Raw genomic sequence first — 123,986 nt, 5'->3', positions numbered from 1 at the left:
TAAAATATTTCCATAACTCTTAAGAGTTATAATAATAAAATGATTAAGATTTAAGAAAAGGTATAAAACATTTTAAGCACAAGCCAACATTACATTCTTTACAAACTATATTTGATAGTTTTTGTTTCTGTGCAGTACTACAATAGCAGCATCGTCTTCTTGTACCTTCAGTAGGTAAATATTTGCCAACATTATTTAGCCTGGTAGTATTATAAACAGTACAGTACTTCTTCCATCAGGATGGTTCCTTTTTCTGCCATGTCCTAATCCAGCACTTGGTCCTGGTTTTATTCTTCCTGAATATGTTCCTATGGGCTCTGAAGCTAAAACTGATCTGAATTTCAGATGAATCATAGGTTTTTTGTTTTGAGAAATTTGTTGAATTGTTGTCTTGTGTAATATGTATCTATTCACGATGCAAGAATCTAAGTAGTAATAAAAAATTCTCAACCACCAACATCTAGAAAGAAATTGATCAAAGTGATTTACACCACCCATATATTTATTATATTCCGCAACAGTTTCTGGACTGCTAACAAGTTTTCGACTACCATCCTTTTGAGTTCTTAATACTTCTGTAGTTTTTTGTGGATCATGTATAGTGCTTATTACACAAACAGATTTTTTGCCTCTATCCTTCCATTTTGATATAGACATATTTTCATGAATAACTCCATCGTACTCTCCTATTTGCATGACTGGATCGCTCTTCAGTATATGGTTTGTTGAATAGTAGCGCAACAAAACAATTTCTTACCTAGTAATTTTTTTGCCAATGGTATAGTCGGAAAGAAATTATCAAAGAATAGACAGAAGCCCGAACCTTGAAATACACTTGATAAGGTGTTAACAACTTTCTCTCCAAGTGTTGTCGACTTATCTGAATGGATTACAGCACCTTCATAAAGAGACATGTCTAAACAATACCCAGCCACAGCACATGCGATAATCCAAACTTTAAAACCTCTCTTGATGAGTTTCATCGGCATATACTGCTTGATGGTACTGCGTCCTTTATATTTTATCATTGATTCATCAATTGACAAATAACGGGACGGATCGAACAGCATTCTAAACCTTTTAGAAACATAATCTAAGAAAGGGTGAATTTTATATAATTTATCGTATCCGTTTTCCCTTTTTTTTTGGCATAATACTATTATCGTTAAGATGCAAGAATCGGGCTATTTTTAAAAAACGTTTGACTGGTATAACATTTTGAATTCGTAAAATAGTAAAATCAATGTCAGCACTCCAGTAAAAACGCATACTAAGCAGTGAATGAAAGCCCTTTAGTATCAATATACCTATATAAGCTTTTAGTTCTGGCAGTGTTAGGTTTAAAATTTGACCACATTGAGTGGCATATACATTTGACTTATCCACAATATATTGAAGGAAGATAGTTGTTAGGACGTTTAAAAAAACTGATAATTTCGCAAAATATGAATTTTTGCGAATCTTGTTATTCCAAATCGCCGGTCAAAATTTGTTTCAGCAAATTGTTTAGGAACTGTGGATCTTCGATCTCATATTTCTTCACTGTCGCTGCTATTTTTTTCGGCGGAGCTATCTGATTCACCTTCATCAATATTGTCTATAGTGAGATTTTCAGAAACTTGTTCATTGAAATGATTCATAGCCTCAAAAACTTCTTCATTCACGATGTCGTCTGGTGTTTCGTGGCCCATTGAAGAATCGACTAAAAAATTATTACTTGACAATTTAGAGAGCCGATCATCGGCATCATCAGCGTCGTCATCTCCTTCAGCATCTGAGTTTACGGCCATGTTGTCAGTAATTGTGTTGAGTAGATATTCAATGTGTTTCTCATTATTCAAATCATACAGTGAAACCTTATCCATCTGAAATAGAAAATATTTTTATAACCCAATGAAGTCATATTATTATTGCTATAAAATGTATAATTTATACATTGTGAGAACTCAATTTGATAAGAATATCTAGTATAGTATATAAACGTCGGTATCTAACAATTATCTTCTCCATTTTTATGCAAAACACAACCTGATTGTCGATTGGATTAGGAAGTTAATCACCAGTTTTTGTCATGGTATAAATGGGAATATGATTTCCTATATTCTGCCAAAATTTAATTTTCTTATACATAGCCAACTGTTTGTTATATAAACAATCATGGGCACGTAACAATTCTATCAGAAAAAAATATCTAACTCTTGGACGTCAAAATACACAGCTCATACTAAACATGGAACATCGAACAACGTGAGTTAGTAGTAAAGTTAGATGTAAAAATAATGGTGAAGGGTAAAAGAGAGAAGGGAAAATTAAAATGCAATTGTTCCACAAAATGTGAAGTTTTCCAAAATATCCACAAAAATCCTTTTTGGAAGTTAACATTGAATTTAAATGTAGATATGTAAACGTACAAAAACGTATTGATTGTTGATCTTTTAAAATAAATAAATAAGTTCCGTAAGAGAGCTGATCCTTACTTCAAACACTTCAATGCTGCAGATGCATATACAGGGAAAACAACATTTGGAAACACTACTGGAAATTGCTAACATCCATGTTTCCAATTGATTACAAACTAGCACGGAAATATTTCTTTACTCTTTTGAATAATATTTAGTATTCCGCATTCCGTTTCTGTTATAATTTGTATCATTAGAAAATGTGTAATAAGAAAATTTATTTGTAAAAAAAATCATAAAAGCAAAATATTTGCTGTATAATCGTATAATATACTAAATTCTACATTTATATCATATTGGTTATCAAAACATTTATCATAGAGCCAGCTGTAAGAGCAGATGCTGAAACCAGTGGTACAAATATCATAGCTGCCTTTCTTTCATCACCTTCGAATAATCTGAAAAAACAAAATATCATCATTTCAATTTGTGATACATCAGTGTTTATAAACTCAACTAACAAATGTCATTTGGCGTGCTGAAACTATTATAGTTAAAATGTGCCCTATAAAATACTAGTACAATATAGCCCGTAATAAATAAGACTGACATCATATCAATGTGTCAAAATTCTCGTCATGTAATGGAATAACGGTTGTCACAGGTCCTTGAAGAAGGCTCTAGTGGTATTTTTTAATTCATCGATGGTTTGTAGTGCCCTTTTAAAAACGGCAGTTTTAGCCATTTCCAAATGTATGTGTCTGGAGAAGTGAGCTTCTGAAGAATATGAGGGATAAGAAAAATTAGTAAGTCGTGAAATGTTCTCGAAAAAATTTACGAACAGCAGCAGCAGTATGGTAATTTGCCCCTTTCTGCTGGAAAAATTGGTTTCGACATACCAAATTACGTGCACGACAGAATTGACGTAATAAGGGATAAAACGTGTTAAAATTTGAAATTAACTTTGTTGATTAAGTAACTAATTGCATACCAGACACTTACTTTTGAGATGTATGAACTTTTTGAACCTCATCTGGCAAAGCCCAGAAATCGATTTGTGCGACGATTTACATGGCCCCACAAATGAAAATATGCTTCGTCTAAATACCATACATTTTTCACGAATTAAGGACTTTCGTACAATAATTGCAAGAATTCTGGCGCAATATTTCACTTTGCTGCGATAATTTCGAAGATGTACGAAAATGCACACAGCTTCTTCAGGATTCTTCGCAAGGAAGTTCTTTTCAAGCCAAGATGCAATGCTGTCCTTGTCTGACTGGCTTTCGGATTTTCGCTCAAAAACACGTTCATGGGTATTATTTTTGTTAACTGTCCTGAGTCGCCACGAGTTTCCTTTTTGTTAACATAATACATTTCGTACTCGTATTTCTGAACTTTTCAATAACCTTCAAAATTACATTATTACTTAGAGAACATTTATTGAATCTTTGTGTGGATTGATAATGCACGTATCGCAGACTTGTACCATTACGTTGGCCTATTTCGTATGAGGGAAAATAATGCTCTACCAGTACCACTCTCTCCTCTGTACTTAACTCCATTTTTAACAATTAGACCCTACTTATTAATTGTTTAAGGTTAAGGTATGACACTGCGCACATAGAGACACCTATGTTTCAGTTACACTACTGCTTATCTCGGGCTATACTGTATTAGAGTCAATACAATGCAAATTGTGAGGGCCAGGCATACAAACTCATTAGTAATTAATAGCTATTACATATGTTGCTATATTTAACTTAGCACTATTCTTACCAGGACCGGTCAAATGGCCGTTTTTACATTTTCAATTGGAAAAAACGACGACATGGCACTTTTCTCAACAATTGTATGTTGATAGTTAGATAAAGCCAAATCAAAAAAGAAAGTTATAATTCTCAGTTCAATGCACTAATCCGTATAAGTCGAAGGAAATGCCACCCGAACACCGGAGTATATATAGCACCAAATTTGGCATAGATGTGACTGACGAAATGGCCAGAAATTATTCGATAAAATCTAAATCCCGGAGATGGCCTTTGCATGTATTCTTTAATATTTGAAAAATACATAGGACGACAAAATCTGTAAAATGTAAAAAGTACTTATGCGGAAAATTTACAATTGGGAAGCCGAACGAAAAAGAATAAAATGTTGACTATGTACTCTTGAATAAAAAAAAAATATTTTTATACGGCCATTTGGCCGACCGCGGTACGAATAGGTAAAAATTAAGTGTCGGTAGGAGTAGTGATAAAAATTGAGGATCGCGATGGTAATTACAGAAGTGTGCGACCAAACAAACAATATGATATCATTTCAGCCTTATACATTTTTAACAGAGATATTCAATTAGTTTTTTTCATGTAAGGATCTATATTGTTCTTATAAATATCTTTCAACTCCCGAAAACTAACTTCTACATGGTTGGAAAATGTTTGTCAAGTTAGGAAAACGAAAATAACCACACAAGTAGCTAAATCTGACAAAAGAGATGCATGAAATATCATTTGAAACTCTGTACGATTTACTCATTTATGAACAAAATCCAAAAATTGACATTTGTTTCTTGCCCGCTCCGCGTGGAAAACTCAATTCACATTAAAACCTAACATGAATGCAATGATCAATGCTGCAATTGAAATACAATTTCGCTATTATAATATAGATTGCGGAAAAGTGTGACAAACCAGAAATAGTGAAAAATATCATTCATTTCAGTGGCAGTGGAAATAACAAGAAGTAGCAGTAGCGTGGAAAAGGAATCACAAATCGAACGAGGTCTCAAAAAGCGAAAAATGGATTAAAAATATTTTCATCAAAGTCGTATCTGATGTAGATGAAATAAAATCGACAAAATACCAATAAGAGTAACATATTATCCTTGCTCTCTATAATAACATTCCAAAAAGTAGATTATATTTTAAAAAAAGCCAGTACAATGGGATAGCGTCTACAAATAGAATATCCAATAAATTTAAGATAAGTACAAGATCTTATAGTTTGAGGATACTTACGGTAACATGGCTAGTAATGACTTGATTACTAATATACCCTCCGTGATACCAAACACAGCCATGATTATAATATAGTCGTTGTCCTCGAAATAAACTGGAAGACCTTTTCTTGGACGAGCATTGCAAAATATAAACAGTGGAACGAAAATTATTCGTAGCACAGAAAATATAAAAAGTATTAACCCATTTTTTGGCTGAAACAACATTTTTTCTATATTAGTTGGTAGAAGCATTAAATCTTGTTGAACTGAAAATCACAAATAGCTTAAATCAGTGAGGCTACTTTTTAGAACAATTAAATGAAATTAATAGTTTATAATCGATTGTGGATATAACATTTAGCAATCTGAATAACCTGTAGAAAAGTATCTATAAGAATTTATTTTCAAGTGTTGTACTAGACATCGTGAACAAGTCACCCATCACCTAACAAACCAATAGAGACCAAGTAGTTATTTATCGGGGAAATTTGGAATACTCTCCTAAAATTTCCAGAATGTTTTGTACTACTGGTTTACACGAAGAAACATCACGTTTCCGACCTTATTCAGTAAATGTCTTCCGTCATTTTTTTTTAACATTGAGTCAGTTAAATTCGTTCTATTATTACTTTGAGAAGCAAGAAATTCGATTGAAGATAAAAATAACAAAGAAGGCCTTCTTCAGCTGCTTCCCATAGTTTAAATAACGTAATAATAGACAATAATTTATACCAGAGTAAATACATGTGTTTTGTCACCATTGGAAAAAATCTTGTTTTCATATTTTGAGAAACTAAAAAAATAGTGTATATTTCGTAGCACATTAAATTCAAATTCAAATTCAAATCAGTATATACAATATTGGTCAGAGGTAAACCATCATAAGTGCATTTTTTCACTTTTGAGATTTTTACCTTAAATCACTCATTTTTGATGGATCTTTGTTAAGGAGGAAAACTACATGCAAAATAATATACAACTATATTTCACCTACCATCTTATTTAGCATGTAAGATAATTTTCCCCGTTGAAAATCAATCAAAAATGATACACTTGAGATAAAAATCTCGAATGTGGAAATGTACTTATGATAGTTTACCTCTGACTTACAGACATGTTAGAGGAATGGTACCACATTTAATTCGATTGAAAGGCTACACTCAAGAGTTGTAAAGAGGGATTGTAAAGAGTTTTACATTAAGGCAGTAGCCCAAATCAAACAAAGGTTTCCTTTTGATGCTTAAGTGATACACTGAAATGTTTACAGATGTTGAACCCACAAGTAGAGAATTCGATTCCGGTCGATTTTTCTAGTCCCGGGATTTCGGGATTATCAACAGTTAATACCGGGATTCCGGGATAGTCCCGGGATTATATTGGTAATGGAAAGTGGTAGCAAAAAGAAAGTAAAACAATATCAAAATCAACCTTTTATTTTAAATATTTACTTAAATTTTCAAAAACAAAACAAAATTATAATTTCTTCTAATAAAATTAACAAACTAGGCCCTTATAAAATATTTTAATAAATTATTGCTTAGTTTGTTTATTTTATTTTACAATAAACTTAGAAAAATCAACTTCTTAAAATTTGTCAAAAGAGATCAATGTTAATAGGACTCATATTTTAAATCAAATAGACCAGAAACTATAATTTACTTATTTAAGCCACGAAAATAAAATCTAAGAAATAACAACGCACCCAACGTCTCATCCGAAAACATACCTCTTAATTTGTTACACAAATATGGAGCAGCGGAAAACGCGCGTTCAGGTGTGATGGAGGTTGGAGGAATCGTCAATAAATTTATATAAGCCTTCTCCAAATTATAACCTCGTATGGAACTATCCTCATAAACATTCATTTCTTGCTTAATGATCTTAGAAAGATCAGTTTCTTTATATGCTTCAGGATTTATAGTTTTCATACTGTTTTTTATTTGGTTCTGAAACTTTTATTTTAATGTTAAATCAGTTTTACTAGTTGTCTGCGTGGGTTCAATGTCCAGGTCATTTTTTTCATTATCACTATTTTCAATTTTCCCAGTTAACAAAATAAACTGTTTTTTATACTCATCTTGTTTGGACATGAAAATAACTCCTTTACATCATTATCAGTCTCCAACTAAGTCCTCTCAGTATGAGGATTTTGTAGATAGTTTAATACTCCACTTAACTCACTTCGTCGAGGATCTTTCAAGCGGTTCAATAAATGTGTCTTCAATTTAGAAGCCAAAATTGAGTTATTGTCACGCAATTCATGAAAAAGGAAGTTGCATCCGTCGTGCACAAATTGGCATCAGTGCTTCTACAGATAATTTAACTGGCGCCAATACCTTGATTATCTCACTAATGAGTTGAAAATCTGACTCTTCAAATGGTACAGGATTATTAAGATCAATAAGTATCTTTTTAACGCTAGTTTTTAAAAGATCAAATTGCTCCAGCATAGTAAAGAGACTGTTCCAACGCATTTTACAGTCGAGTAGTAAATTAAGCTCTCTTCCATGTTCTTTTTTAACATATTTTTGAAGTATTGTATCATTTTTCAAGGATGCTCTTTTGAAAATAAGAACCACTTTAAAAACTTCATTCACAAATTCATTAATATTTCGATCGTCATAAGTCAAATCCCGAACATTTCCAGTTTCAGTGACTAATCCTGAGTCTAGTCCTTCATTATCATCATCCGAGTCATCAATATCATCACTGGTAGTCTCATTTACAGGTGTCTTTTTACACAATAAATCACAAACAGCTAAATGAATACCATGTCCAAAACAAACTTGGTGTTCTGTATTAACAAGTTTTCCAAACCTTCCACATTACATTTGGACCATCAATCATTATTGCCACAATATCTGTATTTGATGAGATATGAAACTCCAAAAGCTGCTTTTTTAAAGTATGAACACAAGTTTCGGAGGTCGGCCATTTATCAATTCGAATAAGTCCCAAATTCCATTTTTTGTTTACTGAATGAATATTTAAATTCATATATCTCTTATTAGAGGTAGGAGTCGATTCGTCAAAATAGTTGTCCTTTTTTCAATGTAGATAGTTCAGCTGTTATTTATTTTTTTTTATCTTTACACTATAGTCTAGTACTCTGTTGCGGATTGTTGAAGCAGATTTAGGTAAGTCTGAATACCCTTTTGCTAACAGTAACGATCTTAAATCGTTTGATGTCACAAATACGGGCCAAAACATCGTCAAGAGTATCAGATTTCACAAAATAGTCGGCGACTGACATCATTTTTCTTTTCGAAGGCGGTCCTTCATAATTTTGGATCGTTGAGGAATGTTTTGAAAATAAATGAGTATGTACGTCTTTGGTTGATCCTCCTAAGGTTTTTAAAATAGCTAAATAACGCTTACATTGTACTGAACTACCCGTTTTGTCGACTAAAAAATGATTCCACACTGACGTAACGTCTTCATCTTTTTTATGTTTGACATAAAAATTTTCCTTGGAGAGTAACATTGTTTACTTCTTAAACCTAAACAAAAAAGAAAAGAACATTTAAATCTATGTACAACATAAACATAACCTCTTAGATCAACAGAAAAAACATTCGCTGTTTTTCATCTATATTTACTCATACTAATGCATTGTTGTTTTTTTAATAAATTAATTGTTTATCACCAATTAACAATATAAATATCGATACTTACACGATTTGAAGCGTAACTTTTACACTATTTTACACACATACTTAATCCGACACCGGTCGTTAGCAGAAACAAACGCAACCAGTTGTGTAACAAGATGGCCGGCAAATTTTGACGTTCAAAGTCAAATAAAAATAAGTGCGTTTCGTTTCACGCACATTTTATTGATTTATATAAAAAATATATTAGTCCTGAAAATTCCGGAATTCGGGATTCTTTGAATTTAATCCCGAAAATTTCGGGGCTAAAATATGATAGGGACCGAATCCTCTACCCACAAGCAATTTTAGGTCATGATTTGAGCAAAAAACTTATGAGTACAATTTCTGAGCCATTATATTATTTCCCAGGTATTTGTCCAGAAAATTTAACAGAATTAGATAGAGAATGGAGAAGTTTTCTTCGCAATACCAATTTCAATTTGGATGAGACTAATATACCAAGTGTCAAAGAATTTTGGTGGCACGTTTCCAAATTAAATTCAGACGGTGACGGCTCAGCAATGTTTCCACTATTATCGTCTTTAACCAAACAGCTTCTATATTTACCGCACAGTTTGAAAACGAAACTAAGAAATAAACTTTCTACGGCCACAATAAAAGGTATCTTGCACACCGAGTCAGTTATTAAAAATGACCATATTAAAAAATTCAATAAAAATATGTAGGATTTCAACAAAAGTAAAGATGAAACGGGAAATCAAGAAAACTCTACGGGTTTTTAAGCATATCTACAGTTCTCGATGCCACTTGCTCTTTTTGGGGTATTGTTCCCAATAAATTCGTCAATTTCAAATATGTTCATTAGCGAACATTAGTGATAGAATTTATTTCATAAGAAATGTTGATTCATTTCAATCCGATCCTGTCGTCATATTTTACGGAAATAGTATTAATCTAATCGATTTTTTATCACAAAAAGAATTTGTTTATACTGCATATACCTTCCAATTAACTTTTCAGTAACAAGTGACACCTACTACAATCGTTTATTAAATATATTATATCAATAAAGTGATATAGACATAATTATCAACAATAAATAAAATAAAATTCATTTGGTGCCTTATGTATTCGCTAGTTTTTCTCGTGATATGAACAGCTCGAAAAAGTTAATTAGTAAATATACATTGATAATATTTATTTGTACTCTATTGTTAACTATAGAGTATTCAATAATTTGGAATATAATGAATGATGAAGACTGCGTGAGAAGATCAGAGTTGGTTCACATTTCGAAAACAATTAAAACATCGAATTTGCCACATCTCTACATAATCACACCTACATATAAAAGACCAGAACAAATACCTGAGCTAGTAAGATTATCTCAAACATTACTGTTGGTACCAAAATTAACATGGCTTGTTATAGAAGATGGTTACGAGAAAAACGAAATAATTGAAAATATTCTCGAAAAGTTTGGTTTGAAACATGAATACCTATTAGCACCAATGCCTGAAAAATATAGAAGTGAACCTTCTAAACCTAAAGGAGTATCCAACAGAAACAAAGGATTGGAGTGGATAAGAAACAATACAAAATCTGGTGTAGTGTATTTTGCAGACGATGACAATACATACGACATTGAATTATTCATGGAAATCAGAAAAACCCAGACGGTATCCATGTTTCCTGTTGGTTTAGTCACTGAACTCGGCTTAAGTTCACCAATTGTAGAAAATTGTACTTTCAAAGGTTTTTATGATGGATGGATTGGCAATAGAAAGTTTCCAGTGGACATGGCTGGTTTTGCAGTTTCTGTAGAATTTCTTTTATCCCGTCCCAATGCTTCGATGCCTTACTTAGCAGGTTATGAAGAAGATGGTTTTTTGAAAAGTTTATCACCTTTCGAACCCAAAGACGCACAATTGTTAGCTTCGTGTTGTTCGAAAATATTGGTTTGGCATACTCGCACTCTCAAAAATGAGCCTGCAAAAACCACCCAGTTATTTAACAATACGAATATCGAGTTATTACTGAAGATAATTTTGTAATATTGTGCTTCTTAAAAGTGAGAAATTTTATATTTTATTGGATAATTTTGAAGAAGTAAACAGCAAATTATTTCATATATTTTTCCACAATAATTTTCATAGCAACTGGACTACAATAAAGTAAGTAATATGAACATAAACTTATTTGAAATGAGGAAACAATTATTACCCATATAAAAAATTTCATTAAGCAAACAGATGATCTCTGATAAAAGAACTATATAATTACAAGCAATTTTTTAAGTTGAAATATTCTAATAAAACAAATGTTTTTCTATTAAAGCTTGTTGAAACCACTCCCAACTAACCTCTGGTAGATATCATACTTGAATAACCATTTATTTCTACTAACACTCTTTTGATGCCATATGTTAACTCCCTGTTTCTACTCACTTTAAAAAATAAATTTGTGTCACATAATTCCATCTTATCTCATTATCTTGGTTGTCTATGACATTTTGGTGATCTCCTAAAAAAATATCTGGATTTTTTCAATGATGATCAACGTTCTAGATCCTATGGTAGGTCAGACTATCTTATGTACTCTCAACAACCCCCTTTAGGGTATCTGAATTATCTCTACATTACTTGAAAAATCTCATTCCCGTAAATTTATGACACACGTATTTAAATATTTGACAGTATGATAGTAGATGGCTTCGACCAGAGATTTTATTGTTAATAATAATATTATTTTATTTGTCTCATTTCCTAGAATACCGCTGCAGCTGTACCTGCCCTTACACGCCCTATAAACTCTTTGGTTCATCATAGCATTTCATTTGATTTAATTTTATTCCATTCTAAAACTCCTACATTTAATTCCTCCACTCTATAGTTGAAAGATACACACAAAATAACCGATGCTACCCCAAATAAAAACCAACATCAAAAAAAGCAGAAGAGAAGTTTTTCTATATCAGGGTAATTCTTAAAACAAAACATATCCCAATTAAGAATTCCCCTATCTCTCCGAAAAACCAAATCACAACAAACTTCTCGCTCTTTCATTTACTAGTTTAGTGTGGCTTTATGTTAAAGTTGTACGTTGTAGTTTAATGTGTCATAGGAGCCATTTTTGTGTATCATACAAGAACCAGATACTGCACAGCGAAAGATCTTATCTAATAGCCGATAAGGGTGTTATTATACCTATCTGTAATAATAATAATTTCCTTCAAATTTGGATCAATACCGTCAAGTCTCATCTCGGTAAAAGGATAAGCGGTGGTAGCTTCCCACCATCATCAGCAAAAAAATTTTTAATTTGTAATTAACCCAATATTTCGAAGAAAAAAACGAACCAGCTGATTATAACATAGTGACGTTAAGTGGCGCCTCGAACATGTAAAAATAATTTTTTTATACTCCCATAGATCTGCACTCAAAAAAAATTCATCAGTTGATAGCTTATATGCAACTGTAGATAAATATATAGGTCAACTGGCTGCATCTTGGTTTTCATCTTGGATTTTCAAATCTGATATTTTATCTTTGTGCTTACCCAACAATTGTTTTAATGTGTTGCTGGATTTATGAACTAATTTGAAATACACTATGTTAAAAATACCTTCCAATCCCTTTGTATAAACAGGATTGGGAAGTACCACAGAAAATTTTTCTTGTTTTCCATTTTGATATCAGAAAAAGTGATATATAGATTTCTGAAACTTATGATGATCTTAATCTATCTATAATCTTATTATGACCGTTAAGTACAGCCACTTCCTCAATAAAAATTCTATTATTGTATCTTTCGATTTTAAGTGGAAAATGAATCGAACGATGTACCATGAAATGGAGACTGGCCATCTTATGCTGTATGTTATGGAAAGAATCTTGCCGGGATGTACCTGCACGTAGCGGTGTTTTCCCTAAATACATCAATTTCTACCATATTACTATTCTTAATTAATGAAGTATCTGAAAATGGACAATTACCTCAGGAAGTAGTTCATTGGTAGAAAAATTTAGTATAAATAGGTATTTCAAGTTAATAGGTTTTAGTTTACCTTCAGTCTCTGAAGATGATAACTTGGTTATCGAAACGCGCGTTAGACAGAGTAGTTATGAGTGTTAGTGTAGTGGTAATGTGGACAGTGTATACAGTATGAATATCACTAACGTTTCCAGAAATTCCAACTATGTACGTAGGAGTTAGACGGAAGCTTCTATTGCCTATTTAAATGCATCTTCTGATCAGATTTCCCTCGACTTACTATTAACTGATTTTTTTATTATCTCAGCAGTATTTTAACAATCAGCTTACAAATGTTTATCAGTGAGAAAATCTCTTATCTTTAATTATTCTCTTTATTTTGAAAAATTCAAGCTAGCACAGCATTTAGATTAATAGCTAGTAATATGGTATACTTGGAGGAGGTAAACTGTATGCATAATCGGGATACTAAAGGGAATGAAGAGCGTCCAGAATAGACGGTGAAAACATAATGGCAGACAGCTCAGGCAGCGAAAACGAAAATGAATAATTTATTATTGTAATTGTATTACTTTCTTATAATAAATGTTATTTATTTAATAGTTATTTGAATATTTCTGAAATTATTTTATAAAATTATAAAGATATGAGGATGTATTGATATCTAGTTAGCCTAGACCAGTTTCATGCATAAACAAAATATTGCGTTACCATAACAACGAACAATTACTTATTACAAGTGTCATTGTAAAGTTTGACGTCAAAAAAGTAAACCAGAGCTACGCAATAAATTAAAAGAAAAAAGATGTCCACCGAAATTGTGAAAATCGAAAAATTGGAGTATCGAACCATCATCAAGTACCTGTATTTGGAAGCATTAAGAGGTAAGCAGATTTACGAAGATATGCTTATCATGATTGATTTTTTGGATAAGGGTAGAACAATAACTGGAGATTACTATTCGACATTACTGACCACTCTACGGGAAAAAATTAAAGAGAAAAGACGCGGAAAGCTATCCAAAGGTGTTTTGTTTTTGCAGAACAACGCCCCTGCACACAAATCTCATGTTGCCATGCAAAAAATTCGTGATTCGTTTGAATTACTAGAACACCCCCATTATTTACCAGATTTGGCTCCGTCCGACTATCATCTCTATCCTCAACTGAAGAAAAGTTTAGAAGATCGTGAATTTTCTTCCAACGAGGAGGTAATAAAAGCTGTGGAGGTCAGGTTTGCAGAGCAAGAAGAAACATTTTTTTTAAAGGTTTAGAGACGTTGCAGATTCGCTGTAATAAATGTATCCAATTAAGAGGAGAATATGTTGAGTAATAAAATATTTTGATATTGAAATTTTGTTTGGTTTTATAGTAGGCTAAGAATTTTTTAATATATCCTTGTACGTCAGAAACTTTTGAAATATCAGATGACAGTTTTTCCACCAAGATACAACCAGCTGACCTATATATTTATCCACAGTTGCGTATATAGTATCAACTTGACAGCGGATCTATGGGAGTATAAATTATTTTTTCATGCTGGTTCGTTTATATTTTTGCTCCTAAATAAATTTGTGTGTATGTGTGTATTTTTTTTCCACCTTTTTTTATAGAGGTGCGGAAAATACTTTTTACTATAATCAGGACAAGATGTTATGCGAAAATCCACATAAAATCCATGCTGAGGATCATTACACTAGCGCAAAATGGGCACTCGGAAGACGAGTCGTGCTTAAAACGATACAAGTATTCCCGGAAATTCTAAAATTCGGCAAAGGCACGGCAAGGTTGATATACGTTTGGTATACCCAGAATTCGTTTGATGTTTGTTTTTTCAATAAGTTTTTATCATAGCAGGCGAACTAATTTCTAGGAAACTATGATTATTTGTTTTGTTTTTTTATTTTCTAGAATTTCTTAGAACTTCAATTGGATATATAAACGAGTTAGCTTAGTGTAGTTTGTTAGTTTATATTTATTATAAACTAACAAACTAAGTCATAGTGAACAGAACGAAATAGAAAAGTAACAGAAGAATTTAAATGAATTATGTAAGTTAGTTGAGTGTTAGAGATAAGTTAATTATTATAAGTTAGTCAAGTGTAGTGTAAAGTATTTGAATAAATTAAGAACGTGAGAGTCAGTGTTTATAAATTCACCCCACGAATAGAAAGAGTGTAAATAAAGAAGCTTTTTTTGTAACGTAATTGTTCTCAAATTTGGTATTTTGAAGCTCATATACATTTTATGAAATTTTTTCTCTAACTAAAATGTCAAATTATAGCTTCACATAGGGTTTTGAAGAGTCCGTTTTACTTCCATTTCTTCTTTAGCTAATATAGTTATTAGATTTGCTGGTTGTATCAGTTATTTGAATAACTGGTTTTAAAAGAGCTTTGAGCTGCTTCATCAATTCATCCTAAGAGATAATGTTCCAGCGTTTCAATTTCTCCACATCTATAGGTTTCGTTTTTGTTAGTTTAAAAATATTTACACATGTGATTGAGACGATTTGAACTTTACTTAGAGTTAATACGTTCTGTTCATATATCACCGTTGCAAATAATGCTTGAAACGAATACTTTGGAACAAAATATTTTAATTATTTATTATTAAATAACTCTACCGTATAAGTATACGTCCAGTTTTGGACAAACTTACAGTTTTAATTAACCTAGATAATTCACGTCCCAGAAGAAGAAATCCATGAAAACCCAGTAATGTTATAACAGGAACGAAGTAAATTTCTGAAACAATATTTCTGAGTGAGTAGAATCCACAAAGGAAATGATAAGATATAAATAATAAAAACAAGTTCATTCGAAGCACAAATAATACCGTGTTTTCAATTAACAAACTAGTCAATTGATTTGGTCTAGTTGATATAGTTAGAACAAAAACCAATATATTGGAGTTTGTAGCAAATTTTTGAAATTGAGAACTCGTTATTATACTAAAGATCAAACCTTTCGAGAAGTGTTCTTCCCATCATCACGAAAACTACAATATAAATGGAGAAGTAAAAAACAATTCAAACCATGTATATAACATGTGTGTTAAATATATAATATTAAATTAAGGATGAATTCCTAGGTGTCTACTTAACGAAGTTAAGTCATAGCAAAAGATTAAGAAGTTGGGATTCACATTGACTATGCATGTTGTAATTAATATTAGGTTAAAAATGATTGAATACGTAAAAATATTCAAAATATGTGATTGAAATTGATTCAATCATCGAGTAATGCACATATTTTCACAAAATGTATTAGTTGACAATAGAACATCTATTGTGTGATTTATGATAACTAATTTGAGTCAAATTAGCTTGAATTTTTAGTTTAATAAACAGTTCTCAATTTCAAAAATTTGCTTCAAGCTCAAATATATTGGTTTTTATTATATATAAGCCTCACAGCTTTCCTAAGGACATCAAAGGGATCAAGCCAAAGCGCCTGATCGGCTTCTCTAAGTGGGTCACAACAGGCCTATCTAAAGGTTCATGTACACAACACCCCCTTTGCCGCCCACAATGCTACCTTAAACTATGAACTAAATAAAAATCTTAATGTAGTAGTATTATGTGAGCAGTGAAAAACAAATTTGATTTTCCCTTCCTACTTGTTAAGTCTCTACGAACGAAAGTTGGTTGATGTAGAACGCAAGCTTTGCTGTGAAACATTGTGGCAACGGTATTACTGAAAGCCTCTACGCCTTTCAATGATTCTAAATGAGAAAGAACGATGAAAGTCATGTTAACGAATCAGTAGTAAGAGGTGGTATACATATATTGCTTATAGATACGCTTATGGTACTTAGTATAATCTATTCCATTTCACTAAGTTTTCAGTGATTGAATCTTAGTATTTTTCTTCAAACTCGATAAAGTTTTAAAGTTCCAGTATTTGTATGAATTCTTATTCGCAGTGCTATATTTTCGGAAGGTTAGGGATAAAAATATCTCCTAAATCATTAATTTTGCTCTGTTTGACTACAACAGTTTGGTTGCCTCTATGTTGAATTACAATTATGGTATCAGTAATTCATAGAAAACTAAATGAGTTGATTAAACATCGAGTATATCTTACATTTCAGAGTGTTTGTAACATAGGATATTAAATCTTTTTGGTACCAGACAAAATTGTAAACTGCTGTCTTTATTGTAAAAAATGTTTCTATTTTAGTTCATTTGTTGTTAGACTATAACGACCATCACTGAAACTTCAGGACTTGGAATTATCACAATCCGATGCCATAGAGGAAAATTATTTCCATAGTTTTTAAGCATTTCAGCATGATCTGTTTAATTATCTTCGAACCTAATCGGTTTTTTCTAGGTAATTTTTATAGATAAAGGATAAACAACTTTAGGACCATAGGACTATGTAAGATTATCAAAGTTCACAGGTTCATCAAGAAACTCGGTACGGTACGTTAGATAATTGTATTAGATGTTCATTTGAAGCTTCATCATCAAACTATCTATAAATGACATGTAGATATTGAGACCTTGAACTTTTTAATCAATGTATGGTTCTACTACTGAAGTATCGAAGCCCGCGTCAGATAGTATGAGTGTAGAGTAGTGGTAATGTTCTTATTGATGATAACTTATAAAATGTTTGAGATTATTATTGATAAAAATTGTTAAATAACTCACTTTTCCAATAGCTATCTGCAATTGTCGGAAGAACTAGTATCAATAACCCTGGATTCACTGCGTGAGTAGTACCATATGCGAAGAATATTGCAGCATAAAACCATTTTCCCTTGTTTAATACTTTTTTTAATTTGACTCGTTTGAGTAGTCTCTCATCCTGTTGCTCACCCATTTGACTAATACTAGAAAAAACATGGATTAATGTCGTAAAAAATTAGGTTCGCGATCCTGAAAAGTAGGTATTTTCCATGTATTCAAATAAATAAATAACTTTCAAAGAAATTATTGTACCCTTGTTCCTATTTATCACTTTGAAATTCACGTTCCTCATACGCTAGTTACTCAACGTCAATTGTGACATTAACTCACTCACAATTAATGTCACTATTCTAAAAGCGTGAGGTGTACGATACTTTTCTAAATCAAATCTGATTAAAACTAGTAAGAGATTATAGATATGTTGCACCGCAATCTTTTGAGTGCAGTGAAATTAATTGCCTTGTCATTTTATTTTCATTTCAATAGCTATGTTTTAATTCAATTAACAAAATTTTTTGATGATGAAAAAAAAAATAAGAGCTACATCTAGAAAAATCCAGACGATTTTAAAATTTAATATTTCTTAAATACTACTTACTCAGCATTTATATCAATATAAATAGAAGTTTTTGTAAATACCATTTTAATTAATTTTGTTAATTCAATTGTTGAGATTCATTAAGTTCATTCAACATTGTAACGTATTTTTGTGTATAAAGTTTTTTTAAAAATCAAGTTTTGGGAGTAAAACCCTTAATTGGCACAGTCACTGTAGGATTCGTGTGGTCGTGAATTTTTCATGCTTTACCGCGAAAAAAAACTCGACTCTGTATTTTAATACGTAGTGCGGAGACCTACAATCTACGAGGAACAAGAAATAGGTTTCAGCCTTCAGATCGCCTGCAAGTGCCAAGATTCTTTCTTTTATTTTATTTTTAACTTTATCCTTATCTGTTATTGAAGTAAAAAATTTATTAATTTTAAATATATTTTTTCATGAACTAATAAGAAAACTCATTAACTAAGTTCATTCAACATTGTAACGTATTTTTGTGAATGAAGTTTTATTTAAAATAAAGTTTCGGGTGTTAAATTCTCAATTTGAGAAGCAATATAGACTTATAACTTTGAGTGATTTATTTATTTCGGCGAACAACAAAGAGAACAACAAACAAAAACGTCGAATGGTTTATTGTTATTCTGATAACTTGAAAAATTGATATTAAGCTGATATTGAATCATATTCATTAGTTTACTATAATATTTTTTTATATCTTGCATGTATTGTAATGATAAGTCATCATCATCATCATCATCAATCGCAGAAGGCTCTCCAGAATGAATGCAAATGTTTTATTTTCGATAGCATCCGAATTTCAATTATGGAAAATTGTTTTTTAGACATCGTATCTTATAATTTTTATATTCGGATTATCATCCTACCTGGAAACAAAGCTGTTGGATTTGTAATATAAATTTTTAATTAGCACAAACAAGAAAAAACTCATAAGCATATCCTCACCAATATCGCCTGCTTTTTATTTGAATTTTGAGGTACTTAAACACCTAAAACTTAATACACTCACTTAAAATGGATTTATGTTTTAGTACCAACAGTCTATTTTGATTAAAAAACTCCCAGTATCCACAATCATTAATCAAAACGAGCACTATAATTTTGAAATGAAAATTAATATGTTTTGCATACTATCGAAGCTTGATATTGAGCCTTCTACAGTCATTATATATTATATTTTTAGGATTAATATTAAATTTGTATTTTTTTACTTAAACTACGAAAATAATATTTTAGAATAAATACCATTCAAAGAATCGTTTTTATGTCATATCATGTCATGTCACTTTTAGATGTCAAATTTGTGTATATTTGTAAATATGTAGATTGTTTGGGAAATCGTTTTGGTTTTTCAGCCATTCTGCACCTATATATATATATATATATATATATATTTGTACAAGATACAATACAAAACAGGTAGCCTCCCACTTTCCAAGGTATTGGTACTACTTCTTCGAGGTACTTAAGTCTTAATGAAATTGTCAAGACATTCGCAGGTGGTGGTGGTATTTGAAGGGGTAGTAGCCTGTCAGAAGATCGACCACTAGTTTAATGTCGTTTTTTGTCTTAACAAGAATATCCTCAAACTTCTTGGTTGATACGGTTATGAATCTTTTTGATTATCTTACACCTGGAATGTTTCTCCAGAGAGACAGCCATCCGTTAATGTTTTCGAATAGTTTGATTTCTGTTTCCAGTGAACAAAAACTAAAGTAAACTGAATTTTCTCAATTCAGTTTATAGTTTAAACAACAACTAGAGGTAAATATCTGTGTGCATTATTAAAAATTATTGAAAATTTCTGCGCTTTCAATAATACTGAAGCACAAAAATTTAAGAAAAAATGTAAAAGGCGAATTCAATTCATTTAACTGACATGACGTGTTGAAAAAATAATGTTGTGTAATTAAGTTTTATGTGAAGTTATTTAACCACTTAAAAACCATTAATGTGTGTCAAATTGATGTTTCAAACGCCTATCATGTCATTTTTGTTGTCTGACCTTAATAAATTATTTATTTTGTTACAGTTAATTACTAATAAATCAAAATAAGGGTAGTAAATTCGATTTTTCTGTGAATTTAACCTTTGTTAATAAGACGAAAAGAAAGCTTTCGTTTATTTTGAATTTTGAAATTTGAATTAATCTTCTTGGAAGTACTGCCCATTGCTCAAAATGCACTTCTCCCAAGGTTTCATCACTGCACATCTTTCAAAATAGTCTTCATCTTCTTTGTCATGGCCTTCTCAATATCATGAATTGTGTCAAAAAGTTTCCGTATTATCCTATTTTTTTTTTTGTATCTTCAGGATATTGAATTGAATATAGTTAGTGAGATGGATAGAACTTTCAATAACCAAAAACTCAATTCAAAAGCAAATTGAGACACGGCGCGTTGTCATGATGAACAAAAAGCCTCATTTTTTTCAGAGCTATCGTTTTTCAAAAGTTGTAATAACTGTGTAACCTAGCAAGTTTGTTCATTTTTAGCTCTCACTGTTACAGTGGAGATAATGCAGATATTCTGTATGTCTATCTGTCCACAACATAATCACAGCCTAAGATATGGTTATTGTCTTAACTTATTTGCTTTCATGTTCATTCAATGTTCAAAGTCAAGAGAATCCAAAATTACTTTTAAAACTTACTACTGTAAATTTTTATCTCTTTTTTTCCAACTCCAAAGATGTCCCGACTATTCTTCGACCTTCCGACACATTTCCACTTTTAAACAGTTTTCAAACTAACTATATTATCACCATAAATAGTTTTTAATATTCAATGAGTTGCTGGCAGTCTGATAAGCCGAGGCGGATTTAAACTTTATACTGATGGTTTCAGCGTACGAGGGTACGAAACCTATCAATTGAAATGTAAATCAAACTCTGCTAAAAAATTCAATCCCCGTATTTTTATCACATCTCGTATACTTGATTCAAGTGAATAATTTCATCTTCTTACTATATCTCACCTGTAAATAAAAAATTTTGAAGTCTTCACCACATAACAATAATAAATTGTTACAGAAATCATGATAAAAGATCCAAAAGAAAAATAAATAGCTGTAATCTGATCTTGCCTCATACATGTGGGTATAAGAGCTATCCGTAAAATTCCAGCCAATATTCCGCAAATACATTGACCGCACTGGAGGTAGATTAAACACTTTGTAGGGAACTCAGTTATTAATTCATAGAGGGTAGCCATCGCAGTTCCAGATAGACCTGAAAATTATTGCTAGCTCAATTTTTATATACTATTTAGCTAGGTTTTATCAAGGGAAAATAGTACATTAGTACGAGAGTGATAAATATATCGTGCTCGATCAAAATTTGAAATTTGATTATTCTAACTAAAGTGTGTTTAAAAACAAGCACTACACATAGAGTAGAGCACTCCCAAAAAGTTGGTTAAGAAATAAATAACGGATCAAACTCGTCCTCATCCCTGCGGAAACTCTTCAAATCAACTTCACTATTCTTTTCCTTCCTCATATATTGACTGTAAATTGTCAGTTTGAAAATAAAAACTCACTATTTTTTCACTATAGTACATAATAACACCAAAATTGAATTTATTCTATACATTGGACCGCATTGTATTTTATCGTTAATATAAGTTATTCCATATTTAAGGAATTTAATTTTATAAAAACTACTTGTTAAAAAGTAACAGAATAGTGCAGTGTAAACAAACTGATTTACAAAAGATACAAGATTATAATACATATGTGTATTTAACGGAAATGACATTTGTAATAAATTACATACTTACAATTCAAAATAGTTGTAACGACCATCGTTATTGAAAAAAGCACTGGAGGCCCTAAAACAATCAACTTGTTTTTATTTGGTACTATTGAGAATTTGAACAACGTGGAGTGAACCGTTTATACCTATTTTGAAAGAAGATACAAATATCCCAGTTTTATCTCAGGACAAACATCACATTTCTTTCGATGCGCGTTTTTATCTATAGGAATATATCGGACAAAACGCAATTAAATGGTACGGACCGGTTTTTCTCGTTCCGTTAGTCTAAAGCGTTATAATCGTAAACCTAAGTGAAATATATTATGAAATGTTTTGAGGGTGAGGTAAAAACAATGGCAAAACAGAAAGAATATAGCAAGAGCTTCAAGACTTTATGTTACAATTTTTAAATCATTAAATTTTTTAGTAGAGTGTTTAGCTTTCTCGTCGCGACCAACGATCGTATTCTCCATTTGGAACTCCGAAATGAGTATTTTAGGCGCTGTGAATGCTTAGTGGAACGCACCATATATTACACATTATTTTCCAAAATTTAGAAACCCAGAGTTCATTTCTGGTATTCTGAGCTGTCTCCCAGCATTTGACATAATTTTTCCACCAAGGCAGGACACCAACAGAGTAGATGCTCAATCATCTCTTCTTCACCGATACACTTTTTTGCAATGGTTATCCGTTGTTACTTTCCTGTGCCAACAGTAAAATGTCCAGTGATCCCTCAAATAGTCTTCGAGATTGTGTATTACATGAATCTTTTTTGAATTCTCTTCATTGATCCTTCGTCAAATCACTATGGATATCGTGCAATCACTTCTGTTTGACCATACATTCTGATTTTTGACTTTTATACCTGTGTCAATAGCAACTTTAACCAATTTGATCAGTAACAACACTGTGACTGTCTCATCAGCATTCTCTCCCCTATACCTCCTTTTTGAAAACCTATATGCTTAAGAGCTCGTGTCCATTTTAGAACAGTATGTAGACGAATCGATTTATTGGATCTCATCAGTATAATGAAAGTACATGAATCCTCATTCTAATCTGAACTGAAGAAGACACAGTGTGAATATGGCCCTGTCTATTTATTGGATGAAATGTGATTGATTAATTGAGATTATTGATCATGTATTTTCATAATTGAAGTGAAAAAATTATTATTTGGTAGGATAACTTGCAAGAGCTTCAGTATATTAGGCCTAATTGATTAGCTAACAAGCTTTAACATATATCTAATATAACGTGTATCTAAAACATCGATTTAAATACAGTGTTTTACTTATTATAACTATTCTGAAAGAAAATAAAGAAGCATTTAATAAAATTGAAAAACATAGCTTACTACTCGTGGCTCGGATCTGCGTAATGATGATAGAAAAAGAAAAAATTATTGATATAGAACACAGACAGCAGGTTAGTCTTCTCTCGGGAGGAGGTAGCTTTTTACAATACATAAGAAAGAATATCAGACAAAGCAGCATCAAAGTCTGAAAATTGAGAGATAATGCTGACGTAACGTTCACTTGGAATCTATTTCGATCTGTTGATCCAGTATCTGAGTTGACTTTAATATCTTCTTCAAACGAGCGAAAAAGAATTATTTTTGCTGGTCTAAGAACAATATCCTGAAATAATATTTCAAAATTAATAAGTGTCAAATAGTTAACATATTAAATAGCAAACGATAATAAGCCGTATTGAGGGTAATGTTACATAAGTTTTCTCTGGTTCAAAACAAAACAACTAATTACGTCTATAATTTAATTCTTGATAGATATTTTAGATTCATAAATTCGCCGTTGCCGACTGCATTTATCGTTCTTACCATTTTAAGTTAATTGAAATGCTTGAAAGCTTACAAAAATATAGATCACAGACCACTTGTTTTATAGACGTTTCACATATATGACCCAAAGTTAAATCAAAAATCAATGAAAATTTAGGGTCAAAGAGGGCTCAGTCGCTATAAGTGGATTTCAAGTTGATAAATTTGACACAAAACTGAATAATTTAATATAAGGGCATGGGGACAAGAAATGAACTGTTTGTTTTAATTTATTCACTTTACTTCATGCAACAATGGTTAATACACTATAATAAATAACATTTATATAACTGAATCGGCATCCAGTGGGCTTGCTTTCCTAATTTTTGGTTTTAAATATTGAATCAGGAGTTTGCTCATTTTTTTCAATTTTTCGTATATAGTAGCTTAAGAATATACATTTCGTTCCAAATATTTCCAAAACCGTTCACTTGGCCTCAGTTGAGTCACATTAGGACCGCTCCTAGACCTCTCAATAAACGGAATATTGAACTGCGCAAAAGCTCCTACAACGTCCTTTGCATAATGAACAGTTGCCATTTCTGGCCAAAGCAAAAAATTTCCTCCAGGATGCTTTTTCTTTATGAACTGTATCAATCTAGATGTAACATACTCTTATTTATATATTTTGGCCGTTACAGAATTTCCAGGAGGAGAAATGTATGCTACGGAGTGACCCAGGAAGATATTACCAACACTTTCGAGTTGAACTCTTTGTATCTTTTGAAATACATTTATCAATTTATTTCTTCGTCTCTCTGGCGATAATAAATGTTATTATTTTCAGTTTCACTCCCTTCAAAAGTAAAATATGTACTAAGTTTTAGTTTTTGGTTCCATTTGTTGCTTTTCAGAATATTTGGGTGCAGATTTTCTTGATTGTTGAACTAAATTTTGTTTCTTTAGAAGTTTGCTTACATATTTCTTATCGATTTTGAATTTTCTACCCAATTTTCTCAAACTGACTGACTATCAGTTTTTTCTTTCAATCGAATCAACAGATTTCGTAAATTGTTTGTCTGGCTATGCCCATTCTTGCAAAGTGATTAACCGTGAACAATTTTCCAGATCTCGATTTTGTTCATAAAACTTGGCAATTATTTCACGTTATACGTTTTCTTTGAGATTTTTCATTCCTGAAAGTGAACGTCTAAAAAAGATGTAAAGTTTATAAGTACTTCGAACATTTGACAACTGCCAAAATAACATTCTCAGTCAACGCATACTTGACAAGCTGTCTCAAAAACCTACGGATGTTTTTGTCCCCACACCATTATTGTTCAGTTTATTTTAAAGTCTCATTATCGTAGTGTTGTGCTCGTGTTTTCGTGTTTATCTCATAACTTTAATCGTTTGTAAGCTTTCAATTTTTCATTTTAATACTAAACAGGAATAAAACAGGAAAAATCGGGTATCGAGCTGTCATTGAATAGGCTATAGGTAGGCTTACACAAATGAAAGAAGAGTTATAAATTGTGAATGGAGACTCTTCATCCTTATATTTGGGACCGTAAAATATTGGGCAGCTGATTTCAAAAGTCAGCTTATCTGACGACAAGCAAAACTTGCGACAGCCAGATGAAATGTAGATGAAACTTTTATCCACCACTACACTCTTGAAACAAAAAAACAATCAAGACATTGAATTGCATATATAAGGATTAATATTCTTAGGTCGGAAATTGTTCAAACAATCCTCGAAGATGGTTACTGTATATAATGTAATTTTTAATTGTTTTTATAAGATTTGATATTGATGTATGTAAATCTTCCTATTATAATGGAGTTAATAATTATTAACAGAATATCTACTGATTTAGAATCTTACAACTCAATAATCCCTATTGAATTGTGCTACGCCTGTAAAGGCATATTAAAAAAAAACAAGAAAAATAGAAAAGACTATACCTGGGTAAAATTCTAGACTTATGCTATAGAAAATTGTATAATTCTTTCAATTAAGTTATATTTTATCCATTCTTACTTGAAGGGCTATAAAAGTATCAAAGATTTTCGATCGCAAAACTAATATTTTCATTCGCATGACAAAAGTAGTGAATCTTAGTAGTTGCATATTCTTAGTACCCCCAGTGAAATCAATATGTCGCCAGGTCAAAAAAGCCAGCTAAATATTTCAAAGGAGCCGCCCTATTATTATTTTCTAAAAGTTAGACGGTATGTAATGTTGTATTTAATGCATGTAATAAATATTTTAATTTGCTTTCAGGATTTCAGTTCAATTTGCGACTTTTTTATTTAATTTCGGGGTTTTGTTATGATCATTATTATCTATTGAGGGTGTTGGCTTTTCGCGACCATTTGAATGTAGACAGGGTCCTTTGCTATTTTTGCTTTTGACGTATTTTCTACTTCTTCAAGTAAGATTAGAATTACTATCCAAATACTACACAAGCTCACATACCTTATTGAACGGTGTCATTGAGAATTTGTTTCCCAGTGTAATTAACGACGAATTCATATTCTTACGGTTATTAATACGGTTTTCATCAAATCTGTACATCCAAAACTGAAACGTAAAAAACTCAATTATACGGCTTTAACACGTTACCGCTTTGTCGTCTTGAAATTAGAATTACGTTATTTTTGTTTTGTTATTCGCCTGTGCAGGTGTCGTACATGTAAAATTGTCATTTAGAATTAGAACAGCCAATATGATGCCCTATTCCCTCAAACTGTTATACAAAGTTGCTACATAATAATTGTTAGTAAGCTCTATAGTCAACTAGTGTGTCTAATTTCTATTTTGAAAATGTACTATATCAAAACTAATGGAATATCCCTTGAATATTATAGGTTAGGTTGAAGTTCCATAACAAATAAGGGAAATATGTACAGCATGAAATGGTAGAAACTGGAGAGAAATACGAGAAACATTTAAAAATTAGATGTACATAATCCTCATAAAAAGAACATTTTAACACGAACATAGTCTAAAGAGGAGTAAAACAGAAAACATCGTGTATCGAGCTGTCATTAAATAGACAATAGGTACACCTACGCAAATAAAAGAAGAGTTATAAATTGTGTACAGCGAATCTGCACCCTTATTTGGGACCGTAAAATATTGTGCAGCTGATTTCAAACGTGCGGTCTCTGCTGAACTGACGACGAACTTTCGGAACGGCCAAAACCTGCGACAACCAGCGATATCATCGAAAAAGTTCACCAAATAATACTAAACGACCATCGGTTTACGGTTAGATAGAAGAGGCTATCGGCATATCAAAAGAACGCAATAGTCATATACTAACTGGAGAATTATGCATGCATAAGCTTACCGTGCGTTGAGTTCCACGTTTGCCTAAGCCCTATTAACGCGGTTAAAGCAAAATGGTAGAAACTGGAGATAAATACGAAAATTAGTACATGCTGTTGTAAGAAACCAGCGGCAAAGAAAAATTGGAAACTAGCAAAAAAACTAATTATTGAAACTTGTCCTTTTATTTCTCATAGAAAGTTTCCTTATTATTTTAGAGTGTATTTCTATATGTGTAGCGAATAAAAATATATCCTCCGTTTTTATCACTGTTTTTCCCTTCCGATGGGTTTGCCAAACAAATGTATGGTACATCTTTATTTGCACGCCTATATAGTAATCCTCCTATAAAACGGTAAGTGACTTTGGCGTTATTAACTAATAAAATTTTTAATAAAAAACTCATACGAGGGTTGCCTTTCAAGGTTTACCAATCGAATAATAGGTGGCGTTGATAAGTTATGGCACCACTGTATTTATGATCACTGAAGTTTGTTAATCCAAAGCCAGTGGTAATTTAGAAATTGACTGAGTAAGTTATTGATAGTGAATGTTTGAAAGAAGCAAGTTTGTACAATCATCCGTGAAGGATAACGTTGTATGATTTTTTAGATTTTAAAAAAGGACTTATACAAAACAATGCATAAAATCGCTTCGCGTAACTTTTGTTGTTCCAGATTGATTCCTCATGTCAGTTCCCATAAGCACCTCAAACAACGAGATATTTAAAGAAGAACAACTACAAATCAATATCTTTTGTTTCTTGTACCTCACTGTCAAACAAAAGATACGCGGACAACGACTTTCATCACCTCAAAAAGCTGTTGAAGAATTCCAAAACCATACTGCTACGATATCAACTTTAGAGTGGGAAAAATGTTTCAAGAATTAGTTTGCTCATATGCAAAAATGTAGGCCTTAATGGCGAATATTTCGAAAAGCAACAAAACACTCAAACTTGTTCGTTTCACTTTTTATAGAAACAGTTCCTTCCAGATTCACAATCTTAAATAACGTTCCAATACTTTTTTTTATAAGAATGTTCTAATTAATCAATCTTTTTACTTAAGAGAGTATCTTTTTATTTGTCTATAGTTATAAAAATTTCATCCTATCCATTTAATGATTCTTTGTTCTCTATTTTATGTTTTACCAGCATTCTACATATTATAAGGCATGACAATATTGAAAATTTATTTTACATTCAGATATTTCAGCTATACGCTATACTTGAAATATCTAACAAACTTTGTTGTAAAAAGATTCCAATCGATTAATGTCGGAGAGAGATGGACAAAGACGCATTTCATCTTGAGCAAATAGAAACATTAACACCACAGATTTTAAAATAGAAAGATCTTTCCAATATTTCATATCTGGTTTGCATTGGAATTTTCCTAATTGATACAATATGTAAACGCGAAATTATTGTTAACTATCAAATTATAAATTTTATAGTACAGAATTATATCGTGAGGAAATCCCTCGTTACATAGGAAATCACTTTGTATGAAAACGCTAAATAAAACTACCGTGTTATGGAGGGGTCTCAATAGTATACCTACGGTCAAAATGGCAGGATAATGTTAAAACCAATTGGTCCTCGGGTAGCTGTTGTACAAAGTATCAATTTCACCATAGTTAATAATTCCATTCGGTATTTATGAAACATCAACTATCATATTTATGAAACATAATATTGTGATTGAAACAAATGTGGCACATCAATTATTAGAATTATTGTATGTGTACATTGTAAATGTTGGTAATTTAATGTTGCAGAAGCTCTAAGTGTATTCTGATTTTTATATATTTATTTAACATGCATACTGTCGCTTAAGTTCTGCGTAAGTCCAAAAAATGCCTTTTTTATTTTTGCATGTCATTCGATAGAAATCAAATCAATCTGTGTTAATAAATTTTCAAAAAAAATATATGTATTATGGTCGCGATATATAGAGAAGTACAGTGTTCTTGGCTCTCCTCAAAAGTCATTTTTGACTTACGTGGTGTTAGAACTTAAGTTATATTATTAAAAGTGCTTTTTGTAGGAACGATAAAATGACATATTTTATCAAAATATTCTAGTACTGATTATCTACTCACATCAAATGCATTCAAATAAAAAAAGTGAGGTACTACAAGCATTATTCCTAAAAGGTAAAAAACTCCATAACTCATTACGTAAGTATCTTTTGGTACAACTGTGCTCATGATAACTTTCCTTCCTAAAATGAAAAAGAATTTCAACTATTTTCACAGTAATAAAAAATTAGGGAACGAAGAAAAGGTAAGGCAAAATAAATTTCAAACGTTTGATCGCATTTATATGATTATATTTTCACGTGTAATGTGGTTTTTAGTTTTTGTAGAATTCGACTACGTGGTGAGGTCGTTCTTCGAATGAGAAAACAATTATAATTGAATTACATAAAAACTCGTCAATCGATTCTCGAAATTTTATAAAGTACCAGTCAGCTGCTGCTATTTGATTCGTGTAACTAAACATGTTCACTCAAATTGCTATCAATCGTAATCACAGATAATATGCAATAATATTTAGTAGAGTTTTCGACAATCTAAAAACCCTGTAATCGCTTTCATAAGTAAATGTCGACACTTGCATGTATTCACGGTGAATGTTGCAAAAGAAGTATTTTTAATTAGAAAAAAATATTTACACAACTATTTGTTCGTACAGTATCTCCCATATTAGGAGAAAATTCGTTACATTTACGTTACTTGGAGAAACAGATTCTCTTTTTGGGATACTAGATATTCTTGCAGAGATTAACGATTACTCGTAATGTGCTCAATAATTATTAAAATTTATGGAGCGCTAGGTTGCAACAGGTCTTTCGGCTATCCACATTATTTGTAAAGAAACTATCCTAACAGTATAAAACACCTCAACCTTAGTCCTACACAGCCACACCCAATATAAACCATACCCCGCGTGAAATGTTCCCCAATGAAACTATCGCAACCAGTTTCTTTTTTCTCTAACAGAATTAAATTCTTGGGAAAATAATAGCAATTATTTCTTCGACTACTCCTAATTGATATAAGAACATTTTAAACTTGATACGAAAGACATAGTTCGATAACAAAAAATGTCGTTATCTAGCACGCCCGTTTAAAACTGTCGTTTTCATCACTCACCAGAACCATTTATACTTGTCAACATCTACCGACAGAAAGTATATTATTCAATTATTCAGATATATTCCATCTTTCACCGACGAGTTTGATACATGTAGATGTCGTGGAAGTAGAAACCTTTCCTACTTCCATGATCGACATTCATAATTGATATTCAGCAAATAAATGGCAAACAACATTAGTTAGTACGGACTACAATGTCAAGATGGAAGTGGCTTAAGCAAATATGGACATAAATCGAATCCGGAATAGTTACAGTTAGGGTTGCCAACATTTTTTTTAGCGGAACTCAGTATTTTTCAAAATAAGCTATAAAAACTATAATACACTTCTAAAAAATATAGTATTTAATGGAAAAATATAGAAATATATATATATTTATTACTAAATTATTTTTATAAAAATTATATTTCTTTGTACTTCTTGCATTGTTCTAGCAATTTAATATGAAATATGGCTTAGAAAATGCAAAAATATTTTAGAATTCCCATTGATTTCAATCATCATCAAAATATTATGAGTGTCGTATACATTAATATGTATACGACACTCTTCTTTGAAACTGAAAAAAATAATCACTCAATACCTTTCACTCAATAGTATGTTGTCCATACAAGAGAGCAATAAAAGTCACCTAGTACATGTTTCAGCTCATGTCACATCTTCAAAAGCCGCAACTAATTTTTTAAGCTCTTCTATACGGGCTGTAGAAACAGAGAAACGGCTGTAGATTTTTAAAATTATATTTCCAAGAGATAGTGACCACCAAAATTGCATTAGTATTGTCTGCACTCAGACCTGCCACTTAAAGAAAAGGTTGTGGAGGTTTAGTTAACTATTAATAGTAACAAACATTGCATTTGCATATTATCCACAATTTAATAATTTAAATATAGTATTTTTGCGTAATATATATTTCTTCAACAGTATGTACGAAAGGTTTACCCAAAATATTCTATATATTATAGTACAGTTGGCAACCCTAGTTACAGTATATAAATCTTAAAGTTATATATTTTCAAAAATAACTACTTCCATCACTTCAATAAATGTAAGAGTGAATAAACAAACAATAACTATACTAACCAACTTTGAATCTGATATGCCTATGTAAACTGAAATTTTCGTCCAAATATAGCGAATTAGAGAGATATGTAACTTCTCAGATACAATTGTTTCCGTATAACTGTCAAATAATTGTGTAGAATTTGCAGCATGGAATTTTTCATAATTGATTATCTTAAGCTGATAAAGATAAGAAAGGAATTCGTGTGATTCAAGTAAAAATAAGTTGGCACTGGCATTCTAACGCTATGTAATCTTTGTAAATTGTATGTTCGTCTTAGTAGTTGTTTCATGAAGGTATATTTGTTTATTGATGTATAATTATGTTAGAATATTTTATTGCTTATTACAATTTTTTATTAGCAGATTCATTTCATTAAGAATTTTTTCAAAAGCATTGTTTTTATGTACCTGCAATTAATGAATTTTGGAAGGGAGTATATAAATAGAATATAATATCTTTGTAATTGTTCATTTATTATTGACTTTGAATATTTTTTAATAAATTTTAAATTCTAAATTAAGAAATATTATACGACATAATATGTAACTATATAACTAATGTATATATATATATATATATATATATATATATATATATATATATATATATATATATATATATATATATTAATTGTTGTAATTCAACTGTTTCAAATGATGTACTATGTATAGTAATGAGGTCAACAAACCATCTTATCAGTAATCCACTTCTACCAAGCAACTACGATAAAAAATGTCAAGAATTCTAAGATTTGTAACAATCCACTTCTTAATACTTTAATAAAAAATAAAAGAAGTGATAATTTGACGGAGGCACATAAATAATGGTGAATTTAAAAACAAGCTGAATAGGATAGCGTATTTCAAGGGGTGGCAAATTTTGTTCAAATTATTTTTATTCCAATTTATAAAATTTGAAAAAAATATTCTTTACCCGGAGAACACAAGTTTTTACATTTTCACTTAAATAACAATAACTTAACAAAAATAGAAATCTAGTATTTTATAAACAGTATACTAAATACTTGAACGTATTTACATAAATAATTGCTAAATGCTTTGACAAATATTTTTTACGCAAAACCTTAGCTCCATTGACCTCAATCATGGATTTTAGGTCCTTTTTGTTTTTTCTCATACTGTACACTAGACAGGAATTCAAGTGAATACGAGTTACTTCGTGCTCTTTTATTTTTTTTGTTAATTCCCTGCCAGTCCTCTATTTTACCTGTAGTCCAAGTGTCCTTGAAGTTTGGGTCGCAAACAAACAACACGGGTCGCAGTATGCACTATCCATCAAAGGCGAATAAAACAACCAGAAACGTTCAAGTTTTTGTCTAGTTTTTGTTTCTAAGTAATAATAATAAGAGTTAAACGATCTATTTTTGCCGTCTTTTAGAAAGAGACCTTTAGGTCGGCACGGTTCTAAAAGAAATATTGAAGATTTCTCTTCTTCATTCAAGAGAGCACTGTAGTGTGCAATATCGCTGGATGCTAAGAATAACTGCCCTTCTACGTTATCATCGGAATCTTCCCCTTCCTCTTTGGCTTTTGATGAATTTGATATAATATTTAACTTCTACAGTTAGGTTCGTTGGATTGGAAATAGTCGGGGCAACTATCGATTCAATCTCTCAATCACTAATGTCCTCATTGTCTTCTTTAGTCTCAGATGTAGGAAGTTTAAAACAAGAATCAATTTTTGGCAGTTTTCTTACTTTTTCTTTCTTTTCTTTTTTTCTTTTTCTATATTACGCGCCACTAAGTTTTTTCGACATTATCAGTTGATACTTTATCACTTCCAAAAGTTAGCCAGAAGAAGCCGCAGAAACAACCGCAGTAAAAGTAACCGTACTATAACAGACTTCAGACACTAATACAAGAAAACGTAGGTAGAAAATACACAACAGCAGAAAAACATTAACTGTCCGAGAGACACCGAGACACGTGAAAACTGAACTGAATATAATTTTAAGAGATTTTTTACCATTTTATTTACAAAAGTGAACAACTACCGGTCGGTTCCAAGAAGAAAACTTTAATTGGATAATTAGATTTTTCTACCGAACTTCAACGTTTTTAAATGAGAAAAGTCAAGGAGTCAAGGTTACTATCTTACAAATATTTGAAACCATTCTAATACGATTTCACATTTTACTTTTTTTATTTATCATACAATTATTCATTTAATAAACAAGCAGAATGTTTGAGAAAAAATTGTGAACCATAAAAAAATTATTTATCAAAATAAATTTTTCCCTTTTGTTTTTCCAAATGTTCCAGATTACTATGGATCTACTAGACCCTTTCTGCACTTATCAATCTGCAACTCACCTACAGGAGAGTTATGATAAATAGAAAATTAATTATGGAACAGTTGTTCTGGAGGCCTCTGTAGTTTTATGCGCGGTTGTTCCAAATTACAATAACGTAACTAATTAGGTGTTACTTTAATTTTTTATATACGAGTATAATTTTTAGTGACTAGTTTTTTATTGCCTACATAAGTTTAATTTCTAGCCTTTTGTCGGCGCCCTTAAGGCCTCCGCGCCCCTCGTGCCGCGAAGGTGTACCTTACGCCACTGTTAAGTACCTATGTTACTTTTCAAAGGACCAATTGATGGCACCAAATAGAAAATATATTGAAGTGTTTAAAAGCATCACTGACTAGCCATGTCGGCATTTTTAGGCTGAAATACGAGTTTTTTGTAATCGATACATTTGTTGACAGTTTTTATATCTACTGGTTTAGTTTTTCGTTTATGTGTATGTTTTGCTAACGATAAGAATGACGCTCTGTTCTTGTTTAAAGAGGTCTAAAAAGTGTATCGTATTTTTACTAGAGTCAGTCGGTTATTTGCTTTTCTTGTAAACGTTCGAGTTACGAGTTTTAATTAAAGCATTCAGTTTTCACGAGTTTATTATTTACTTCATCTGATCCACAAAAATTCTACAACAGGTTATGGGCCCAGGTGTATAGTGGAAGTAAATAATTGTTCGGTTTTTTTCGGTGTAACGGAATAGTGAAGTGCGGGTGCGACTGTGTAAAAACTAAGTGCATTCGGCTATCGTTCGCCGGTCAAGTTTGCCATAATGGAAATTGACAAACCGAAAATAGATAAACTGCGTGATGCTGACAACTGGTCGCAGTGGCGGTTTGTGATGCATACGCTATTGGACAGTGACGACTCGTTAGAAATTTGTGAAGGGACAGAACAACGGCCAACTGAAGGAGTTACGGACTACTAGAATATACTTAGAAAATGGATCAAAAGAGAGAAACTTGCCCGTAAGTTGATTGTCACAACAATTGAAACAAAACCCTTGCAGTTAATTATGAATTGTACAACGGCTCATGAAATGTGGTCAAAACTGCACAGTGTTTACGATCTTAAATCCGAAGAGAGCCTTGCGTTGGTACAAAAGCAATTTTTTGAATTTAAGTGGAGTCATGATGGTGGTATTGCGCATCACATATCAAGTCTTGAGCAGCTGGCAAACAAGATGGATAAGTTGGGTGGTAAGATACCGAAATCTATGTTGATAACGAGAATACTCTCCACATTACCAACTAAATTCAACTTCTTTCACAGTGCTTGGGATTCCACAGAACAAAGCAAACGTACTTTAGAAAATTTGACAACAAGACTACTAACTGAAGAACTAAGATTTGGCAGTCAAGAAAATGTTGAAGATGAGTCTAAAGTAGCGTTAGTTTCAGGAAAGTTTGCTGGAAAGAAAAATCGTTTCGGGAAGTCATCTTCAGCTGATTCTGTGACGCGTTGTTCGTTATGCCGCAAAAACAACCACACGTTTAAAGACTGGACAGAAAACTGGACAAAAAGGCATTGAGAGGCATATTTGTCGGATATCTTGAACATCGTGATGGGTATCGTGTTTAGGTTTCGGAAAAACATGATGTGGTATTAAGTCATGATGTGATTTTTAAGGAGGAGAAAATAGTTTTAAAATCAACTCAATTTGAGAATACATCAGAAGAAAATCAATGCCTGTAGCGTGGGTTGCTCAGAGTGAGCCAGAAAGCTTCGAGAAGGCGGTTTCATCAGAACATTCGACTGAATGGTTATGTGCTATGCAAGAAGAAATGAGCTCCCTGCAACAAAATGACACGTGGTTTTTAGTTGAAAGACCTCCTGACAAAAAGGTAATTGGAAATCGTTGGGTTTTTCGTATCAAGTATAAAGACAATGGTGAAATTGAGCGGTTTAATGCGCGTCTTGTCGTAAAAGGTTGTGCGCAGAAAACCGGGATAGACTTTAATGAAACTTTCAGTCCCGTGGCTCGTTTTGAGACTATTCGTGTTGTGTTAAGTTTTGCTGCTATGGAGAAGCTTCATCTACGACAGTTCGATATCAAGACAGCTTTCCTGTATGGAGATCTTGAGGAGGAAATTTCCATGGAACAGCCCAAAGGTTTCGAGAATGGCTCCTCTCAAGTTTGTTTACCTAAGAAAAGTCTGTATGGTCTTAAACATGCACCAAGATGTTGGAATAGAAAGTTCACTGATTTCTTGGATGTTTATGGATTCAAGGAACATCTTAAGGTTTACTGTGATGTGGATTTCGCGAGTGACATAAATACGCGAAAGTCAACTTCGGGAGTAATTTGTAAGTTCGGGGGTGCGGCTGTAACGTGGTTCAGTAAAAAACAACAATGTATCGCGCAATCAACGACTGAATCCGAATACGTGAGTGCGGCTATGGCGGTAGATTCTAACAAATTAATTCCTACTAATTGATATATAAAATTGATTACCGATAAATTAACACTCCCAATTAGACTGTATGACGCGGGTTTTGAGAACCAAATTATTGTCGATAAGGAAACTCACATCGGACAGTGTAATTGAGGGTTTTGAAGTAATGGAAGTGAAAATTGCGTTTATTAAGAATACTTTTTAAGTCCGAGTAATGATTTGAAATGTCAGTAGAAGTAAAATGTGGTTGCTTTATATCCGGTAATACTGAAGAAACGAGTGATCATTCGTATTGCAATACCTTTCACACTAATTTAGTTCGATTTGATTCTAGAAGAAGTCGGATAGGAGTACAATAAAAAACTGATAATAGTCTCAATAGACATCAAAAAATAACACCACACTGAAAGGGGGATATGAAATGAAATACGTTATAATTATTTAAATATTTTTATTAGTAAGTACAGGTAGAAAGGAACTCAATTCTATGTGATTTAATTTTATTGAAAACAATTACAAAAACATAAATATTTCTTAAAGTAATAAACATTCATCCAATTTAACAACAAACCATATTATGTTTATTAGGAAGGAGATCAAGCCTTAAGTCCCAATAATTATATACAAGTATTTTGAAAAACAGAAATCAATGATATTCCTAAACATCATCTAATTGGATTGAATAATTAATATTGGAATGGCTCGTAACGTGTTTTGTTAAGTTTGTGATTTCTTACATTATTTTTTTTTTCAGTTACTTTCTCAAGTGGCCAAGTGGAATTATTTTATTTTTTTATTCAAATTTGATGAACATAAATGCAGATATTTTAATACGTAGGTCTTTTCTAATAGGTATCTTTTTATGAATAAATAATCTCGATTACATATAAAAAATGAATATTTTAATAAAATATGTTTCGCCCTTTTGGGCATAATTTCAGTCATTATCAGAATATAACCGCACTCTGATAAGTATATGAATTACCATATGTATATCAAAATACCATCTGTTTTAATCATACAAGGACTTTCTATTCTTAAATTTGAAATATGATGAATAGAGATCTTTGTATGGTTGAAACAGATTCTAGTTTGATATTCATGTAGTAAATTCATATAATTTCCAGAATTTTGCACGTCAGATTACATTTTAATAATGGCCAAAATTAGCATATTTTCTATTAAATCATTATCATATTAAGTAAATTATTTATTAAAATAGAACTATCTATAATTATAATAAATTTGAGAAAAAACTGTTTCCTTTGCTTATTCAATGTTTTAACTAGTTAATTTAGTTGCTAATATCATTGACAATTTACAAAACCTATTAAAATCAAATTTTAGTGTTTGAATGCATTTTACAAATAGAATGTGTAATTGAGTCAACATATAAAAATGAACACATGATGAGCTTATTTATTATATAGGATGAAAATGTTTCAGACTACTATTGGGGGAAAAGCCGTTGTTACAAAATTTGTTACGAACTTCGTTGGGTTGCATAATATTGCTTCGACCAATCAAAGTCGTAAAGTTTTATTCTTATATAACATACCTAAATGACAAATAGTTTCTAACTATGCTGCTTTATAAAGTTTTAGTACACATTCCAACAATATTCACAAAACTGGTGAACAATGGGATAAAATAATAAATTAATGAATTTTATGTAATTACAAACACATTCTCATTTAAATTGAGTTTTTTCTCTGACTTTTAATTTGTGTATTAGTGTGAAGCTATCTACTAATAGGTAGTTGAAAGGAGAACATTTTCCAATATTCAGTTCTATTATTTGGTACTAAGTTCTGTTATTCGACCTTTTTATTTTTCTCTGGATGAATCGTATTAATTTTAAATCTTGTTTGATACAGAAAATAAGTTTAGAATAACAGTTAAAAATTGATGTTTGACCTATTTCGGTCTATGTCAAAATATGGCAATTTTTTTTAATATTCTAATAATATTTAATCTCAATGATCGTCATGAAATAAAATAATTTAAGTTCTTTTCTTGTAAATTCACTTCCGACGTCAAAGATAAGTTTTATGATAAAAAATTCGGAATGTCTAGAAATTACATTCATCCGTCTTTCATTAATACGAACTATTTAAAAATCACAGATTCAAACATTAAAGGATCCTTTCTAACATAAATAGAAGAAATAACCAAAGTCACAATACCACCTATACATCTAGATAAAAAACTTCTGCCTGCTTTTATATTAACATTAATGAAAATTTTTTTGGAAAAAAAAACAAATTGTAAAAATGAAATCTATTTTAAAATTCAAGTTTTGTAAGCACCTGATGAAAAGTGGAACCTTCCATCTATTAGAATGCAAAAAATAATACTTTGATTGTATTCACACTAAGATATTTACTATTTAATATTGTCATTTTACTATATGGGCTATTGTATATTTGCATTTGCCCAATAAAATAAAATGACTTACTTTTTTTCCCAAACATTTTACTCAAACAAAAAGACAAATATAAAAACTGAACACAATAATTAATAATTGCTCGCATATACATGTATTGAATTAATGGATATAAAGTGCCATAAAGTAACGAAGTAAATTAGCTCAGTGCCGCCGAACCCAGGATTTATTAGTGAATAAAAACTAATCGCTGCGACCCCTTCCCTTCGGTTAGGCCTCATGTTTTTTATTGAACAAAACATACTTCTATTACAAAATTTCAACAGTTAAAAACCGGTACGATACGATGTTATGGTGCTTCTAAGCCGATGATATTTTTAATGCAATATGTTGCTGTAATAGAATAGCCGGCAACATTGCAAACAATAACAGCCAGACTATGCGATATAGAGGTTAATATTTTAGTATGTCCCTGTCACTAAAGTCATACGTGTTTGGTATCGCCGATGTAGTTTTACAAAATATTCAGCTTTTTTATAGAATTGGCAACAATGTTGTTATAAACTCTGCATTGGCAAACTCATCATATAATGAAGGTGAGATTGCCAAATTTTGAAAATAACAAAAGATACATATGCAAAGGGTATATATTAATGCAATTTTGAGTGCTATGGTTAACATTTGACGTATTTTAATGCGAAACCATTAGTGCAATCAAGTAAAACCTATGGAAAAGCTACTGTATTTTACAACGCAATATAACATTGTTTTGGTTATTACTTGATATGTTTTGTAAAGTTTTTGCGAAAAAAATCAGATGGTGAAGTGAGATAATTATTGATTTTATTAATAAGATACATTTATGTCCTGAAGTGTGGAAACGGGAATATATAAAAATAGAAATGTTAGAAAAAATTGATGACCTGTTATCGCTGAAAAATTTGGTATAAGAAATGTGCGGCTTGCAAAATATTCAAAAAATTGATAACTTACGCAAAAAAAAGAGAGAAAAAAGACTGAAACTGGATACTTAAAGTTTCGCACTTATTGAAATAAGGTGGAAACGACAATCTTTTTCTCATTAAATTTTTGTTTAAAGTAATATAAGCCGCCACGTCCATATTATTTCGTCAGCCATTGTTGGCTGATTATGTAACCCACTTATGAAACAAATTTAAAAGCCATACTGTTGCAGGATTTATTGTTGAGCCATATGCTGCGTTAAAAATTGGCAGTAGATAAGATCCGGCATTAAATTTACTGATTGATGTCCATCTCAATTTAATACTTTGCTAATTCATTAACTTACTAATTCTCGGTTCAGTCAGTTCTTTCTTCAATAATATATACAGTATTTATGATTAAAATTTAGAAATATAAAATGTTTGTAGAAAAAAATTTTGGCAGCGACACTTTAGATTCGAGTAAACCTTTTTATTCTCATTGGTACCATTTTAAAAGATCTTTGAGATTATTGAAATTTGAAGGAGCAAATCTCCATAGAATATTATAAGTGTTTTGTTATTAGCATTAGAATATGTACAAATATTCGACAACTGAATAATAAGGGAAATATAACCCTTTAAATGAGTTAGGGTAGTTCTAAGACATTAGGATCATTAATTTTATATCACCACCAACCTTATTACATATCAATACAGGGCAGTTTTGGAAAGATTAATGATGGTTATTAGTCTCATTTTACCGATTTTTTTTTGTAATATCATCACAAATAGTTAATAATGCAAATGTTATAGATAATAGTATCTAGAGTATATAAATATGAAATAATAGCTCTTACTTTCCTTCCAAAGTACCCAGTAGTCATATGAAATTATGTAGATGATTTCAAAATATATGAACTACATATTTAAACTGTTTGGTAGATATTTGTAGAAAAAGGGTTCCCAATTAATCCCTTTGAAGTTTTAGAAAAAAATGAACATTAGAAGTAATAACAGCTTTAAAAATATATGTACATAATTTTTGACCACCTTATATCATGTACGTGGAAGTTTTATAAAACTATCTTTCAATCAATAACTACATAACTGAGAAACAAATCTAACTATTTATGATTGCAATTAGTTTCAACATAATTTATTAAAGAATGTGGATACATATTTCAATGTTCAGCATATGAAAATTAAATTGAAGATAAGATATCTACGATGACATTAAAATATATCATTTTCCAACAGTTTATCATGTTCCAAAAACATCAATTACAAAATCACTTTTATCAAGATAAAGCAATAATTTGAATATACTGTATGTTATCAGTGAATTCGCTTTTAACACTGGAATTTTCAAATTGATCTTGAACCAAATTATTGTTGTGATCAAGACATAAAAAACGTAAATGGATTCTGGGACTATGTACGTATGACCATATGATAGTGAACATAGTTCATAATCAATCTCACGATATTACTATCTGATGGAAAGAAATGTTTATTATTTTTTAATATCATATCTTTAAACTTTGACTAATATCAAAGGTATGTGATCTTCCGCGCTGACTGATTTAACGTGATTTAACACCCTTAAAGAATCCTGAAATTTATTTCGCAATTTGGCATCTTTAACATATAAACTATTCAAAAATACTACAGTAAATTGAAAATGGTTGGTTGAAATTCCCATTTTTTATCTGCTTATAATATTAATTGATTATAAATTAACTATTTGCATATTTATATGTATATTTTAAACGAGTGGCGAAAATAGGTTAAAACATATTTTATATATACAGAGTTGAATATAAACTTTCAAAATGATACCAAATAAGTCACCTATTCTTTCTACAATTACCCTGCACTCTATTTTCTGTTTTTTATCGGATACTTTAAATAAAATTTCAAGAAACACACTCACGTTATTAAATATGTCTATCAATCGATTAAATATTCCTGGAAAAATATTTATTTACTTTCTATTGGGTGCAATTTGAACATTCTGCTTATCTTTAGTGGTTTTTTCAATGTGATAAATAATTTTGTTTAAATTTCTGATAATGATATTGGTATCTATTTCAATACTATTACACTGTCCAACACGTGTTTTGATAACCAAGTTATCATCTTCAGAGAGTTAAAAGTTTTAAAATCATCAGATATTTTAATTGTTAATGTATTTATGAGGGTAATAGATGTGTTGAATCAACAAATATTCTTATCCACACCCTGCTATATTTGTTCTACAATGAGTTTTATGGCAAAATTGAAATACGAGATATGTTTAAAAAAGTGTTTATAAGGTGATAACGGCCGACGAGTTGTACTTGATTTGTTAATATTGGCAGGTAGAGCATATTTTTTCGTTGATAATGGCATTAGGTGAGTAACCAAACAAGCGACATTAGGCCATTCACATATCTCCCACCCGGACCATTATCAACCCTTCCATTATTAACAAAACCCATATACCACGTACACCCCGTCGGCCGTTATCGCCTGACAAAACACTTTTATTTATTTAACACATCCCGTATTTCAATGTTGCCGTTATCGCCTCACCTGACTTTTTTTAACACACATCGTCAATTTTGCCGTTATCGCAATCTGTAGATATACGGAATATTTATATTTATGGAGTAAATACTTATGGAATGAGCTAACAATAGAAACAAGCTTCCTACTGTAGAACATAAAACTAAAAACCCTGAAAACATCTTTTCATCAATATCAACATATTTCCCTATTATCTGCTTGAAAAGAAAAATAAGGCAAATGTGAATATTATGATTTTTCTGACTGCTCTAATTTGAAAATGTGATTATTGTGTGTGAATGAATTTCGGTAACACAATTTTTATATTTGCCATTTTTAAAACTGTTGAAGCAAATTATCTGAAGGAAATTCTGTACCCGAATACAAAACTTTTTAGGTTATTTTTCATTTTTAAAATGCTTCTAAAAGATTTCTAAGAATAACTCCAAACAACTCAGGTTACATTTTGTTGTGACTTTGTGAAAAAAGTCTATAGAACTAATGATCCCCAGTCAATTTATTTATGAAGACTTTATATCGAAATTCAAATACAGCAGAGTGGGTATAACTGTTTCAATGTTCTTAATCATCTCAAATCACATGGTTGGGTGTTAAGTAACCAAAAAATAAATATTGACGCATTGGATTTAACAAATTTAAAATAAATATTAGAAATGTTGTCAAGACTACTCTGCTTTATGACGATTGAATGCCAAATATAATAATGTAAGTGTTTTTTTTAATACTCCTAAAAACTTTATCCAATATAATCTCAAAAATAGCAGCCCATCTTAATGGAAAAATAATTTATTTAAAACTTCTGGTTTACCTATAAAATAAATTTTCATCAATTTTCCACTTCTAAAATTTGTGAAAGTAATCGTTGTAGGCTATCCAATCCAGTTAAAAAACCCCCATCAGGTCCTTCATGAACAGTTTTCGCTACAACGTCGCTATTTCTTGTGAATGATGTATGTGCAAAATCTATTATCCTAACGTCAACGTCATTTACGGGACCAGAAATGGAAGAAGAATCTTCGACAAAAATTCTTTTAGGGACAGGTAGTAAATCTTCGTCATCCTCTTCAGTTCGATTTGCGCACTGTAACTTACAATCACGTTTACTCAATGGCAGTTCAGCATCTGATACTTCTTCGTTCGAACTACTACTATCTGATTGATCAGGTAAGGTATATTCACTGCTGCTACTGTTTGAATAGACCATCCAACTATCCAAAGGGCTTGAAGGGGTAATACTGGAAGGCGGGGAAGAATTTAAGAATACAGTTTCTTCAGATATTGGAAAAAACGATGACGAGTGAGCGCCTCGTGCTGCGGCTTCGCCGAAACCTCTGTGATGAGTATCTTGTGAAACTTCTTCGTGGAGCGAATTGAAGTCCACAGATGAATTGGAAGTATCTGCGTCATAACAGTAATGAATTTCTCTACTATTGTCTTCCGATGCTTGTGTACAGTCGTCGTCGCAGCAACTCTTTAATACTTTCGAATAAAATGGTTCTGTGGTTGTTAGTGAGTCATTAGAAATAGCACTATTACCTTCGTACACTATTAACAAAGAGCTGAAAAAAAATGGAAAAAAACTATAGTGATCAATATTCTCAAACTTAAAATGTTTATTAAATAAATTTATTCAGGACTTTATTGGCTTTTCATTTTTCTACAATCTTTTTTAGTGCAAGACCAGTACCTAGTCTTTATATTTAATAATATATAGTCAACAATTATTGATCTAAAGAGCCGTTTGTTTTGCACTAACTGAAAGACTACAAGTATTTGAGGTACTGATTATTAGAAATTAACCAGAGTATTTTAAAATAATGGATTTGAATATTTTGTTTGTAATGTTATTTCAGGTGGTTTATAGTCAAAATAGGATGAATTGGAGACAGAAATATTTTTTTATAATTTTTAAGCAGTAATATAAGCTTCAATCTACATTGATATATTTGAATTTCTCTATACATAAGAATACCAATCCTATTAGAGTTATAGCAGTACTACTGACGCAATTATAGGGTAACACGAAGAAAATCTTAAGTGTTATTATATTTTATGTAACACCTTTGACTCTCATTATGCAACAATTGTAATAATCAATCTACTAATAAACTATAAATTAATGTAATTTACGATTTACTCAGGTAGAAGAAAAAAATTGTTTATATTGTTTATTATTGTATATGTTTATATAATATTATACATTTAATTGTTTATATAAATTGTTCAGTAAAAAAACAATGCCACAAGTGATAAAAAAATATTGTTTATTACTCCATAGGAGGTTTATAAATTGTTTTCAGACGACAAAAATCAGAAACAATTGATAATTATAAATTGTGTGTAAGGAACTTTTTTCTACGTTCATGCAATAAACACAACTTTATTGAACTATATTTACTGGAAAAAGTGGATCTTTATTGTACTAGTGCAAAAAAAGAAGCTCCAACTTTTCAGTATTTGATGAAAAAAGTAAGTCAGTAACTATTGTTCACCATTTCTAAGACACTTTTAAATTACTTGTTGCGGGTCGCTGCAATATTTGGCGTATCGTAGAGATAAGCTCTCTTTTTAATTAAATATTGAAGACTTAGAAGAAGTAGGTTGAATATTAATTGTAAAAGTGCCACGTTCAAAAACTGACAAGGAACAAAGTTTTGTCATTAGAGATGAGGTTGAAGAAAGATTAAATTTGATACCGTAAATACACGATATTATATCCCAATCATATTCCACATAAATCTTTGTTTATCAATTAAAAAGTGCACTGTTCAAGTTATTGGACACGTTTGTTAAAATCATGAGCTATACATATATCACTGCTCTGTTTCGGTTTAGCGCTCTTTTATTTTAACCCGAGGATTCCCCGAAATTGTGCGCAGCGCTAGATTTCCAAATAACATATCCTAAATAGTGTATGTAGCTGTATTGGTTAGGAAGGTGCGGTGCTGTACAGACCATTAATACAGTGACAAATATTACAATATTTAGTTTTTATCATGGGTGATAATAAAAAACAAGAGAAGAAAGCAACCAGAAAAAGGATTTCACTGGAAAGTAAAATACACGTGATTAGAAGATTAGATTCTGGTAAACGACAATCTCAAATTAGTGCTGCACTGAATTTGGCCACTTCAACAATGACGACAATTCCTAAGAATAAAGAAAAAATACTGTCATCGGCAACTGCAACTACGTCAAAGTCTGCAACTAGAAATAACATTATACAGGAAATGGAAAAACGTCTGCCCTTATAGATTGATGACGAAATTGAACGCAATTTGCCATTAAGCCAATCTATCATAAAGGAAAAAGCTAGAAAAATTTTCAATTACATTCGGGCTGATGCAAGTGACATAAGTGAAACTTTCGTTGCTAGTCGAGAATTGTTTAATAGATTTAAACATCGAAATAATCTTCACAAAATAAAGATTACAGAAGAAACAGCAAGTTGTGATACAAAAGTGGCGGCTGAATTCCCAAAGAATAATTGAGCAAGGAAACTATACTCCAGAATTGGTTTTTAATGTTGATGAAACAGGCCTGTTTTGGAATAGAATGCGGAAATTAACAATTTCTATTTCATGAAGAGAAACGAGCATTAGGATTTAAAACTGCGAAAGATCGTTTAACAATTCTACTGGGTGGAAAAGCAAGCGGAGATTTCAAATTAAAACTATATCTAAATCAAATTTACCTGTAATTTAAGAGTCTGATAAAAAATCATGAAATGAAAATTCATGAAAATTTTCCAGGATTGTTTCAGTGAACATTTTTGCCCGTCTGTTAATCGTTAGTACGAAATTAAAAAACTTGAACAAAGATCACTACTATTAATTGATAATGCTCCAAGTCACCCAACAAATTTATAAGACTTAACAACTTACATTCCAGCCTTAATCCAACAAATGGACTAACGCGTTATTTTTGAAAAAAATACGGAGAATTTTGGAAAAACTACAATATCATGAATGCAGTAGAAAACATAAACCTTTCTTGGCATGAGATAACAGAAAGATATTTGAAAGGAATATGGAAGAACAGTTGATCAGATTTAAGTAAGAACGAAGATATTGGACACTCTGTCGGCATGGATGACGTAGTGGATTTGGCGGAACAAACCGGTTTAGATGAATTAAATGTAGAAGATATTGAAGAACTAGTTCAAGAAACAGAAGCTAGTCTTTCTAATGATGAGCTCAAGGATACAACTGAGCAAAAAGAAAACAAAAATATTGCTAGTTCTGATTTCGAACAAGAGCAAAAAGAACTTTCGATGGTGTTTGTATACGTCCAATACAGGTTATGTCTCCTTGAATATTCACATAATTCTTAATGATCTCTACCTTTTTGCAAATATTCTTCAGTTGTGCTGCTTCACGTCTGTTTCGAAGCGAAGCCCCCAAGAAACTTCAGCAGTTCATGAAAAGTCGCTCGGCGCTATGTCATATAATGAGTGTTCATACATGTTCTATGAAAATTTATCAAGGAATCGTGAGCTTCAGAATAATTGAAAAAGTTAGCATACCTCTTTGTCCGCTTTGAATAGTACGAGTGACAAAGTTTCACAATGAGAATCTGTGTTGAATGTTATTCCGGGCTGCATGAGCTTCCTAAGCAACACCACACCTTTTTGGTCCCAAAAACACAGTTGCTATAACCTTATGTTTGTTGAACATTTGAGTATGAGTTTTGTTGGACTCATTTGTTGTTTCAATTACAGTTTCGTTCGATATTGAAATTTGATCGATACATAACTACTCGATTCCTCTTAACTGCTTGGTAAACTCGTTAAAAAAGTCGCCTATAGCGAAAGATTTGCTTTTGACCCACCTTTCACATGTCCATACTGCCGGTAAAATCGAATAACAGCGCTATTCATACTTTGCGGAAGAATAAAAAACGATAATAATGTTAATCTGACTGCGACTCAACAAGATATATTGTATTGGACTCGCCAGTGCAGAGCTCAGGATGGGGAAAAGCGCAAATGGTTTCTACCAGCAATCATCTGCTGCATACCCAACAATCACATTCGGTTATCGGAGGTTGAGAAAAAAAATCCTTAAATAATAAATATCTATATATATTACACAGTTCTGGAATTTGAAACTTTCAGCCGGTGACTGCAATTTTTCGGACTTTTTGCATCTATTGTGTTGTACTGAATTCTAATATGTACTCGATGTCTCTCACCCACAAGTCTTAAGAGAAGAAAAATTAAAAAAATAAAAATAAAACAGAAGCACCTTTAGAAAACATACTTCTTATTGTATCAAAAAAGACAATTACAATCAAACAATTAATTTGGTCGTCGTTTTTCGCTTATAGGAGCGGTTTCCTGTTTAAGGGTCCAACAAAAATACGCTAGCATATTTGATGTTTATTTTCCACTGTAGCCCTTCTCCATTCGAGAAAATTGCTCTGTGTTCGTTTGAAAATGTACCCAAATTGGCGAGAATTCTAAATGGAAGTGTAAAAAATTCAGTTCAGTTGACATATTGCACCCTAAGGCATTATATGATTTAAGTTCTTCAACTAGATATTTGTAGTGGTCCGACTTCTTGTTACCTAAGAAGTTGCTATATACATAATCGTAATTTCAAAATTTTTGTCCTTAAAAAGTTCTAGTATTAGGTCCAACGGACATTCCTTCTTTAAGCTTTGTTACACGCAGGAATTTCATTTTCAAATGACAAACATTTTTTAAGCTTTAGTTTTATGTGCAGATGAAGTGAATAAACTTTCTGCTGATCTACTAAAGATCCATTAAGGATGTTTTTTTGGCCTGGCACAATATTTTGACGTTATATTTCTGATTCTGCTGTCCTATTCGCATAAAAACTACATTTTGAGGAGATATTGCCTTTATGATATTCTTATTGAATGCTTTGGAGTAATATGTGCATGCTCCTATGTTTGCATAACCACGAGGGCTAGGTAGCCTCCCTGAGCATAACCAATGGATCTAATGGCCGATGGAATGTCATTACAGTAAACCAAGGCATTCAACTCGATAAAAATATACGGCAGGATAGAATGCCTATTCAGAAATGTGGAACATCTTTTTGTAGAAGGTTTCAATGCTGCAAATGAGATCCAAGCAGTTATGCCTTTGTTTTGGAAAAATCTAAATCACCAACTAGATTATTGAGCTCTTCATGGGTGGTTGATGCTATTACATTCAAAAATGACTTCCTCTTCAAAATTTGGACCGGACTCTGGCTCCTCTATGCCATAATATATGTTTATGTATCATTGTCTGGAGGTTTAGGAACCGGTACACTAGAAGCGTCATAAATATTGCAGAAGTACATTCTATACCTGCTTGAAGTATATTGTTGGTACTTTCTGGACTCCTTCAAGTGAAACGAAAATTTAAAAATCGGTGTAACGATCAAATAGGTAGGTCTAATCGAAATAACGTATTTGTATTTCTTAGAATGAGCTTCACGTTCCAAATTAAATGTCTAAAGTATCTTTACGTGACAATAATAATTATTTAGTAATTAGGTTTTGACGAAAATATAATTATTTTTAGTAAAACTTGATTGATACTTACCAAGAATAAAACCTGTAACAACTCTGCTTTTCTATCACACTTCTAAGTTTCTGTAATTTTGAAATAACTTTTTTAATCACAGTTTTTCTAAGTCCGTAACCATTGTCAAAAAATCGACAGAGGGCATTTTTAAAGCCATCTTCATTTAGTCCTCGTCCCCAATATTTGTCTCTTTTATAATTTATATCCCTTTCTGTGTCATACACTTGCATACCACATAACCTAACACCTAAAAATGAAATAATATACTACATATGCACGAGAATGTAAACATTTTACTTTCTATCGAGTTGTGTACAATATTTTTTCGATCAAAACTAAAGAATAGAAACAATTTTGCAATAAATAAGTTGAATCTACTTTTCCTCACTAATTGTAAGTACTTTTCTACATGTGTGACAAAATGTTATGACACTCAATGGCATCTGTACAAACCAAAAACAACTTGTTGGCTCAAATTCAGCTTGAAATGTCCTTTATTTTTTTGACTTTTTGCGAACAAGTGAAATTTAATATTTTCTTAGTATGTTAATTGTATGAAAGACATCAATTTTATAGAGAAAATATTTTATTATTGGGAGAATATCCTAATTTACGTATTGCGGCAGTTTTGACGTATCAATCTTTACGACACACATTTTCATTAAATCTTCTAATGATATCACAAAATAAAGCATCTGAAACTAATTTTCCGTATAATTAAGTAGAAATTACCAACATTGTAAACCGCAAAATATGGTTTCGCCACCGCCAAATTTCGTCATAACGTCAGTTTTTAAAAGGGATATGTACAAATCGATGTATCAGAAGTGTAACAGTGTAATCGCTCCTTAGATTACAGGGTGTTTCACAAAAAAAGGTGATATCGTCCATAGGATAGATAGAAAACTGAAAAATATTTGGGGTTGGCTCAGTAAAAAATTTTCGTAACGCCATTCATATTCAAAGGGCGTTGAAAAAAAAATATACACATTTTTTACGATTTTGTCGCAACTACTGGCAACATTGTATTGAAATTTTATACGAATATGTTTTGGAAGCCGAATGAATTTGTTTTTATGTCAGACTCTCATAGAGGGCAATATTTACACGGTTCGTACCGAGTAGTATTGAGCATAACTTTTTCAATATTTATTGTTTGTCGCGTAAATCAGACCCCATTGATAAAAGGATACATTTAAAAAAATGGGACCGAAAACTTTCGTTTCTTGTAACGTTTCACAAAAATCCAGTCTAATCAGTATAGGATCTTGTTTTTGAAAGTTGAATAATTCTTTAACTTTGAATTTTACATTGCAATATCTTTTTCTCTTTTGCCATGGAAGTAAAAATACTAATAATAAATCCACTAATATTAAAAAAGTTTGATGAATATTGCTTGTTACGAATCGGGCAACTAGCGCACTCTATGAGAGTCGGACAAAAACAAATTCATTGGATGTATCAGCTTCCAAAACATATTCGTATAAAATTTCAATACAATGTTGCCAGTAGTTGCGCCAAAATTGAAAAAAAATGTGTATGTGTAATTTTTTTCTTCAATGTCCTTTATCTTTTTATACTTTTTTTGAAACGAATTTATTACCAGATTTAGTGGTTAATGGAGAATCATATGAGAATTTATTGATAATTTTCTTTGGTCGGTTTGTTTTGTGTATCATTGAAACCATCGCTTACGTCTTCACGCCTTAGAAAATGAATCAAATACATTTTGTAATAAAATGATTTATTCATATATTTTAGACTCACCTAAAGTTGCTGAAGTACTAGCAGCACATTTCGCTATTTGTTTTCTTCTCTTATCCGCTGACGCATCGTCTCCGTGTTGCCTGGTACCCATTTTCAAATCCAATATGCAAGGATGAGAGTATTTTGAGGTTATGTTTTCCAACATTAGAAAATATTGCTTATTGGTATTGTCCGCTTGTGAAATACTTTTGAGCACATCTTTAGGATTTCCCGTATGGTGAACCCTCATTCTAAAATATAATAACAAATATCTTTGTAGAAGATGATATTCGGGTATAGTCTTAACGTGTCGATCGTTAGGTTTCCTATTTGGTTACGTAAAGGAAATTATATGAGGGATGTGGAGTTGCTTTAAGGATGTCCCCGATGAAGGTATATTTTCCTCTACAGGGCTGGTGTTATTCGTGTCCTTATGCGCCTGCTACTTTTCGTGGATAAAATTAAGAATTAAATAAAATGAAAGAGAAATGACTGGTTGAAACCAAGCGTAAATCTTTAGTAGGACATGTTTTTCAAATCAATTTCAAGTCCACCTCAAACGATTATTATTGAAATATTAGCCTAAGCTATTATCTAAAATTTTATACTTATACTATACGAAAGGTCTTAAAACATGATACTGAGATCGTTTTAAAACGGTATAAGATAGGGACCTAAACATAACCGGAATAACATTACCGTATTAGGTAGAGTTTTAGTATTACGCAATTCTACTGGGATACATTCAACAGTAAACTTATTGTCAGTTCAGTGTCGTCTGTGATACCCTCGTTGCTTGTTCTGATCTTTGGCCGAGAACCTTTTCTTTTTAAGTGTTAAGATGCCTGCGCGAAATTACCTGATTTGTGACAGACAGGAGACTTCTTTCAACAGTTTTTGACAAATGATAACATTATTAGTCTGCTTCACCACAACTTATCTACCTGCATTCGTTCCGTCTGACGGTTTCTTATTTCTACGTCCGAAAAGAAGTCAATAAAACAACGAGGATAGTAATTTTTACACATGAGTACATAAAATGTTTTCAACAGAAAAGAAAAGAAAGTAGTTTAATGGGGATAACATTTTTTTAAATTTGAAAAATCAAATATTTTAAAAATAATTCTGGTTATTTCAGCGTCCTCCTCGTAGTCTGACACGATAAATAAAAGGATTGATCGCAATTCTAAGATTCCTAGTACTCTTATCTATTGTCAGGTCTGTTAAGTTTAAACCATGGTGTGGTTAATCAGTTACTTGCCATTTTAATACAAATTATAATGTGATTACCGACGTTAACAAATTCGTCGAACTAATTAACTATTGCGTTTCTAAATTTATTTAATTAGTATTAATCATTGGAAATTATGTGTTTATTTAACAAGATTGCATTTTAAGATTGGTTGGTAGTTACCTTGAGAAAAATTACATTATAAAATATAATGACTATATAACTATAAATATATAACGATAAATAAAAGTACAACAAATATTTCTTATCCCTATAATTGTAGCCAAGAAAATAGTTTAATATCGCGTGTATAAGAATTCATGATGTCTATAAAAATTTCGTGTTCCATAAATTATAAAATACACATAATGGATTTATTTATTTGTGAATATTTACATCAACGTGGACAATAGAAAATAAACAGTAATTGATCTAACATCTGCTGACATTTTTTTAGTTAATGCGACTTGTGTATAAAAATACAGTTTCCTATCCAAATTTTAGTTAGTATGAGACTAAGACAATAGGCTCCCAAACATTTGCATCTATAGAACGATTTGTCTTTGGTCTCAAAGAAGGCTTATTGCATCTCACTTGATTTATATTTCTTTTCTTGGAGCACTGGTGGGAGCAATTCGATGTACAAATTATCGAATTTGATCATCGTCTCAACTAGCTGCATGACATTATGCATTCTCTTGGTGACAGAAATTTTTTACTGCATGAGGAACCGTTTCTTTGCGATTTTCTGCTTCATTTTGTCAAAATATGTACAATAATAGTCACTGTTAATTTTTTTCTCTAATCGTTGAACAGTACGTTGTGTGTATTTCTAAATAGAGGCCAAAGCTTTACCAGTTGATTATTGCGTATTTGCTTGTTTATAACGGCTCTGGGCTGGTCCTTAGAAGCAATTCAATTATATAAACGCCAATTCTCAAAATATCCTAAGCCATTTCTTAAATTAATGCAGGAAATGAAGAGTGACTCTCAATTCTCAAGAAACCCCGTCTTTAAATACGTCAATACCATGAGTGGAAAGCACGAAATTTCCACTTAAGGCTTTGGGAAGAACAAGATCCACAAAGAAATCGTCGATTTGGGAATGCGATTTACTCACACTCTCAATTGGACAGTCGATATAAATAATTATCTGAACAGAGATAGGAGACGGAAACGATCGAAAAATTCGGACACACCCACCTTCTTACACTACTTCTCACGTACAAAACCTATACCCATCCCTAAATCGAATATATAGCAAACCCAATAATCAATTTAAAAGGGTCTTGTCTTGTGAGTGCTAAATTCTCAGGTACTGCTAATACAAGTGCCGATTCTGCCTCAGTAATACCGTTTATGTCGATATCGACATAATACAGAGCTCTCTAAATGAACTACAATTTCAATACGTGATTCACACCATCGAATCAAACAATTTCACTGCAAATAACACTCTCCTCACACCGTGAATCCCCACTAGACCGCCTGTTTTCCTTCAAACCCAAGAGAAAACTTCGCCATCGAGTGGAACACTTTCTCAAACCCCACCTCGTCGATCGGCGGTATTGTAGGTTTTCTACAGTATTACTGTAACCGGATGAACCTATTCATCAGCCAAATGGTCGAAGACAAGGAAAAATACAACCCGCAGTACCCGCACTCACTTGCAATGAAAAATAAAAACTATTACACTCTCCAAAAAAACTGTCCACTTTTTTTACCCCTACTATTTACATTTTTCTATATACTTCTCGCGATGGTAGGCTGACACAAGCGCAATGCAGCGATAACACACCAAAAGAAATCCTTCCTAAAAACCACCACAATCCTAGCCTTGCAAAAGAAAAGCTTTCCAATATCAGGGCCATTTTAGAAATGAAACGAATCCCTCACTAAATTGATCATATAAACAACCTAACGAGTCTCTCTCTTTCTGTGCCTTCCATTTGAATTCAGGTGTATAGTGATGATAGGCAACACTTGACAATGATGATTCAAGTTTTATACATGGTCACATATCGACGCCTAAATAGCTCCTAGTCACAAATTTCTCTCTGCATTATCAATTCGTTGATGTGTATTTCGTTACAATGTGTATTCCATGTATCTAATGTCAATTTCACTTTGCGGTTTTTCATCACATTTTCTGGACGTTTTTGATCTTTTAGACGTTCTGATCAAGGAGTTTGTGGTGCTTATAGAGCCACGTTTAAACTTTTCATACCAGACAATAATGGTTGTTTTTCCTGAAGAAGAGACACCATAACATTTGCCTCCAATGAATCTTTTTTCCGATTAAATAACAATGGATCTCTAAAATAAAAATTTGGAGGGAATGAGTTCAAAATTTGTTAGGTGACATTTAGAAGATATATTTTTGTAGATAAAACGTCTTGATCGCCTATAGTTCTCTTGATTGATTTAAGATTAGTTTTTAAAATAGGTAAAAATATTGATGTTTCGATGAGTTGGTCTTTATAAAAATGTTTCCATAAATATTTGATACATAAAATCATTTTTTCTAAAAAAACTTACTTGTATACTTCTTCTCGTTTCCTTTTTCTATCCTTCTTTCCTTTGGGATGTTCATCACGGAAACTGGGGCTGTACCTTTTTTCAATTTTTGATCCGCTACATAACGTGGCCTGCATCACCCCTGAAACAATTCGCCGACACATGTATTTTGCTGTACGTTTTTCATGAGAAAAGGAGATAATCATTTCACAATTATTTTTTGAGAAATTAATTAATAATTACACAAGACATAAACAAAAAATTGCAAAAAATGATTTGTGAAATCGAGTGGCACATTTTTGTAACGTGAAAAGAGGGTAGGCCTATGAATTGTTTTTACACATGTAGGATAGCAAATTTATTCCAAATAATGAAATGAAAAAAGTTGAAGCTGATGCCAATTTTTTATAAAATTCAAAAATCATTACCCAAAGTGACAAATTTTTATGAAATGAAAATAATCTGGAAAAAATTACCAGTTACTACATACCTGATGAGCTATAATAATTAAAAATTAAAAGCTTTGAAATTTTGAGAAGATGTATCTAAATCATAACATTGACAATTTCACGACGAAATACAATAACATTGATTAACTAAATATGAAACAATATTAAATAACATATTTTTTATAACTAAATAAATTTGAAATTTCGTTTAACAAACAAATAGAAAATTGTTATATTTGAATCAAAGATTTTTTTGGATTATTTACTTTCACAGCTTCAATTTTTTAATGCTTGCAGCAGCTTGTGTTGCATGAACTAGTTGTAATAATGTATTATTACTTACTTGAAACTCTAAATTCATTATATTTGTTATGGTAACAAAAAAAGGAAAATTTTGTTATACGTACCGTTCATTTATAATATTTTAATCAGTTTTTTAACGTACGAGTATACGAGATTGTCTGTAAAGTTTTCGAATTGGAAATGAAGATGAGAGAACTTCTTCTGAAGCTGGAATAAAGTCATATTATCTAAATAGCGTTTGTCATGCGAAAGAAAATACACGTCCAATAATTTAATTACTACGTGTTTGGAATAGATATATCAAAATATGTAAAGATAGAAAGAAAATTGTTTATTCTAACTTGAACACTAAATGAACTTTTTAGTGTTTATACAAATCGAATTATGAGTTACCAAAATATGTAGTAGTAGTTTCTGATGAATATCGCGAAATTTATGACATGTCCATAACCACAGATAACTCAATAAAAAAAAACTGCCATTCAATATAATAAGTCATCCAACCCTAGAGCTGTAACAGTCTAGATTTATGACAATCAAATTGTTTTATTCACGGGTGTTTGTTTAAGAAACGCAAATTTGCCCTAAAATAAGAGTATAGCAAATACCACTGCTCGAAAATAAGAAATTAAATTATTACGTCCTGAAATAAAACAGCACATTTGTAGTGAATTAGGCAATCTGTACAAAAATGAAGGAATTATGATTACACCAACAACCATAACGTGAACAGCTGACCATGTCAAATGTCATATTGTATATGGAGAATGCGAATTGTGACAAATCACTCATGCTTGCTTTTGAAAAGACGAAAAACTTTATTGAGAAGTCGAAATTTCTCTTTGTTAGGCAGTCAACCAAGATTAGTAATAGGAAACAATAAAAAAAGTATCAAACATTATCATGATTCCATGTATATTTTAAAACGCTTAGAAGAATCATTGTTAATTATTATATTTTATATCATACAAAATAATTGAAGAAAATTGACTGATTGCGAGGGAGGAAATTATATTTTGATAACCGGCTGAGTAATATGAAAGAATAGAATAGTATAAATATGAAAATAACATAATCTGTGCAAGATGTATACTCAAACGAAAGTTTAGGGCTATAATTACTATATTACGATTATCTGTTGAAGTCATAATGTCATAATGTTTTCCAACTGTAAAATTTGAATTGGAGAATAGAGATTATCACCGAACGAAGCAGTGAATGTCTACTTTGCAAAAAAAGTTTTGGAAGGTTGAGAAATAGACCTAAATTTTCAGAAAATATGATACGTCAAAAACTTTTCAGACAATCATTGTATATGTACTAAAGAGATGTGGGGATTAAAAACACATTTATACTACAAAAATTACTATTCAAAACATTTAAAATGTTTTATGATAATATTCAAATTACTTGAAGTTGCGATTAATTTCGAAATATTTCTCAGATGGGGCTTACAAACTCTTCGTTCAGCCAATTTTTCGTAAAATCTATATTAGTTAAATTTGTGAATTTCTTTTTGTATATTATTATCACCTTATGAAATAAATATATATTGATAAAACATAATAATCAGGTTGATAAGGTTAATAAATAAATATAATGAAATATATTTAGTTGACATTAAATTATAAGGTTCTGAAAACTAATCAATAATAATGGTAGATATTAAAGCTGTTTTTTATATAAACGTTGAATGGAATGAACAATATATTTTGCTTTTTTTAATGATTAACTTTATCTCTAAAAATAGTCACAACAATAATAAAAATTACCCATAGAGAAAAGTTCCAAGGGCACAAGCTTGGCCCAACTATGTAGAACCTTGGGCCAAGCTTGTAAGCCAGGCTTGGCCCAGTCTTGGTAAAACTCTGGAGTGATAACGATGGGCCAAGCTTGGTCGCCAAGACTGGGCCAAGCTTGGTCATCAAGACTGGGCCAAGCATAGATTAAACACCTACGATATAGTTCTAATCTGGCCTCATCTGTCTTTTTTGTGTTCGCAAAGCTGAAGGCTCGAGTTAAGGAGCAACAGATTTAATAGCGAGGATGGAATCAAACAAATGATGTACAAACATTTGGACTCTCCACATGCGTCATATTTTTATAGTGGCATAGAAGCTTTAGTTAGACGTTTTGAAATATGTGTGCAAATAAAAGTTTTTTTTATTTATATTACGTTTTCTTCGACAAATAAAGTAACAATCATTTATCCATGCATATGTCAGTCTGTCTCTTTTATTTAGAAAATTTCGAAAATACAAATCATAAGTTATCAAGTGGTAGGCTGGCAAATACAATTGATGTTCAATAAAATTGATTATACATTGCAGAGAGAGAAAAAGAAGCGTACAGTCTTAGGAAAGAAATCAAGAACTTGAAATTTTGTTTAATTTTTGGTTACTATAATAATGTTGAGAATTGATCTATTAGTTTGGTTGTGGTACAACCATTTGATGGCCATCTAACAGAATCAACATCTCAGCATCTAATATATTATCTACCCTACTTATGTTTTATTTTGTGTAATAATTTTTCAGAAAAGCAGTTGATTTCATTTTCATCTCTTCATGTAAAGAAGGTCAATTTATTGTGAAAACCCTGGTACAGGTCACCGAAATCAATAATTCAGTCATTTTTTAATAAAGGGAAAACTTTTTTAAAATTTTGTAAACTTCTACAATCAGTGATAATAGAGAAAACTATGAAAATATTGATTTTGATTCTAATAATAAAAAAAATAAGATATTTTCGAATAATCCCTGTTGCTGATAGCATTTTTAACGGCAACTTTTTTCTTAAAAATATTAAAGAAAGTGGAATATTTGGAATTTATTCGATAATTTGAACAGATAAAAATCAATTGCATGTAAAAAAATCGGCCTACGGTGAACTTTTGACTTTAACTATATATTTTTAGAAACTATCAGACAAATAGAAATAAATGCTGTTTGAAAGACAACTTAATCTAACAAAGATAACAAAATTATGTCAGATTGGATTGGATTTGCACATATTTTTCTTGTTATTGAGTATGACACGCTTAGCGATTCGGAGAGTATACCAACGTTATAATGAGATTCGATCATTTGGAACTAACACGAAAAGACATTCAGCGGATTAAGATGACTCCTGGTATGGATATGATCAAGAAATCGTCGTTTAAATGTACTTCAACTTCAACTGTAACAACAGCTCCGCGAAATACGAGGAGTGGGTATAACCAGTGAACAGTAAAGCGAAGACTGCAGGAAAATAACCTAATATGTAAATCACCTACGAATGGTCCAAAATTTACACCAGCTTATCATCAAGCAAAGGATCGTCTGAATTACACACTGTAACAATAGAGGTCTGCTTTGTTTCCATATAAGACAAGAATGTTGTATCTAAGAAAAGCATATGCTTTTGGCGGTGGTATTTAGGGTGCAAATTCTATGAGAGCACAAACCGACCATATTTTTATTAGTAGACATGGCTGTAGTCATAGGAGAGGATGTTTAGCGAGCGTTCAGTGAATCGAAGAGATTTGTGATAGCTTGGACAGATTTATTTTTATATATGACAGTGCGAGAGCGCATACCACAATATTATATTACCAAAGTGAGTTTTCGGGTTATTGAAGTGGCTAGCAAGCAATTCTAACTCAAACCCCAAAAAGCATTCATCCATTGAGGTAAAATGACTAATTGATACTAGATTTTGTTATACAACCTTGATCGAAGAACTAATTCTTGCAGTTGAAGAGGGAAGGCTAACATCCCAAAATAAATAATATAGAACTTGTTTAGATTAATACCTAATTATGTGAGAGGAGTTATAAGAGCAAGAGGAGGTCATACTTATTATTTGAAATCGAGTAAAATCCAGATATTTTTTCATGAACCATACTTCTCTCAACAAGTTAATTTGTAACGTGCAGTAGGTTAAACACAAGGATGCATGGTAAATATCTTTTAATTTAATATTATTATTTTTTAATCTGGAGGATAGTTTCAGAAAAATTTATAGTTAAATTTGAAAGTTGACAGTGTACCGATTTCTACACAAGCAATATTATTTTAATTAATTGTTCCCAAATTAACTTTTACGGGGTTGAAACAGTTATTATTTCATTAATGGAATAAATTATAGTAACTGGTTCTCGTGTACTAACTTTAAAATATATGTTTAATTTTGCCAGATACATTACGAAAACGCTTATAATTTAGCTGACAAAGTTTGAAAAAAAACTCACAATCACATATATTGTCCAATACTATCATCTTCTTAGTAAACATTTTGTTGAAAAACATGAAACAAAAAACTGCGCAAAGTTTAATTATTGAAAACAAATGAAATTAATCTTCTTCTTAATTAAAGAGTAATGGGAAGCATTAAGCGGCGAACCCTCTTTTCTAAGCAATATATGCCTTCCAACCCAAAAAATATGGAGAACGTCCATACAAACCCTGAGGAAGGTCGCCGAAACGTTTTTTCTCGGAACCAGGTAGGCAGCAGGCAGGCAGATTCTTCTCTGTCTGTCAGCCAATCCAATTGGAGATGATCATGTCCCTCAATAAAACAAACGGATATTTTTTTCGAAAAATATGACTTAATTCATTCATACAATCAATCATACATGGGTACCTATAAAACTGTTAATAAAAGAGTTGGCAAAATGTCAAATTGGAACGTTTATTAATTAGATCACTAAAATATCTAGTAGATTATTCAACACTCAACTGCCAATTTAATTATTTTTGCAATTTAATGTTCATTAGCAATTTTAATTTTGTACGGCAGCTTGAAAATATAGCTTATATAAACTTATTACGCCTTTTATATTTCAATGTTAATAATTGAATTTTATTGTTTCTGTCTCTCCAGATAGGTAAAACGACTCTTGTAAAAGATACAATATTCTTTATCAGTCCAGTCCTGATTAATTAATTAATCATTTTTAACATAATTTTAATTTTCAAAAATTAGTTCATATAACCTACACAGCCTTTTATGTGACAAATACAATAAAAGTTATTGAGATAAGTTGGTTAGAATCAACATTAAGATTAAGTTGGAATTTCTGGAACCGTTGGTGATATTCATACTGAACACACTCTTTACACAACCACTAAACCAACACTCACAATTAAACTGTCTGACGCGCGTTTCGATAATCAAGTTATCTTCATCTATTCATCTATTTATTTTGGAGCTCAGCTTAAAATATCCATCTATAAAGTTCACCTTTGAAATGGAAAATAATAGACAGTTGCCATTCTTAAAACTTTAAATATTTGGAATAGTAATAGGCTAGTATTTGATGTATTTAGGAAAAAACACCGCTACGTGCATCCCCGCTGATTCTTTTCATAGTATCCAACATAAGATGGTCAGCATCCATTTTCTGGTACATCAATATTTAACAGAGTGAGTTTAAAATTGGTTTATAAATTCAACAACACATTAAAACAATTGTTGGGCAATCCTAAGGATAAAATACCAAATTTGGAAATGAGTGGTATAAATGAAATCAGCTGTGGTGATTGTGACGGGAAGTATATTGGGCAGACTAAGAGATCCGTTATTCTCCGATTCAAAGAGCACATAGCTCATTTAAAATATGGAAGGTCCGGAAAATGGAGTATTGCCGATCACGTTGCAAGTCACAATCATGACATAAATATTAATAATGTTAAATTGTTAAAAAATATATCCAATAATAAATTGTTGGATGCATTTGAAAGCATTGAAATTACTAAATATAAGAGTAGCTTGAATAGGGACAAATGGCCAATTCCCTGCAGCCCACTTTATAAAAGGTTCATTAGTGGGAAAATTTAGTATAAAACAGGTAAATCAAGTCATTAGGTTTTAAGTTTACCTTCAGTTTCTGAAGACGATAACTTAGTTATCGAAACGTGTAATTGTTAGGTTTTGTGGTGGGGTGAACAGTGTATTCAGTTTTAAGGTCCCTATACCAAAATTCAACATCATCAGTCAACTACAGCTTCTAATTTTTTAAGTTTATTTCACAAATCTTTGTAACGAAGACTTTCATGGAAAAACATAGTTGTTTGCATAACAATATTAATCTGTAGAAATGAACAAGGCATTGATAGGAATTATAGGAAAAAGCTTATGTGATTCAGTGTTACGGAACCGCTGGAAAATCTATAAATGTGGTTAATGCTTTGTTTTGTGAGAGGTATCCAAATACTGCAGTGAAAGAAAGTACTATTTGGTATTTGATCAAGAGATTCATTGCAACAGAAAGCATTTATTATAAAAAGGAAGATACAAAAGCTTATGATGAAACTGATAAAGGTACTTTAGTTGCTTGAATTCAGTATACGGAAGGCGAGTACGGTTCTGTATCTAATTTGAGAAAACAGATATTTTCAAAAGAAATAGACCAAAAACAATATTTTGATTAAACGAGAATATTTATTATGAATTGGATAACATGATTGGCATTGTGTCGAAGAGTTTTGAAAAATCTAATGGCCACGCTGCAGGAATGCCGGTATTATAGAGACATGCAAACGAGGGATACCCAAATATTTTTTGAATATACAAATTATGTATTTGAAGAAGACAGAGGTAAATCAAGAAAATGAACGTAATAATTTCAGAGGAAAGGCTGGTTAGTTATAACTCTACGATAGAATATATATATACACTATAAACAGTTTTTAACCTATAATTCAGATAATTTTATATTTTATAAAAACAGAACAGAAACAATAATTATCGCCAGAGGTATTATACTATACTATTGTCTCTGCTCTCGTAAATAACAAGATATTCTATTCGTCCACTGAGTAAAAAAAATGAAGACTGGGAGCAGCAAAAACTGCAGAAGACATGTATGAAGATGATCTTGATTTCCTGGAGATTCTACGTATAGGATTTCCAAGGACAATATATCATAAAGCGGAACTTTTTACAAATATGGATATTTTCACCTCTTTTAAAAGATTCCAAACTCTTAATATTTTGAAGCAAATGGATATATGTATTGCCAATATATATGGATATATGTGTTAGGGTTACTTAGGCTGGATTTTAGCAGCAAAAAAAAAAGAATAAAATAACATAAAAATGGAAGATAGCAAAGCATTATTGCATTTTTTAATCAGTTGGTTCCCATTTATCCAGTTACTGGCCTGTATTTTCATTTTTTGCCTATAAAATACTATAAATCAAGCGTTACTTGACTTTGTTATTGGTTGTATACACAAAGCTAATAATTTGCTGCTGTCTACATTATGTTGTTCGTTTTTCCTTTTTCCTTTTATATTGGGAGAGCGAATTCTGCCATGGTATATAGATATCAAATGTTTAAAAAGTGAAGTCAGATTTATACAGCAACTAAAATGAAAAAAATAAAAAAATCTTATATAGGTTACCTAGCAGTGAGATGATAAGTTTGTAAAAAATAATTTAGTTTTAATAGGTTAAAACCTATTTTTATTTTATTTTTGCACTGTGCAAAACCAACTCAATTATTTAGGAACAACAGAATCTCGTCAATCAATCAGCTGGTGACAACTCTAGGATTTTACGCAAGTTGTCAGCAGTCGGTGATTTGATGTGCATGCACGCATCTACAGCAAGCAGATTAGTAGCACGAGTTTCTGCAGCTTAGGCAAGACTTTACCCTCATTTTGTGAAAATCCCAACTGCTGGAGAGTTTATTAGAAACTATACAGAATTTTATCATATTGCAAGGCACCTCAAGGTATTAGGAATAATTGTCTGCAATCAAATTCGATTTGCATCAACAGGTTACTACAATTCAACGTGATTGCCTATTTTATTCCAGTTTAGTCAAATTATAGAGCAAGACGTTGCTATGATTTTACTGGTGAGTCGACAACAGGAACGTCAAATTAATAAATAAAAAATAGTAGCAGATAACATATATAAAATTTTATTACAAGAAATTATTCTTGTTTGTTGAAAACTACTGAGATATCATATGCGCGATAAAATTTAATATTACTTAACGAAATATCAAAAATAAATGTGTTAATTGATATTTCCTCATATATTGTTATTCTTCGGTGAATTATCAATTTTGATATTATCAAAACATTTCGCCAAAACTTTTTTAAATAGTAAATTATGTACATAATGTATTATAAACATCACTTACCTCGGAAGTAAATTCTATTATATAAAGTGGTTACTTACTTAAACTGAAAGTACAGAAACTTTTAAATTTAGAAACCGAAAACTGTCTCATGACGATTAACAATATGCTGTGTCAATTAAAGAAACGCATATTTCAGTCTTTTGGCTGTAAGAACTGTTAGAAAATACATGACTTTTAATAAACACAGCTCTATTCATAAGTTCGATTGTTAGTGGAAAAAAATTGAAATTATATATCAGTTTTGTACCAAAGATTCTGAAGCGAATTCTATTTTATCATCATTATACAGATTTAAACAAAGAAAAAAACGAAGTAAGCTCTTTTTTATCAATAAAATCTAATTTCAAAATATATGGTGAGGCATCTTCGATATAAAATCTGTAATTTTTCAAATATACCAAGTAAATTCTTCTTCAATATTTCCTAAAATCTTGTAATGAAACTTTTATTTAATTGTAGGATATTTAAATAATTTAGAAATAGGCGACTCATGAAAAGTTTAAAGTAACTTGAAAGAGTAAGACTTCTCGTGTGAATTTGAGGGCTACTCTATATATTTTGAGATCCACGAAGCTAGAAGAGTTCAAATGGCAACAGTGCGGTTTTAAATACAACCATCCTCAAGTTCCTTAAGTAGTAACCTCTGACTGCAGTTAAGTCGCTGCTATCACAGAGTAAATAGGGGTACATATGATTTACCATCGAATTATGTCAAATAAAAAATGTGCTCGCGTGATTTAAAGATCAGTTTAAATAAATAACAAAGTCTCGAACAGTTGCAACGAGCTTTTGGTGAGTAAAGTACTTCACCAGTTTTGGTGGTATAACGAATTTAAAAGAGGTTAGTTACTGTTGGTAACACTGAGAAAGCGGAACGTATGATCAAAGTTTATCCAAGATGCACCTATCAAGCGATTTAGACAACTCCATCATAATTTTCAAGATATTTCCTGGCATAATCGTTAATTTTGACATCTTTATCGCTGAGCATCAACGGTATTTGAAAGCTCTATTCAAACTTTTCATAACAGGCAATGATGGTTGTTTTTCCTAAAGAAAATTCACTATGATACTTTTCAAGTATTATAGTTTTTGCTTCCACGGTATTTTTTCCATTTAAAAACAATGCTTGATTAAAGGTTTTATAACAAAAAACTAGTGGAGGGAATGAGTTCAAAATTTGCGAGGTAACATTTGAAGGAAATATATATGAAAATATATATATTATATATATATAATTATATATATATAATTAAATATATATATTTTGACATAAAACAATCTCTAGAAAAATTAGAGATGGCAATACTGCATTTTAAATATCATCATCTTTAAGTAATATTTGTCAAGAGAACATGTGCACATTTTGATCCACTATGATGTCAAGGTAAGTGAGCAACGAAGTCTTCAAAGAATCAACACGCATTTGATAATGAAAGTCACGAGCAACCCTGTTTCGCTGGTATATTTAAATTAAATGAGAACGGGTGTAGCTTTGTGATGAAGTACGTGCTGGTAGGCCCTGCTTTTTATTTACTGCTGGAAACAGTATTGAGAGGTATGAACGAAGATCCACAATACACATATCAGGCAGTTGAGGCAACTCCTAATGTTGGATCCGCAACACTATATCAATTTTATATGATTATCTTCCAGTGGTGCCTTTATATCGTGTCCACTATGTCTTGTATTCCAATATTCCAATCGTCATGTTCAGTTGGTATAAGAAAGAAACTGGAGACGAAAGAAAATTCGCTTTTAGTTCGCTTTATGTTATTTCGGGTTAGTTATATTAGGTTTTCTAGAAAACTACGTCTTCACTTATTCTTGCGTGATCCTCTTATCTCGTGCGTTTGAAATTGATATTGTTTGTGTCTAGTAAGTATTGTCATTTAAATCACGTGCGAAAAACCCACTCCAACAAGTTTATTCCGTTGCTTAATCTTTCAAGTTAATTTAGATCAATGGTATAAACCCGTTTTTTAGGTATTATAACGCTGCGAAATCAATAATGTTATGCGCTTCTATAAAAACTCATAAGTTTTAGTTGAGGTAACTTTTTCATTTAAAGCTATACTCACTTCTCTATAATTAGATTAGTACCTAAATGATACTTGTAAATAAACCTTTTCTATCTTAGTATATCAGTGGATAAAAGTGGATAAAGTTCTATAAACACAGAAAAACTAGAGATGTAACACCATAAAGTGTTGTTTTTCATACTGTTTTCGGTTTTAAATAGAAAGCAAAATTATATTAGAATATGAAATGTCATATTTGGCAATTTTACTGAAAAATAGCTTCTTTGATTATTCTTATTATAACAAAAAAATAAAAATTAATACAAGTCACTGAGGTAACATTGTAAACAAAGGCAGACATATAGACTTTTTGGAAATACAAAAAATATTTTTTTGAAGAATGGCTGATGATTCAAATGAAAATGCTGAGAAAAGTGCGGGAGTAGTAGGGCAAATTTGGTCATTAATTTCCATGTTAAGGATGTCAAAATATTTTTTTAAATAAATCTGGTGTCCAAAATTCAAATTTGAAAAAAGGTTGGGTAATCAACGTTTGAATCTATTATCAATAGTTTATTTTAGCGACCAAAACATATATATTCAACACTGCGGCAAGTGAACATGTTCTTTTAATAATAGCCGAGATACTATTTGTCTCATTCCTCATAACAGCTCATCCATGGTAGCTAGTTTATTGTTATAAAACCCAGATGAAAAATCCACAATAGTATACAAACTTCTTACTCCAACCATTATTGCGAAAAACTTAGGCTCGCAAGATAACTAATTCTGTTATTTGGATTTATTAAAAAATGTGAATTGAGCATTAAATTTCATTAAAATGTATAAAATGAGTTAGTATAGAGTAAGTATAAACTAAAGTAATACACCTAACTAAACGTCTTTTTTTCTCAACTCTGAAAACCTCACTAAATTATGTGAAAAGTACAATGCGTCTCGTTCTCGTCATCGTCAAGTCGGGGCGAGCGGAGGCGAGATGAGTGCTAGCCATCCAGATTCTCCATATAAGCTATATTCACGTCCCCACGCCCGAATAACCGACACGTACTGAAGTAACAGAGAGGCGAGGCAAGTGAAGGCGAAAGTATACAAAAGGATCATTCACATTCGCGTTTCCTCGTGCAGGGTCTGCATAGGACATATGAGGTTCAAGAGGTTCATAGAATATTGAGAATTGTGTAAAAAACAATTTGCGACAAAATAAAAAGATTTTTTTACATTTTAAATCGAGTTAGATCAAATTCATGTAAAAAAAGATTAATAATTTATGGCCCAATCATCGGAATGATTGTAGTTTGAAAATTAAGAAATAATTTAGTCCTTTGATGTATATTAGACTGGACCCAAAAAACGACTTTTTTTTAATGATACTGTGAAAATATCATTCATGATGATAAAAAAGCTATCGTGACAATTTGAGCCCTTAATAAAAATATTAGGGGCGTATTTTTACGACTATTGATTTTTTAAAAGTAATCGCATGTTTTACTCAAAACTTGTCAATTATTTATCTGAAAAATTTTAGCGATTCGTATTATTATAGGGAATTAAATTTTCTAGAAAAAAGCTTTGTTAGTAAATTAATGTAAAACAAACCGTTTTCTTGTAATAGTGCCTTAAACATTGGTTTAGTTTTTTAATCTTATCGAAACGCAAAATTGAAAAAATAAATCAATTTTTAGGGCACATAAATTTACTAAGAAATATAGTGTCGCTAAAATGTTTGATAACTGATAAGTTTTGAGTAAAAAAATGCGATTGCTGTTAAAAAATCAATAGTCGTAACGATACACCCTTCAATATTATTATTAAGGGCTCATAATTTCACGATATTTATTTTATTATCATGAATGATATTTTTACATTATCGTTTTTTGGCCTAGTATATACGATTATGTGCACTTTCAAAAACTCTTTTACGGTATCTCTGGCAAGCTCTTGTTGAATCAGTTGAGCATCCCCTCTATATTCTCAAGATTGGACTTCTAGCAATTACCCACTGTTTCTAAAACATATAGAACCCCATTATTTCATATAATGAAGTCATATGTGCGGTAAATCAGTGATTTGTAGAGGTTTAAAACTCTTTTAAAACGCATTATAAACGCTAGAAGGCCATAAATAAAGACTATATTGGGAAAAAAGAATATATTCGCCAATATTCTATTGCAATCAGCTCTAGTATAATGTACTATTTAACTAAAAGTTTATTATATAAGCGATAACATTTGAAGTTGTATTTTTATAATATATTGATCATTTCGGAGCCACGGTCACTTTTCCTAATCGAGCACTTAACAAACCCTAAAAGGGTACAGGGCAGCAGGGTGTTTTTCCAAGATTAGAGGGGCACATGAATAACAGAGAAAAAAATTCTTCTACCTATCTAACAACTTTCTCCATATTGTACATTATGTTGAAGACATTGTTGATATGTACATTATGGAACACATAGAAAAAGTTAGACGTTTTGCAAATAGATGTACAAAAAAAGGATTTTATGAAACGACGATTTGTGTGGACGAATCAAAATCTGTTATTTTGAAGTTAATAGTAGTCCTTTATTATAGTAATTTCAATATGGATTAAAATGGAAATTAACGGACCATATTCCAGAGTGACCAATGAAAATTAATAATCGCATACAAAATAGTTTGTCCGTCTTTATGTCAGTTTCATTAAAATGAAAAAAGAAATACTATGTCTGAACCTCCCAATAAGTGGAAAACCAAAAATGTTTGCCAGAGAAAGAAGGAAAAATTTGCTAGTGTGCAATTTCGACAATAGGGATATCCAGACTTTATGTGCGTCAAATAATGGGTAAACCTGTAGATTCTGAAAGGTATATTAACAATATTTTAGACGGACTTAGCGTCCCACCATTATACAAAAGTAACTAAAAATTGGCTACATCAAAATAACAAACCTTGCACCAAAACAAAGATAAACTCAGGCTCGTCCAATGAAAGATTTTTGGGCACTTAAATTTCGCAAATTGTATGACGGAGAGTGACTAGCTGAAAATGAGGAGCAATAACGGCGTAGAATTTTTAGATAAACACACGAAATAAATGTTCAAGTGGTCCAAGATGGAATAAGATATGTTCGCAGAAAATTACACCTAGTTTAGGAGCTCAGACCCCTACATTCAGTTTAAGTTATCAACTATGTTAGTAACCAAACCGTTAATTATCGCAAATAAAAAAAGTACAGTACAAAATCGTAAATCCAGAATCACTTGGAAAGGATTGGTCTTTAGATATTTCCGTATTTTAGGTTATACCAACATTTCAATGCATTTATGGTGGCGCCATCTATCACGCAAACGACAAATCAAATCGCATTACATAATAATAAAAACAGAGATATGCATAAAATATAATGAAATCGCGTTTAATACTGCACAAAATCTCATTTATAAAATAATAATAATAATGAAAAGATTAAATACTTTATAAACATATTCTTCATGCTATCGTTATGTATAGTTTCGCCATCTAGTGTCAAATACAGAAGCTAAAAATTTCGATACGAACGAATAAGTCCGGATTTTAGATATTCCGCGTCCGGATTTACGTTGTTCAACTGTACCATAATTACAAAATTATATGGTTAAATGTTTTGAGCCAAAACTATTCGGACATATGTTATTTTAAGGACAAAAGTGGAAACTATTATTTGGACATATGAAAATGGTTAGAGTAATGCAAGAAAAAATGCATAGACTTAAAAAGAGCCTATGTTGAATAATAAAAATGATTTTGGGAAAAATCTTTGTTAGGTAGGAAATTAAAGAGACAATCCTCGTATTATCTACAAAAATAAATGTATAAGTAGGTTGTATTTTGTGAAATCAATTACATATCGTTTACATGTCGTTTTATTTATATCTATGTTACTCCTGAAATTGAAATTGTTATCTAGTCTTATATTTTTGTAAATCTGGTCTCTACAATAAAACCTAATATTCTATGGGATTAAGACACTTGAAAGTTAAAAGTGACCGTTGCTCCAAAATGACCCATGCATATAACAGCTTTTACCTTTATTATCTTGGTAAATGATGAATACAAATGGCTATTTTCTAATGTGAGCTTATTAAAATTTTTTAGTTGAAGCTTATCAGAATCCATGGTACCTCAAATAATTCAATGATTTTCTAGAAAATTTCATTCGCTCAGTCGTTTACACAATAAAGAAACTAATAAAATAAAAACCATGAAATGATCTCGATCACTAATTTTATAACATTTCTAAAAATGAATACAGAAAACTTTTTGGTTTATAAAAAATAAAGCATGCAAAATGAGTTAAGAGTACGGATAAAGATTTATTTTGGTCTTACTTTTTTTACAAATATTACAATTTTACTAAACCTATTGTATTAAAAGCACCAATAATTCAAAACTGTTAAATAAAAATTATAAGTTTTCTTTTAAAATGGCACTTTAGAGTCTTTCCAAAAGGTCACTTTTTTCTTATAAGTTACTCAGCTTACCTTTATATTTCGGTACGAAATTTTTAATATCCTGTTCCTGTATATTTTGATAGAAATCCAACTCTCGATAATTTAGAGGCTTCACTATTGTACTGGAATTCAATACCATCAATCTCGTGTGACCACCAACCTGAAATTACAAAAAAATTTAATTATCATGTAAGTTTTAACTCAAAGAAGAAATATACAAGATATCTGTAAAAGGTCTTACAACGCCTATTAGTCCAGGAGGAATCGGTACATGAGTATCGAATACTATTCCACGTAAATTTTTTTATGCGAACCCCGTACCATATTGCTTAAACCGAAGTTGTTCAAGTGTTTTATAATCATTATTGAAATACAAATAGAACAGGTCCTATGACTTTCCATGAAAAATTTAATATTTTTAGAGATATGAATTTTTTATGGTTCGAAAAATTTCGAATTTTTATCCATGAAAAATATATTAATAAAATATATACAATGCGGTTCATATGTAATGTATGAATTCAATTCAAAACAGGTCGATTTTTGTACTTAAATTGACAATTTACAGTATGAAAGTATTATCCCCCTCCAGCACCCCCTCTGAATTATATAACAAAATTTTACTTCTTAAAAATTAATTTTCTGTTATGATTGCACCAAATATGAAAAATTCTATATTGCTAAAAATAGGAATAAAATCCTTTTCCAACAAGGTTCTGGAGTAGGATAATATTTTCACACTGTAAATTGTCAATTTAAGAATAAAAATCGACCTGTTTCAGGTTTTATCACATAGTACATAATAACACTAAAATTGAATTTATTCCATACATATGGACCTCATTGTATAATATTTTTTTCAAAACTTCATACGATAGAATAATATTCTTATATAGAAATTTAAAAAAATTTCATTGTTCATACCTGTGTCTAAATTATTAATTTCGCGCGCTCACAAGTATATGTCGCTTATCTTTAAGTATCGACGTCTCTGACTCATGCGCTGCATCGGCCTCTCTGTGTCTTGAATCATTATTTATCATTTATCTTAAAAACTTTCAGCTTGGTATACTGCTTTGAAAAATGGATACCTGATGGTTGTATTGTAACTTTTGGACCATGCAGAATTTTTTATCAGAAATAACTTTTTTTCATAAAACCAGTAATAAAAAAGTTTTTCATATGGTTCCAACTTAAGTAGACACACTGTATATAAATAATAAAATGTAAGCGACGTATACTTGAGAGCGCGGGTAATTAACAATTAAAAACAGGTATAAACAATAAAAATTTTTTAAATCTCTATTAGGAATATTATTAACAATTGTATGGAGAATTGAATGAAGAAATATTATTTGTATTTTATTTTGTTTAATATCAGAAGACAGTTATGCGAGAAACAATCAATATTTCATGAATAAGCAAAACACTTATACCAAATTAAGAAATGACAAATGTTTACTCCTCGTATAAAATTCGGTAAACATCTAACAAACCGTCAGTTCACATGGACTCATCACACTGTTAACCAATGAAAACATCCAATCGTAAACATAAATGCATTTCTATTGGCCGAAGCTGTATGTACACATTTTCTTCGAAATATTCCGTCAGACAGCCTACGGTAAGTAGTGACGTTGCTTGGTGAGAATTCATAAATTTCTTTACTAAATAAAAATATGGACGAATGAAGACAATGAATTTGCACAGTGTAGTGACAATAAAGATATGTATGAATTTAATAATAAAGATTTAGGTATGCAAACACATATTCAGCAATCTGATAATGCTAATAAATTTTCCATTTATAGTCCAGGCAATTTAGGAAAAATCGCTTAGTTTTCCACGATCAGTATGAAACTTTGTATTTAGATGGTGGAAAGTGTGTACAATGACATATCTTTATCCGTGGTCTGAAAAATTTTTTTGTCATTGTCAAAAGCACCGATATATGTCGAATTTTAAGGAAATTTCTCATTTTTTGCTTATAACTTCATTGCTAGTGGCTTTACCAAAAAAAAGTTAAATTCTTTTTTTTTGTCATTAAAAGACCTACAAAAGTAGACGTCACGCGTTGAAAAATATTAATTTGTTAAAGAGATACAGTAAAACACAATAATAATTATTATTTTTATATAAACAATGATAAAGTAGCTTAATAATTGTCATTGGTTCTTGTAATTGTGCAAAAATACTCTGAACTATCAATAAATGACGTGTGCAAAAGCTGGAGATTGTACGTTTAATGGTTCATGAGTTATGGCCTTATAAACAAATTAACAGCAATAACAAATAACTTGGTCTGTGCGTTGAATGTGGTTGTGCTGATTTTTTTATGAGTAGATTTCATTATTTTATGTAGGAAGTCGACGTTCATTTAAAAAAAAATTGAATTTTGCAATCAAGGGAATTTATTTTTGAAATCCCCTCTAAGGGGAGTATTTTTGCACAATTACAAGAACCAATGACAATTATTAAGCTACTTTATCATTGTTTATATAAAAATAATAATTATTATTGTGTTTTACTGTATCTCTTTAACAAATTAATATTTTTCAACGCGTGACATCTACTTTTGTAGGTCTTTTAATGACAAAAAAAAAAGAAAAAGAATTTTTTGGTAAAGCCACTAGCAATGAAGTTATAAGCAAAAAATGAGAAATTTCCTTAAAATTCGACATATATCGGTGCTTTTGACAATGACAAAAAAATTTCTCAGACCACGGATAAAGATATGTCATTGTACACGCTATCCACCACCTAAATACAAAGTTTCATACTGATCGTGGAAAACTACGCAAAATGATGATTTTTGGGCTATCTCGCCTGGACAATTATCGATTATTCACGAAAGAGGTTGCTGTGACACATTCACATTACCGAAAAACATGTAAAGAAAAAGTGAAATCAGTTGACAAAGCTACTCTAGATTTTTTACGTAGGACAATTTATAGTTTATATAAGAAGGGTTGCGACATTAGAAATAATACAAAAAAAGATAGCAAATTATCCAGAAACAATTATACCAGTTTAGAAACATTGCGTTAAGTTTTGTCAGCGTGTGGATTTAAACACAAAAAAAAATAAATAAATGGATGGCAATAACCGAATCGTCAAGGATCATTCGATGGCGACAAGATTATTTGCGTCAGATAAAAGACTACCGATATTCTAATAGACACATAATTTATCTAAATGAAACATTATTTGACAGTCACGATGTAGTAAATTTCGGTTGGGTTGACAATAGTAAAAATTGCTGTTTGAATGGGCCATATGTAAAGGGAAACGCATTATAATAATACACGATGGAAGAAGGTTTCCTGCCTAATGCTGTATTAATATCTGCTAAAAAAATAAAAGTCTCCGCAGCTGATTATCATGAAGATATGACAGCAGAATCATTTGAAAAGTGGTTTAATGAACAGCTTTTACCTAACATTCCACAACAGTCAGTAACCGTTATGGAAAACAAATCCTACCACTCGCTGCAACTCCTTAAGATACCAAATAGTAGTAGTAACAATGCTCAAATTTTAGCATTTATGTCTGAAAAAAATATTCCTATTCCTGTCAGCGATTGTAAAAAAGACCCAACAAACAGAGAATTGCGTACTGTTAATAAAGGTCTAAAGTTAGAGGAAATTTATTATATTGACAAGCTGTGCAAAGAACAGAGTTATACTCTTCTCAGACTACCCCCTCACTATTGCATAATTAACCCTATAGAGTTAATATGGGCACAAGTAAAATCAGAATTACGAAAATGTTATCAATCGCTAGAGCTTAGTAAAGAGGTTATAGCACTCGTAAAGAAAGTTTTAGCAGCAGAGAGGGTGAGAGAAGAAGATGAGTATGTGGTATGTGTTATCACCCTCTTTACAACCCATCATAATTCAATCAAATTATGACGTTTAGACGATTCTGACTACAATGATTACTTATAAAGAGACTTTGGAAATGAAATTTTTTTTCTTTTGTTTTATTTTAAAAAACATCATTTTTCTTTTATGGTTTTTGCTTTGAAATTTCGTTTACCAGTAAAAAACGAATGGGGTACAAAAAGGGCTCCGTTCACGTCTGGTGTTTAAACCAAAAACCCTTACAGGCAGATAAATTTTACTCGTCTATTTACGTTTTATAATTTAATATTCAGTTGTAGCAAGTTAACAAGGTATAATAATGATTTTTTTCCAAGTTCAAAGTAGAAATGCATCTGTCTAAATAACTGTGTATAATGCCGTTCAATGTATAATGACGAATACTTTCTTTCGCATAAGAATATATATTTTTAAAAATATTTATAAAAATAATAAATTTATAAAATAAAGTATCTGCAATTGATATTGGAAGAACTATACATAAGTTCGAGATTTTTCGAACGTTTAAAAATTCATATCTTAAAAATATTAACTTTATCGTAAAAAGTCAAGAAGAAAATTAAAAAAAAAATATCCGGTTGAAAACTAACAATTAACAGAATACGTTAATGTGCATGTTAACTAATAATATGCAGATTTCCTGATAGTATCGGTTAAAATTTCGATCAAAAAAGCTTCTATTTGCACTTTACCTACTTAGTTTGCATAGTAACTAATCGTTAAATTGCGGTAGATAGAGAATTAAATACTTTTGTTTCATTCCTTCGCTTGTTCTTACGTGTATCTTGGAGTGGGATTTGATAACGCGAAAATGGATGTGTCAAAAAATACACCTTTGCAGCCTTCATTAATTCAAAATATTAAAGAGTTTAATGTAGGGTCAGTACAAAATTATCAAGACAAAATCACTGAAACCCTTACAAATTTAAAACATCCAAATGAACTCGCTAAGGACACTAGTAATGTTACTGTTGTTCAAGATCCCTTTTTCCCAGATCACTTACCTACGGAAAATAAAGAACTCCCGAATGATCTTACCAAAGACAATAGTAATGTTACCGTTGGTCAAGATCCAGTTACCTCAAATCAATTAACCACATTAACATCAAGAACTATCTGGGGAGCGTATTAATTCTAATATAGCTCCAATACATAATGAAAAGGTTATCGAATCAGTCTTGTGTGTTGTTTGCTCTGAAGAATCATCAGGTGCTCATACCTGCATTGAATGTAATTTGTTCAATCATACAATTCACGATGATACGCAATATGAAGGAGAAGGTTACGGCAAAAAGATTTTATGTAAAAGTTTTGAAAATAATATGAAGCAAAAGAACAACGTAAAAACGCCAAGAAAAATTTAGAAAAACTAGCCATGAAAATGATATTCGTTTTTGATGCTAAGTATCCTATAGCCAAAAAATGAACCACAGTCAGAATAAAAATACCTGAAGTTGACACATCAAAAATTAATCCCCATTACATTTTAGCCGAAATTCTTAAAAGATTTGATGATAGGCTCTTCAAACTGGACACTAAAACTGGAATTCTTAAGCAATTGCAATTTGCATAGCGTTTGCCAGGAAAATTTGATAGCAGAAGTTTATGTTACTGATTTCGAAATTTCCTCAGGTCAAATCAATATCAATATCAATATTTATATTGCCCTATAAGTATTTCTATGACGTGGAATTTTGTAATTTTAAAGGAAACCAACATTAGACTCTTTTAACGATTTTCCTAGTTGATTTGATTTGCTATATTTTATCAGTAGAGTAACATTTTAGTTGATTCATTTTAATTATATTAAACAATTACCTAACACTAATTAAGATATTTAATTCAAGCAAGAACCTGTTTTAAGGAATTTACCGTATGCATGTTCGTTAGTCTGTAGATAATCTAGTTGATGTAAAGGTGCGTATTCACTTGCAACAAACACTCCGAACGAGCTTTACGCGCCACGCATTCCAAACAATCATGATCGCGAGCGGTCTGAATAACCTGCAACAAAACTCTCACCAGTAATCAGTCCGTGTTTGTTTGTGTTTTTTTAGCTGGTAATAGAAAAAAAGAAAAAAAAAAAAAGAAAAGAGCGAAAGATGCGGACAAGACGCCTTTTTTGCACCGTCAATATATGGCCTTATATATACATATAAAAAATTTTACAAGGATGACTACAGAATATTTCGAGAATCTAATATGTTTAGTAGGTCCTAGAATAACCAAGAATAGTACGATATTTCGAAAGGCAATTATTTGCTGTTACACTGCTCTTTTTAGCCACTGGGGCTCGTACAGTATCTACAATATGCTTTCACTCTTCTAAAACTCGATAGAAGACTTTTTTCACGTCCTATATTACTAGCAATTGCCACACAAGTATCATGCTTCTTTGCTTTGTTATAATATATTATAATATATATTTGTCGGAATTCATAGAATACATTGTCTTTCAAACTCATCAATTAACACTTGTTCCCGCGCACAGTTGAAAACCAAAAACGCAACGAACATTCAAAACCGAGCCCCCGGAAATGTTTTGTGAGTTTTATTCTGTTCGGCGCAACGTACTGACTAAACGAACTTGATATAGCGCTGTAAGTGAGTACCCACCATAAGAAGTGAATGAACTTTCTCCACTTAAACTGACTCAGCCAGATAATTTCCAGAATACCTTGATAATCTACACACTAACTGGTTTACGCAAATTAACCGTAATCTGTTATAATTCTTAGACCAACGTTTTCCAAAGTGAGGGTCACATCTCGGCACTGGGTGGCAATAAATATAGTTTACAAAGTACATCAAACTTAAAAGTTAAAAATAATCTTAAAACAATACTAATGGAAAATACTTGTGAAAAAGAAACATTTTTACAGCGTGAACGGGATTTGAACCCACGATCGGCGGATCCGGAATTTGATGCCTTAGCCCGCTCGGCTAACGAACGCAATTGAAGTGGTGGGATATACTAACTCTAATAAAACACAAAGGAGAGTTACAAACAAACAAGTTCACATTGATGACGTCGAAAATAAATAGGTACCTTTACGAATAGTCTGTTTAAAGATGAAAATCGACGGGTTTCAGGATTTTTTCTCAAAGTTGCCAGTTTACGAAATAGCTAATTTATTCCTTTCATTTGCACCTTACTATATATTTAAATTAGTTCAAATATGATATTATTACCTGATTATTCAAAGGAAACAAATCAACTTCGTTATTGTTAGCACCAATATTTTCTTGACGCCTAAAACTTGCTTGAACGGGTTCGGCACATTTTTTTTTACCTGTGTCATTTTCTCCCATGCCCCAATTAGCTAAAAGGTACACCATTCCCTCTTCTTCTTATTGTTGACAACAGTTTCTTTTCTGTAACCAAATAAAGATTATAAATATAACGTACTGAACTATCTCTGTTTATAATATTTTATTTTGGATTACCGCATATAATAATTCAATTATTATATGCGGTTATTTCAAATTGAACAAATTATACCAAATGAATTTAATGCCTTTAGTGTAAATGGAATATGAATATAGTTAATCACTTCTAATGAAAAACCATATTTTTACGGATACTATAAAATGCTCCACTTTTCTATTCGCTTTCAACGTTGAAAAATGTATTGAGAATAGTATGTACACTACAAGGAACGAAAGCTAAATTGATTTGAACTTTCGGCCCATGTGGTGTATACGATTTTTCTTCATAGCCGGTCGAAAGTACGTATTTAATTCTACTCTTCAAATGTTGATGAGCATATTTTTTATGCCTGCCCCGACCGGTTATTAAAAAAACTACACAGGCCGAAAGTTGAAATCTTCTCCCGATTTACAAGGAGTAAATGTTAAACTTTCGTCCCTGTTATTAGGGACAAAAGTACGTACTTTCAACCGAGGTATGAGGAAAATAATTTCTCACTGTTCTTATGATAACTCAAGTCAAACATGAATTGTTACATGTCAAGTTGAGATGTCACTTTTTCTATGTCTCCGATTAGTGCGCAGTGTCTACTTAAGCTATGAAAACTTTTATCGGTGTTTCCATAAAAACACGGACAAAAAACTACTATTTTTGCTGTAAACTTTTCAAGAAGAACAATATTTTATTGTTGTTCTTCGTATTAAAGCTGTCCAGATTAGTTAAATATTACTTATGAAAGGATACATTATATTATACTCGTAGTTTGAAAATACACCTGCAGATATTGTTCAAAAAGCATCGGACCGACGTTTGTAATAATTTGCTACCAAGAACTTTAAGAAAAACAATATGAAATTGCTTTATTTAAGAGTTATTAAAAAAAGTAGAGCCTTCAGCATTGTGATCCCAGTATTCGATGCTCAGGAGCTAATTATGCTAATTATTAAAACATTGCTGATTTATCAAAATATGTAGAAGTACGAGTATTTTTGAAAATAAAAATCGGAAAAATATGTGCCAAAACAGTCGAAAACCTTAACTCCTGAAGACATTCAACATATTCTAGAAGACACACCTGAGGTTAAGAATTTTTTGATAAAGATCTGTTTAAAAAAATTTCAGGCTGCTATATCAATTGACCGTACGTGAGAACATGACATGTTTCTCCTTCACTTGATTTGCGGCACTCGCTTTTAACTTGTGCCAACAAACTTCTGCTCTGGGAAAAATCATGTACTTAGTTCGGTTCATGCGTTCTAAAATTTACAAAAAAAGAAAGGTCATAAATAGAAAAACTCTGAAATCTTTGATCCCTTAACTCTGCCTAGCTTTGCGCGAGCAAAAAATAGTAAGCGCACACTGATTTGGCTGCGCCTTTTTCCGATAATTTTTTGAAGTAACTGTCTTCATAAAGCCCGTTACAATTCATTGGATTAATATCGCGCAATTTGTTGTACTAAATCCACTTTTAATCAAGAGGTGTTTATAGGGACAATCTGAATAACTTCAGAAACTCTTGTTTTTATACTTAGTCTGTTTTTTGGTATTGGCACGCTATGTCAACAACGCATATCGTATAAAATAAATCCAAATGAAGCGAATTTTTCATTTCCAAATTTGCATGTTGTTTGGATTACAAATTGCGATTACATATGAATAGAATAAATAAACGTGAAATGCACGTAGATTCACCAAAGAAGGTAAACGCTGTCTCGAATATTAGTTTTGTACAGTTGCCGTCTTTCTCTTCATAATAGGCGTTTACGTATGCGTTAGCGTTCTTATCTGATGAAAATCCCTCTCCTGAGATAAAAATTTGATGTCAAGAAACAGGAAAAAATCGTTGGGGTCAGATCAGATGAATTCGGTGGATGCACAACCAATTCGATCTGCGTTCATCAAAGTGTGACAAGGTGCGTTATTCTGTGAAAAAGTATCTTTTTCTTCAAATGCGCTTGTTTCTTTGGAATTTCTTTCTTTAACATATTAAACAATGATGCAGAATCCTCTCTTGTTATTGTTTTACTTTTTGAAGATAGCCGATTAACGTAATCCCATGACTATCCCAAAAAGAGGAGTGTAGTGATGGATTCAGTTATGAATTTTGCTTAAATGCAAAATGCAATAAAACTTTGGGAAACGTTCAACGCGCGGATAATGCTCGCATGCATGATTCTTCAGTCAGTATATAACAAATGCGTACTTTTGATATGCTAATAGCCACTTCTACCTTCTTAATCTTAATCTGATTGTTGTCCAGGGCCAATTGGTGAACTTTTCCGATGATATCGCTGGTTTTTGCCGTTTTTGGCCGTCCCGTACGCTCTTCGTCCGAGATCGAATTCTTATAAACAAATATCTAAAGACAGCTCTATACTATGTTTTTTCCATTTTCAGAAAAATCTTCACAATGATTCACTTATACCATTGTCAAACAGAAACTGAATGTCCAAAATAGGTGAAATTTGAGTGAAAATCTCTCAATGTATGCAGAAATATAGAATAATAAAGTTTTATTGATAAGTTGGGCTTACCCGTATTTAACAGTGACAACTGTTATTTAACTACATTATTAGTATATTATATTATAAGGATTAAATATTTTTTTACGAGCAATATTTGCAGTTGCGAGGCGGAGCGCAGCGCAAAATTGCAAAATTGCGAGTAGGATTAAAACTGTTGCTAAGCAACGAGCAAATTTTTGTACGGTAGGGGAATTGATGGCTTTTGCACCTGAAAGTGGTACAAAAATGTCAACATTTTTTGATGGTTGGAGAAAAAACATATTTTTTACATTGATTTGTAGTAACGTTCATTTAGGCTAAAACTATTGAACATTTATAACAAATTGTCAAAATCAGCTTCCACAGTGAAAACAAATGATATTGCCGTAAGTTTTTTTGTAGTTTCCGTAGTTTGTAAAGTTATTTGTTTGATTTTAGAACTTATTATTCCCAGTTTTATTGCGAAATTACTTCTTAAACAATTGCTACTAAAAGAAGTGCAAAATTTCCTCTTGGAAACGTGGCCTTTGGTGGTTTTTTTCCACTTTTTCCACATTTTTCCACTTTCCATTTTTACTCAGTGTAGGCAAGAGGTGAGTATAATATAAATCTCTAAAATATCGGAAACTTGTGGAAAGTGAGCAGAATTCTGTCTGAAGCTTCCCTTATCAAATGAAGAGGGGTAAACTGTTCTTGTGCCTTTCAACTGCCACTGGGTTATTACTTTGCAACCTATTCATGTTTGATAAACTTTAATACAACATTGGAAATTAATGTCTTAAAAACTTCCGTAATTTGAAGAAAAAATGAATACAAATGCCCTAAATTTTGTAAATTGCTTGAAAGCTTATTTAATGCAGACTTATTAAAATAACTGCAAGAATACTCAGTTTCAGTTGTATTAGTTTCACAGTGAAACAGATCTAAAAAGTATGTATGGAGTCGACTTAGCACATTAAACAAAAAACAATACAAAACAACTCTCAATACTCAACACGGGTACATACGAGAAAATCAATTGTTTACCTAACAGTCGTCTGTTTGACGCAGCTGTTTTCTTAGATTACCTAATTAGAAAATATCAAACAGTGTGTATAACAAGTAAGTTTTTAATTTTGATCGATCTTGACACATGCCTTTTTCGAAATTCATTTATGAGTGAGGCATGAAGAAAACAATCGCGACATTTTTCATTGGAGGAATCCGTAAGTGCATCGAGTCTTTTCAATGAAGGATATTCAAATTGATATATTGCTCCTAAGTTGAGGAGACATCACTTCAATTTTAGTCGAATGATGAAATGATATAATAAAACGAGATGGTACAATCGATGACCGGGTCAATATAAAACGTTGTATGAATTGAATTGATGTACGTTTCCTACAACAGCATGACCCCGGAGAAGTCACACAATCAATGTATGAATCAACAGATTTTCAATTTACATGAAACAGCATTAATCTAGAGAAGACCAGCTAAAAACCTTTAATAACCAGAAAATATGAAATTCTGAGATTGCATTTTGCTAGAATACATCAGAACTGGACTTAACCTTAAAACTTCAGATGCATGTGTGCATTTTAGTTATATGGCTCCTAAATGTTTTGGATATTTTCTTGGATGCTCATACAGAACTTGTTCGTACATGTACATAAATTACAAAAATTCCCGCATTTTCATCTAACGAATTTTTCCAATGCCAATTTTATTGGTTACAAGTTATAAATTTTGAACAAAAATACTGAAACTGTTGTTACCACTATATTTAATTATAAAAAATATTAACAAACCTTTCCGTCTACATTTTGATTAATCATGTTTTTCCTTGTTAACACATATTTTCATGTATATTGAGTGAAAACGACGACATCTAATTTTTTGTTTTAATGAAGGAAATATATTAAGAAACACTTTGGAATTTTGAATGAACGTGATAAAATGCAACACAATCACAAATGTATTTTTGTTTAAAGATTCAATCATTAACAGTAACGGTGATTATTGATAAATTGTAACATTGACGTCTCATATGTCACTAAATAAACCACATATATGATTTTTTCAATTCTTGGCTCCACTCTTACTTTCATTTTCATGTATAAACTTCAACTAAAGAGAATGAATTTTCGGTTTTTGAAAACAAAAATTTCATTTGCTGTTTCATAGGATGGAAGTGTGACTTTTAGAAATCGAAGTTTTCAGTACGTTATTATATTGTTGGTTTCCGCCATGTTTCTAATTTCATCAGTCAAAATTTTATAAGAATTTGAGAGGTAGATTACTTTTATTACCCACATAAAGAAAAGTGTGTTTGGATAAAAAACAACTCAAGAAACCAAGAAAAATTTACGTAAATATACTGAGGAGCTCCGTCTCATGGAATGATTTGTGAGTGGATCTTCGATTGTGAAAATGGCTAAATGCACACGAATAAACGTGAACGTTCGGGACCCACATTAAATATAACTATTACAGAAATTGTTAATAAAATCCATGTCCTTGTATATAGCGATCTTCGAATAAAACTACGTGAGATACCAAAGTACCAAAGAAATGAGTATTTAAATTGAACGTAAAAGAAGTGAATTTTTCCATAGAACTGGCCAATATTATGATGATATGCTGACACGTTTTTGTCTGATATTTTGCAAAAAAGTAAAAAAAAATTAATTTTGTTATTATCATCACCTATTTTCACTCGATTACCCTGTGCTACTAAACTCGTAAAATCGCAAAAATGTTTAAACCAAAACTCGTCCACAAAGGTTGTGTTTAAACTTAATGGAACGTTTTTCGTAGTTATTTACACTCCTTCTATTCGTGGGGTGGATTAAGAAATACTGTCTCTTAACTTCTTAATTTATTTACACACTATATGATACGCTTAACTTATAATAATTTACTTATAAATATCACTTAAATAATTTCTGCGATTATTTTTACTAATTCGTTATTTTCCTTATGACTATTTATTTAAAACTTAATTAAGTTCGTTACATAAACTTCTCTATATACCACAAATATAATTCTACAAAGTTCTAGAACAAAAAGAAACACAAGAAATAAATAAATAAACATCCCTAGAAATTATTTAAGAGAAACACTTAAATAGCATTTGTTCATTAGTAGAATATTATTATTATTGATGGATTAATTTCATGTCAATAAAATGTTCTTTCAAACTGTAAAAAATTTTCATGAAATTGAAATTTACTAATCTATTTTTTGCATATTATTTAGTTTGATTTTGATATTAATTAACAATAACATCCTTCGATTACAAGAAACTTCAAAAAATTGGATTTGAATTAGTTGGTGATTAGTTTTGTTTCATTAAAATGTTGATACCAAAAATTGATATTTGTTCAGAGAATTTTTTCGATAAAATTTGGATGGACTTTTTTCTATTCACTATTTTTTTCTAAAATCAATTCAAATTGGATTTATATGTCAAATTGTATATATTGTTACAACAAATAACTTTTCCTTAACGTAACTATTTCTTCAGACTACCATTAAAGTAGTATAGCCATTGAATGAAAATTTACATACAAAAATATTCGAATACTAAATATTTTCACATAACTCAACATTAACCAAGAAAATAGATTTGGAAAATGTGTATTTATTAATTAGATATTGAATTTGTAATTGTATCTACATAGAAATCTGTAATACATAAAAAAGTACGTATAACATTTAACTCAGGACAATTAAATAATCCAGTCTTCAATTCTTCTTCATTCTTACTTTCCATAATAAACTAGCTTTTACCCGCGGCTTCGCTGGCATCGAAACCATTAAATAAGTATCAGAAATCATTATAATAGAAAAGAACGAACTCTGTAGCTATATTAGAACCTGAGATATAGATCTTTGAATGTAGAAAAATTGCCAAAAACCTACAAAAATCCATAACTCCACATTGAATGTCCGCGCCTAGCTCCTCTCCAACTCAAACCGATTCAAGTGTTCAAAAACTCAAAAGAAAGAAGGTTTTTCAGCGAGTGTTCTTAAACCAAAACGAACTCTGTAGCTATATTAGAACCTGAGATATAGATCTTTGAATGTAGAAAAATTGCCAAAAACTCTGTAGCTATATTAGAACCTGAGATATAGATCTTTGAATGTAGAAAAATTGCCAAAAACCTACAAAAATCCATATTTACTACTCACAATTATCTCCATTGGCTTCTACAATTTATTTTCAAATACTAGCGGATCTTTATGAGCAATCTAGAGTCCAGCCTGCATAGGCCCCTTTCATACCAAACGAATCCGAATCAATCTGGATCACTCCGAATCAAGTTGAATCTGATTCGTCCTCTCCACTCTTTCACACCAGCTCAATCAACCTGAATCTATAAAAATCCTTTCATCTTCTTTTTGTTTTCCTTCTTTTAGTTGCTTTTGAGCTATCATCATGGACGCAGTTGTTTTAAATGCAATAGTGTTTCGTAGGAGGCAACAGCGGAAACAGAAAACAAGAAAAGTGTGGATACATCACATAAATAGGAAGAGGCCGGATTTTGGTATGTTTCATCTGTGATTTTTATCACTGGCGTCATAAATCGCACTATTTTCTTTAACTTTTAAAATTAATAACTCCACGTCCATCTCGTATGGTTGTTGATTCAAGACTGACCGCACGAGGAATCTGACAGTTTGAATCAAGTACGACCTCGAATCAAACCTGATTGAACCAGATTCGTCCGGTCTGAAGGCGGTAAAAGAGTCCCTTCACATTTAAACGGAGCGCTCGAAGCTGAATCTTGGTCAATCAGATTCAACTTGATTCGGAGTGATTCTGATTGATTCGGATTCGTTTGGTGTGAAAGGGCACATAGTCAGCTAATAAACACGTGTGGACTTTGAAAAGACGCAAAGTTAACAGAAAAATAATATAAATTTTAATGAATCTTCTCACTGGGGAAATTTTAATCATTCAGGTTTATATGTAAGCAATCGTCTTGCCTTACATCACTTTGTATAAAAAGTTCCTTTGAGTCTTATAAGAGTATTTGTAATTAGGGGGTATGTTTCATTCTTAACCCCTATCCAGACTCTCTGCGAGGGCAAGATTGTTAACGGTGCGCTCGTATCCTTTCATTTTTGTGTATCACGATGGAGTAAAGATTTTTGTATCACTTTTATAGAATGATACCAAACAGAATGTCTTCGTCGTTCTGTTGCGATGTCTTGACGTCATCCATCACCTTCTCTGTTCCAACTTTCTTTTCTTAGTTAGGTGATACAAACGAAAGACATTATATTATTGGTAGACACATAAAGTATCTAACGCAGTCACTTGATTCACGCCCATATTATAGTAGACGTAGCAGGCAACTGATAAACCGAAAGTGTGGATCCACTCGCCAAGACTTGCGTCGAGAGCCTTTAGTAGGTGCCTTGCAAGAGTCTGAGACGGGCATTAGATAGAAATAATGTTAACTAAAAGTTCAAGATAGACTAATACTTTCCAACATTTAGTTATTAAGCTTCAAAATTTTTACACTTTTAAAATTGCCGTAAAAAATACAATTATATTACGATTATATTAAAACAAATGTTTTTGTGAAACAAAGAACATAAAATGGAAATTGATTTCTCAATTATTACACAAAAACTGAATGAGAGTAATTTGTTACCTATATCAAAAACTTCATACTCGTACATTATGTATCGTTATATAATATACAGTACAGGCAAATTGAGTGATTTTCAGCTGAAACCTTGCATTAAGGTTTCAACTCAAAATTCCCCTCCCAAAACCTCCTGGATTCTGGGAGGTTGAGTCTAGCAAATCTCAACAAGATTACGGGAACAGACTTTTGAAATTTTGACTTGAAACTCAAAAAAAATTTATATGCGAATAACTCGAAAACTATGAGAAATTCAAAAAAAAATACTGCCACATAATATGTAGAGTACAAAATTTTCTACAAAAAAGTATCCCAGGTATTTGTTCCTAACCTCAAAATTTTCGCCTTAAAATGGGTTTATACACTAAAAAATGTTTTGAATCGCGTATAACTCGAAAACTACGAGGAATTTAAAAAAAAAGTGTTGTAGAAAAAAATATACTCAAACAAATTTTAAATTGCGGATAACTCGAAAACTATGAGGATTTCAACTCAAACTGCCGGGACAAAAAATGTGGAGTACAACATTATGTACAAAAAAGGTTTAAATTGTTTCCGAACCTCAACATTTTCATTACAAAATAAGTCTGAATGCTTAAAAATATTTTGAATCGCGAATAACTCGAAAACTACGTAGAATTAAAAAAAATGTGCCAGAGCCAAAACATTTTTATGGAAGAGAAACTAGTAGGAAATCTGTGATTATTGAAATAATCATCAACCGAGAACGAAGATAGTGTTCATGATCGCGTTTTTTAAAAGTTAGTTCATTTAAACGAGGAAGTAATTCATGTGTGTTATATACATGAAAATATTGTTAATAACACAACGAAAAATATCGCGTTGGATTTGCTTATTGTTATGGCGAATAATGAAATATATCAATTGAAACTTCAAGTGCTTATATGGCCAATATACCTCTCAATTTACTCAGATATAGTGGCTGGCTGGAGACGTTTTTGTAGAATATTTCGAAAAACCGTGCCCGTACTTTGTTAGTACTTGTTCAGTACCCGAAAGCAGTGGCGTCGATTGGTGAGATTCATTTATTTCATAAATTTCTTCAAAAAATAGAAACTGAAAAACATGAAAAGAAAAACTGAAATCAGTTGACAAAGCTATTCAAGATTTTACACGTAGGACAATTTATAGTTTATATAAGGAGAACAGGGTTGCGACATTAGAAGTAGTACAGCAAAAGGTAGCAAATTATCCAGAAACAATTATACCAGTTTAGAAACATTGCGTCAAGTTTAGTCAGCATGTGGTTTTAACACATGCTAATAGACACATAATTTATCTAAATGAAACATTATTTGACAGTCACGATGTAGTAAATTTCGGTTGAGTTGACAATAGTGAAAATTGCTATTTGAATGGGCCATGTTCTAAAGAGAAAAGCATTATAATAATACACGCTGGAAGCTGTATGGTTTTCTGCCTAATGCTTTATTAATATATGCTAAAAAAATAAAAGCCTGTGCAGCTGATTATCATGAAGATATGACAGCAGAATGATTTGAAAAGTGGTTTATTGCACAGCTTTTACCTTACATTCCACCACAGTCAGTAATCGTTATGGACAACGTATCCTACCATTCGCTGCAACTCCTTAAGATACCAAATAGTAGTAGTAACAAAGCTCCAATTTTAGTATTTATGTCTGAAAAAAATATTCCTATTCCTGTCAGCGACCGTAAAAAAGACCCAACAAACAAGAATTTCATATTGTTAGTGAACTCAGTCTACCTCCTTACTATTGCATATTTAACCCTATAGAGTTAATATGGGCACAAGTAAAACCAGAATTACGAAAATGTTATCAATCGCCAGAGCTTAGTAAAGAGGTTGTAGCACTCGTAAAGAAAGTTTTAGCAGCAGAGATGGTGAGAGAAGAAGATGAGTATGTGGTATGTGTTATCACCCTCTTTACAACTCTGCATAATTCAATCAAATGATGACTCTAGTTCAGACGATTCTGACTACCATGATTATTTATAGATACTTTTGAGTTTTTTTTCTTTTTTTTTATTTGTAAAGAATTTATTTTCCTTTATGGTTTTTGCTTTGAAATTTTGTTTACCAGAAAAAACGAATGTGGTACAAAAAGGGCTCAGTTCACGTCTGGTACCCTGTTTAAGCCAAACTCCCTTAGATATATTTTACTCGTTTATTCACGTTTTATAATTCAATATTCAGTTGTAGAAAGTTAATGAGGTATAATAATGATTCTTTTCGAAGTTCCAAGTAGGACTACAATTAAGTGCATAAGTCTAAAAACGGCGTATAATGCCGTCCAATTTATAATGATTCGATTGCCTTTTAAAGAATACTTTTTCGCATAAGATATACATATTTTTAAGAGTATTTATAAAAATAATAAATTTATAAAATGAGGTATTTACGGTAGATCAAACAAAATTGTTGGCAAGGATTTTTATAATCTGCAGTTGATATTGGAAGAACTATACTTATGGTGGATATTTTTGATTCGAACACCGTGTACAATACACAAACTAATATAAACAAAATATATTGTAGTTGTAAATTAACCTTCACCATGCATTGTCATTAAAAATTCGATAAAAAAAATGTTTAGTAAACAAACCACGACCTGATTCATGTCGTTGAAAGGCTAAATTTTTGTATGCAGAGATAAAAACTTTAATTTGCCAATTTACCGGTTCAATTTACAATTTTCACAATGCTTGAGTTAACATATCAAGGTATTTCAGAATGTCTTTTTTTGAAGGTAAATGGGTACAAGTTTTTCAGTTAAATCATGAATTATATACAGCGTGTCCTGTCATTATGAAATAACAACGTTTGTTAATTTAGTTAAGTACTTTTATAAAATTGTTTCAATAATATACTTTTTCAATTACAAAACGGTATGATGAATTTATACATACGGTATATCTTACTAACGTAATTTATCTATAATCCTAAAGTTTACATGGTTAACTATTCACTAATTTATTTAAATAAACTTTTTAGTTCACTTGTCTTTGTCCTGATATATTCACTATGACCTCAACTTATTTACTACTCACAGCTGCTAAGCATGCGCTTTATATATTAAAATCAAATTCTACATCTTTTAAATTCTTAAGGACTCTAAAATGGCGAAAACAGAGGAAAAGGACTTCTTAGAAATTGTCTCTATAAAAACATAATGTATATAGGTCACAAAAATATGCGCATCCGCTAAAGTTTAGCTTCGATAAAATTTGTTCAGGAGTAGTTTTAGCTAAATTGAGTACGTTGTCCTGCTTCTTAAATAAAATGGCAGCGCTGCGCCTATCGACAAGGATCTGTCAAAATTTGAGCAACATCAGTTCTCCTAAATATTGATAGTAAACTTTTCTTCGACATCAGTGTTAGTCTTTCATCTAAAAGCTACTTTCGCCAATTCCAAATTACTGTAACTGGTGTGCATACACTACTAACCTTTAGGGACAATACCAGTTTATTTTTCTTGCGAAGCATCTTGTCATTGTGACGAATAATCCCCTAAAGCAGATCCAGAATCGCCCCAGTCGTTCCACTCAAAAGACACTAATTATATATTTTCAAATATTTTTTCTGTCACTAAATCAATTCAATAAATGAAACTCGAATGGGTTATCAAGAAAAAAATCTTAGCTCTCGGGTCGAAACAATCTATTACCATAATTTGAATCCGTATGACATACAATTATGGGAATAAGCTAAATCGAGCAATGTAGAAATAAAATAGGGATAAATATTAAGAAGTGGGACTCCACCCCAAACTTACTTTGAAAATTTTATGCTGCAATTCAGATCCTTTTAGGGGGTAAAATATTTTATTTTTAACATAATTTTAGTTTACAGTTTCATGATTTCTTTATACATAAATAGAAAGTTATTTTATTTATTATATTATGAATTAACAACAATTACAAAATACTTAACAATTACATCTAATATAAAAATCACGAATCGATGTAACCAAACCATGCAAGCGATCAGTGTGGTCAGCATAACATCTGAACTGAAATTCCGCGATGTAACCATCCATTTTAGTACCACAGCGGCCATATTTTAGCATATTATTATGCACCGGAATCAGGGTCCACGAAATTATAAGTATGATTAACTGTCAACTGCTTGAAATCTATAATATTAAATAAAAGAAAAACATACATTTTTCACGATAAACTTTCAACGATTGACATAATGAGCTGATGAATGTTTAGATAAACTTTCGTGGAAGAAGAAAAGAGTTATAATCTACACTGGGGGGCTGTGCCAATTTTTTTAAGTGACTAGAAACGTGCAGATATAACATCAATTATATATTATTATTCTTCTTCTAATTACAGTGCCTGTCCGAGATGAATTTTGGCGATGATTGGGACAATCTTTATTCTGTCAGCAGCAATGCGAAAGAGTTGTATTGAATCAGGTTCTAAGGATCTTAAACCAAGATGTTCATCTTCTTCCTAAACCACTTTCTTCAAATATTTAACTTAACCGGATGGCTTGGAGCAATGCATTTCACATTTATGGCCGAAGTACTATAGTTTGTGAGTTATTATGCTTATAATTGCTCCTCGTTATTTTACAATTCTTCTGAGGACTTCTTCATTTGTTACCCTTGCAGACCAGGATATCTTGAGTCTATAAAGCCACATTTGGAATGCTACTAATTTTTTGCTCATATATATTCGTTTTAGGTGAAGGACTCAACTCCATAAAACAGGATATATAAAACTAGAGAGATAATGACACTTAAATAAGGCACCCATATGGTTAAACGAGCATCTTGCCATTTCGATGCGTGCCAGAATCATTCTGGTAATAGTACAAATAAAATTCTGTTCGAGGAATTAATCTCCTATCCAATCTAAAATATCAGGTAATGATAGTAATAACGAACAATTTTAGCAGTTTATGTAAAAAGTATCAGTCTGCTTCGTTATTGACGCCTGCTGAGGCATATATACAAAGCAGCTCGAGCGGATCAGTATTTTCAATGTTGGTTGTACAAGAGTGGAGCGAAATATGATGTTTACTAGAAACTAAATTTAAATTTGATATGACCCTCCAATATTTAAAGTGAAAGCAAAAACTGACAACATTTTTGATAGTCAGACACGAAAAAATTTCATTGTATGTTATTATTATAAAAATTATCTAAGTAAACCTAATTCTAAACATGTGATATACATGAAGTGTCAAATGAAAAAAGTAAAATTACATATTTGTGCAAAAAATATTGATGTTTCCGAACTCATAGTACTTATTTTAATTAATTTATGTGGCTATTGTGAACTTTTTCCATCAAAATAGTATATACTCGTAAGGAACAAAAAATACATCAATTTTAAATGTTTTAAAAGATTTGGAGGCGTTTAAGTTCCTCATAAACAAATCAAAATTGTGTCGCGAGATTGCGAAACAAAGAAGCAAAGCAGAAAAATGTTTATACATATAAATGTATTTAAATTTTCTAAGAGAGTCAACGGAGAAAGTTTTTTTTGGAACGTACTTGAAGCATGTCGAATGACCTAAGTATAAATAAATCTTCGTGACATGTAACAGAATCAGATCAAACTGCAAATTTCCAATGAATATCCGGTTTATTCAATTACACGAACACTTATACATTTTTAGAATACTTTCGTTTCAGCATTGAATTATGATGAGTATGTTCAACATATATTTAAGTAATAAAATAAATGAAATAATTTATTTCTATGGAAAATTTTACATAATTTATAGCCACAAATATCTGAAAGTAATTTTTTATTGGTCTCATTTAGAATAAAACTGCATTAATTGGTAGTACTTTTATGTTAGTTAATTTACAGAAATACGAGATTAGGTTAATATTTTTTCCATATCATTTTTATTTTTCAAAATGGATAATCGATTAACAGAAGTCCATGACCATCTGAAAAAAAACGGTCGCCATCACTTTTCCGGCTGATGAAACCGTTTCTGCCTTTTTCGGAACAGGTTCATGTACAGTTATGAAACTACGGACAAAGGCATAGGAAGTGTTTATACGAATGCACTTATAGTCCTAAGTGAGCAAACTCGACAAATAACAGACGGAGAGTTTACGCATGAATTATTCTCCAGTAAGTAAATGACAAATGCGTTCTTATACAACTGTCGTCCAGTCCATTCTGTAAACTTTTTAGATGGTGTCGCCTTTTCTGGTCCTCCCAAATGTTCATCATCAGTCAAGCTGATACGACTACGTTTTAATGCAGCGGCCCAATATTTTTGATCGTAGATGATGTTGCAGAGTCTTCGTACACAGTAACTAACTCTTCTTTCATTTGCAAAATCGTATTTCCTTTCACTCGACTCGATATTCGATTTCTTCCATTTACAAAATAATATTCATAACGACTTATACTATTAAACCAAAAGAAAATCTAAGCGTCAAAAAAATCTGAAATTCTAGTGAGGATCTTTCAAAGCGTGCGCAAATGTGTTTCTCAACATATATTGATGTGCCAACATTGAGATCGAAAAATTTCCCGCAAAATCAAAAATAATAATAAGAAAAGGTGTGTGTTTGTGTCTATTTGTAGTAATGGCATCAGGTCTCGCTATTTTTCACATACTGTATGGTAAAAATGTATATATAAGAAATTTCTAGCAGTCGTTAGTAACATCCTGGAATGGTACTATATTGATACTGACCATTATGCAAAAGTCCAAATAAGATATATTTACAAACTTTTGATATATACGTGAAAAATCAGTTTTTATATGGAAAATTGATTCATTTTTATTGATTTGCTGGTGAGTTTTCCAAAGACTCTAAACGTGGTACTGCACCAAAGAGAAAAATATTGTGCAGAATACACTATCTTTACGTGAGAAAAATGAATGCTCGTAATTTTTTAACTACTTTGGAATGACAGTATTAATACATTAATGCCCAAAACTTTTTCTGTTTTTCAATTGATATTGTTTCAAAATGTTCTTGAATAAATAAATCATCATCAATAAACTTACGTTCAAGCAACTAAAGATGCTTGTGATCAGTTATGGAGTTATTTCTATCAAGCAATTCAGGATTAAAATTAAGATCAAATAATTTTGAAATTATTTTTATGAATGGTCTATGTTAGAACAGAGAACAACATGAATCAGAGCCAAACATAAGGTCAAACGGAAATGACTGCATCTGCTCTGCCGGTACCCTGCCTTGGCGATAATAGGAAATCAAATTCTGGGGAATTACATAAAAAACTTCATTATAGGTTGGATGCTTAAAAATACGCTATGAAAAGGAAAAACACGCATGATGGTTATATAGTTAACTAAGTTTGCAAATTCTGGTAACACAATTACCCTAAAGCCTCCGGATAAACCACCACCTATCAAGATCGTGACGTTATGTTAAGAATGTGAAGGAGCACATGTTGTGTCTTGATTACTTCAACATACTACACAGTAATGCCTAAATGTATTTCACTTTTTTTTGTAAAAATAAACCTCTTATATTTTTAATTCTTGGTTTAATACAGACATAGAAATACTTTGGTAATAAGAACACGTGTTGCTTTTTTCTATGCTCTACCTCATTATGGATCACAACTATGCATCAATGAATATTGCCCAATAGTACATACTTCGAGACCCTGATGGTCCCTACGTCTGGACTACCAATGTTGTTGGTCTCATGGAATCGTCTTGGCTCTAAATATGTAAACCATAGCTTAGATCATTTATCTATGCATTAAATTTTTAAAGGTATTTCGGAAGATGTTTACACGTGGGCATTTGTGAAACATCACATAGCAGCTCTTCTCAAATATGCATTACATCAGTCATGTTAAAGATACGGCCCGCGGTCCGCTTCCGGCCCCTAGGCCGTATCAATAAGGCCCGCGATTGCAATGTGTCACAGAAAGGAGCTTTTAGACTTCATTCGATTGCTCATTTAAAATCATTTGGCACAGTGAACCAAAAAAAATGGATGAATATTCTCAACTCCTGCAAAATTTGATTACGGAGCTCAACAATCGTTTTGAAGACTTTCACAAAATGAATTAAATGGAATTCCCAATTTTCAACAATCCATTCAATTTTGAAGCTTCACAGGCAAATGGAGTTGATAGATCTTCAATCGGATAGTATTTTGAAAAAAAAAATTTAATGAGATTGACGCTATTACATTTTATACATAATGTTTCAAAAGTTTGGATATTGGATATGGAATTAAAAAGCATGCAGTACACATTTTCTGCATGTGTGGTAGCACCTATTTATGTGAGCAGATGTTTTCCGTCATGAAAATAAATAAGAGCAAACATCGCACAAGACTTACGAATGAATATCTCCAATCAATTCTTAAAATAACTACAACGACTATGATACCTGACATCAATGAGCTTGTCAAAAACAAGAGAAGTCAGGTATCTGGATCCTCGAGCTCAACATACATACCGTCTTTCATAACTGATATGATTTTTAATAACCGTATAATTTAATAAATGAAATGTTGAAACATTTCAGTTCATTTATTTTTATTTTCAATCTGGCCCACCTATGAATTCAAAATTTAATATATGGCCCTCTGCAAAATTGAGTTTGACACCTCTGTATTACATTGTTGAAAAATTTGTGTGAAAAGTTACATAAAAATAGAATTGAATGTATTTACTTAAAAAAATCAAGTTTTTTATAAATTCAGGTTTAAAAATATTCATTAAAAATAACAGAGTTGGCATTTACATGACATTTCAATATAAAATGAGTATTTTTAAATAGTTTAAATAGATATTTTGAAAGCGATAGTTAAATGTTAAAAACAACACGTTTGCAAAAACGCTTACTTTTCCTATAGTCTAGTCACCAGTGGTAAGAAACTGTAAGATTTAAGTTTTGAAAAACGACACCAATTTTCATAAAAATTTGGATTCACACTTTATGTACCCTCTTCTTCAAAACATACCTAAGCCGACAAGTACTTTCTATTTTGGATTGAAAAATACCTCTTATTAAAAACAAATAAAAAACCTTATATTTTACCATTATTTGGTTGAAATGTAAATCTCCGACACCCTCGAACAAGTTTATGATTAATTTCACAGATATAACCCCTTTTAATCATAACTTGAGAGCAACAAATTTCAAAATAAGCTTCAAACATCTTTTCAGTAACTTTAATCTCAGGCCAGAATGATCACAGTTTTCGAGCGTCACGTTTAATTTTCGGTGGAAAATTAAAATTTAAAACATGATCTACAAGAACTATTCCTTTTTTGTGCGTTAATTCTTCCTTGATGTCTATTTAGTCGTATAATAGATACTAGATTTTATAATTGTTAATGAGCAGTTATCAGTGATTCATCTCCTCACACGAATTTTGCGCTAAAGTTTAATACTAATGAGCTATTTTTATGCTGAAATACCGGAAAGTATAAAAACCGTGAACCTAAGTAACATATCAATTATGCTGCTCATAAGTAGACAGCCTTTTAAGGGCAATAAAAAGATCATTTTCATAGTTCAATTAACTGATTATATTTACCCACTGGTCTATCAGGATAGATAAAGACTCGATTAATACGAATGCGAACTTTAAACTGCCATAAGTCCTCAAATTATCACGCTGCAAAAATAGAAAAAAAATTCGGTAAAAAAAACGTACAACCAATTAATGGTGAAAACATTTTTCCATATCCCTAATAATTTTTTATTTATTTAAAAAAATCCGTTTTTTACAAAATTATGAAATAGTGGATTATGCCCTGCGATTTTTGTCACCATAGTGAGGAAGGATGCCAAAAAATATTTTTACTTGCTCATCATAAAGTGCTTTTCATTTACTTTGTAAATGGTTTTTCTCAGAAATTTTATCCTTTTCTAGATATTAGACCTTTGAAGGTTTTCTTTTTGGGAGAAAAATAGCTTTCCTTAACAGGCAATAACTCAATCCTTATTGAGTTTACAGGAGTCATTGAAAAAGAAATTTCTACGTTTTTTAAAACCTGACCTAACTTTTTGAGTTATTCATGAAAAGGTTAAAAAACATGATTTTTTCATTTTGAATCATTAATAATAATAAGAGAGTCTCAATTTTTAAATAAACTTTCAAACAAAGGTTCTTTAGAATTGGTCAATCTATCGATTTTCGAGTTAATATTGGTTATAAAATTTCAATCTCCTACAAAGGGTTGCTTTCACTGCCAGTGCATAGATTTTGAATACAATTATGAATATTTCCTAAATCCAAATTTTCAATGTTGTTTCTCAAAATTTCTAAGAAAAATTGGTGACTTTACCACTAGAATATAAATTTTAACTGTATCATCACTGTAATTTTATTACTGGCAAATACAATTACAATTATTTATTTGCTCTTTAACATGAAACTTGTTTTCAACAAACGTGTTTCAATATACCAAATGTAATCATTTATTTTGAATTACAGAGCATTGCTCATGACAAAAAACAAAGTTTATTTGAACAATTAACACCCTGTATAATAATATGGAAAATAAAAAATATCCGTGAAGGTCAACCGACGATTAGGCGAACATGTGTGTTTATCAATAATGACGTCATTAGATAATAAAAAGTATACATTTTATATATAAATATATATATATATATATATACATATATATATACATATATATATATATACATATATATATATACATATATATATATATACATATATATATGGGGTTTTTTTATTGGGAACGTGGCAAGGAAACACCAAAGTGGACTAACTTTTTCCGAGCTTTTTCGAATACTTATGTATTCATCGTTTGGGACTGAAGTCATGGTCAAATACAATATAAGAAATATGTATAAATGTATAACAATAATAAAATTTTACTTACAATAATTAATTGAGATATACTTACATTTATACATATTTCTTATATTGTATTTGACCATGACTTGAGTCCCAGTTTTATATATTTCTGTAGCCAACTTATTTTGATTTTAGGTCTCTTCTGTTAGTTTTTTCAACAAGTAAACAATTGAGGACTCGACCTATTTCAGTTTATTAAAATACGACTTGACATTGACAACTTGCTTAATTATTTAATCAACAGATTACCTATAACATGAATATCAAAATCAAAATATGTTTCAATTACAATAATTAATTTTTCCTTGGCTGGCCTTTATCAAAAATGAATAGGAACCATCATTTAAATAACTCAAGTACACTGAAATTTATAAAATAGAACTATAAATTTTACTCAAATTGTTTGGGTCTATTTATCAATGGTAGTTTACTCGTTCCTGTATATATAAACCATTTCTTCTTTTATTTGTATCTGTTTCAAGCATTTTTGAATTTGGTTTGGTTATTTCATGTTCAAGGTACTTGTAAATTACTTCTTTTGTTTTAGTGTTTCGAAATATATTATATCCTTTATGACTAGTTCTAATATAATATTTATTGTAATAAATTGGGAAGTCTTTTTTAATATGGTAAGGAAAGGTGTTTTACGTTTTGATGTTTTTCATGTTTTGTTCCTTAATTGATTATAGTATTTGTTTATTTTTTCAAACCTTCGAAAACTATGTATTCATCATTGGAGAATAAATTAATCAAGAATATATGAACTTTGTAATAAAATATTAAAATCATAAAATAACTTTCAAATTGACTGTAGACATGTAGACATGAATGAATTGAGTTCGTTGAATATGTGTGTAATTTTTTTTAAAATGTTAGAGCCCGTCGATTAATATTTCTATTTTTTTTTTCAAACAATAATGATGTACAGGGTGCGGCAGCATAACTTCCTTTTTTAAAAAGTTCGCCATTTAGTCGGTAGATGTCGTAACGGAGTGCTAGTGGTCTCGTTCGAGAGGGGGGACTATAAAGTTTTGTCCCGGCACAGTTCAGTCGCCATCATGCGTTGGAACAGTGAGGAGCGTGCGTTTGCCGTTGAGGTTTACTTTTCGAGCGGATGTTCTGTGATCGCAACCCAGCGCGCCTTTCGAAATCGCTTTAATTTAGCCCCCTTGGCCCCTGTCCCGGACCGGAAATCAATTGTTAAGTGGGTCACTGCGTTCAGACAAACTGCAAGTGTGACAAGACGAAGAACTGGAGTTCCTCGGCCCATTAGATCACCGGAGAACATTGAGTTAGTTAGAACTTCAGTGTTGCGATCACCACGGCGTTCTGCGCGCAAACATGCGTCTGCCCTTGGACTTTCCGATCGTTCTGTGAGGAGAATACTTCATGATGATCTTCATTTTCATCCATACAAGATGGCAATTGTGCAGGAACTTTCTGAACGTGACTTCAATTCTCGGAGGAACGCGTGTGAGGTTTTTCTGGAAGTCGTTCCTGAGGACGCTATTGTTTTTTTTAGTGATGAAGCCCATTTTCATTTGTGTGGATCCGTAAACAAACAAAACATGCGCTACTGGGCTGATACCAATCCTCGACAATTGCATCAACGGCCTTTGCATTCACCTAAAGTCACAGTGTGGTGTGCAATTTACTCACGTGGAATTATTGGTCCCTGGTTCTTTGAGGAAAATGAAGTCACAGTGACAGTGAATTCGCACCGGTATGTAAACATGTTACAGGAATTTTTTTTCCCACGGCTAGATGAGTTGGACTTAGGGGACACTTGGTTCCAACAAGACGGAGCAACGGCACACACTTCAAGAACATCGATGGCTGTTTTGAGGGAACACTTCCCAGAGCGCCTTATCTCAATTAGGGGCGATTTGGAGTGGCCAGCCCGCTCTCCCGATTTGACCCCTTGTGATTATTTCCTATGGGGTTTTTTGAAATCCCGTGTGTATGTGAACCGTCCAAGGACCCTACAAGATTTGAAGACGAACATCCAGGAAGAAATTGCCAACATAACGCCTGCTATGCTGGCAAGAGTCATGACAAACGCCAGAAATCGGTTTACTCAGTGTATGGAGAATGGGGGACGTCACCTAACTGATTTGATCTTCAAAACTCAGTAAAACAAAACTTTATGTATGTGCCTGTATTATAAAAAACGAATAAAAAATTTCTGATTCATACAATAAGTTTTATTAACTTTTGAAAAAAGGAAGTTATGCTGCCGCACCCTGTATATAGGATTTTCCAATTTATAGATATGACATCATTGTTGATTTTATTAAATGGCAACACTGTCATTTTGATGGTTATTTTTGCAAAAATTTTTACATAACTACCAGATATAAATTTCTAATCCTTGCCAATTGCAATCATAAAAGACATTGAATAAGTAAGGAAATATTTGATTTCAATTATATTAATAGGAGAAAAGCTTATTGACTTTTTGACAATATTCCGACCTAACAAATTATTAATTTGAAATATATTCTTCAGAAACTTTATTTTAGTCAGTTTAATATAAACTTATACGCTGTTCTGTTGAATGCGTCCTTTCGATGTTCACACGTTCACCCATTTAGTCAGCCTTACTAGGGATGGCGATCTGAAATCGATTAATCGTAGAATCGATCCTTCGGACCAAATAAATCGATTTTTTAAATCTATATGTTGTACTGAATCGATTCAGTAGATCGATATTTAACCCTTGAAAATCGACATTCGTTTTATTCTGTTTTGGTGAAAAAAATTAAACATTATTTATCACAGGCAGTTGTGCACCTTAAGTATGATCCTGTACTTTGGTGGCAAGACTAAAAAATATTCCTTTTTTCAATTGGCGACAACATCGCAAGTGACGAACGGAACCGCTTCGATCCCAGTAGACTTGACAGACTATTGTTTTTAAAAAGCTTAGATATTAAGCATTGGGAACTATAATCTATATTATCGATTTCCTCAACTTTTAACTTTTTATGGCACTTGCTTTTTTTTGATAAAATGGATTGTACATTGTAAATACAAACTTGAAAAAAATCGTTTTTTTAGAAATCGATTCATCGGGTTACAATTCGAATAGATTCAAAAATCGATCATTTTTGAAAGAATTGTCATCCCTAAGCTTCAAACACTCGTTCATCCGCGGAAGGTAAGTTCTTTTTGCTATGGTACTGATTGACGACGATGAAGCGATAGTATTATTAAGCCATAAGTTTATTTTGAAGATGAACAATAGAAAAACAGTGAAGAGGATGCGAAAAAAGTTGTGTAAGTATTGGTTATTAAAAAGGAAAACATATAGTCATGTTTATTTACTTAACGAATGGAAATTTAAATCCGAAGATTTCAAAAACTACCTCTGAATGCTCGAGAAAATCTACCTATTTACCCTCATGCATTTAGAAAAGTTATTCGTGAACCACGTGAAGCTTTTTATAAACCTACTAAATTCATTTTTTTTTATATGACTCAATTTTTCTATGTGTAATTAAATAGCAGCTTCTTTTTAGTCTCGATCATGGTATTTTTGTTCTATTTGTATTCGAGAGAATATAATGCGAGCAACAACACAACAGTCCGAGAAAACTCACACAATTTGCGCACAGACTAGAGAACAAAAACAGGTACATCGTACAGTGTTGCTCGAAAGAATGGATTGTCGATCTTGCGCCGGTTGCCTGCACACGCACAAAAAACTGCCCGCTTCGATCTCCGTAGATGCTTTGCTTTCAGGTGAACCGAAAAGTGTATGACAACCAATAGCTGACTATACGAATTTTCTCAAAACGCTACATTTCTAAAGATAATAAAGGGACCACCGTAATTTAGTAATAAGTCTTCACAGTCAAAGATAGGTTTTATTACTAAAATTTGTATTTGCAGGCAGTTACTAATCGAAATATCAATTTGTTCAATCTTACTAAACCTAATATCTATAACTAAAACCTAGAAGTCACCATAGTTATTAACCATCTGCGTGGATGTAAACAAAAGAAAGGAAAGCTATTTACGGAGGAATTTAATAAAATTCTTGAAGAAGCATCAGATGATCCATTTATTATGACCAAAGTAAGCCATCAGAAACGAAGTTTTGAGTATATTGAGTAAAAAGTGAGTCAGCCGAACGAATGTGTTAGATTCAATAAAAATTGAAGAAAGCTCCTATAGTCAAAATACATGTCACCAAAAAAATACATTTAGACTGTTTACAGTGTCAGGTAAATTTTACACAATTTGTAGACACCACAACCACCTCATGCCATATCAAAGTTGAAACGATGAAGAAAAATAGTGAAAGTAATTAAAGAGAATAACTGTACCATACAAAGTGTAAACAGTATTACAAGTACCCCAATTATATGACGTGTAAAAAAATCGCCCGGTAACTTTGAATAACTGACTAATCTTACTATTAATTATAATTATATGTTAAAAAAATGAATAATAAATTGTATTTTCCTGGTAGTTTTGATTTTGATAAAATATAAGATTCTATTTGCGAATAATGGCTAATTCTCATGAGTAATAGTCATGATGGCTTTCTCAATGAATAATACTATTTCCCCTATGAATACATGTTGATCCACGATAAGTATTATTATGACTAGACTGAATACTAGTAACAAAAAACTTCAAAAAAGTTCAATTTTTTGCCTTCATTCTTTCAACAAATCAAAAACTTTATCATCAAGTAAAAAAAATGTTTTCTACAAAACATAAATATACAGTATTATAGTATATTTCATCAGGAATCTGGAAATAGGATTGTCCGTGATTGTGCGTACCCATGTAGGAGCCCCCAGACTTGAAAGACGGGGCTTAGCTTGGGCCAAAGCTGGGAAACTCGCTTCTGGCAAACCAATAATGGCTCAAGCCTGGTTGAAGTCTGGGTAACTTAGCCCCGGACATTCTATAGTCACCCAAGCCTGGCTTTGTAACCTTACCTCGCAAATCCCATATTCACCTAAGCTTGGCTGAACTCTGAGTAACCCGACCTCGGCCATCCTATAGTTACCCAAGTCGGGCTGAACTCTGAGTAACCCGACCTCGGCCATTCAATAGTCAACCAGGCTTGGCAGAACTTTGAATAACTATATAAAGTTTTCTTCTAATATCTTATCCATAATAGATACCTTAACATTAAAAATAACAACAAAAAATGGAACAATAAAAAATAGTATCAGTTCTTTATATGTGTAATTATTTAACTAATATTTTTATGTAAGTTCATTAATTAGTAGAGTGCATTAATAAAAATTTTTCAAAAAACTATAATTTTATGAACAAAATATTAAAAAACTATTTTTACAAGCAACCAGCCTGGCCCAGGGTGACAGGCCAGTCTTGGGTTTATATAGGCAACCAGGCCTGGTCCAGGCATGCAAACCAAGCGAGGGACATTATTATCATCCCAGAGTCCCACCAAGTTATGGAAGCACGGAAAAATCCATTTCTGGGCGTGTAATGAACGATACTTTTTATTTTTTTTATACTTTTTATTATACTTATCTAAAAACAACGCAAAAAGGGATAGGAATTGAATTTAGAAAATTTTATTTTCAAAGTAATCATAATACATAGAAATAGTACCAAACATGATTAATATTCCCATAGCAACAATATATGTATTATCGGCATTGTTTATTTTCTGTTAATTTAATTGATATTAGTTTTAAAAAATGTACTTGGAAGAAAATCCAGATATTCCTAAAAACATATTAGACTCAGAAGCATAAGCCATTACTGATTTGTTATCGGCAAAATCCAGGTAGAGATATGAACACGAATATCAACTTTTTATGGAATGGCGAGATCTCAAAAAAGTTAAAACTGTAAATGATGATATTCTTCTAGTTTATTTTGTCATCGAAAAAGCCAAGAATATGTAATCTTCCATGTTATGGAGTCGGTTCTCAATGCTAAAAGGTTGTTTAGGTATAAAAGAAATTTTTGACAACACAAAATATCCAAAAACTATTGTTTTTTGAGGCTTCAAGGTATGGGCTATACACCAAAAATGTTCAGGTTACGGAGGACAAGTAACCACATTTTTATGCGAAGCTTCAGATGAATATCTACAAAATGCAAAAGTGATTTTAGGCTTTGAGGTCTTTGGCGCATGTCGAAGAGATCATTTATTATGTTTGAGTTTAGACGATGTGAAAGATAATGGGCGATTTATTGTTTTTCCGAGATTTAAAAAATCATATGCCAAGAAGTTTTACCATTAGCAATGAGGGATGTACATTCGAGCCCTGTGCACTTTATCGTAAATGCAGGTCTACGGCGTAAAAATATAAACCGCAGAAGATTATTTGTTGCATACCGAAATCATAGGTGTTACGCCCAACATGTTGGAAGCCATACCATCAGCGCTGCTCCGAAACTTGTTGCAAAATACCTGAAACTGGAAAATCCCGAAGAATATACCGTACATGTCCTTTTTTGGCAATCCTGTTAGTAGAAGGCGGCGCTGATTAGTTCACTCTGAAAAATAGGGAGGATGACGTTCTTCCCAATGTAGAAGAAAGATAATAGAATAATCAATACAAAGAATAATAGAAGTATCAGAAAAATTGTTTAACCCTTGTCACATACAATAATACAGAAAGCTTTGAGATATTTCAAGAGAACAATCAAATACCGAAGGGACTAAACTTCTGCAATAATACAAATTGTACAATAAACGTTACTATTAATACCAACGACCTAAATATACTAATTATGTTGGTTTCAGAAAAGTATTATAAATAAATAATTGTTTTTCCTTATAATTAATTTCAATTGTATTTTTTTATCTAGCGCACGGAAAAAAATCGACGATCGGAAAAAAATTTCCGTACGCTATTCTGAAAATGGCACCTTTACATCTTTGTGAAAACGGATAAAAACTGTGTGTTCTCAGATAAATAGTATAATAAAAAATAAATTACAGCATACCTGCTAAACAAAGATTTTTTTGAAAAAGTTAAGTGATCTTAAGAATGTTTGTAAACTGATGTGAAAATACACCGAGCACTCGAGAAAACTGTTAAAGGCTTTGTCGGGTTATATATAGTAAGACTATTCACTTTCCACTGATTTTATTTCAAGATTTGATTTCCGCGAAATCTCCGATTGTAGAATGTGCGTGGTTTGTCGTATTTTAGAAATACACTTCCGAAAGGTGCTAGTGAAAATAAAAAAGATGTAAATCAAGAGTGCGTCCTTCGAAAAAATGCGCACGTGTTGAAAATAGAAATAAAAATAGATTCAAAAATGTTTAGATTTACATCTCGATTATAAATGACAATAAATATTTGTTGATTAAAAAGACAAGACAATTCAATTTTTAGCCAACAAAAAAAGGATGTAGTTGAAGCAACCATTGTTCCACTTATGAATTACTTTTAATATAATATAATTAATAATAATATAATCTAATAAATTTTCTATTACTTATTTAAATGGAAATGTTTAATATTTCGCAGTCGCCTTGTAAAACCTTGCTAAATAACTGCAAGTAAGTTGTTTTCAACTAAAACATTTTGTGAATATTCATACAAAGGAAAAGTTCAAGAACTAAAATTGAAAGGCAAGCCATTACAAAATATTATTATAAATATATTATTATAATAAAGTTTACTCAAGATATTGTGAGGAACTCACCTACGGATACAGACTGTGAAGCCTATATGACTGTTTTTTAGAGACAATTTCTGAGAATGCCTTTTTGTTTGTGTACGGCAAACTATAGATTAACAGTAGTCGAAGGTTCTAGAAACGATTTTAATGTATAAAGCGAGATTCCAGCAGCCGTAAGTCAGTCAACAATTTGATGGCACAGTGAATACGTAGGAATAAAAACTTGAACTAAACTAAATGAGATGTTAATTATGTACATAAATTAAATATTAGTGAACAGTGAAGCGTCTAAGTGTTAGTGTATTAATAAATTACGTAAGTAGTGTGTGTATTAATTCATCCCACCCATTTTGTACTCAGATATTGTCTATATAATTAAGAATATTTATGCCGAATATCATTCGATTTGTGAGTGTAACCAATAAAAGAATTATAGTGATTAGTGGTGATAAAACTTGGACGGATATAGAGGTTTAGAGCGTTATTTGGATCAACCAATATTATGATTTAATTATAAACTGCTTATTGTTAAATATACAACTTCTTAATGAAAATGTATCGAACAATAGGTATAATTTTTTTCAATTTCTTATTTCTTAGACCTTTTGCAACAATAGGTATATATGGTCAAATAAAATTACTTGTACTAAATTTTCTGAGACATTTAAATTAGCTATCCGCTAATTTTATTTTCACATAATTATTGTAGTGACATTCAAAAATATGTCGTAAATCGGCTAATTTTCGCGTATATTTTCTATAAACTATTATAATGAAAACTTCGATTTCAGGAAAAAGTTCGTCCACTACTTTGATATACACGTTTGAATGATTTTGAGCTAACCCAACTGGACTATAAAAGACAAGTAAAATATTACAAACAATAGTGAAACTAAAATCAATACAAAATAGACGCTTGTAGGGTCCCCATGACAAGATCCCTGCAGATGATGAACAGGTGATACCATTCCTAATGGCTAAGGATCAACCCAAAGAAACCGAGCTTCTCCTTTTCACTACGAGGCACAGCAATGGCACGCTCCCAAATAGAACGTTGGGAGACGTGACTCTTACGTTCTGTAGAGCGTTAAAATATCTTGGAGTAACCCTGGATACAAAACTGTTCTGGCACGTACATAACAGAGTAAAAGAGGCCATGAGGACATGAGGTCTTTCGCATAAGAAAGTGAAATCAAAAATGCGACTGGACAGAGTCCAGCGCCTCGCGTGTCTCATTATCATAGGGTCCAGACGTACGACTCCAACTAGGGCCCTTAAAGTCCTACTGGGCCTCCCACCTTTGGATCTAGCGAAGCCATGAGGACAGCCTACAAGCTGAACATCCACCGCGAACTGCAGGCTGGATCAACTGGCCATACAAAAATCTGGATGCAGGTGGACGCTACCGTCTTCCAAGTCTACGTATTCGCTGTGATGGAATGCGGATGCACGATACTCAATCGACGCCACAGTAATCTCAAGCTGCTCAGACAGTAGAACTGCCATACAAGCCATAACAACTGAAAAGGAGTGCTCTAGGATAGTGCTGGAATGCAAGAGAGTCTTACAGAATCTGGTGAGTGATCACAAGATCACCAGACTGGAATCGGTGAGCTCAGCGATGGGCTCAGAGTGTGGCTAAAAGCATTGCTATCGCGTCTCTCAACAGTCTCCTCGCAAGGCGGGCTCGGCAGAGACACCTGGCATGAGACAAGCGAAGGTACATATAGATAGACCTCGTGTCTCACACCAAAAAACTGCTCCAACTAAACAGGCGCGAAATCCGACTAGTGACTAGACTTCGAATCGGACACTGCTATCTAAGATGCCATTTCCACACCATGGGCATCATAGACGATCCGGAGTGCCGTTGTTGCATGGAGGAGAACGAAACCGCAGACCATGTCAAGTAGAGCACGACAGGCCTCTCTGAACGCCTATATAGGCAACGGCCCTTTGGCCGCCCACAATTAACTATGAACTATAAATACAAAAAATGAGAACATTCGTCATGGAATAAGTAACATATTATGTACCAAATAATTTCTTATTTTATGTTTTTCATTTTAAATGAACATTTATTCGATTACAATTTTTTTCATCACAGCATATTTAAAAGTGTAAAAATGTATTTCTTACTCATGTAACTCGCCTGTGTCTTGTTTGGTATCCTACAACATGCTGGTGTATTAAAGGATATAATTACATAATGGTACATTATGCAACAATGGACGCTTTTTTTTAAGTCTTGGTTATCTTATTATTGTGCCGGATCGTCGCATTTGCGAACTATGCCTGCGCCCATCGTAGAAAAGTCGAATAATGTAAAAAATTGGTCGCGTCGTACACGTAATTTTCTACACGTAGAAAACGTTATTTTTTACATCTACTTTTTTACGTCCCATTAGTGCGCGTGGTAGGACAAGTGTTGTAGTTTACACTAATAATTTTTCTAGCTGAATTAACTTTACTTTGTAACGATTTCGCAATATATCTTTCTGCCACAGCAGTGGATTTCCAACCACTAAATCGGCTAACCCACATACTCAAAGTGCAAATAACATCAGTTAATTTTATTTTAGCCAGTATTCTATTATTTTGTGTTGTATGGCGTACGTGAATAAATACTATAATCAACTTTATTACTGTTCATAAAACATTTATAATAATCAGCCTAATATTGAGATATTTCCTCAAAGATCCAAGAAAAAACTTCGTTTTCAACATAACATTTAATTAAAAATATTAAATGAAATTTTATTATTTATCGTAAAAAGAACTATAAATTAACTTCAAGTGTTTTTGACACATGGTTTTTTTGCAAAAATTACAGTGACTCAAAGTTGTAATATCTTTAGAACGTGTACATATACAGCGCTGATTTTTTGTTGGTGACATTCCTTCGGCGCTTGATCCAGGAGCATTCACATCTTCTTGAGTGCTTTTGGTAACCTTAGTTGTGAAAATCTTTTTTTCAAGGTGAGCTTGTTTCATGTTACATTGCGATTGCGCCATATTACAATTATATTACAATTGTAGATAACATTAGCATTGATACCAAAAGTATCCAGCATATGAAAGAAAAATCTGGTGACCTTTTCGACTGACTAATGTACTTTTTGTCACAATTTTTCAAGTAGACAACAAGTTATTTATAATAAATTATTTCATAAAATTAAAAACAAACAAAAGAATAAACTTAATAATCTTATTAACAAAAAAATCAATTCAGTTCTTAAAACCCAAGATAATTGGGTTAAAAACATTTCAAATACAGAGATACCTAATGATATTTTACAGTTTCTATCGTTAGGACCTAAATTCAGTATTGAACCTATAATTACTAAATATATTTCAATCAAAAGAAAGAAAGAAAAATATCGTTATAGCGAAAGCAACCAACATTTTAACTAACCACATTCATGAATCGAAACAATCTTCTGTTTTTAGAGATATATTATATAAAACCAAAAATTTTCTGAAAGAAAATCCAAATTTAATAGTCATTCCATCTGACAAATGTAATGTCACAGTCATTATGGAGAAACAATAGTATTTAGATTTATCCAAAGAACTTATCTACAATAATACATCATACAAAGAACTTAATAATGATCCAGTTCTAAAAACAACTAATAATTGTAACAAATTAATAAAAAAAGTTTTAACAAAAAACAAATTGACAAAAAAACCCAGAAGAAATTAACAAACTATAACGGTATTTCTGCTAAATTCTACTGTTTTCATAAATTAACCAATCAATATTGAACATTATTCACTACAACTTATCCTTATCTAACCTATAAAAATTCAACGTCATTCAAAATGTAACCAATCAAAAAATTAATAAAAATTCCTATAGTAACAAGAATAAATATTTCAATTAATCAATATTTCTATCAAAGTCATGTTGAATATTGAATTTGGATTTCCATGAGTTTAAACATTTTTACAAGCTTTTAATAATATCAAAATCACCGGAAATCTTAATTAATTATTGGAAGTAAAATTTTATTATTGTTATACATTTATACATATTTTTTATATTGTATTTGACCATAATTTCAGTCCCAGATGATGAATACATAAGTATTCGAAAGCTCGGAAAATATATTGAAGTTAGTCCACTTTGGTGTTTCCATGCCACGTTTCCAATAAAAAACTACTCATAATATAGCTGGCAAAGGCTTCTTTACAATATATATATATATATATATATATATATATATATATATATATATATATATATATATATATATATATATAGATATATATATATATATATATATATATATATATATATATGCATCTTAATGTTGTCTTGATTTTAGGTCTCTTCTGTTTTAAAATTAGTTTTTTTTTATAGTTTTTAAAAGAAAGATAAATTTTAACGTCTCGACTTTTCTTTATCAAAATATGATATTGACACTGATAATTTGATTATTTATAAGATCTAAAATGAAGAACATTTAGGCGCATTAATAAATAAAAAGGTCTAAGAAATAAGAAATTGAAGAAATATATTTATATATATATATATATATATATATATATATATATATATATTTATTATATATTTATAGGTATTCCAGCGCTAGTAGTGTTCAAATTTGAAAAGCTTTCTGTTACTTGTATTGCAATATACTATTAAACTATTAACAATTTCAGACAAAAGCAGCTTTGAAACCCTCAAAAAATTTTCAATAAAAAAAATATCGGATTCAAATCACTGTTAATATTATTTCGGAACATGTTGACAAGAGCTTTTCGAATTGTAAAAATAAGTATTGTAAAATAAAACGCACAATTTCCGAATAGATAACTTGGAATAATAAATTATAATAGAAGATTTTTTGAGTTTTGTTAAATTATCCATTTGTATGTTTTTGCAGCTTTCTAAATAAATGTGAATAAAATGTATTTTTTTTTCAATAAAAAATGTGCATTTTTTGGATTTATGTACTTATTTTTAGCATATTTCGTAATTTTTTCAGTTCTTATATATACGCGATATTTTAGCAAAATTTTTCGTATACATATAAATCCGATCTTTTGACAGCATTTACAAGAATCGTGGGCAAATTTTGTTACAACTGCCCTTGTATTATTGTAAGTTAGATTCTACAATTGGTTTGGAGTACAATAAAAGAAAACTCTACGCAAATATAATCATTCGTTAGTGATTGAAAACATACCTTGTTATATTGGAATTTGACAATTACCACTTTCACTTTTGCTACCACTAACAATTTTTTCAATTCCAAAAGTATTTGAATTGGACTTTTAAATGAAATACTTAAAGTATTTAAGTATAAAATATTGAATTCAGAATTAGGTCTGGGTTGCGTTCGTGGGTATTAGTGCGCAATTCTCATTATCTCATTAGTTAAATTTAGTTCACGTTATTGGTTATCTTCAGCGACAACAATTACAACTACAAAGTTAGAGAATGGACTACTTGGGACTTTTCGGAAACTATGATCAGGTTAATCCGATCATGATCATATATTATAATCCTTTCTACCCTGGTAGATTGGTGGGTAAATGCGATCAGCTCAAAGGTTTTTTCATTTGTCTATAGTTTTTTGAACTTATTTATTCCCCTTAAATGGCTGTCTACTATCAATTCTCATGAGCAGCGTCATTAATAGGTTACTGAGATTTACGCTTTTTATACTTTTGGCATTTCAGCATAAAAATAGCTCATTAGACTTAAACTTTCCGTAATCCGTGATTTTGCATTTTAATATCTAGAATTTTTTATGCAACTAAATAAATATCATGGAAGAATTTACGCTCAAAAAAGGAACAAAAAGTTTCAAATTTGAAATTGCCACCGGGAATTGAATGTGACGTTCAGAAACTGTGATCTGAATCTCGTTCTGGGTTAAGATTTGCAATCAGCTGATAGATGATCTACCTGAACTCGGGTTACAGTTTCTGAAAAGTCATCTTGGCTACTACAATACAATACTACAATTCCGTAGTCTGTAACAGCGTCCATCGATTATCAATCAAAATATAATGTCGTTTTGTTGCGGAATGTTAATGATTTTTGAAATAAGAAAGGAAGAGTAGAATATCAATTGATAAATTAAAATGAAGTTTATCTAAAACACTTTTGCAAAGCAAATTTTCTTATTCAGAAATGTTTTAGTGAAACAAAGCTATGATTGCATTCTATTACAAAAATACAAATAGCTAATATATATTTGATCAAGGTAGAATATAAACTTACAAAACTCGAGTTCCGTCTAAACAATCAAAGTTCGCTAACCTCATCGAACGACAACATAGGTCCATAAATTTTATAAAGAAAAAATAACAGGCACTGAATTTCTGATTTCTCACTTTATAATTATGATGACGTATGTCACGACAGTTCTATTATTTTTATTTGACAAAATAACATGCTCTGTTTTTTTGATTCATATGGTAACTTCTGAAATTGGTGTTTCAATTTCCAATCAAATGTGGATGGAAACACTAAAATAATCCTCTTTTATTTATACTTTATTTAGCACAACTTTCATTATCCAGGAGGTAAACCCCAGTATAACTTCATAAATCAATGACAAATAATTCCTAAATTATAGCATATTACACTACAAGGGTCGGAAATTGAATTTTCGGCCCTTGTAGTGTAATACGCGCATGTACTTTTCACAAAGAGGGAATGTTAAATTTTCGTTCCTGCAATTAGAAACGCAAGTACATACTTTTTACCGAGCTATGGAGGAAATACGTTTTATTTATTATTCATAATAATATCAATTTATTTCAAATCTCATCTTTAATTTTCTAGTAATTGAATTAAGTTTAGTATGTAATATTTACACTTACATACAACATATTTACAATCAAACATCAATTATAATAATCCTCAACTTTCTTAGAAATTACTAGAATCTATTATTAGTAGAATGAGTTATACAGATTGTAACTTGTTTTCATTAATATTTACATTTCTGGTTGTATGATCTCATGAATATGATCGGAGTAGGCGTAGCAACCTTTCATAAAATTTTTAAGTATTCAAATATGACCAAAAATGGAGAAACGTCTTTTCAAGGAGTGTTCAAATATGACCGAAACTAGAGAAGCAATCTTTGAAAGCCTTTCTAAGTGTTCAAATATAAGTGGACTTCAAACATTAACCTTTCACCGACTTCCTAAGCGTTCAAATTTGATCGAAGTTGGAAAACCAACCCTTTATAAACTTTCTTAATATTCAAATGTGACGAACTTAAAGAAGCGATCTTTTATAGACTTTTAAAATGTTCAGATATAACTGGAGTTGGGGAAGCAATATTTTAATGGCTTTCCAAGTGTTCAAACATGACCTATGTTAAAGAAGCAACCCTTTATAGACTTTCTAAGTGTTCAAATATGGCCGAAGTTGAGGAATCAACCATATATGAATTTCTAAGTATTAACTTGAGTTGCAAGACCAATAATTTTTGGCTTTTTAAATGTTCAAATATTCACCGAAAATGAAGAAGCAACACTTTATAGACTTTCTTGATGTTCAAATATGACAAAGTAGAAGAAGCAACGTTTTATAGACTTTATAACCGCCATTGAAGAAACAATATGTCATTAACTCTATATGTTTAAATATGACAGAATTTAAAAAACAATAACTCTCTATAGACTTTCTGAGTGTTCAAATATGACTTAAGTTGGAAAGGCAACCTTTTATAGACTTTCAAGTATATAGATATGATCGAAGTTGGAGAAGCAACCCTCTTTAAACTTTCTTTGTATTCAAATATGTTCAAATATGACAAAGTGAAACAAGCAACGTTTTATAGACGTTCTAACCGCATGTTATTAACTCTATATGTATAAATATGACAGAATTTAAAAAAAATAACTTTCTATAGATTTTCTGAGTGTTCAAATATACCTAAAGATGAAAATTCAACCTTTTATACACTTTGTAAGTGTTCAAATATGACCGAAAATGCAGAAGCAGCTTTTTTACAATTCTTACAATCTGCAGAAAAAAATTTGTAAAACCAAACATAAAAATAGCTAAATAAAGATACAAATAAAATAAAATTTCAATATAGAGATGAAAACCACAATGAGTAACAAAGAGAAGTCACAATTTTTAATCTTTTAAAGAAGTCCTTGCAGTGAGCCCTACTGTTTAGTCCTAGTAAATATCTAACAGCTCCTTCAAGGAATTGTCCACAACAAGCCATAAAAATTTTACAGATTCAACGACGTCAATGGTGGTGTTATTTGATAAAAAATTATTGCTTTTTATAGATTTATTACCGAACAATTCCGTTAGAGAATGGCTACCATAGATTAAACGTTCCGTTATCTAACGCTAAATAGAAAAGGCAAGAACTCAAAGATTGGCTGATAATCTAGAAACAGTGGTAGTAAATAGATTTGCTTATATAGAGGAAATAACTTGTTTACCAATTCCTGAAAGGTTTGCGTCGAACTACCAAGTACTGTATATTCACATATTTAATGTCTAATAATCAAAATAGAAAGCAGGAAATTTGTTTTTTGGTATATACGCCAAGAGCCGTGTTTTTTTGTAAAAAACGTACGGGAACAGCTATTTTTTTTAATATGTTCAGGGGTGTCCTCTGAATGTAAATCCAAGTGGGCGTCATGGGGGGGGCTTCACTTCAGCCGCCATCTTGAAAAACACGTTTTATTAAATGTTTGCCATCTTTTTTATTTGAAACTTTTTTTTGTATAACGCATAGGTTTCCAATGAAATTTATAGAAAATTTTATGCTCTACAATTCAGTTACCACCATTTTTAATTTATCATTGACCATTAACTAAATATTTAGCAAAAACCATATTGAAAAAAGTTTGGAGTGCTATAATTAAAAACCTATGCGTTATACAAAAAAAAGTAAAAGAGATGGCAAATATTATTATCTACAATAATGATTTCTAAAATTTTTGTCGTACTATGCGCGGTTCGCGAGATATTTGATAAAACGTGTTTTTCAAGATGGCGTCTTAATTGAAGCCCCCCTTGACGCCCACTCGGATATACTTGTTACAGTACCTTTTTTTCAGAACCTACTTTTTGGTTTTGGCTATTGTCTAATATTTAATACATCTCATAATATTTTTTTTAGAAAGTCGTTAACTTTTTTGTACGACCTTGTTATTTCTGATTGTTTACTATATTTAGTTGTAGGTTATGTTTACTAATTATGAACGAAAACGCGTTGGTGAGTAATAACTTGTTCTCGTTTTGACAGAAATGAACGGTGAATAAATGTTATTTGTTACGGAAACTTACAAAAACTACAATTATATACCAGAAGAATAATGAACAAAATGTTGTGGGCGTTATCCCACAACCTTGGAACCGCGATTAGGGCTAACTCTCACAGATAGCACTTAGTTAAGCCCTACACGACAGTTTCTCAAAAAAAGAAGTTTTAACTGAATCATAATTCAAAAATGTTACTGCCTTTCAGATTAGAACGGGGGTGTAAGAAAAATTCAGATCACAATTTCATAAAAGCAATCAATTTTTTAAATTATTTCATCGAGCACATCATTCTACGAGGTTCAATCGCATATATTTTTAAGATAAATAAATTTTTTATTAATATCAGTGAATATCTTATTCACACTCCACCCATACACGAATATAAATATTCTATTTCGATTTTGAGAACGACCGCCTCAACTAAAAATACTCAAGTGGTAGTGTCAAGAATCGATGTAAAAGGTTAACTTTGAACTGAAATAAATACGGATGTGAATGAAGGAAAATATATGATAGTTAGATAGTTTTCATTATACACATACAGAGTGCCTATAAACTTTCTTTCTAAATACGACGCGAGGAGCAATTAAAAAAAATATAATATAGATTATTTGAGAGTTTATAGCAAAATCTGTATACAAAATTGCAATCAGTAAATATGGATATCTTTTTATCCGAATTTTCGCTAGATTGCATGACTAGTCCGATGAAAATACCTCGAATACATCATAAAATAGCAAACCCTTATGGATTAACCAATAATTTAAATCCATTCACTACTGGTATTATAACTGAGATGTCTCTTAACCTACTTTACGCTATTTGCACTATTCGCAAATACTTGTAGACGGATGTTAATATTAAATGTGTTGTTTTAATTTATTCTGTACAAGAAATTATGCAACAGTTGTAACTTTCACGAAGAAGCTGTTTTTGTTAATTTCGTAAACGTAATGTGTTCGCAATTCACACGTGTTGCTGTTTGTAACAGTAATCCAATTATTGCAAAACAGTTGCAAAAAATACATTGTAACTTTCTCAGATAAGACAAATTTTCTAAAATACATACTTAGTGCGGTTCATGAGTTCTTGGCCTCATAGTAAATAGAATGCGTTCGCAAAAGCTATAAGCACACGTCAATGACAAGTATCAACAATATTTACACCACTAAGTTTCAACTTACTGCATGCATCTATTTTATTATAGTAGAACTCGAATGAACAAAAATTTCTCAGATTGAGTTTCGCACTGTTATAAAATTTTTGACTTTTTGAATTTTTGGAGGCTGTTTACGGTGACTTGTGTCCATCATTTTCAACAATTTACAAATGGTCTAAGTGGAAGAAAAATTGTTCTAAGTGACCAGCTTGACTGACCACGATCGTTCGAGAGGACCAAAAACTGCGATGACTAGAGATATCGAAAAAATTCATTAAATGAATTATTGGGCGATCACTTTAATATGGTTAGATAGCATGCGTCAACGATCCGCAAGACGCGTGCCGCGTTTTCTCACTTTGGGTCAGAAGCGCGTTGTACAAAAATTTGGATTTTAGGTATTGACATTCCAAAAATAGCTTTTTACTATTGAAAACAGTAGCGCCATAAATTGATTTGCTTCTCTAAATAAATCTTAAAAACTTTGTGTTACATTTTTTGTTAGAAGCCAATACAATGTCAATTGATATGGCAATTAAAACAGTCTTCAAAACATATAACATATAGGATTTATTTGACTTTAAATATCAGAAAATTTGAAAATCCACGAAAATTAACATATTTTAATATTTAAACAACATGAGTCGATTTTATTGCGTCAATTTATAACTGTACGTAGAATCTAGATCCACCAGTAAACTCATGAAACAATAAAACAGTCAAGACAGTTTATCGGCTAGAAATATGATGGCGACTGTGTTTTGGAATAGTAATGGGATTGTGGTCATCCTTAAAAAGGTAATATGTATGACTGCTTGATAAGGTAAAGGAAGAAATTGAAAGAAACGACATCATGTGATAAAAAAGTGCTTTTTAGTACATTTCGAATCGTTTGACCACCCACCGTATTCAATAGGTCTGGCGCCCAGTGACTTTTTCTCGTTTCCTATGAAAGAAGATTTTTGATATTTATATTACAGATGATCTATTGATTAATATAATTATGCAAAATGTAAAGTCATATCATGATTGAGACCGAAATAAGTCGAAACGTCAATTTTTACCTGTTTTTTTTAAACAAATTTTCTATTAAAAGAGACCTAAAATCGAGAAAAAGATTTTAATATGTTGACATTCCTATACCATTTTTTCACATTTGATATATCATATGATTTGTATAAACATTTTAGAAGACAATTTTCATATTGTCGCTAATAGATAGTAACAGAAAATGGTTCTTCTCCTTTTGTTTCTTGTTTAACATAGTTGATTGTTTAAATTCAATTAAAATTGATTTTATCTGTTTTTCTTGCAGTTAAAAAGCAAAATACTGAATTCTAGAAGCAGGGATCATAAATTTCGGAGTATAATGATTTAATGGGTGAATAACTAGATTATTTCTATTTGATATAAATAGAAGAATTAGAAAACTTGATAATTATATTTAGAAGTTTATCAATAGGTTGATAAAATGAAACAAATCAATCAAATTTAGAATAAAATGCATATAATATACAGTGTTTCTTAATTCATGCGACAAAATTCAGGAGGTGATTGCTAGTGACTAGAATTGAGTTTTTATTTTTTTTGTTTGCTTAATATCGTATACAACTAGAACTGAAAAAGGTAGTAAAACTAGAAATATAAAAATAAATAAAATAAATATATATAAAATAAAAATAAAAAAGCTATGAGTAAAACATTAATATATAAATGTTTTTCATCGAATTCAAACAAGCATTCGACAGTTTGAAAAGGAAGACAATTATAAAGGAAATGGAAAAACTACAAGTACCCAAAAAGTTAATTAGTGAGAATGACTATGCTACATTCTAGAACAATGGTAATAACAAAAAATTGACTATCTGAGGAATTTGAAATCAATGCTAGGGTAAAGCAGGGTGATGAACTCTCAGAGATATTGTTTAACATTGCAGTTGAAGGCATAATAAGGGACAAGACAAAGAATTCTTACTGGATATATGGCACATAAGTACAAAATTATAATGCAGAGCAAAAGAATGAACCGAGAAACCAAATTGAAAATCTATAAAACTACGATAAAACCAGTAATTACATATGCTCCTGAAACTATGAGATTAACAAATATGGAAGAAGAACAACTAAAGATATACGAGAGGAGAATAAGTAGGAAAATTTGGAAAAGTTGGAAATAATGAATATAGACGACTTATGAACTATAAAATTAAGAATATATTAGAAAATGAGGATATAGTAACTACAATAACAGCAAAAAGGATAAAATGATATTGACACATTAAAAGAATAAAAAAACAGAAGAATACAAAGAAATTAAAGAATGGAGACCCAATGAGAAAATATTTCCTAGTAGACCAAAAAATAAATGGGAAGATCAAATTGTGAAATATATGCAAAATCTGGCAGTAAGTGACTGTAACAAACTTATGCAGGACAAACAGAAATGGAGAACAATAGTCGACACTTCAAAAATATGTGATAAGCTGTAATTAATTAGGGATAAAATGTGGGCTGACAACAAAAATACAGGGTCAAAAGAGTTCAGTTTGGGCGGCTATAATTCTTCATAGAATGTATAACCTTGGCTAACCCTCAAAATATGTCAATTTATTTTGTCACCCTATCTTCTAAAGTTTGGCTAATAAAGCTGTACTTACTAATCGGAACATGAATTTAAATAGTAAAAAAATGACAAATAATAAATATTCAGAAAAGAAACACAAATGTTATTATCAAATGAAATCTTACATACCAAAACATAACTTCACTTCTTATCAAATTGTTTTAGTAAATATAAGATTAAAGTAAGTCACAAAGGGATTAAAACACTATCAAAACATTTAATCTAATATCAAAAACATAGAAAAACAAAACAGTAACACTCATAAAATCTATGTTTACATAGGACAAACATAATAATTCAAAAATAAATGAAAAAGCCATCAATCCAATGAAAACAATGAAGCAACCGTAACTATAGATATTTGTGTTTCAGCCTATTTTCGCCTCTTTCAAAATATATTTTTTTAATAAAAATAACAAAAAAAGATATCTTCTCGGCATATTTAAAAGTATATAATTATTACATGCATATATTTATAGGTGAAATCAATATTTCAAGTGAAGTTACACATTATGAAAGAACCAGTTATACAAAAAATGTAAAATAAGAAATAAATTTTATTCATCTAGTCTGATAAATCTGATAATTAAATGCTATTGCATTGAAGACACTTTGCTAGGTACACTGAAAATTATTTAATAATCAATAATAGCTTTTTTTAAATAAACTTTCCATCTACCATTTGAGGATTTTTATTTATGTGATTACAAAAATATATATTCCATTTTTGTATGTTTTAATTATATTGAAGGATATTGACTGAATCTTCAATATATGTTCCATTATGAGATAAATTGAGATAAAGTTGTGTTAGTTACAGGATATAAATAAAATAGAATATTTTATATTGTTCTTTTATAATAAATTAGAAGCAGTAGAATTATTAAACTTATAAATTATTCTACAAACCTAAGATAGACAAATATTAAATATTTTAATTGTATAATAATATATTTTATTGTACTCAATTTTTTAATAGATTCCTAAAACATATTTTGGTTATTAAATCATTTTTAGATTTACGTGTAGTTTACAAAATTTAAGAAATAACTCAATATATTAAATAAAATTCCAACTTCTGATTACATTGTAAACCTTATATTTGTTTTTTAATTACAATTCATAAAATTTTATATTTTGATTCAATTGAGACTATTTCATGTCAAAAAAATTGCTATTTACTTCTTCAAAACTTTTTTGGGGTTATTGTGATTTTCATCCTTTAAAGAATGGGCAATAAAGTCTGAATACCTAAATGTTATTATCTATCACCACATTGCAAATAATGCTATAGTTTATGTACTAAAAAATACTTACGAATTGTAGGTTAAATTGTTAGTAAGTAGTTCAATAGCCAGTCAGCTGTGCACAAGTAACGTCAGATGTTGGTAAAATTTGGCATCAGTGTATCATCAGCTATCGATTGGTACGTCTTTAAGAAATCACTAACTATTCCTAATAAGTCAACTTTTGATAAATCACACACAAATATCCAATAAGGACAAATAAATTACATACAACTTGAATTTATTTTTCACGTTTCAACCGAGATATCACTTAAAAACTGACAAGTGGTGAAAGTTATTGAGAAAGACTAACCTAACTTGCATGTATTGTATTTGCTTCCACAATTGTCATTTCAATTATTATAATTTTCTAATAACACATATGTTTTTTTCTGTAAATTACTCAGTCAAAAGCATTCAAAGACTTTTAAAAATCGTAAAGTCGCAAACGAGTGTATTGTCTTTATCAGTTTACGTAGTTGACTAACTCATTCTCAATTCTGCCATCAAATCCCAGACTTGCTGGTTGGGAAATAACCGTGCGCATTGCGCGATAGTAGTAGTAGATGCTCCGTTGCTCACAATGAATAAGTTAGACAATACATTTGTTTTGATCTTTTCGTTTTGTCGGCTGATAATAGTTATTTTAATTAATGTTTTGATATCCCAAAATGTGGCAAAACATTGAATAAGTATTTCTATAAAAAACATCTTATTCATTATTTTAAAAACATAATATACAATCACTTTATAAAGACTTTTGGGTTTTGTTTATTTGAATTTTTATATAAAAAAGCAATTATTCACTGATACATACATGGAATTTATGAAACAATATTATATACTTCGTTCAAATTGGTTAGGTAAAAATTGTATGTAGGGATTTATAGTTTTTGCTTCAACTTAATTTTCAGAAGAGTTATTATTAGTGATAATAAACATATTCTACTTGATAACTGAGAAAATATGACTTTGAAACATAATAAAAAATTATTTCATTTGTATAGATTACGCACAGAAAATATGTGGGCATATTACTCTATACTAGTCATATATACAACATTGTACTCTGGAAAATAGTGTGGAAACTCTTCAACACTACAGAATGCCGTAGTACGACTGTTGATGCCTCAGAATAAAAGACATGCGGGCACCTCAGTTAAGTCAGGAAGTATGGGATCTCTTGCTGCCTTGTGTATATATATTCTGAAGGGTCTTAGTAATCTCAATCTGCTCTGAGCTGCCATAAAGGCCTCATTAAACAACTGCTCCATTTAAATGTGCATGAAATAAGACTGGGGACTGAACTTTTAACCGAACGTTGACATCAAAGACGCCATCTCTACACTATGTGCATCACGGAGGACCCGAAGTACCGTTTGTGAATAGAGGAGGAAGAAAGTGCACACTACGTCATCTGTAAGTGCCCAATACTCACACGGACGCGGTCCATACACTTGGGCAAGCCTTATGTCGTTATCCATGAGAAGTGCAGTTATTGTCTTGTGAGACTTGTCATTTAAATCGTTTGAAGTTTGAATTTAATTTGATTTAAGGTTGCCATTTATCAATTTTTGAATGAGCTAATTTTGCTTACCAAAATTATAATCTAATATACGGGACAATAAGATCAGGTAATTTCCTATACCATAATATATTCTAATGACCGAAACATCCAACTAAGAACTAATTAAAAAAAGTAATTGGATATTTTAAAAGTAGTGGCAACAGCGCAATCGATATTCTAAACAAGGGATCATAAAACTAAAGAATTATTAGCCATGCCCAGTGACAATCAGTGTGGTGATTATTAAATAAACTATGGTAATGGTAAAAAATCTAACACACCTAGTTCTGTTTTCGGATTTAAATATAGTTTGAATCTAGCAAGGTCAAACCTCCGAGTTTAATAAGTTCAAATACAAAGCTTATTTTCACGAATGCGTGCTGTTTTTCCCATATATCATGGAAGATATAACATAACCCATGCGCTTTGAAGATATCAAGATACACATATTATACGGTATGCATATACGCAGGCACTTACGATCTCTCTCGCACAATGTGACGTCACGTTGGAATCATAATGTGAAGTATGATGTTTGCTGTATTCCTGTTATAAAGTTTTAAATTGATTCCGAAAGTAATATTTGATGCAGAAATATCTATATATTTATTATTTATATGGTTATTGAATCTATCAAGTTTTAAATAAGAGACTATTTGAAATATGATTAGCAAAATTATGAAATTATTCAATTGAATGATATTGTTTCTGATATATTATGGTTATATTTTACTTATGAATGGAATAAACACGCGCTAAAATTAATAACACATAAATAAGTCCATCTCAAGAAATTTTCGGAAAAGTGGAAAAAACTGTGACAAACAGACTAATCATAAGAAATTATTAGTTTTTTTTACCAAAACATCAATAATTTTTACTTTATAGCAGAGACAATGTATGATCGAGGACCCCAAAATAGTTTCATAAATGTTTAAAAAAATTTAAAATCAATATTTGGATTTTGATACTAAGATTGGGATTTGGCAGAATTTAGAACAGAAATAAGCTTAGGCTGCAAAGGAGTTGAGCTATACTAATTGTAATTTTCACTTTTTTACACTTTAATTACGTATAGGTTTAGTAAAACAAATCTGTAACAATTTCCTTATCAACAATAATGTTTTCATCTTCTTCATTGTTGAGATAGTCGGCTTCTTGTTTTTTCAAATCTCGATAAAATTTGAGCGTCTCGTGGTTTTTCCACCCTTGTCCCTTGCAGCTTTAACGCTTACCCCCTTGTTGATGGCTTTTGGGTTTATGTGAGACATATTAAACTTTGATTTTGTGCCAGATTTTGCTTGAAAAGTTTCAGTTCTATAAAAGACTCCACCATGGATCACAATGTTATTTTTCTTCTGGTCCTTTTTTAGCATCATCCTTTTTGAGGGATTGAACTTAAAGTGTAACAAGTTTCACAGAACTTCTTCATACTCTTTTGGCTTAAGAATAGTGTCCTTCTTTTTCAAATATTTCTCAATCAATCTAAACACTATGTGGAAAATAAAACATAAAGGGTAAGCAACTCGCACAGAGAATCATGGGTAATCACGTGACAAAACTAGGTGCTCCTATTGGCCGATTTGGATTTGGCGGATTTAGAAACTGAAAATTGCGTAACTGCCTTTGCACTTGGCGGATATTACTACTAAACCTCAACTCTGACCTCAAAATACACTAGGATGTGGCGGTATTTGCTACAAAATAACAGCTGTAGTCAATTCAGCATGGGTAACAAATTTGATCAGACTATTCAGCAGATATTTAGTCTTATTTTGGCATAGTACTTATGAAAAAGGTGGTGGTACCAAGTCAAATGCTATAGTATAACGTGTATTATGATGTAATATTGCAATTTTTCTTTGAATTAAATGTAGTTGATGTTTTAATAGTTTTTTAGGTATTGTTAATAAATAAATACATAGAATTTCTTTTTCGTTTATATCTTTATACTTGAGAGACCAATATGGTTCACAATAAAGCAAAAAAAAATTAATTTGATCATGACTGAAACTTAATTGTCACAAATTCCACATTTTTTAAGCTAACAATAGCCGCTGTCAAATCATTTTCGGAATAAAATACTCTTGCTTGAAAAAATGTTTTCAAATATAATTATAATAAATAAATATGATTAACTCGTATTCTTTTGGACTCATTAAGACTTTAATCTAATCATGTTGAAACACTTTCCATTATATATTTCTATAGGTATCATAAATACTAATTATTTATGAACCTGATATTAAAATTCCTACAAGCATAATTTTATGACTTCTCAGTATCTAATTATATGTCGGTACGCTCGGTATTGTTTCGATTATCACTATGAAAACTTTCCATTCTCAATATTTGATGACAAAAGATATGCTTTATAAATATCATTTATGTATTTGATTCAATTTTGCAACAACACCAGAAGAACGTACCTCAACGTATATAACCTGAAGAAGCTTACCTGGATGTTGTCAAATCCTCAACTAATTAAGTAAGAGAAATTTGCAAAAAATTAAAATGGACAAAAAATAATGATATCAAAACAAAATTCAAGAGATTGGTAACCTCTCGCTCTCAATACAATGCATTTCGCTAAAACGAGGTGAATACTTAGAGAATAAGATCCAAAGAGCAAATAGAGAACATCTAACAAAAAACACAATATATTAGGTTATTGAAACTACAAAAGGCACTAATAGCTGGAATACTCCACAAGTTTACAACATCACAAGCTGTTATTTACGTTATTATAAGAATAGAATCATTGAATTTTTTCTAGGTTTATCTAAATTCTAAATAGCATACATTCTCTTATATAGTTCCGAACTCCATTCTTGTTGCAAATGCTTTTCAATTCGGGTATGTGTATATAATCTTTGGGTATGGGTATTTTTTTGTTAGCAGCCAAGGAAATATAGAACCGTGCATAGTCGTGTGAGGTCGTTTTGACGTTCGTCCTTTTAGATGTTTTGCAATCAAAGTTGTAATCCATGGAACTGTAAGTTTATTTTATTTATGCAAGAATATTCGAAATTATTTATATGCGGCATCTTTTAATTTGAACCTAACCGGTAGAAAGTTCTTACTAAATTAGTACTTCATACAGATTTTTTTTATTGTCTATACCACGATCTTACATAAGTTATTGGTCAAAAGTAGCCGTCGAAACAGTTATGCAACTGTTGTACAACCCTAGCGGAATCGTTCGGTGACACATACGCTACAACATGTATGTAATACTTCTATATGGACAGTTGGTATGGGAAAAAACGTCCTTACGTTACGGCGTAGACAATATTCATTTTCTCTTTGGTTCGAGACACTTTATATATACTGCGCATGCTTAAAAATGCGCAGAACCTATCTGGAACCTCGGAGGATAGAGAAATCATTGCCATTATGACTTACTTGATAGGAATTGCTTCCCCTTATAGAAACTGTCTATATAGTAGTATTTCACATATGCGCTACAAACTCAACACATTCTGGAGCTGACGCCATGTTTCGGAGCGCTTTTAATTTATGCTAGGTAACTGTAGCGAAACTGAAACATGACAAAAGTTAACAAAAACTGAGACAGAACAAGACCAGAAATTTGTTAAATCATCTGTTTTCCATGATTAAACATTAAGTTGAAGCCTTCTTAGAAAAATGATAAAATTATATATATATATATATATATATATATATATATATATATATATATATATATATATATATATATATATATATATATAGGTATATAAAATTGAGTGTATGCTAGATACACATCATAATTCTTTAAAAAACTTCCACCACATAATGAAAACTTGTTAAGTTTAATAAAAATAATTTCGTTTGAACACACTAAACAAATAACAATATGTAGATGTAGAAAACACACCTGTCAAAAACTAACAATTTACATAAATAAAAAACGGTTTACCAGCGACGTTCAACATGTTCCAGACCTCTAGTTTAAACCAAGAATAAACAAGATTGCTATATTTTACAGGTCACAGTTAAACAGACATTGTCACAAATATAACCAAATTTTTCCCGATATTTGTTTTAAAGTTGAACTGTTTAAGAAAGTTTTATAAACAAAAATGAACAACTTTTTATTTTCTCGGTGTGTCGATAATGTTGACTATTTCCTTCGAAAAATTTAAGCCAACCAAAAAGCTGTAATATTTTATGTTTACCTAGCAACGATCAAATTTCAGCGATAATACTGCACTAGTGCAAATTATCGATAATTTGCACTAGTGCCAAATTTTCGTCTAGGATTAATAAACATCATTTTGTTTTAATTTTATATTTTAAGAAAAGGAACAATTATTGAAAATGCAATTAGAATATACAACTTTACTGGAGGCCGACGATGGTGTTTCTATGCTGCTTCCACCACTTGTTATTATAATTTAAAGAATAACAAATTTTAAACACAGAATTAAGTTTATTTTAAATTAAATTTTTCTCAGGAAATAGTCTGCCAAAATGCCCTCTCGTGCATGTCAAATTGTCTCATAATTTCCTCTCGTGCGCATTCGCGCACTCGAGAAAATTAAATTATCGACAATTTGACATGCACTCGGGACATTAATATTGACTATTTCCTTCGAAAAATTTAAGCCAACCAAAAAGCTGTAATATTTTATGTTTACCTAGCAACGATCAAATTTCAGCGATAATACTGCACTAGTGCAAATTATCGATAATTTGCACTAGTGCCAAATTTTCGTCTAGGATTAAT

The 123,986-nt window shown here is 31.2% G+C and overlaps 4 protein-coding genes across 9 annotated transcripts; 2 read left to right on the top strand and 2 right to left on the bottom strand.

The window, feature by feature from the left end:
- Nucleotides 1-2,708: 2,708 nt before the first annotated feature.
- Nucleotides 2,709-31,526, bottom strand: LOC130900468 (equilibrative nucleoside transporter 1-like). 2 transcript variants are annotated; one of them, XM_057811108.1, is made up of 10 exons: nt 31,407-31,526; nt 29,265-29,386; nt 26,304-26,408; nt 23,399-23,681; nt 22,061-22,111; nt 21,258-21,510; nt 17,667-17,848; nt 15,668-15,753; nt 5,420-5,613; nt 2,709-2,857 (listed from the first exon to the last, which is right to left on the bottom strand). In XM_057811108.1, the coding sequence occupies exons 2-10, from the start codon at nt 29,370-29,372 to the stop codon at nt 2,746-2,748; spliced, it is 1,374 nt and encodes a 457-aa protein (XP_057667091.1). In that variant the 5' UTR covers nt 29,373-29,386; nt 31,407-31,526; the 3' UTR covers nt 2,709-2,745. The 2 variants fall into 2 exon arrangements, with proteins under 2 accessions (XP_057667091.1, XP_057667092.1); XM_057811109.1 differs by having other exon boundaries at nt 17,667-17,842.
- LOC130900473 (galactosylgalactosylxylosylprotein 3-beta-glucuronosyltransferase P-like) lies at nt 10,033-15,145 on the top strand. Its single transcript, XM_057811113.1, has 2 exons — nt 10,033-11,188; nt 14,620-15,145. The coding sequence occupies exon 1, from the start codon at nt 10,166-10,168 to the stop codon at nt 11,066-11,068; it is 903 nt and encodes a 300-aa protein (XP_057667096.1). The 5' UTR covers nt 10,033-10,165; the 3' UTR covers nt 11,069-11,188; nt 14,620-15,145.
- A 3,198-nt stretch (nt 31,527-34,724) lies between the features above and the next one.
- Nucleotides 34,725-35,240, top strand: LOC130900545 (uncharacterized). Its single transcript, XM_057811242.1, has one exon. It carries the CDS (start codon nt 34,725-34,727, stop codon nt 35,238-35,240), a length of 516 nt encoding a protein of 171 aa, XP_057667225.1.
- A 1,348-nt stretch (nt 35,241-36,588) lies between these two features.
- Nucleotides 36,589-118,194, bottom strand: LOC130900459 (uncharacterized). 5 transcript variants are annotated; one of them, XM_057811091.1, is made up of 8 exons: nt 117,719-118,194; nt 94,424-94,504; nt 76,514-76,696; nt 69,471-69,600; nt 54,060-54,180; nt 50,312-50,541; nt 48,563-48,791; nt 36,589-43,562 (listed from the first exon to the last, which is right to left on the bottom strand). In XM_057811091.1, exons 3-8 carry the CDS (start codon nt 76,658-76,660, stop codon nt 42,830-42,832), a joined length of 1,590 nt encoding a protein of 529 aa, XP_057667074.1. In that variant the 5' UTR covers nt 76,661-76,696; nt 94,424-94,504; nt 117,719-118,194; the 3' UTR covers nt 36,589-42,829. The 5 variants fall into 5 exon arrangements, with proteins under 5 accessions (XP_057667074.1, XP_057667072.1, XP_057667075.1 ...); XM_057811089.1 differs by lacking the exon at nt 94,424-94,504 and having other exon boundaries at nt 117,719-118,193; XM_057811092.1 differs by lacking the exons at nt 94,424-94,504; nt 117,719-118,194 and adding an exon at nt 108,550-108,576.
- Between the last annotated feature and the right edge of the window lie 5,792 nt (nt 118,195-123,986).

The sequence above is a fragment of the Diorhabda carinulata genome, chromosome X (assembly GCF_026250575.1).
Source record: "Diorhabda carinulata isolate Delta chromosome X, icDioCari1.1, whole genome shotgun sequence".
Classification (NCBI taxonomy): domain Eukaryota; kingdom Metazoa; phylum Arthropoda; class Insecta; order Coleoptera; family Chrysomelidae; genus Diorhabda; species Diorhabda carinulata.
The sequence above is the reverse complement of the archived record's forward strand: the minus strand, read 5'-3'. Positions and strand labels throughout refer to the sequence as shown.

Coding starts and splice junctions, on each gene's coding strand:
- LOC130900459 (XM_057811091.1), bottom strand. CDS start 76,660: ATGGTGTACCTTTTAGCTAATTGGGGCATGGGAGAAAATGACACAGGT. Junction 54,181..69,470: donor TTTCGTACCGAAATATAAAG/GTAAGCTGAGTA, acceptor GAATTGTTTCAG/GGGTGATGCAGGCCACGTTA. Junction 43,563..48,562: donor TGTTACAGGTTTTATTCTTG/GTAAGTATCAAT, acceptor ATTTTTTTTCAG/CTCTTTGTTAATAGTGTACG.
- LOC130900545 (XM_057811242.1), top strand. CDS start 34,725: ATGAATTGTACAACGGCTCATGAAATGTGGTCAAAACTGCACAGTGTT.
- LOC130900473 (XM_057811113.1), top strand. CDS start 10,166: ATGAACAGCTCGAAAAAGTTAATTAGTAAATATACATTGATAATATTT.
- LOC130900468 (XM_057811108.1), bottom strand. CDS start 29,372: ATGAGCACAGTTGTACCAAAAGATACTTACGTAATGAGTTATGGAGTT. Junction 26,409..29,264: donor TTTATTTGAATGCATTTGAT/GTGAGTAGATAA, acceptor TTTACGTTTCAG/TTTTGGATGTACAGATTTGA. Junction 2,858..5,419: donor TCATTACTAGCCATGTTACC/GTAAGTATCCTC, acceptor TTGTTTTTTCAG/ATTATTCGAAGGTGATGAAA.